Source organism: Pan paniscus, chromosome X, assembly GCF_029289425.2.
Source record: "Pan paniscus chromosome X, NHGRI_mPanPan1-v2.0_pri, whole genome shotgun sequence".
Classification (NCBI taxonomy): Eukaryota; Metazoa; Chordata; class Mammalia; order Primates; family Hominidae; genus Pan; species Pan paniscus.
In genome coordinates this window covers 20,036,376-20,180,554 of record NC_073272.2, presented here as the reverse complement: position 1 = coordinate 20,180,554, position 144,179 = coordinate 20,036,376, and the positions used below count along the sequence as shown (strand labels likewise).

Sequence of the window (144,179 nt, the reverse complement as noted above, 5' to 3'; positions counted from 1 at the left end):
ATGTAACCCATTACTCACTAGAAAATGCCAGGGCAATACAAGGAGGCAGGTTGTGATCTAATAATTATTTCTTTTCTTTTTCTTTCTTTTTTTTTTTTTGAGATGGAGTCTTCCTCTGTTGCCCAGGCTGGAACGATCTCGGCTCACTGCAACCTCCACCTCCCGGGTTCAAGCAATTCTCCTGCCTCAGCTTCCCGGGTAGCTGGGATTACAGGCACACGCCACCACGCCTGGCTAATTTTCATACTTTTAGTAGAGACGGGGTTTCGCCTTGTTGTCCAGGCTGGTCTTGAACTCCTGACCTCAAGTGATCCACCCATCTTGGCCTCCCAAACTGCTGGGATTATAGGCATGAGCCACCGCGATCCGCCCCACCAAAAACTTAAATTTTTTATTGTTAATCAATCTAACAGGTTTGTCCAAAATAATAAGAGCAACAATGTAGTCAATTGTGTGTGCTTACATATATTGCTTATGTATAAGTGAAATGAATGGCAGCAGGGCTATCACGGATGGGAGGACAGGACTAGGATTATTTTGTTACTTTAAGGTACCTGCACTACCTGTAAAGTGGTATAGTGTTAGTTGAAAGTGGACTTGGATTAGTTGTAAATGCATATTGCAAACTCTAGGACAATCACTAAAAAAGTAAAAATAAATATAATTGATATGCTAACAGAGGAGAGAAAATGGAATCATATAAAATGCCCAATTAAAACCACAAAAAGCAGAAAAAGCATGGAAGACAAAAGTAGAAACAGAACAAGGGCAACAAATAGCAGACAGTAACAAATATGGTAGCTATTAATCCAATTAGATAAAGAAAAATCACTTTAGGTTGGGCATGGTGGCTCATGCCTGTAAGCCCAGCACTTTGGGAGGCTGAGGCAGGCAGATCACTTGAGCTCAGGAATTCAAGACCAGCCTGGGCAACATGGCGAAACCCTGTCTCTACAAAAAATAAAAAAAATTAGTTGGGTGTGTTGGTGTGCTCCTGTAGTCCCAGGTACTTGGGAGGCTGAGGAGAGTGGATTGCTTGAGCCCGGGAAGTTGAGGCTGCAGTGAGCTGTGATTGTGCCACTGCAGTCCAGCCTGGGTGACAGAGCAAGACCCTGTCTCAAAAAAAAAAAAAAAAAAAAACCTTGAATATAAATGATCTAAACACATCAAACGAAAGACAGAAATTGTCAAATGGATGATAAAACAAAGGCCAACTATATGTTGTCTACGAGAAATGTACTTTAAATATAAAGACATATATAGATTGAAAGTTAAGGGATAGAGAAAACTATCCAATGCTAACACTCATCAAAAGAAAGCAGGAGTAGCTGTATTAATTTCAGGCAGAGCAGACTTTAGAGCAAGGAAAGTTATCAGGAATAAAGAGGAGCATTATATAATGAAAAAGGAGTCAAAACTATAAGAGGGTATAACAATCTTAATGTGTATATGCCTAACAAAAGAACATCAAAATTACCTTACAACAGACACAAAACTTTTTGTCTCTATAAAAAATTTTTTAAAAAGTAGCTGGGCATGGTGGTGCATGCCTGTGGTCCCAGCTACTCATGAGGCTGAGGTGGGAGGACTGCTTAAGCCCAGGAGGTTAAGGCTGCCGTGAGCCATCGATCATACCAGTGCACTCCAGCCTGGGCAACAGAGCGAAACTCTGCCGCAAAAAAAAACCCAAATAATATTTACATTAGCACCCCCCAAAAAGGAAATACTTAGGTATAAATCTAACCAAATATGTATGACATCTATATGAGGAAAAGTATAAAACTGATGAAAGAAATCAAATAATAACTCAATAAATGAAGAGATATACCATGTGCATGGACAGGAAAACTCAATATTATCAAGATGTCAGTTCTCCCCAATTTGATCTATAGATTCAACACAATCCTAATCAAATTCCCAGTCAGTTATTTTGTGGATATCAGCAAATAGCTTCTAAAGTTTATACGGAGGGGCAAAAGACCCAGAACAGCCACCACAATACTGAAGATCAGTGTTAGAGGATTGACACTACCTGACTTCAAGATCTACTAAAAAGCTACAGTAATCAAGACAGTGTGGTATTCGCATAAGAATAGACAAATAGATCAATGGAATGGAATAGAGAGCTCAGAAATTGACTCACACAAATATAGTCTACTCATTTTTTTTTTTTTTTTTGAGACAGAGTCTCACTCTGTCGCCCAGGATGGAGTGCAGTGGTGTGATCTTGGCTCACTGCAACCTCCACCTCCCACGTTCAAGCAATTCTTGTGTCTCAGCCTCCCGAGTAGCTGGGATTACAAGCACGCACCACCACGCTCAGCTAATTTTTGTATTTTTAGTAGAGACAGGGTTTCCCCATGTTGGCCAGGCTGGTCTTGAACTCCTCGACATCAGGTGATCCGCCCACCTTCACCTCCCAAAGTGCTGGGATTACAGATGGAGCCACCATGCCCGGCCCCCTAGGTTCTGACAAGTAGTCATCTTTACCTAAAACTCAGTTAACATGATTTGTTTTCATACTATTCATTCCTTTTGAAATTTTATTTAAAAAGTTGATATATGATTCACCCCTGTAATCTCACATCTATAATCCCAGCACTTCGGGAGGCTGAGGCAGGTGGATCACCTGAGGTCAGGAGTTTGAGACCAGCCTGGCTAACATGGTGAAACCCCATCTCTACTAAAAATACAAAAATTAGCCTGGCGTGGTGGCAGCCACCTGTAATCCCAGCTACTTGGGAGGCCGAGGCAGGAGAATTGCTTGAACCCGAGAGGCAGAGGTTGCGGTGAGCCGAGATCTCGCCATTGCACTCCAGCCTGGGCAATAGAGTGAGATTCTGTCTCAAAAAAAACAAAACAAAAAAACCACACAAAAACTTACAAAACATAACCTATGTACAAAAATGCATACTAAACATATGTACTTTTTATTTTAAAGGAAGAAACAATCTAATGTAAGTCACCCATGTCAACAAAACAGAATATTACAGAACTCCCCCACATGTAAGTAACCTCCTGGATCATGACTCTTAACCTCCTCCCCAGAGGTAACTCCTAACTCATAATAAATCCAGTTCTTGTTTTTCACATGTGTTTGTTTTTGTTTTACACTGAGGTGTGCATCCTGGATTTGAGTATTGTATGGATGGGATGGAGTCTTACCCTTTGGATTCGTTCTCTCTCTCTCTCCTTTTGCTGAACATTATGATTTTGAGGTATCATCCATGTCTCAATGTATAGTTGTGTATTTTCATTCTATAGAGTATTCATTCTATTGAACGAGTATGCCACAATTTAATTTGCGTTTTACTATAGATGGACTTCGGGTTTTCCATTTGGGGTTATTATAAATTATGCCGTTATGAAGTTTTTTTTGTTTTTTAGAGACAGGGTCTCGTTCTGTTGCCTAGGTGGGAGTGCAGTTGTGCTATCACAGCTCATTGTGGCCTCAACCTCCTGGGTTCAGGTGATCCTCCCTCAGCCTCCTGAGTAGCTCAGACTACAGGTATGTGACACCACACCCAGCTAATTTTTTGTATTTTTAAAATAGAGACAGAGTCTCCCTATGTTGCCCAGGCTGGTCTCGAACTCCTGGACTCAAGCGATCCACCCACCTTGGCCTCCCAAAGTGCTGGGATTACAGGCATGAGCCACTGCACCTGGAAAGATTCTTAAACACTTACCTCGATGTACAATGTGCATACACATGTTTCTCTGGGGCATAGACATAGGGTAGAACTGCCCACAGGCTATGCTGTCTTCAACTTTATTAGATAATGCCAAACTGAGCTCATATCCAGTTACTTAGGTGTGAGACTTCCAGGCAAAAAAGTTGTTTAAATTTTTTTTTTTTTTTTTTTTTTTTTAGGACAGAGTGTTGCTCTGTCACTTAGGCTGGAATGCAGTGGCGCAATCTCAGCTTACTACAACCTCCGCCTCCCAGGTTCAAGCAATTCTCCTGCCTCAGCTTCCCAAGTAGCTGGGACTACAGGTGTATGCCACCACACTCGGCTAATTTTTGTATTTTTTAGCAGAGATGGGGTTTCACTATATGCTGGCCAGGCTGGTCTCGAACTCCTGACCTCAGGTGATTTGCCTGCCTCAGCCTCCCAAAGTGCTGGGATTACAGGCATGAGCCACTGCACCTGGCCTAAAAAGTTGTTTAAAAAAGATAATGCCAAATTGTTTTCCAAAGTAGTTGTACTAATTTACACTCCCACCCGAGGCATATGACAGTTCCTATGCTCCACATTATCAAAACCTGATATTGTCAGTCTTTTCCCTACTTTGTAATACTGGAGCTGCACCTGCGCAACCTACATTTTGTGTTTTGGCAGCCGGCTCCATGTTATACTCTGCCAATAGGGGGCACTGAAGGACTTTTCTGCTTCCTGTTTGCTGCTTTGTTTCTCCTCACTGCTGGGACTGACTTGATGGGCGCAGTGTAGCACTGGCCCCGTGGCATTCCCTGTGCAGGCATCCAGTGAGTTTCCTCCTCACTGTGGTGATGGGTGGTGGCTTCCTGCAGAAGCTGCAAAATTCTTTTCTTTCCTTTTGTTTTTGTTTTGATACAGTCTCTCTCTGTCGCCCAGGCTGGAGTGCAGTGGTTTGATCACGGCTCACTGCAGCCTCGAACTCCTAGACTCAAGTGATCCTCCTGCCTCAACCTCCCAAAGTGCTGGGATTACAGGTGTGAGCCACCACATCCTGCCCAACTTTTTTTTTTTTTTTTTTTTAAGGCAGGGGCTTGCCCAGGCTGGAATGCAGTGGCCGATCATAGCTCACTGCAGCCTTGAACTCCTGGCTCAAGTGATCCTCCTGCCTCAGCCTCCCCAGTAGCTGGGACTGAAGGCATGCACCACCACATCCAGCTAATTTTTAAATTTTTTTGCACGATGAGGGCTTGCTATTTTGCCCGGGCTGGTCTCGAACTCCTGAGTTCAAGCAATCCTCCTGACTTGGCCCCCCAAGGAGCTGGGATTACAGGTGTGAGCCATCACTTCTGGCCTGCTTAACTCTCTAAATACTTTACCTACACCTGTTCCAGCATCTTATAGTCACATCCCAGTATTTAGTGGGGGCAGAATCAGGTAGTTATAAGTGGCTAGCTAGCCAGGAGGAAAGACTTGGTACTGATCCCTTCCTAGCTTGGGACAACTTTCTTTGGGGAGCTGGAGAGATAGTTTGGCTGGACAAATGAGGGGGCTCAGGGTCTAAGAGCAAATTACAGACAGAAATGGGATAGGTAATCCAGGATGAAGTAGCCAGCATGTCAATCAATCACAGTAGTTCTGTCACTGGAGTTGTCCAGGTTCTTGGCGTTTTGAACAAAGAATTGGACAAAACGCACAAACGAAGCAATGAAAGAATGAAGCAACAAAAGGACAGATTTACTGAAACGAAAGTACACTCCAGAATGGCAGCAGGCTCAAGCAAGTGGCTTGAGAGCACTGGTTACAGAATTTTCTGGGGTTTAAATAACCTCTAGAGGTTTCCCATTGGCTACTTGGTTATACCCTATGTAAATGAAGACTTGGCCAACGACTAGTCTGATTGGTCATGGGAGGCGAACAATCAGAGGCTGAAGTGAAGTTACAAAGGCAGTGGCTCACGCCTGTAATTCCAGCACTTTGGGAGGCCGAGGCGGGTGTTCGAGACCAGCCTGGCCAACATGGTGAAACCCCATCTCTACTAAAAATACAAAATTTAGCCAGGCATGGTAACACGCGCTATAGTCCCAACTACCTGGGAGGCTGCGCTGAGGCAAGAGAATTGCATGAACCCAGGAGGTGGAGGTTGCAGTGAACGGAGATCGCACCACTGCACTATAGCCTGGGCGACAGAGTGAGACCCTGTCTCAAAAAAAAAAAAAAAAAAAAAAAAAAAAACTTGGCCTGCAATCAGTCTGATTGGTCGCGGGAGGGGACCAATCAGAGGTGCTTTCCATTTTTCATCTGTGACGCAGTGGTAAGGGAGTAGCTGCTGATCCTTTTGTTACTTGGGTGTGGAGAGGTGGGGTTTTCCTTTTGATTCAGTACTAGGAAGTCAGTGTGAATTGGCCTTGGGTTCCCTGCCTCCAGACCCTATTCTCCTGCCTCATTTCCCCACTGAGAGATGTGATCCCTATACATTTTTATGGGAGGCAGAGGGACCAATGGTCTTTCTTATGTGACTGCTTCCAGCTGACTTGGGGTGTAGTCCCTACCATTGGGGATCACAGAACTCTTGCCGCTCTCTGTCTAGTGGAGACAGGGTGGCTTCTTGATGGCCAACAGTAGTGTCTTCAGCTGGAACTGGCTGGAAACCTTGTTGCATGATCATCTGAAGTTTGATGGTCCCTAGGCAAGAAGAAATGAAATTGGTTAAGAGATTTAACAAACATGGTCCAAAAACCAAGACAAGTATAATCATTAATAATTGGCCAGCCAGCAGAAGGAGCCATGAACCCCTACTTAGCATTTTTGGCCAGGAGCCCCATGACTTGGACAGCTGTTGTCGTACCTTAGAGGCCCAATTGGCTAGTTTTCTGGTGTCATCTCTTATTAATCCTGATTGATTGATATAAAAAAGCATTCTTCTAGGAAAAGACATAAGCCACCTTTTTCAGCAGTTAGGAGATCCAGTCCCCTTCTATTTTGTAAAGCAACTGCTGCTAAGGAGTCTATTTGATTGTGTATCTTCCAAGCTGTCTGAAAGCTTGTCTGAGTCATGGGGCTCCTGGTCAAAAATGCTAAGTTCATGGCTCCTTCCTCTGGCTGGCCAATTATTAATTATTACACTTGTCTTGGTTTTGGTTTTTGGACTTTATTTATTTATTTATTTTGGGACGAAGTCTTGCTCTGTTGCCCAGGCTGGAGTGCCATGGCATGATCTCAGCTCACTGTAACCTCCACCTCCCAGGTTTAAGCAATTCTCCTGTGTCAGCCTCTGGAGTAGCTGGGATTACAGGCACGTGCCATCATGCCTGGCTAATTTTTGTATTTTTAGTGGAAACAGGGTTTCACCATATCGGCCAGTCTTGTCTCAAATTCCTGACCTCAGGTGATCCGCCCACCTCAGCCTCCCAAAGTGTTGGGATTACAGGCATGAGCCACTGTGCCTGGCCTGGACCATCTTTGTTAAATCTCTTAACCGAATTCATTTCCTCTTGCCTAGAGACCATCAAGCTTCAGATGATCCTGCGACAAGGTTTCCAGCCAGTTCCAGGTGAAGACCCTACCACCGGCCATCAAGAAGCCACCCTCCACTAGACAGAGTGGGGCGAGAGTTCTGTGACCCTTGGACAAGCATTGGTGATAGGACAGGGAAGTTGCAAGCCCACCAACTCCCATTCCTACTCCCGCTGTTATTTCTAGGCTTACCAAAAGGGGTAGGAGTTGGATGGCTCGTTTGTGTCTGGCGGTTGCAGTTAAAGGTATAATGAGGGATTGGTTCTTGGGAGCTATATTGATATCGGAGGCTAAATAAACAAGTGTATAGGTTCCAGTCCAATCGGCTGGTAATCATAAGTAAACTAGTCCCACACAAGAAAAAGGCTCCTTGTTTTTCAAGACAAAAATTGTTTGTTTGCTTTTTGAGCTGGAGTTTTTCTCTGTTGCCCAGGCTGGAGTGCAGTGGCGCAATCTCGGCTCACTGCAACCTCCGCCTCCTGGGTTCAAGCGATTCTCCTGCCTCAGCCTCCCAAGTAGTTGGGATTACAGGTGCCTGCCACCATGCCTGGCTAATTTTTTGTATTTTTAGCATAGACGGGGGTTTCTCCATGTTAGTCAGGCTGGTCTCGAACTCCTGACCTCGTGATCTGCCCGCCTCGGCCTCCCAAAGTGGTGGGATTACAGGTGTGAGCCACCGAGCCCGACAAAGTGTTCTTACTACAAAAGCAAAAACAGGGCTGGGTGTGGTGGCTCACGCCTGTAATCCCAACACTTTGGGAGGCCAAGGCAGGTAGATCACCTGAGGTCAGAAGCTCAAGACCAGCCTGACCAACATGGTGAAACCCCGTCTCTACTAAAAATACAAAAATTAGCCGGGCATGGTGGCGGGCGCCTGTAATCCCAGCTACTTGGGAGGCTGAGGCAGGAGAATCTCTTGAACCCGGGAGGCAGAGGTTGCAGTGAGCCGAGATTGCGCCACTGCACTCCAGCCTGGGTGACAGAGCGAGACTCCATCTCAAAAAAAAAAGAAAAAGAAAAAAACAAGGAAACTTTAGCAGGTGTTGGACATGTATATTACCTTGATTGTGGTGATGTTATCAACTAGTGTTTGCATATGTCCAAGCTCATCACATTGTATACATGAAATATGTGCAGTTCTTCTTATGTTGATTATACCTCAATAAAGTTGTTGAGGAGGAGGATGAAAATGAGGAGGACGAAGAAGAAGGTGCCATCTAGTAGCTGCAGTTCCGGGGAAGCTCTCCAGTTCATGCAGGGATCCCAGGTTAAAGAAAAGATAGACTGTGAAAGTTATTAGAACCAAAAATGAGGGACAAAGGCCAAGGTAGAATCCAATGATAAGATCTAGAGCCCCCAGTAGGAGACTGAGATGTTAAGCAAGTTTCCAGAATAGGTAGTTGGGGCAGTGACAAAGTAAGAATTCTGGATGTAAGAATTAAGGTCACATATCAGAATCAAATGATGTGGAAGGGTAGCTGGATGCTTATGTCTGGCCTTCCAGGGGCTGGAGTCTGTTAAATGTCTCTTGCCTTAGGTTAGATCAATCCTGGGATTTGATTCAGTGTTGATTTTATGGGTATGGGCAAAATCTGGCACATTCCTTTCTCCTTGATAATGGTTTCTGCTGTATAAATGTCATCTCCTCCACTGGTCTGCAAGCTCTTGAGGCCAGGGCTTTCTTAGGTTTACCTTCTATTGTAGCTAACTCAGTGCATTGCACAGAGTGAAAGTGGCTGGTATTAAATAAATGTACGTTGAGAGAGGTGAGGAATAGTCCTGGATCTCTGGAGTGAAAAAATAGGGAATGGGGATGTGGTTGTTGGGGATGAAGAGGAAAACTGGCACAGGCAATGATTCAAGATGAGAACCTGGGACTAGGGAAGAGTGAGTGAGATGCCAGGCTGGGGTGGGGTAAGCTGGGTTGAGCCAATGCAAACCTTACTCTGGCAAGGTTGGGAGAGAAAGGGAGTTGTGGGGCATCCCCTGGATAGCTATTCATATGAGGGAGCCTATCTATATGTAGAGGTCATATATACTATATATAGAGAGGTTGGAGAGTGGCTGAAAATAAAAAAACTTACTAAATATGTAAATTGGAGATCATTACATGTGCAACACAGTGATTATTTGCCTTACAGAAGGGTTCATTATAGGGATGCTATTAAAAACAAAAATAGGCTGGGCATGGTAGCTCACACCTGTAATCCCAGCACTTTGGGAGGCCGAGGCTGGTGGATCACCTGAGGTCTGGAGTTCGAGACCAGCCTGGCCAACATGGTAAAACCCCGTCTCTACTAAAAATACAAAAGTTAGCTGGGCGTGGTGGCGTGCGCCTCTAGTCTCAGCTCCTCAGGGGACTGAGGTGAGAGGACCGCTTGAACCCAGGAGGCGGAGGCTGCAGTGAGCTGAGATCACACCACTGCACTCCAGCCTGGGCGACAGAGCGAGACTCTGTCTCAAAAAAAAAAGAAAAAAAATTAAGGGTCCACCAAGACATTTGAAATTTGATTCCTGTTCCCACACCTCCACTAGGCAATACTCTAATGCTGACTGTCTGTGGTGGCTCCGCCTGTGAAGCAGAGATTTCTGCCTGGGCCCCCATGCTATCCATAACATCCCTTCTAATCCAGGTGGAGGTAGCCATGCCCCCACAGCTCTTGCATTCGGTGAGCCTGCAGACTTAACACCATGTAGATGCTGTCAAGGTTTACTGCTTGTGCCCTCTGGAGTGGGGGCCCAAGCCATGCCTTGGGACACTTGGGCCACTTGAGCCACAGCTGGGATGGCCAAGGGATGCTGCAGTGGAATAAGACCCAAGGCAGGCCTGGGCAGTGAGCCTTCAGGGGGTGCCTCAGGCCTGTTCCCTAAAACCATTCTGCCCTCCTAGAGCTCTGGGCCTCTGATGGGAGAGGCAGCCTCAAAGATCTTTGAAACACCTTTGGGGTAATTTTCCTGTTGTTTTGATGAACAGCACTTGGCTTCCTTCTGCCCATACTAGTCTCTTTAGCAAATGGTTGCTTGGCCACACCCTTAGTATTCTCTTGAGAACATGCTTTCTCACTCTTTACGTGGCCAGGCTGTGAATTTTCCAAATCTTTCTATTCTGCTTCCCTTATCATTATAAATTCTGTCTTTAAGTAGCGTGTTTGCTCTCACATCTCACTGTATGCCATTAAAAGTAGCCACACAGCAGCCGGAATGCTTTGCTGCTTAGATATTTCTTCCACTGGATATCCTAGTTTATCATTCTTATGTTCTACAGTCCATAAAGTCCTAGGACGTGGACACAATTCAGCCAAGGCCTTTGCAACTTTATAACAAGGATGGTCTTTACTCTAAGGTAAGTTTCTAACACCTTGTACTCATTTCCATCTGAGACCACATCAAAAAGGCCTTTATTGTACATATTTCTACCAGCATTCTGATCACAATCACTTTTGTAATCTCTAAGAAGGTCCAGACTTTCCCTACAGCTCTTGTAATTTTTTTTTTTTTTTTTTGAGACAGAGTCTCGCTCTGTTGCCTGGGCTGGAGTGCAGTGGTGCGATCTTGGCTCATGCAACCTCGGCCTCCCAGCTTCAAATGATTCTCATGACTCAACCTCCCTAGTAGCTGGGACTACAGGCGTGTGCCACCATGCCCAGCTGTTTTTTTTTTTTTTTTGTATTTTTAGTAGTGAAGGGATTTCGCTGTGTTGGCCAGGCTGGTCTTGAACTCCTGGCCTCAAGTGATTCGCCCACCACAGCCTGCTCTTGTCTTCTTCTGAGCCCTCACCAGAATCACCCTTAATGCTCTATTCACAGTAATAGAGGCTTTTTCTAGCCTGCTCCTCCAAATTCTCCCAGCCTCTACGCAGCACCCAGTTCCAAAGCCGCTTCCACATTTTCAGGTATTTAGTACAGCAGCAACCCACTCCTAGTACCAATTTTCTGTTTTAGTCCATTTTCTGTTGTTATAACAGATACCACAGACTGGATAATTTATAAACAACAGAATGCTATTTGGCTCATGGTACTGGAGTCCAGGAAGTCCAAGAGCACAGTGCTAGCATCTGGCCAGGGTCATCCCATGGCAGAAGGCATCACATGGCAAGGGGGCACATGTGCGAGACAGAGAGAAAAAGGAGGACAAACTACTTGTGATAATGAATCCACTCCCGCAGTAACAGCATTCATCCATTCATGACCTAATCGCCTCTCTCTTTTTTATATTTATTTATTTTATTTTTATTTATTTATTTTTGAGACAGAGTCTCACTCTGTTGCCAGGCTGGAGTGCAGTGGCACGATCTTGGCTCACTGCAACCTTTGCCTCCCGGGTTCAAGCAATTCTCCTGCCTCAGCCTCCCCAGTAGCTGGGATTACAGGCAGCTAATTTTGTGTTTTTAGTAGAGACGGGGTTTCACCATGTTGGCCAGGATGGTCTCAGTCTCTTGATCTCGTGATCTACCAGCCTCAGCCTCCCAAAGTGCTGGGATTATAGGCATGAGCCACTGCACCCGGCATCTCTTTTTTATTGAAACAGGGTCTTACTCTGTCACCCAGGCTACAGTGCAGTGGTACAATCAATCCTAGCTCACCACAGGCTCGAACCGCTGGGCTCAAGCAATCCTCCAACCTCAGCCTCCTGAGTAGCTAGAACCACAGGTCCTAATCACCTTTTAAAGGTCCTACCTTTCAGTACCATTAAAATGGCAATTACTTTTTTTTTTTTTGAGATGGAGTCTCACTCTGTCACCCAGGCTGAAGTGCAGTGGCGCCATCTCAGCTCACTGAAACCTCCTCCTCCCAGGCTCAAGCGATCCTCCCTTCTTAGCCTCCTGAGTAGCTGGGACTACACACCTGCACCACCATGCCTGGCTAATTTTTTTTATTTTTTGTAGAGATGGGATTTTGCCATGTTGGCCAGGCTATTTTCAAACTCCTGGGCTTAAGGGATCTGCCTGCTTCAGCCTCCCAAAATGTTGGGATTATAGGCATGAGCCATTGTGCCTGGCCTAGGTGATTCTTATGATCAAACCAGTCTAGGAAACATTGACTTAGACCAGTGCTTCCCAAACCTTAATATGCATACAAATAGCCTGGGCATTTTGTTAAAATGAAGATTCTAATTCAGTAGGCTTGGTGTGGGGCCTGAGATTCTGCCTTTCTGACAAGCTCCCAGATGACGCTGAAGCTGCTAGTCCACGCTTTGTGTAGCAAGGACTTAGAACAATTCTAACAGAACTTTCTTTGAGATGGAAATGTTCTGCATGGCCCAATATGGCAGCCACTAGCCATGTGTAGTCATATAGCATGTGAAATGAGGCAGATATGACTGATGAGCTACATTTTAAATTGTATTTCGTTTAGATTAAACTTAAATTCAAATTGAAATAGACACATGTGGCTAGTGGCTACCATATGGAAAGCCAGATTCAGAACCTTCTTCAGGATAACTTGCTGAAGAAAGTGCTCCAGAATCATTCCAGGTTAGTAAGTTATGCTGGTTTTTCAAATCATTGATTTAGAAATTAGCATTCTCAGGCCAGGCTCAGTGGTTCACGCCTGTAATCCTAGCATTTTGGGAGGCCAAGGAGAGTGGATCACCTGAGGTCAGGAGTTCGAGACCAGCCTGATCAACATGGTGAAACCCCGTCTCTACTAAAATACAAAAAATTAGCTGGGTGTGGTGGTGGGAGCTTGTAATCTCAGCTACTTGGGGGGCTGAGGCAGGAGAATTGCTTGAACCCAGGAGGCGGAGGTTACAGTGAGCCGAGATCGTGCCATTGCACTCCAGCCTGGGCAACAAGAGTGAAACTCTGTCTCAAAAAAAGAAAAAAAAAAAAAAAGAAAAAGAAACTAGTATTCTCATACAGTAAAGACTGTGGGCGGTGTACTTTATTCCTGGAAGCCTCAATCGAGTCATGTTGTCTGTATAATGTGCTTTCTAGGAAATTTTCTTTATCTCAACTTCTGCTATTTGGTTTCTAAAGTTTGTTTCTCATTTACAAACTTTTCCAAAGTCATCAACATTTAAGAAAGGGAAATAGAGTAACTCATTTATTGAAATCTTTATTATTGAAAAAAATTCACCCTAAAATAATTCTGAATGTCCAATTCAGAAATAGCAAAACATATTTGGGACTGTTGGCAACACTATTTACCAAGGAGTTGAAATACTTAAGGCTGTTCACGCCAGAAAACATTTGCAGTCATTTCCTTAGAGAGACTGCCAGAAAATTGGCCCATCCTGCCCTGCCAAAACATTTTATGAAAATTTGGAGCTTGCCTGTTATTTGTGGAAACTGTGCTAGCAAATGGGTAGACGACAAGGACTTCATTGTTCATGACACCAAACCTTTAATGTCTTATGTCGTGCTTTGGAAGTTTGCAGGCTTAGGCTTGGTATATTTTTCTTTCTCTATCCTAGCCAACACTACATAATAAAAAAGGTTTGAACACTGTGAGTTTACACAAAGCATCCCACAGAGCCACAGATTTCCATCTTCTTTTCTCAGGCACCTGGGTTGACGGTCCCCACCACTGGAGGGGAGAAGGGAAGCCATTGAGAGTACTGTAGTATTCAGGCCTGCTGGGTCCAGGTCTTTAGACCACGTGGTGGACTGACTCCCTCTCTCTAGATGCCTAGAGGCAAGGTTTGGAAAGACAACTTGCTGAAAATGTGTGAAGCAGAGTGTATTGGAAATTTCCAAAACTCAGGAGCTAAACGACTTCTTTAGGAAAAGGAGGAAAATGTCCTCTGAGTGAATTTCGTGTTAGCTTGTCTAATTTCACTGTGCTCTATACTCAAAGTCTGTAGGCTTTTGCATGAAGGACTATTTGTGTTCATTTACATAAACATGTATGAGTCCATTTGCTTAACAAATGAATACCTATTTGTGCCTATGAGAAATGCGAGCAATGCGTTAACTTCATTGATAACTCTGACCATTAAAATTGCTTATTAATTTATCTGGAGATTATGTATGTATCGCAGGACGTGGTGTGTGGTAGGCTTAGTAAATACTTCCTGCCTGAACGTGGAATGAATGTGCGTGATGTTTCATGCAGATGAATTACAATGCTGGATGCTGGCTTTAGCTGGGTGGTCTGAAACAGCTCTGAGAGGGGCTTATGTCTGTGGGCTTTTCCAGTCATTATAGAGTCATGTTGCCCAGGCGGGAGTTCTGGTGCTCTGTTGCCCAGGCTGGAGTTCAATGGCGTGATCAAGGTTCACTGCAACCTCTGCCTCCTGGGTTCAAGAGTTTCTTGTGCCTCAGCCTCCTGAGTAGCTGGGATTACAGGTGCCAGCCACCATGCCCGGCTAATTTTTGTATTTTTAGTAGAGACAAGGTTTCACCATTTTGGCCAGGCTGGTCTTGAACTCCTGACCTCAGGTGATCCACTCTCCTCGGCCTCCCAAAGTGCTGGGATTACAGTCGTGAGCCACCGCACCCTGCCTATCCTGTCATTTCTAAAAAGTAATTTGAGATTTTTAATTTTGACTTTTTTTTTTTGAGACAAGATCTCACTACATTGCCCTGGCTGGTCTTGAATTCCTGGGCTCAAGCAATCCGCCTGCCTTGGCCTCCCAAAGTGCTGGGATTACAGGCATGAGCCACCATACCCGGCACAATTTGAAATATTTTAAAATGGTAAGTCTTTGGTTTTGAGTTTCTCTGATGTGTGTTTGTCACTGAAGTGGTGTTGATTCCATATTTACACCTTTTCAATTACTCACTTAAAAATATGTTTATGCTCCTCTGCCTGCCTCTTTTGAGCATGGTTTTATTTTATTTTGGAGGTTTTCTTACTTTATTTTGCCTAAATCTCTTTATGTAGTGTCAGTCTTAAATGTCACCCTTTGGCAACCGTTGATGAACAGCTTCTCAAACTTTTTTTCTTTTCTTTTTTTTTTTTTTTTTTTGAGAGACGGTCTTGCTCTGTTGTCTAGGCTGTAGTGCAGTGGCACGATCACATCTCATTGCAGCCTCAAACTCCCGGGCTCAAGCAATCCTCCTACCTCAGCCTCCTGAGTAGCTGGGACTACAGGTGCACACCACCAACCCTAGTTAATTTGTTTAGTTTTTGGTAGAGATGGGGTCTCACTATGTTGCCCAGATTGGTCTTGAATTGCTAGCCTCAAGCTATCCTCCTGCCTCGGCCTCCCAAAGTGCTGTGATTATGGGCATGAGCCACTGTGCCTAGCCCTCAAACTTTAACCTGCATCAGAATTCCCCGGGAGATTTGTTAAAACACAGATTGCTGGACCTACCCCCTTGTTTCTGTTCAGTGAGTTTGAGGCAAAGCCCAAGAAATTTGCATTGCTAATAAGTACCCAGGTGAGACAGATGCTGCCGCTCTGGGGACTGCACTTTGAGAACCGCTGACCTGAGGGATCAAGGCATTGAACATCAACAGCTGCTGATGTCATGAAAGGAGAGACGACCAGGTGTTATGTGCCTCCTGATGAAAAAGCACACTACCTACCATCTAGGAAACATTCTTGCCAAAAAAAAAAAAAAGAACTTGAATCTTACCAAACCTCTAAACTACCAATTTGTAGGAAATATAGACAGAGTAACATATGGGGATGCAATTGGCCAAGTCCAGAACCTGAGAAACCAGGATTCTTCAAATAACAAATTACAAAAAAAGAAAGAAAGAGAGAGATGGAGGAGGAACCCATAGATTAAAGGAGATTTCAGGCCGGGTGATGTGGCTCATGCTTGTAATCCCAGCACTCTGGGAGGCCAAGGTGGGTGGATCACTTGAGGACAAGACTTTGAGACCAGCCTGGCGAATATGGTGAAACCCCATATCTACTAAAAATACAAAAGTTAGCCAGGCGTGGTGGTGTGTGCCTGTAGTCCCAGCTACTCAGGAGAGTAGCTTGGCAGGAGAATCGCTTGAACCCGGGAGGCAGAGGTTGAGGTGAGCCGAGATCACGCCACTGCATTCCAGCCTGGGCGACAGAGCGAGACTCTGTCTCAAAAAAAAAAAAAAAAGATTTCAAAGGCCTATCAATCAACTGCAACATATGGACCATATTTTCTTCTAAAGCTGTAAAAAAATGTATATATATATATTTTTAAGACAGAGTCTTGCTCTGTCGCCCAGGTTGGAGTACAGTGGCGCAATCTCGGCTCACTACAACCTCCGCCTCCCAGGTTCAAGGGATTCTCCTGCCTCAGCCTCCCGAGTAGCTGGGACTACAGGCGTGTGCCACTATGCCCGGCTAATTTTTTGTATTTTTAGTAGAGACGGGGTTTTACCATGTTAGCCAGGATGGTCTGAATCTCCTGACCTCGTGATCCGCCTGCCTCTGCCTCCCAAAGTGCTGGGTTTACAGGCGTGAGCCACTGCGCCAGGCAAAAAATGTGTATTTTTATCAGAAAATTGGAAATTTGAATAGTGAGTGGTATCTTATGATATTAAAAAATTATTTAAAATTATTTAGGTGGCATTATGGTTATGTTGTGTGGTACATAGGATAATAGCTCCCCCGAAGATGTCCACATCCTAATCTCTGGAACCTGTAAATATGTGACAGAAGGGACTTTGCAGATGTGTTTATGTTAAGGATCTTCTAGTGGGGAATTATCCTGGATTGTCTGGTTGTGTCCAATGTAATCACAGGATCCTTATGAAGGAAAGAAGAGAGTAGGAGAGTCAAAGTCAGAGAAGGGAATGTGACAATGGAAGAAAAGGTCAGAGAGAGTAAGAAAGAGGGCTTTGGGGCCAGGTGCAGTGGCTCGTGGCTGTAATATTGGTGCTTTGGGAGTCTGAGGCAGGAGGATCGCTTGAAGCCAGAAGGTTAAGACCAGCCTGGGCAACATAGTGAGACTGCATCTCTATTAAAAGTAAAACAAATTAGCTGGGCATGGTGGCATGCTTCTGTAGTCCCAGTGACATGGGAAGTTGAGGCAGGAGGACTTCTGGAGCCCAGGAGTTGGAGGCTGCAGTGAGCCATGATTGCACCACTGCACTAAAGCCTGGGCAACACAGTGAGACCCTGCCTGTAATTTTTTTTTTAAAAAGGAGAGAGCTTTGAAGATGTTAGATTGCTGGCTTTGAAGATGGACAAAGGACCACAAGCCAAAGAATGCAGGTGGAAAGGACAAGTTAGAAGTTGGAAGTTAGAAAGGACAAGGAAGTGGATTCTCCCCTAGAGCCTCCAAAAGGAATGCAACTGGGCTGACCCATTCTGGACTTCTGACCTCCAGAACTTTAAGATAAACTTCGGTTTTTTTTTTTTTTTTTGAGATGGAGTCTCACTCTGTCACCCAGGCTGGTGGCACAATCTCGGCTCACTGCAACCTCTGCCTCCTGTGTTTAAGCAATTCTCCTGTCTCAGCCTCCTGAGTAGCTGGGACTACAGGCACACACCACCACACCTGGCTAAGTTTTGTATTTTTGTACTTTTTTTTTTTGAGATGGAGTCTCACTCTGTCACCCAGGCTGGAGTGCAGTGGCGTGATCTCGGCTCACTGCAACCTCCGCCTCTTGGGTTCAAGCGATTCTCCAGCCTCAGCCTCCCGAGTAGCTGGGATTACAAGCACGTGCCACTAAACCTGGCTAATTTTTGTATTTTTAGTAGAGATGGGGTTTCACCATGTTTGCCAGGCTGGTCTTGAACTCCTGACCTCAGGTGATCTGCCCTCAGGTGATCAGCCTGCCTCGGCCTCCCAAAGTGTTGGGATTACAGGCATGAGCCACTGCGCCTGGCCTGTAATTTTTTTTAGTAGAGACGAGGTTTCACCATGTTGGCCAGGCTGGTCTCAAACTCTTGACCTCAAGCAATCTGCCTGCCTCGGCCTCCCAAAGTGCTGGGATTACAGGAGTGAGCCACAGCGTCCAGCCAACTTCTGTCATTTTAAGCCACTAAGTTTGTGATAGCAGCAATAGAAAGCTAATACAGTTATGCTATAAAAAGGGTCATCAGCCGGGCATAGTGGCTCATTCCTGTAATCCCAGCAATTTGGGAGGCTGAGGCGGGTGGATCATCTGAGGTCAGGAGTTTGAGACCAGCCTGGCCAATATGGCGAAACACTGTCTCTACTAAAAATACAAATAAAAAAAAAATTAGCCGTGCATTGTGGTGGGCACCTGTAATCCCAGCTACTCGGGAGGCTGAGGCAGGAGACGCGCTTGAACCCGGGAGGCAGAGATTGCAGTGAGCCGAGATCGCATCACTGCACCCCAGCCTGGGCAACAAGAGCGAAACTCCGTCTCAAAAAAAAAAAAAAAAGCCATCTTTTAGAGATGCATAATTAAATACTTACAAAATACATGATATGTTGTCTGGAATTTGTTTCAAAATACTATGGCAGTGGGGAGAATAGAGAGAGGTGTGCAGGGGCAGAATTGACCATAATTATTGGGGCTGAGTGATGAGTGCATTCTTTGTGTATTTTAAAAATTGAACACAAATACATACACACGAAAAAGAATAGTTACATCTAAGTGCTATAAACCAAAATACTTCTGAAGACCTAGGTTGGTGAAATCCAAGCTGGTCTCACCTAGGGGTGGTAACACAGCCAAAGTGGGAGTATTATAAGGACTGAAGTGAGAGGGACCATTCTTCAAGTTGGCACTGGAATGGGAGAAGACATAAGGGGCCCAGCCCAGGAAAGACACAGGCTGGAAGGGAAATGAATGATGTGAGGCTCTAGGAAAGTGGAAGAGTTAAATCAGCAAATACATACAAGGAACAGAAAGACAGTGAAATGAACCAGTCAAGGAGAAAAATTGTGCCTTGTTTCATAGAGCCAAATGTTCTACTTGCCCTCTCTTAGGCTCTGGGTCACCTTGGTGTTGAAGAGTAGACAGATGCCCACTTCCATTCACCATTTTGCTTCCTTTTGCCCCCTTTTCCAGTTCTTTTGAACCCATGCTCCCTGAATTATAGCCTTCCCTTTGTCAGATACTGTTGCTTCCTATTTCCATGATTGCCTATTGTATTAGGTCATTCTCACATTGTATACAGAAATACCTGACATTGGACAATTTATAAAGAAAAAAGATTTAATTGGTTCATGGTTCTGCAGGATGTTCAGGAAGCATGGCACTGGCATCGGCTAGGCTTCTGGTGAGGCTTCAGGAAACTTCCAATGACGGTGGAAGGCAAAAGGCGGACTAGCATATCATATGGCAAGAGCAGGAGCAAGAAAGAGAGGGAGGTGCTACACACTTTTAAACAGCCAGATCTCGCGAACTCATTCATCATCGCTAGGACAGCACCAATGGGTTGGTGCTAACATTCATGAGAAATCCACCTCCCACCAGGCCCCATCTCCAACGCTAGGGATTACAGTATAACATGAGATTTAAAGAGGGCAACATCTAAACTATATCACCTATATTCATTTGACTTTATGCCTTTCCAATCAATTTTTCTTGGTTGTTTGCTTTATTTTTTTGCTTGTTTTTGGCAAGACAGAGGCAAACAAACAGAATAAAAATGCCCACATAGGTGGTATACATGGAATGCAAAGGGCCTCTAAATATGTTTTTCTTCCCAACCACCACACTGGTTTACAAATCTGTATTATTTTTATTTTTATTTTTATTTTTTTGAGACGGAGTCTCGCTCTTGTCTCCCAGGCTGGAGTGCAATGGCACGATCTCGGCTCACTGCAATCTCCGCCTCCCAGGTTCAAGCGATTCTCCTGCCTTAGCCTCCCGAGTTGCTGGGATTACAGGCGCCCACCACCAAGCCCACCTAATTTTTATATTTTTAGTAGAGACGGGGTTTCACCATGTTGTCCAGGCTGGTCCCGAACTCCTGACCTCAGTTGTTCCACACGCATCAGCCTCCCAAAGTGCTGGGATTACAGGCGTGAGCCACCGTGCCCGGGTATTTTTAGTTTTTTGAGATGGAGTTTTGCTCTTGTTGCCCAGGCTGGAGTGCAATGGTGCGATCTTGGCTCGCTGCAACCTCTGTGTCCCAGGTTCAAGAGATTCTCCTGCCTCAGCCTCCCGAGTAGCTGGGAATACAGGGGTGTACCGCCATGCCCAATGAATTATTGTATTTTTAGTAGAGACGGGGTTTCTCCATGTTGGCCAGACTGGTCTTGAACACCTGACCTCAGCCTGCCTTGGCCTCCCAAAGTGCTGGGATTACAGGTGTGAGCCACCGCGCCCGGCCTCAAATCTGTATTTAGACCGAGGACTCTAAGGGGAGGAAGGCTCCACAATTTACCTACACAATACCCTGCACAGGTGTAAGGTGAAAACTGCTGTTGGCTGTGAATTAAAGCAAAGCTTTCATTATTAAGATGACTAAGATTTAATATAATTGGAGGCCTTAATGAAAGATAATTCACTGTAAGAAGGAGGAGAAAATAATTGGAAGGCAAATTACAATAGCTTTAACAAAAAAGAAGAGGGGTACAGGGAAGTTGTCTGCAACATTTCCTAAAATGAGGGTGATGCTTTACCAGCAGGGATGAACGTTAAGGACATAATGTTTAGTGAAAGAAGCCAGACTCAACAGAGGACATATTATGCGAGTCTATTGATAAGATATCCAGGAACAGGCAAAACTAATCTATAGTGATAGAAATCAGAATAATGGTTACCTGAGCAGGAGGCATCATGAGAAGATTTTCTGGGGTAGTCGAAATGATTGTTTGTTTATTTATTTGAGACAGGGTCTCGCTCTGTCACCCAGGCTGGAGTGCAGTGGTGTGATCATAGCTCATTGCAGTATTGCACTCTGGGCTCAAGGGATCCTTCCACCTTAGCCTCTCGAGTAGCTTGGGACTACAGGTATGCTAATTTAATTTTTAAATGAGCTGGCCATGGTGGTGCACACCTGTAGTCCCAAGTATAGTGAGAGATATATTGCCCAGGCTGGCCTCGAATTCCTGGCCTCAAGCGATCCTTCTGCCTCAGCTTCCCAAAGTGTTGGAGTACAGGTGTGAAGCACCGTGCCCAGCCAGAAATGTTTATAACTTGGTGTTGGTGACAACAAGTGGCTGTATGCATATGTAAAAAATTAAGCTGTAGATTTATAATTTCTGCACTTTACTATGTGTAGGTTAAACCTCAACTGAAGAGAAAAAAAAAGGATGATACCACACTTGGCCTTGTGGATTGCTAATCCAGCTGGCTCGCTGCCTACTGTGCTGTGCGTCACTCTCCCTGTGACCATGAAACTCAAACTGCCCTGACTGTTCCCAGCCTCCGCCCGCTCCAGCCAGTGGTCCCCTGTCAGTGCTCATCCCATCTCTGGCTGCTCTTGCAGACATCACGTTTCCACTAGGAGAGGTGGGCAGAGCCCTTGGAGTGGTAGCGGCAGCTAGAGGGGTGGTGGGATCTGCAACTGTTTCTACAAGTTTTCTGCTTAATAACCATCAATGGGTCCCCATTCCCCACAGAATGAAGTTCAGACACCTTAGCATAGCACTCCAAGTCCTGTCTAAATTGACCTCTTCTTCTTCTTATGATTATTTTTTGAGGCAGGGTCTTACTTTGTCACCCAGGCTGGAGTGTAGTGGCGCAAACTCAGCTCACTGCAACCTTCGCTTTCCAGGCTCAGGCGATTCTCCCGCCTCAGCCTGCTGCGTAGCTGAAACCACAGGCGTTCACCACACGCCTGGCTAATTTTTTGTATTTTTGGTAGAGACGGGGTTTCACCATATTGCCCAGGCTGGTCTCGAACTTGTGAGCTCAAGCGATTCACTTGCCTCAGCCTCCCAAAGTGCTGGGGTTACAGGCGTGAGCCACCGCGCCTGGCCGCTGCAGTGACTTCTCATTACTTTGTGCACATGCTGTTCTCTATGCACTTCTGTGTCTGTCAAACTGCATTCTTCCCCTCTCAACTCAAATGTCACTTCTTTTACCCTCTTAAAAAATAGGCACATGAGGAACTAACACTTGTGGAGTGTCTGTTATCAACCGGACAGCATTTAGGTGCTTTTCATACCTTATCTTCTTTAACCTTCACTCTAAGACACTTTCTCCAAATCAATTTTATCCACTCGTAGTTCATAGTATTATAGTGCCTTCCATAAAACAGGCTGTGAAATCTTTAAGCGCTATAGACACAGTGCCTCAGGTCTCTACGTTCTCAAACACTTTACAGAAATATTTGAGGCTCCCAGCCCCACAGTTGGTTGGCTTGAAATATGAAAAGAAAACTGTTTCAATAATGGTCCCAGCAGAAACAGAAGATGTAGTCATAAGTGATTTTGAATTTACTGGGTTATTTACAGAGGTGTGGGTAGGTTCCAGGGAACTAGCAAAAGATGCTGAAGGAGCCAGGGACTGGCAGAAGCTGGAAGGTGTACCTGCTTCTCCCCCAACCCCTCACCTTCCTGAAGACGCAGTGAGAACCAAAGTTGTGAAAAGGGGACCCCTGCCAGGAGCTGTCATTGTACTGCCACTGCCACCGTCACTGCCAGGACTGAGGTCCTAGAAGAAAGGGCCATGGGTGAGGGGGAAGGACTCAAATGGAGAATAATCAGAACAAAAGGTGTAAAATAAATTTTTTTTTGTTTGAGACAGGGTCTCACTCTGTCACCCAGGCTGGAATTCAGTGGTGTGATCTTGCTCACTGCAGCCTCGACCTGCCTGGGCTCAAGCCATCCTCCCACCTCAGCCTCCTGAGTAGCTGGGACTACAGGCGTGCACCATCATGCCCAGCTAATTTTTGGATTATGTATGTATGTGTATTTATTGTGTAGAGACGAGGTTTTGCCATATTGCCCAGGCTGGTCTCAAACTGCTGGGCTCAAGTGATCCACTTGCCTTGGTCTCCCAAAGTGCTAGGATTACAGGCATGAAAATCAAAATGATAAATGTTTTAGTGAAATGTCCAAAAGGCCAGTTGTCAGCTGGTCAACTCTAATTCCACTCATCTAGTTATACAAAAAATATAATATAGGTACATCTAAAAAGGTTCGATATGGGGAAGGGTGTGGTAATAGATCCTAGTTCCTCTGAAGATCTTAAAACATACGTCTATCTATCTCTGTCTCTCCTCTTTGGATGGGGTGTAAACTCCTGGAGTATTCAAACTGTCTTATTCATCCTGGTATTCTCACTTCTGGCAGAGTGGCACATAAGCATTCAATACATCACTGAATGAAGGACTGGCTGAATGTAATAATGGTCAAATGTAGTGTAGTGTTCACTGAGGTTATGTTAGTTTTCACAGCATATAAAACACTTGACTTGGCCAAAGTCAGCTTAGGTGTCATGCACTTTGTTGGTAAAAGGCTAATGTAATTTTACTTTTTTAAATGTGGGGATTTGTTAAGCAAAGACCATGTGGTTTTCTGATAGATTTGACTAATATTTTCCCCATCTGTGAAGTAAATGTAGCAGATTTTATTATCCCCATTAAAAAAAATTAAAACAATCTGAGGCATGGAAAGGTTCTAAAGAAATATAGTTAGTTAGTTGAGATAGACTAATGATAGACTTGAGATTCCAGAAGAGAGACAGGGCCGGTCCTCCTTTTGCTAGAATACGATGCCTTCCTGTTAGACTAGCTTCTCTGTCTTCCTATTGCACTTCACTTCTTGATCTTTTTCCAGGGAAGTTACTATTTTGAAGTTAAAAAAAGAGGTTTATTGTAAGCAACCATAACAATACTGAAAACAATTTATATCTTACAGATATGTGCTCTTGGTTTAATGGGGAAAAAAGGGCAAATTGTTAGAAACAGGGATCTGAAGATATTTGTAAAGTCACTATTTTAAACAATCAGTTATTTAATACCCATTCTATGGATTTTTACACTAAGGTGAAAATATGAATAGTGGGTTTACTAGTTACAACTTGGAGCTCCAGTCTCTGCCAGGCTTAGTTAGGCTTCTGTGTTTTAGGGAGAAAGATGCCCATTTAGTAGGAAAACTAGAGGGAGTCTTCACTCATCCTAAAACGTTAACTTTATGTATGCAAATTACATTGTTTCTTTTTTTTTTTTTTTCCGAGACGAAGTTTCGTTCTTGTTGCCCAGGCTGGAGTGCAGTGGCGCGATCGCGGCTCACTGCAGCCTCCACCTCCCGGGTTCAAGCGATTCTCCTGCCTCAGACTCTCAAGTAGCTAGGATTACAGGCGCCCGCCATGCCACCTGGCTAATTTTTGTATTTTTAGTAGAGACTGGGTTTCGCCATGTTGGCCAGGCTGGTCTCAAACTCCTGACCTCAGGTGATCCACCTGCCTCGGCCTCCCAAAGTGGAGGGATTACAGGTGTGAGCCACCGCGCCTGGCCGATATTGTTTCAACATAAGCATGTGTACTGATGAAGATCTAGATTAAACTTGCTTATCTAGGGAAGATTATCTTTTCACTCTCACTAATATTGAACTCTAAAAAAGGTACAAAAGGAAGCAATAAAACACACTTGAAATACAGGAGTATTTTGCCCTGGACTTGGACTGGGTGGGGTGATGTGTTTTTTTGAAGGTTGTTACAGGTTTGGGGCCAAATCAGGAGAACTATAAGAGCAAATTCACAGGAGCAAATCTGAGGCTTGAAAAATAAATCATGAAAACTTGGATTTTACCAGCTTTAGTTCTTATTCTTTCAGTTCACAGTTTCTTTATTTTCATGTTTTCTAGGCAAAGTTAATTGAACATAATAACAGTAGGTATTCATTTATCCATTTATCTATTCACTCATTCAACAAATATTTACCAAATTCCTACTATGGGCAAGAGACTTACATATAATGTAAGAGAAACGGTGATGTTCCAACCTGTGTTAACATTATGAAAAAGCTGTCTCAAATTTATTTTGGCAAAGGTGGAAAAGCAGGGTATAATAAAATAATTATTGAAAAGTTTATATACATAGTGGATAAAAGCACAATTGATGACAAGGGTGGAAGGAATTATTAGAACATATTTGAATATATTAATATATTCAAAAGCTAACTGCCACTTATTTGCTGTGTATTAATTTATTTTCCTCATCTGTAAAATGGGAATGAGAGTATCTACCTCATAGGAAAGTTGTGAAAGAACATTGCAAATATTGGAAATTTATCTCTAAAGAGACTAGCGTGATTCTCAGCACATGCTCAATAAATGGTAGCTATTGTTATTATCGATAACTCAGATTTAATATAACGAAGAGTCACACATCTATAAATCCTTTGGTGAGGATAGTAACTGAGAAGATGTTCTAGGATAGATAATTCAAATTTCATTTTTAGAGTAAGGGCTTCAGTAATTTCATGTTAACAGAAATATGAAAAATAGATTAGGCATCAGTGAGCCAGGCAATTCAGCAATCATAGTAGAATTCCTACAATTTAATAGAATCCATAGACGTAAAAAAGGTATGTGACAAGCCAAAGTAAATCTTTCTTTTTTTTTTTTGAGATGGAGTCCCAAATAAATCTTTCATACATAGAATGTAGAGATGAATTTCAAATATTTCCATTGCATCGGGATTAGAAGGACAGTGGCCACTAATTAAGAATTTATGTCCTCCTCAGCCCTGCTGGTGCCCATAATAAGGTTTGTTTAGATTAAACCTCTGTTTAATTTCTTTCTGTTAAAGATCTCCTTCTGGCTTTTTTTTTTTTTTTTTTTTTTGAGACAGAATTTCGCTCTTGTTGCCCAGGCTGGAGTGCAATGGCGCGATCTCGGCTCACGGCAACCTCTGCTTCCCAGGTTCAAGCGATTCTCCTGCCTCAGCCTCCCGAATAGCTGGGATTACAGGCGCGTGCCACCACGCCCGGCTAATATTTTGTACTTTTAGTAGAGACAGGGTTTCTCCATGTTGGTCAGGCTGGTCTCCAACTCCCGACCTCAGGTGATCCACTCGCCTCGGCCTCCCAAAGTGCTGGGATTACAGGCGTGAGCCACCGCGTCCGGCCTCTTTCTGGCTTTTAAAAACATGTTTGGGCCGGGCGTAGTGGCTCACGCCTGTAATCCCAGCACTTTGGGAGGCAGAGGCGGGTGGATCATGAGGTCGGGAGATCGAGACCATCCTGGCTAACACGATGAAACCCTGTCTCTACTAAAAATACAAAAAATTAGCCGGGCCTAGTGGCACGCGACTGTAGTCCCAGCTACTCAGGAGGCTGAGGCAGGAGAATCGCTTGAACCCGGGAGGCGGAGGTTGCAGTGAGCCGAGATCGTGCCACTGCTCTCCAGCCTGGGCGACAAAACGAGACTCTTGTCTCAAAAAACATGCTTGAACCTTCATCTTAGAACACTCCAACATTTTCTCCTATGTGATATACATTACAGAATTGATAGGACCAAATCTCACTTTAATATTTGCATATCATCAACCTAGTCTTTCTATTTTCGCCTTAAAGTTTACTTGAATTTGGCATTAACATTTAGGTTTTCATTTTTAAAGGATTAAATAATAGATCCATTTGATTCTGTGCCACTTGCCAATGTTTAGATATAATAAACACTTTGACTTTTGCTTAATACTGCAGAAGCTGCAACTGGAAAATTCTATCCTGCGTTGTAGACAATGGATATATTCCACAGGAGTTTTTTGTTCTCAGTTTTAAGCTCTGATTTCCAAATCATGATTTAAAAAGTATATCATGCCCTCTGCACTAAGTTAGGTGATCACAGATGCAAAACCTACATCCAGCTTTGGAAAGAGTTCCAGAGAGAGAAGCCCTACCAATGGTTTGTTTTTGGCTAACATAGCACATTGTATTATTTTTCAAACAAAAGTTTGAATCAGCTTATACCTAACCTGAGAACGAGGGACAGATGTTTTTCTCCGGCGTTCTGTTTGCTGTAATTTGTGCTGAGAGATTCACTGGTCGTTTTAAAGCTATTTTTACGCCCCCTCCTTGGTGCGACCTCCACTTGCGCTATGGGCCTTGCCCGGTGGGAAAGGGAGCGTGCAGAAGGGACCCCAAAACGCACTCTCGGGGATGCTCCTGAGTCAGTAAGCAAGTGATTTCCCCCTGCGGGTTCATCTAGTTCCCGTTAGCTCAACCCCTGGTTTAGAGGAAGAACGAAATCCAGAGAGTGAAGCTGGGAGGGGAATGCGTGGCAAAAACTCATGGAAAAAAAAAAAAAAAGCAGTTTCAAGGACTATGCTGCAACCCGCCAAGCAGTGGCTTTCCTCAAGCTGCTGTAACCAGCTGCTTCTCCCTGCTCCTCGAACTTGCTTGAGTTCCGAGGGAAGCGCCTGCTTTTTGGGTGCGTGGCCAGGGTGGGTGGTGGCCAGGATTCGAAGGCGACAGTGAAGGGGAGCGAGTTCCCGGGATGGAACTTGACGTGGAACCCGGGGTCCCATCGAGGGGCTCCCCACGGCCTCGGGTGCCTGGGCTGCGACTGGTTTTTCATTTGGCGTAGGCGTGGGGGGTAGGAGGCAAAGTGCCAAGGGCTTTCCCGGGCTCACAGTGTCTCATGGTCCGCCACTGCCTGCGGTGGCGCTCGGCTTGACCCCGGCTCGGGCCCCGCACGCGGCGGCGGTCAAAGGGCGTGCTCGCGGCAACCGCAGGGCACGCGGGCCCGCCGCGCGGGGGGCGGGGCGGCAGTGGCGGTTGCGGGGCATGCGCGGCTCCGCGCGCGGCTTCTCAAACATGGCGGCGGCGGTGTGAAGCTTGGTGCCGGCTCGCGCGATCGGTGGGACAGAATTTCGTTGTTTTCACCGACGAGACTGGAGGTACGTGGTGATTCCGGGCCCCGTAAGGAATGGAGAGGCGGAGCTGTCTCCCGGACCCCGACCGTTGTCCGTGGGCGGGCGGGTAGAAGCCATCAGCGCGCGTCCCGTGCGAGGAACGCCCCCTTACGATCCCGCCGATGTCCCATCTCAGCTCGGCCTCGCGCTCGGGTCTCCAGCCCCCGGCGCCCTCCGCGGACGCCCCTCAGCCGCTCTCGCGCTTCCCCTCACGCCGCCCCGGGGCCTCTTCGCCGCCGCGGGGTTTGGGCGCCCGGCCGATAGCTTCCACCCGTCCCCTCGCCTGCAGCGCGGACAGCGCCCTCCGGCGCGTCCTCCCTGCCGTGGGTAGGGCCGGGCCGGGGCCTGGGGGGCATCACGGTGGGCGGCGGGGCGGAGGAGGGAGGTAGACTTTGCCTGGTCTGGGCTGAGATAACTTTTGGAGTTTGGGAGGGAAACGTCGGCCCGGAAGGATGCGCCTGTGGCGGCGTGCGGGCGCAAATCCTGGTGCCAGGTGCGCGCCGCCGGGCTCCTGGCGGGGGCTGGGGGCGCCGGTGGCTCACCCTAGCGGTGCAGCGGGACCGGAGTGCGCGTCCCGTCCGGGGCTGGCGGGGAGGCGAGGGGGGGCTCTAAGCCTCCTGAGGGGCGGAGAGGCGGCCTCGCGGCCTGACCGAAAAAAAGTTGCTGCCGTCACTTAGAAACAGTCTCGAAATGGTTTCTTACCTTTCTCGCTTTTTCCACCTGTATCGTGCTTGCGCCCCATCCAGGTGTGAAGAGCCGGAGGGAGAATGGGTCTAGGCGAATTTGCTCGATTTTGCGCCTCAAGGTTGTACATAGATAGCTTCCTGGGCCGACTTGTAATTCGGCTCCCCCAACCCCCAAATGTTTGGGCAGCACAAGTATTTACTTACAGGCTCCCATTTGAGACTATTTATTTTTTAAAAAGAGGTTGTTAAACATTTGTCAAACATCACAAAGTGTGATTGCAACTTGAAATTTGCTTCTTGTTTGTAAATTAGGAGATTAACGTTTATGACTTACTTTAGGTCTTCTCTGGAAAGTTAATGGATCGATTAGTGGGGGTAAACTGAGGCAGGGAACGTGAATAACTTGCTTATGATCATATGATTTACAAAAGTATTGGAGATGGTTGTTTTTTTTCCCTAAAACAGCTTCAGATGCTGCTACATTTTAATGCCCCCAGAGCTATTCATATTTCTGTTTTGAGGGAAAAGTATTTTAAGATGTACAACATTTATGGAGTACAGCTGCCTATGATGAGCAATTGTTTTATAACAATGGTTCATAAACGCATATTTAATTCTTTTCAATAACAGCGAGGGAAATGTTTTTCAATAATGACGATTTTGCCTTTCTTTTATTTTTCTTAATTACTCATTAAATAAAATATTTCCAATTACGAATGTGCTTTCAGGCTGTTTGTGTGTTTTTTTTTTTTCTATTTAATGGGAGGAATGTGAAAATAAGCTTTTGGAAATGAATCCAGTGGGATTTTTGAGAAAAGATTGAGTTTATGAGTATTCACCTGATGCCTTGTATTTAGCTTTATCTATAACCTTTAAAACAGTTTGATAGAATGTAAAGAAAAAACACCATTTAAACTGGCTTTGAAAGTTTTGAATGAACTTTATATATACATCATGCAGCCATATGAACTTCTTAAGGATGTATACTTGTTTACCCCAGAGAACCTGATTTGCTTTGGAATTGGTAGTTGGAAAAAAGATTACTGTAACTCTACTGCATTATATGTGCGGGTGCTTTAAAGTTGATAGTGTCATAACGTACAAAAATCTTTACAGTCAGTCTAAAAAAGGTGTATCAGTTTTTCTCATGAGGTGGTTGATCAGTCCTTTTGATTTATGATTCCATCAACACATCTTTATTAAGCACCTGTGCTGTCTTTACTATGGAGTTCAGTTTATTCAGAGCCCACTATGTGTGCTAATTTCAGGGTGTTTAAGGCTTTCCACTCATAGTTTATTCCTGAAAATTTCAGGGGGTTATAGCTAAAAAAATCAATACGAATGTAGAACAACTATTCCTTTCATTCAAAGGGCGAACTCGAGAAGTCAGTATTTTTGTCATAATTCTCCAAGCAAAATTCTGAGTGTAACTGCAAACTATTTCCGACTTACGTGATATTAACTTTGTGATTTTTTGGTTAGGATTATATAAAGCTATATATTTTCATGAGATTATTTTCTGGTTCAAATAGATAACATACTGGTTAAGCTTGAGGGGAAAAATGAGTTGCTGGTATAAATGGAAATCAATATGTGCTCTGGAGATTGGGTATTTTTTAATACTAAGCAAGTTCTATTACTAAGTAGTTTAAGCTGTAATTAAGTTTTAACTGGTATTTTAAAGCACTTTGTTTTTTCAAAATATTGCAGAAATCTCTGAGCTCAGAAATAACAAATAAGGGTTATGATCCTCAGCTATAAGCCAGATGTGACTCTTATTTTCTTTTGGGCTTGTTCCTTTTTAGCTGCCTGCCTGTTCCTCCCAGATGCTTCCTATCACCCCTCTTCCTGCCCCTGTTCCCTTTGCTGTTGGTGTCTGTTTCCGCATCAGTGAAATGGTCAGGGTAATCCTTTGCTGCTTCACTGAGAAATAATTAATGATGGTAAAGTGCCTTGAAAAGGCTGAGTAAATACCAAGTCTTTTGAATTAACTTGATGTAGCCACTTGTTCCATTTAAGGAAGAGCCAAATCCCAATTTTAGTTTGAGCTCTTGGGGGTGGGAGAGAAAAGTTTCACTTGACTATTTTACTGCCTTTCTTTTGGGGTTAATAGCAATGACTTTTGTAACTCTAGTAACTGGAACACGGGTGGATACAGCAGTATCCTCTCCTGTTTGCCTTATTAGTCACCTCTAGTCTTTTTTTTTTTTTTTTGCCTGGTTATTCTGTCTGCCGTTTTTCTCCCTCTATTCTCATTCCACTTGTGAATGGAAATCGGAGGTCGTCTCTATTAGCTACCCTCTCGGAGTGGGGAGGGTAGGTCTCACTGTCTCCTCATAGTCATATTCCTGATTTTTAGGATATACAAGAACAAAGTGGGCTCTGCCAGCTATCAGCCTTAGAGCTATGAGCTGTGGTGCAAAGATTAGTCTGGCATTGCCAGAAGGTGTTTTGTAGTTTGCAGTGGGCAAATCAAGCATCCCTAATAATTTTAGAACCATTATTAATGTCTGAGAATTACTACATAATACCTTAGAATTTGAACTGATTGTTGATTCCAGGAACTAAAAACCTGGACATTTTGAAAATGGCAAATGTTGGTGATGTTTTTTTTTTTTTGAGATGGGCTCTCGCTGTGTTGCCCAGGCTGTAGTGCAGTGGTGTGATCTCAGCCCACTGCAGCTTCTGCTTCCTGCGTTCAAGCAATTTTCCCACCTCAGCCTCCTGAGTAGTTAGGATTACAGGGGTGTGCCACCATGCCCAGCTAATTTTTGCATTTTTAGTAGAGACAGGGTTTCACCTAGTTGGCCAGGCTGGTCTCAAAACTCCTGACCTCAGGTGATCCTCCTGCCTTGGCCTCCCAAAGTGCTGGGATTACAGGTGTGAGCCACCACGCCCGGCCGTGTTGGTAATATTGAAGGAAGAATTTATACCCTTCCCTGGCTTTGGGGCTTAATATTCAGGATCTCTTTGTCTTGGGGAAATAGATAAAATAAACCACTGGCGTTTATCTTAGATTAAAATGGCATAATTTATACTATTATATAAATACTGGTATAATTTAGTGGTAAGTACATTTTTTAGACTCTAAGTACCTTAGGCTTTGGTTACCATTTATAAAAAGAGTTTGTGGTAGTTCTTTTTTTGATACGGAGTCTTGCTCTGTTACCCAGGCTGGAGTGCAGGTGCAATCTCGGCTCATTGCAACCTCTGCCTCCTGGCTTCAAGCAATTCTCCTGCCTTAGCCTTCCCAGTTGCTGGGACTACAGGCATGTACCGCCACACCCAGCTAATTTTTTTTTTTTTTTCCCGAGATGGAGTCTCGTTTTGTCACCCAGGCTGGAGTAGAGTGGCACGATCTCAGCTCACTGCAACCTCTGCCTCCCAGGTTCAAGTGATTCTCCTGCCTCAGCCTCCCAAGTAGCTGGGACTACAGGCGTGCGCCACCGAGCCTGGCTAATTTTTGTATTTTTAGTAGAGATGGGGTTTTACCATGTTGGCCAGGCTGGTCTCAAACTCCTGACCTCAGGTAATCCATCCACTTCTGCTGCCTCTCCAAGTGCTGGGATTACAGGCATGAGCCACGGAATCTGGCCTTTGTTTTTTTTTTTTGTTTTTTTTTTTTTGAGAGTCTTGCTCTGTCTGTTGCCCAGGCTGGAGTGCGGTGGTGTGATCTTGGCTCACTACAACCTCTGCCTCCTGGGTTCAAGCAATTCTTGTGCCTCAGCCCCTGAGTAGCTGGGATTACAGGCGTGCATCACCATGCCCACTAATTTTTGTATTTTTCATAATTTTTGTATTTTTAGTAGAGATGGGGTTTCACCATGTTGGCCAGGCTGTTCTCGAATTCCTGGCCTCAAGTGATCCTCCTGCCTTGGCTTCCTAAAGTTCTGGGATTACAGGCGTGAGCCACCTCGCCCTGCCAATGGTGGTTCTTAAAAATAACTTGAAAAAATTTTAGAAACTATCAAGATTTGAAATGTGTATGTGTTCTTTGGTTTTCATGAGAAAGGCAATTTTGTTTATTTTGTCATTATGTTGTCTATTTCTAAGGTTACCTTGGCAACCTTAGAAATAATACTGGGTTTTTTTTGTTTTTTTTTTTGAGACGGAGTCTCGCTCTGTTGCCCAGGCTGTAGTGCAGTGGCACAATCCTGGCTCACTGCAACCCCCGCCTCTGAGGTTCAAGTGATTCTCCTGCCTCAGCCTCCTGAGGAGCTGGGATTACAGGCGTGTGCAACCATGCCCAGCTAATTTTTTAAAAAATAATTTTAGTAGGGACGGGATTTCACCATGTTGTTCAGGCTGGTCTCAAACTTCTGACCTCAAGTGATCCACCTGCCTTGGCCTCCCAAAGTGCTGGGATTACAGGCGTGAGCCACCACGCCCAGCCTGGAGAGGTGTTAACATAAGCAATGGAGATATCTTATTGTGTGAAAAGTGAAATATTTGAGGATCCTGTAGCAGTGAATATGATGGTGCTGTTCATCTTAATATCATGATCATTTGACCTAGACTACATGAATTCCTTATTTGAAGAGTTAAAACCTATAGAATAAGCTGTGAGTAAAGACCTGGGAAACTGAAGATAGCATTTGATTACCTACTACTTGTGACCTGTGTTTATGGCTATGGCTCTGCCTCTTCGTAAGTTTATAGGAGCAAATTGTTGTAAGAGGGGAAAGAGAGTGCCCACTTTTAGTGGTAACGTACTGTTGTAAACTTCAGAAGGGACAGATATATTACAATTCTAGGGCATACCTTGAAGATGCTTTCATTTCTCAGAGAAAAGTTTGTGGGGCTCTCTTTGGTTGTGTTTAGAATACACATTTGATTTTTCGCAACCTCTGTTTCTCATAAAGATTAATTGGTGGCAAATTATAGACAAACAGCTCCATTTGTTTGGTATGTACCTTATAGCCTTGACATAGTTTTTTAAGTGTATTGACAAAGTGCTTGTTTTTTTTGGTTAACATTTGGCCACTTTTCCTACCTTTCATCAGTTTTAGCTGGTTTAAGGTTTGATTATATATTTATTTTTAAATGCTGAATCAAATGTGTTTCTTCTTTTCAGTTCTCTTCCTCTTTGAATACATTTGGAAACATGTGCCCTTTGCTATGAACTGTTGCTTTTTTTTCTTTGGAAATATTTTTTTAAATGTTATTTGGAGTATTTTTCTCTTTAATGTTATTTGAAAAGCAGTATAGTCAGTATTAATTTTTAACTAACTTGATAGAGTTTCGTAAATCTGTTCAAATGAAACACAGCATCTTTGGTCATTAAAAGAATTAATATATAGTAGGCAATAGTAAGTATATTTAGATATTGTTTGGTTTTAGATTACTTTAGAGACTCTGATTTGAGATTTTTTTTGTGTTGAAATTTGAGAAGTTGTAGAAATATTTGAATGGGTAATTTGCTGACACCTGCCTCGTGTTTGAGGTATTTTCAAGGATGTTTAGTTTTCTGGTTTCTTCAGATTGTGGTTTATTGCATGCTTTTCTGCAGTCTGTTGTCTAGTGGGGATTGTTGTTGTCATCATTTCCATTATTTCTTGTAGGGCCGGTGTTAGAAACCATAAATCTAGACTGCAGTGATAATAGGAACAGCCTGTAACCAGATCCAGTTCTTTTGTCAAAAAGTTGCACCATTAGCTGCCTGTAGTATATTGACATGCCCTGCCATTAACTCAAGTCCTTCACAAAAGTCAGTGGGTAGCAGGTCTTTGGGCACTTAGCCTGTAGCTGTGCTTTAAAACCTCAGGAATTTACAACTATAAACTGGGATTTTGGCAACCCTTGACTTATCTTTCATTTATCTGTTTTCTGACATGACATACTTCTTCACTAAATACATAGCTTTCACATAAATCATTTTGAAATTGCAAGTGATTAACTTATAGGTTTTTTTGGGGTAACTTAAATTAGAAATTTTTGAAAATAGTTAAGCCTTCTTAGGTTTGTTTTGACACAGAAAAAGATTAATTACTAATTTGTTGGGGTGGACTCTTTACTAAAGCATAATTTAAAATTGCTCCTTTAGAAACCTTAATTTCCTCAAGAAGGCTTGATTTGATAAATTGTTGCTACCAAAAATGTTCTTTGATTTTTTTTTTACAGATTTCAGAAATATGGAGATGAAAATGTTCTTTTTTTTTTTTTTTTTTTTTTGAGACGGAGTCTTGCTCTGTCACCCAGGCTGGAGTGCAATGGCATGATCTCGGTTCACTGCAGCCTCTGCCTCCCAGGTTCAAGCAATTTTCATGCCTCAGCCACCCGGGTAGGTGAGATTATAGGCGTGTACCACCGCAGACGGGGTTTTGCCATGTTGGCCAGGCTGGTCTCGAACTTCAGACCTCAAGTGATCTGCCCACCTCGTATTCCCAGAGTGCGGGGATTACAGGCATGAGCCCCTGCGCCCGGCCTAAAAATGTTCTTTTTTTTTTTTGAAATGGAATTTTACTCTTGTCACTCAGGCTGGGGTGCAATGGCACAATCTTGGCTCACTGCAACCTCCCCCTCCCAGATTCAAGCGATTCTCCTGCCTCAGCCTGCCAGGTAGCTGGGACTACAGGTGCCCGCCACCACACCCGGCTAATTTTTGTATTTTTGGTAGAGACGGGGTTTTACCATGTTGGCCAGTCTGGTCTCAAACTCTTGACCTCAGGTGATTCACCCGCCTCAGCCTCCCAAAGTGCTGGGATTACAGGCTTGAGCCACCGCACCCGGCTTGTTCTTTCTTAATATTGAATAGTCTTAATTCAGAGATAGAATTTTAGTTTTAAATGTAATTACAGTATTAGAATTTAGTGTTTTTCTGATTACTTTTATAACTATGTCAGAAAATGTGACATTTGATTATTTACTTGAGTGAATTGAATAGATACTTGTGGAATCTTAATGTGATGACTCATGTTCAATTCCACAAAATTATGTATGGTTATACAATGGAATATACACTTTTTCTATCCTGTATTAGGATAATCACTATTACCAGAAACAAAATCTTAGTTGAAAGAGAGAGCTTCTCTTGGTCAAAGAAAAAATACATAAGTACGGTGTATTTTAATTAAATCAGTATTTTTTTTTGCATTTAGGCATAAATGTGAAGTACTTCTTGAAACAAAATAATAAACTATTTACAAGTTAAAAACATAAAGGTGTTATTTTATGCAGTTAACTCAGACCTTCCCCTTCACAATAAAGGACAGCGTTTTTGTTTGTTCAAGTCTAAAAGTAGTGTCTTTATAACAAGATAGATTTTAAAAGGAAAAGAACCCTTTCTACCTGTGCTATTTAATTAATCTCTGGCAAATTGTGTATGTATAATAACTTCCATCACTTATTCCAACATTTTCTTTAAAACACCAGCAAACATATTTGTGAATCTCTCTTATCCTTGAAACTTCTTATACTATTGATAAACTCAAGGGGCTATGATGAAACATTTTTTTCAATAGATTATTTTGTGAATAGGGACTTGGCTTGTTGTTTCTTTTTTTGGTGAATATTGGTTTAAAGCACATGTTTTAGTTATACCTGTTATGTAGTTGGCATTTATAAACTGAATTCTATAATGGTAACTCATACGGAGCCTGACTTTTTGAGACCGTGAACATCCTAGAAAGAGATAAAGTTCAGAGTAAAAAAAAAAAAGGCCAATCAACTTCTGGGAAAGAGAGAGATATTGGAGGTGGGGGATTGTCTCAGATCTCACAGAATTTTCTCCTTGGCCCATTGACTTAGACTCGTGTGTAAATTAAGACAGCTGATTTGATATTGCAGGAAAGAACAGAGAACAACAATGACGGCCAAAAGAAAAATCTCGGCCGAGCGCCGTGGCTTACGTGAGCCTGTAATCCCGGCACTTTGGGAGGCTGAGGCAGGAGGATCATTTGAGCTCAGGAGTTTGAGACCAGTATGGGCAACTTAGTGAGCCATCGTCTCTACTAAAATTAAAAAAAAAAAAAAAATTAGTTGCTGAGCTTGTTGGCACATGCCTATAGTCCCAGCTACTTTGTGTGTGTGTGTGTGTGTGTGTGTGTGTGTCGGGGGTAGGGGGTGTGCGGGGGGTGTGCTGAGGCAGGACAATCACTTAAGCCAGGAGGTCAGGCTGCAGTGAGCCCTGATTATGCCACTGAACTCCAGCCTGGGCAACAGAGTGAGACCCTGTCTCAAAACAAAGAATAAAAGAAAAATTTTATCAAAAAATTGTTTTAGGCCATGTGTGGTGGCTTACACCTCTAATTCCAGCACTTTGAGAGGCTGAGGCAAGAGGATTCATTGAGCCCAGGAGTTTGAGACCAGCCTGGGCAATATGGAAAAACTCTGTCACTACAAAAAATACAAAAATTAGCCAGGTATGGTGGTGTGTGCCTGTAGTCCCAGCTACTAGGGAGGGTTAGGTGGGAGGATCACCTGAGCCCGGGGAGGTTGAGGTTGCAGCGAGCTATGATCACTCCACTGCACTGCAGCCTGGGTGACAGAGAGACCCTGTTTCAAAAAAAAAAAAATTGTTTTTAAAAACCACAGTATTCTGGTTCTATATAGTTTGGATACAAGCAGCCTATAGCACAGCAGAGTTTACTCATTCAGCAAACATTTTGGGGACCCTAGTATGTGATAGACACTGTGCTCGTTATTCTGAAGGATATAAAGAACAACGAGATGTGATACTGCCCCCAGGAGCTTATTGTCTAGCACGGGAGAAGAGGCACTTACAGTTAAACACAACAAAGGCAGTTTTAGCACAATGGTTAAGCATTCACGAACCTAGATTCAAATCTAGCTGGGTGATCTTGGGCAGGTCTTTGAGCCTCAATATCCTTAACTTTCAAATGAACATTAATGGACAGTAATAACAGTATCTACTATGCAAGCTTGTAATAAGCTTTAGATAAGAAAAAATACATATATAAAAGCCTTAGGGTAGGGTACCAGGCATTCATTAATAGCAAGAGCTCAGTAAGTAACAGATCTGAGTAGTAGTATCACCACTGCCAACACCATTATCATTGAATCTCTGGGAACATAACTTTTGTTTTCTCCTGCCCTCATGGATCCGTTTTGTCTAGGGTATCTGGTATATTATAATATCTCCTTGTATTAGTCTGTTTTCACGCTGCCGATAAAGACATACCTGAAACTGGGCAATTTATAAGAAAAAGAGGTTTAATGGACTTACAGTTCTACCTAGCTAGGGAGGCCTCAATCATGGTGAAAGGCATGTCTTACAGGGCAGCAGAGGAGAGAATGAGAGCCAGGTGAAAGGCGTTTCTCTTTATAAAACCATCAGATCTCCTGAGACTTATTCACTACCATGAGAACAGTGTGGGAGAAACCACCCTCATGATTCATTTATCTCCCACCGGTTCCCTCCCACAACATGAGGGAATTATGAGAGCTACAATTGAAGATGAGATTTGGGTAGGGACACCAAACCATATCACTCCTTATTTCTCCCTTTCAAAGCACATACGGTGTATTGGAGCCTTGTCTTTTGGCATTTGACAAACCTCGATTTGAATCATTTTTCTTTCACTACCAGCTTCCTGATCTTGAGGAATCAAAATAACTTGGTAACTGATAAGACAGAAGAGGAGGGGAGTCAAAGATGACTTCTAATTCAGAAAGATTGAGGGTTTGTAATGCTTTTAAAATAAAATGCAGAGGAAGAGGATCTCATTTTGGATGGCAAGAATTTGGTTATTTATGTATTTATTATTTTATTATTTTTTTTTTTAGAGACAGGGTCTCACTATGTTGCCCGGGCTGGTCTTGAACTTCTGGGCTCAAGCGATCCTCCTGCCTTGGCCTCCCAAAGTGCCGGCATTATGGGCATGAGCCACTGCACCTGGTCTTTTAAAAAAATTTTTATTTTTTAAGTTTCCCACGAGTCATAGGGAATGAGAGTTTGGTTTCGTATTTTTATTTTATTTTATTATTTTTTCTTTTCTTTTCTTTTCTTTCTTTCTTTCTTTCTTTCTTTCTTTCTTTCTTTCTTTCTTTCTTTCTTTCTTTCTTTTTTTTTTTTTAATAGAGGCAGGGTTTCACTGTGTTGTTCAGGCTGGTCTCGAACTCCTGAGCTCAAGCAGTCCTCTCGCCTCAGCCTCCCATAGTGCTGGGATTACAGGTGTGATTGTAATCCGGCCCAGGTTTTTTTTTTCCTTTTCTTTTTCTTTTTCTTTTTTTTTTTGAGACAGAGTCTCGCTCTGTCGCCCAGGCTGGACTGCAGTGGCGCAATCTCTGCTCACTGCAACCTCCGCCTCCCGGGTACAAGCAGTTCTCCCTGCCTCAACCTCCTGAGTAGCTGGGATTACAGGCGCCCGCCACCACACCTGGCTAATTTTTGTATTTTTTAGTAGAGACGGGGTTTTGCCATGTTGGCCAGGATGGTCTTGATCTCCTGACCTCGTGATCCACCTGTGTTGGCCTCCCAAAATGCTGGATTACAGGCGTGAACCACTGCACCTGGCCTTATTTTATTGATTCTTATGTTCTCTCAGGTTGAAATTCTACAGTTGTATTCATTTTATAACATCTGACCAATGGCCTAAAGTTGAAACAGGCCTTGGGAAATCTCTCTCTCTCTCTTTTTTTTTCCCTAGTGAAATTGAACTGAACCTGGAACCTGGGATATTTCTTGCTGTCAGATTTGTTCAGTTCCTGTCCTTCTCAAAATGTTTACCCTTACTGAAGATCACTACTCTTCAGGTAGTGATCTTTAGAGACTCAAGGTGTAGCTTACCTTATCTTAGAAACAAAAAATAAAAAAAAAAGGGAGGTGGGGCACACCAAAGAAAAAAAATAAAAAATAAAAAAGAGAAAAGAAAAAGAAAAAAACTCTCCAAACAAAAAACCCCAGAAAGTAAACAAATAATGGAAAGGCCCTATAATCTTAGAATTATAGACCCATTAGTTTGTTAAATAGTACTTTAAAACTGTTTTTCTCAACAGATTGTAGAATTTTCTCCAGAATCAGATAAGAGTAATGGGAGTTTTAGGCTTAATAATTCCACTATTAATCACTGTTTACATTGTTTAATTGTGTTGAGAAAATGGTTTAAAACAAGACTTTTCAAAGCATTTGTTGATCTTTTATCAGCTCTTAATTCTGTAACAAGATACAATCTGCAAAACAAATGGTTGTGTAAAAGATTGCAGATTGTCCATACTTGTTCAGAGCTTCTAGATGCAACTGCTAGATTTAGTATAACTGTAGTCTTTTTTTTTTTTTTTTTGAGATGGAGTCTTGCTCTGTTGCCCAGGCTGGAGTGCAGTGGCATGATCTTGGCTCACTACAACCTCCACCTCCTGGGTTCAAGCAATTCTCCTGCCTCAGCCTCCTGAGTAGCTGAGCTTACAGGCACTCACCACCATGCCTGGCTAAGTTTTGTATTTTTGGTAGAGATGGGGTTTCACCATGTTGGCCAGGCTGGCCTTGAACTCCTGACCTCAGGTGATCTGCCCGCCTTGGTCTCCCAAAGTGCTGGGATTACAGGCGTGAGCCACTGCGCCCGGCCCAACTGTAGTCTTTTGGTAAGTGAAATTTCAATGTCAGACACTATGAAATACTATTAACCTAACCTTTTTTTTTTTTTAAGGGTTACTTAACATTTGAATGTTTTTTCACACAGTGGAATTGCTCCTAATATGCATTAAGTGAAGCAACTTCTACTCTTTATGTTGCCAAAAACAAAAACAAAAGCCTGAAGCTTTTAACTTTTTTTAAAACCAAAAATTTTTCTCCCATGTATCAAGGCAAGTTACTTGAGGGTCTTTTTTGAGCCTTTCTTATAATGCTGAAGCAGGTTCAAAGTATGTTGAAAGCAAAGATAAGCTTTTTTGCAGTTTTCCTTGCAGACTACCACTGTGGAAATGTGTTTCTAAAAGAACTTCAGGCTTCTAATTTTTCCCAGAAAGAGCTGTGCTGTCTGCATCAATTGCCACCATATTTTTCTATTTGAGACACTCTGAGGATTCAACTAAGAATCCGTTGATGCTATCCAGCATTTACCAATAGATTATAGTACTCTTCTCTTCCCTTTACATCTATAATCTCCATCCTTGTGACTGAAAGACAGGTGAGTTACAGTGTAATGCATTTTAAGAGGGACAATAGAACGTTTTATTTTTTCTCAAGTTATAGTCAAAGATAGTTTCTATTAAATTAGTCAATATTCTTTTACATCAGAATCTTCGCAGATTCTTCCTAGTATTCAGTCCTAGGGAAATGTTTGTCTTTTTTTTTTTTTCTGAATTTGTGTGTATATAACCCAAGTGTTTTCCTTTTTGCTTTTATCTACTAGGAAGCCCAGAGGGAATTACTAAATTTTTCCCAACTAACTAGTACATTTTTATTTTATTTTATTTTTTGCCATGAGCTGTGTTTTCATTATTCATGCAAATAATTTTCTATAATATCCCAGGGCAAACCAGAGAATTTGGCAGTCTGATTGGACCCATAGGGACCCTCAGGCTGGTGGTATCAGCACGGAGTGCCCAGGTTCACAGCACGGCTTGTGGCTTGTGTCCATCTTGTGGTGATTCTTCCTCCACATGACTACTGGGGTCTCGAAGATGACAGGGGTAGGGAATCCTCCAGGCTCTTAGGAAATTTCACCCGCTTCTCCTGCTCAATGGCCTCTTTGGTCAGCAGGGTGTTCTCCTGCATCTCTGTTTTCTTCAGCTTGGCCTTATTGAAGCTGGCGATTTCCCCTATGTCTGGTTTGTCTGCCATTTTCTTAAAACAATCCTAGTGGGCAAACCAAGGCTCTTGGCCTGGGGCTGGGGACCAGTGCTCCCTTCCGCATTCCCTGCCAGTGCCTCTCACCATGGCACTCCTGCTGGCAGCCCCAAGGCCTAGGTATTTGCTCTTATTAATTCGAACAAACAAATAAAACTTTACCCTAAGTGTATTTTTATATTGGGACTGCTAATCCTTTTTTAAAAACAAAGTATAAGATACAAAAATTATATAGGAAATGATGAAAAGTTTTGGTGATCAAACATTATCAAAAAGCAGTATTTGATAAATATAGTTATGAACTTAAAAATTATGCTGAGTCTAGTAAATAGATTTTCATCTGCCTTATTGTTTATCACATTTTATTTATTTATTTAATTTTTTTTTTTTTTTTGAGATGGAGTCTTGCTCTGTCACCCAGGCTGGAGTGCAGTGGAATGATCTTGGCTCACTGCAGCCTCTGTCTCCTGGGTTCAAGCAATTCTCCTGCCTCAGCCTCCTGAGTAGCTGGGATTACAGGTGCCTGCCATCACGTCTGGCTAATTTTTGTATTTCTAGTAGAGATGGGGTTTCACCATGTTGGCCAGACTGGTCTTGAACTCCTGACCCCAAGTGATCTGCCCGCCGTGGCCTCCCAAAGTGCTGGGATTACAGGCGTGAGCCACCACATCCGGCCTTGTTTATCACATGTTAGATTGCAAAATAAGCAGTAACTTCTGTCCTGAGTGTCAATCTTAAGAATAGCGGAGATTTTCCTTAAGGAATGAACTTTTTACATTTTATGTATTAATTTTTGAGACAGGGTCTCACTCTGTTGCGCAAGCTGGAGTGCAGTGGTGTGATCTCAGCTTACTGCAACCTCTGCCTCCCAGGCTCAAGCGATCCTCCCAACTTCCTGAGTAGCTGGGAGTGCAGGTGTGTGCCACCATGGCTTGCTAAGTTTTGTATTTTTTTGTAGAGATGGGTTTCACTGTGCTGCCCAGGCTGGTCTGGAACGCCTGAGCTCAAGCAATCCTCCCACCTTGACTCTCAGAGTGCTGGGATTACAGGTGTGAGCCACTGTGTCCAGCCTTTGGTATGAACTGGCATTTATTATTCATTGTACTTTTCATTTTAGCTAAGAAATGTTGGCTTTATGAATTTATTATATAGAGAGAATTTCATTTGAAGATTATCGATATATGGAATTTGGTGGTATATATTTAAAAGTGGTTCAAATATATGTTGTATATGGGTTTACATATATGATTTTTTAAAATTTGAAGGGTGTACACCAGATGGTTAACAACAGGTATTGTTTGGTGGTGGAGTTATAGGTGATTCTTTCCCCCTTCTTTTTGCTTATCTGTGTTCTCATTTATTTATTTTCAGTGATGATGAATGTGTAAAAAGAAAAAGAAAATTCTGGTTTCTAGGAGTCCACAAGGATGTTTTGGCTCATAAAGGGCCAAAAGCCACCTTCTCTTCTTTTTAATTTAATTTTTAGTTTTAGAGCTGGGGTGCCTAGGCTGGAGTGAAGTGGTGGTGTGATCATAACTCACTGCAGCCTTGAACTCATGGGCTCAAGTGATCCTCCCTCCTCAGCCTCCCAGGTAGCTGGGACTATAGGTGTGCTGCACCACGCCCGGCTAATTATTTTATTTTATTTTTCTGTAGTGATGGTGTCTTGCTGTGTTGTCCAGGCTGGTGCCAAATTTCTGGCCTCAAGCGATCCTCCTACTTTGACCTCCTAAAGTGCTGGGATTATGGCATGCACCATGGTGCCCGGCCCAAAAGCTATTTTCAATACTCACCTACCTTAAAGGAAATAATATATTAATGAATAATTACCTAAAAGTCATACAGCATGAGATGATGTCAAGTTTCCTTTGGCTTTAGCTAGAATGTATAACTTTTCCGATAATGTTGATTAGTAGATGACAGCTGCTTTCTTTGATAGTGATATGTCTGGTTGTTATAAATATATACATTTATTTATTTCAGCTTAATATAAGAGTGATTTAATTTAGAGTTCCTGTTTTGTTAAGCAACAACTCTTTGGTCTGTACTTTGGAAGAGTAACCAAGTAATGCTTGGAAATCCAAGTTGGAACATAGTTTCATTTTACAACATGATTAATGTTAAATGTTAATGCTAAAACTCACTAATTTCAGGAAGTTTTCATTAGGACAGATGGGGTGGGATAAGGAACAGTCTTTGAGCTTCTACTTGTTTGAGATACTATGCTGGGTGTTCCTACACTGCCTAATTTTCTTTTCTTTTCTTTTTTTTTTTTTTTTTTAATGAGACAGGGTCACCACACACTGTCACCTGGGCTGGAGTGCAGTGGCACGATCATGACTCACTGCAGCCTCGACTTCCCAGGCTCAGGTGATTCTCCTACCTCAGCCTCCCGAGTAGCTGGGACTACAGGCATGTGCCACCACACCCAGCTAATTTTTGTATTTTTTTGTAGAGACGGGGTTTTGCCATGTTGCCCAGGCTGGTCTCCAACCCCTGGGCTCAAGCAATCCTCCTGCCTTGGCCTTCCCAAGTGCTGGAATTATAGATGTGAGCCACCACACCCAGCCCCTCCTGTCTAACCTAAACTTTTTACACTTTGACCAACTCCCCATTCCTTGCCCCTTCCTCCCCAGCCTCTGGTAATCATCATTCTACTCTGTACTTCTGTGAGTTCAACTATTTTAGATTGCACATGTAAATGAGATCATACAGTTTGTGCTTGGATTGTTTTTTTTTTTCTTTTTTTTTTTTTTGAGACAGAGTCTCCCTTTGTTGCCCAGGCTGGAGTGCACTGGCGCAATCTTGGCTCACTTAAGCCTGTGCCTCCCAGGTTCGAGCAATTCTCCTGCGTCAGCCTCCCGGGTACCTGGGACTACAGGCATGTGCCACCATGCCCGGCTAATTTTTGTATTTTTAGTAGAGATGGGGTTTCACCATGTTGGCCAGGCTGGTCTCGAGTTCCTGGCCTCAAATGATCCTACCGCCTTGGCCTCCCAAAGTGCTGGGATTACAGGCGTGAGCCACCGTGCCTGGCCCTTTCATCTTTTCTAATATATGCATTCAATGTTGTAAATTTCCTTCTAAGTAATGCTTTCATTGCAATGGACAAATTTTGATAAGGTGTATTTTCATTTTCATTTAGTTGAATTAAAAAAAATTATCTTGAGCTTTCTTCTTTGACCCATGCATTATTTCAAAGTGTGTTGATTAATCTCCAAATATTTGGGAGTTTTTCAGCTTTCTGTTATTGATTTCTAGTTTAATTCCATTGTGGTCTAAGAACTGAAACATTGTATGGTTTCTATTCTTTTAAGTGTGTTAAGGTGTGTTTTATGGCCCGGAATATGGTCTATCTCGGTGAATGTTCCATGTGAGCTTGAGAAGAATGTGTATTCTGCTCTTGTTGGATGAAGTAGTCTCTAGATGTCAATTATATCCAACTGATGATGTTGAGTTCAACTATGTCCTCGCCGATTTTCTGCCTGCTAGATCTGTCCATTTCTGATAGAGGGTTGTTGAAGTCTCCTACTATAATAGTGGATTTATCTATTTCTTTTTTAGTTCTATCGGTTTCTGCCTCACATATTTTGATGCTCTCTTGTTAGGCATATACACATAAAGGATTGTCATATCTTTTTTGAGTATTGACCCCTTTATCATTATGTAATGCCCGGCTTTATCCCTGATAACTTTCCTTGCTCTCAAGTCTGCTCTGTCTGAAATTAGTATAGCTATTCCTGCTTTTTTTTGATTAGTATTAGCATGGACTTTCTCCATCCCTTTACCTGTAGTTTATATGTGTCTTTATATTTAAAGTTTTTTTTTTTTTTTTTGTAGCCAACATACAATTGGTTTTTTTTTTTTTTTTTTTTTTGAGACAGAGTCTTGCTCTGTCGCCCAGGCCGGAGTGCAGTGAGTGGCGCGTTCTTGGCTCACTGCAACCTCCACCTCCCATGTTCAAGTGATTCTTCTGTCTCAGCCTCCCAAGTAGCTGTGACTACAGGCGCACATCACCACATCTGGCTAAGTTTTGTATTTTTAGTAGAGCTGGGGTTTCACCATGTTGGCCAGGCTGGTCTCGGACTTCTGACCTCAGGTGATCCACCCGCCTCGGCCTCCCAAAGTGCTGGGATTACAGGCACCCAGCCTAAAGTAATTCTTGATATAGTTGGATTAATAACTACTGTATTTATTACTGTTTTCTGTTTGCCCTTGTTTTTTGTTCTTATTTTTGTTTTCTACATTTTCTGCCCTTTGTGGTTTTAGTTGACCATTTAATATGATTCAGTTTTTTCTCCTTTGTAAGCATATTATTCTTTTTTTTTTCCACTTTTTTTTTAACGGTTGCCCTAAAATTTGCGATATACATTTACAACGAATCTAAGTCTGCTTTTAAGTAACAGGACCATTCTTTTCTTATTTTATTTTATTTATTTATTATTTTTTTTCGAGACGGAGTCTTGCTCTGTCGCCCAGGCTGGAGTGCAGTGGCGTGATCTTGGCTCACTGCAAACTCCGCCTCCCAGGTTCACATCATTCTCCTGCCTCAGCCTCCAGAGTAGCTGGGACTACAGGCGCCCGCCACCATGCCTGGCTGATTTTTTGTATTTTTTAGTAGAGACGGGGTTTCACCGTTTTAGCTAGGATGGTCTTGTACTCCTGACCTCGTGATCCCCCTGCCTCGGCCTCCAAAAGTGCTGGGATTACAGGCATGAGCTACCGTGCCTGGCCATTTTTTTTTTTTTTGAGACCGAGTCTTGCTCTGTCACCAGGCTGGAGTGCAGTGGCATGATCTCCGCTCATTGCAACCTCCGCCTCCCGGGTTCAAGTGCTCCTCCTGCCTCAGCCTCCCAAGTAGCTGGGACTACAGGTGCATGCCACCACGCCCAGCTAATTTTTGTATTTTTAGTAGAGACGGGGTTTCACCATGTTGGCCAGGATGGTCTCGATCTCTTGACCTCATGATCTGCCTCGGCCTCCCAAAGTGCTGGGATTACAGGCATGAGCCACCATGCCCGGCCAACGGGATCATTCTTTTAAAAATACTTTTCTTTTTCCCATTGGATTACCTTGTTCCCTGAGTTGAAAATCAATTGACCACATATTTGTGGGTCTATTTCCGGACTGCCTAGCCTGTTTCCACTGATCTAATTTGTATATCCTATGCCAATGTCACACAGTTTTGAATACCGTTGCTTTATACTATGTCTTGAAATAAGATGATGTAAATTCTCCATCTTTGTTCTTTTTGAAGATTGTTTTAGCTATTCTAATCTTCTCCATTTTCAAAAATATAAATTTTAGAATCAGCATATTTCTCCGAAGACCCTATGAGGATTTTGATGATCAGTTTGTTGGTTCTGCAGATTAATTTGGGGAGAATTGACATCTTAAGAATATTGAGTCTTCCAACTTGTGAATATGGTGATTTATTTAGGTTTTCTTCAAGTATGTATTTTCGATCATCTGTATACGTATTTTCACTCCTTCCAGGATTACAAAAATAACTTATTCAGCCAATGGAAGCAATTGCTACCAGCTGAGTTAAGCATTCAGCTATGGGTTAGATATTTGAGAGAACATGGGAACCTGGTTATATCTTCTGTGTGTGACCCATCCCTCAGTTTATTGGACTGAATTCATTTGTATAGTAATAAGACTATTTATTTATTTATTTTTTTGAGGCAGGGTCTCACTCTGACTCCCAGGGTGGAGTACAGTGGCACAATCACAGCTTACTGCAGCCTGGATTTTCCGGGCTCAGGTGATTTTCCCACCTCAGCCTCCTGAATAGCTGAGACTACAGGCATGTACCACCACACCTGGCTAATTTTTAAATTTTTTGTAGAGATAGAGTTTCACCATGTTGCCCAGGCTGGTCTCGAACCCCTGGGCTCAAGTGATCCACCCACCTCGGCTTCCCAAAGTGCTGGGATTACAGGCATAAGCCACTGTGCCCAGCCTGATAAGACTCATTTTAATGTAATTCACAGGTTTTTGCTCTTTGATGAGAGTCGGTAAGTACCTTCACTTACTACCTGGATTACAGTGCTTTATCATCTGTGTGGATTCAACACCCTGTATATATTTTACTTTCTTGTCTGTTTCTTTAGCCACTGGGCTATAGTCTTTAATTGATCAGTGTCTCTGATGCTGAGTGTCCCAGGCTGATCTTGAACTGCTGGGCTCAAGAAATCCACCCGCCTTGGCCTCCCAAAGTGCTAGGATTACAGGCATGAGCCACTGCACCCAGCCTATGAATGTATTCTTCATAGGTTTACTTTAAGTGCCAGATTACCTTCAGTTATACACATCATCATGTTCTTATTACAGGCACATGGAGTAATGGCGGGATAGATAGCCTTTTGCCATATTAGGTTTATCCATGTACATATTTTTTTATAGCACTTATATTATGTTTTGTTCATATGCTTATTTCTGACTAGACTGGGGTCTTGGAGGCCAAGGACAGCCTGTTATTTATCTTTGCTGCAGAATGTCTGGCATATTGAGGACATGCAGGAAAAGTTTGAATTAATGAATTACAGCTCAAAATACACAAGGCTTCTAACAAATAATTCTTGTTAGACTTGACTCTTGCAGTTCTTACAGGTTTTCCCAACACGGTCATAATTCTTGTACCTCTTGGCAACATGATGTAGCAGAAGTGGGCTTCCTGGAATAGGCCTCAGTTTGAATCCTAACTTTGCTAACCTACCAACTGTTCTTTTTTACTCAATTAATTTTAAAAATTGAGTCAAAATTTGCATACCATAAAACTCACCCTTTTAAGGTATACAATTCAATGATTTTTAGTATTTTCACAACAAGGCGTATAACCATCACCACTATCTAATTCTAGGACACTTTCATTATCCCACAAAGGAAACTTCATACCCATATTCATGCCCCTTAGCAGTCACTCCTCAATTCCTTCTTCCTCCATTCCCAGGCAACTAGGCATATACAAATCTTATCATTTTTGTTTAAGGGAAACAGATTAAATTGATCTGGCCTTATAACTGACTTCTTATCCTTCAGAAATCTAATATGCTAAAAGGAGGCATTAATTGGTTTTTCTCCTTGTAGGAAACAACACCAAATAGGGATACCATGGGACAAACAGTGAATGAAGGTAAGATTTACTTGTTAAAGGCAATAATGTTTTTAGTTACTCATTTGGAATGAATATCTTCTGGTATACTGAACTTTTGAAATAAAGCCTTTAAAAAATAAATTTATAGGAGATGCTAGGTGCTTAGAATTTGAATTTTAGAACTGAATAGCTATTAAAGGTCATTGTCTTTCCTTGCTAGTTATATAAATGAGAAAACTGAAACTTAGAGAGGTTAAGGTCATACAACAGTTTGTGACAAAGCCAAGATTAGAATCCAAAGAGTGATTAAAAAATGTTTCATCCTGTTTTGCTCTATGAGAAGTCTGCTCACTATTCCATGAATATGCCACACTCATTTGCAGTCAGCTTTGTGTTGTATCTTCCTTCCCATAATACATTCTTTACATATTGGCCTTCCTACATCCTGTTTCTCCTTCAAGCGCTGTATCTCTCATGACTTTTCCTGTGGCTGAATGCTGAGTACTAAATGCTGTTCTCTAATTTTAAGTGTATCAGTTTAGTGTAGTCTCTTAACTAGATTCTTAGCTTCTCTAGAAGCTAAGCATGCCTTTACAGTTTTACTTTGTTTTCTTTTAGAAAAATCTTTCTGTAGAACTATTTAGTAAATACAAATTTGTACGTTCTTTGTACAGATTCAAGTTTGGCTTTTTGGTGAGAGAGGAGAGGATAAGATGACTTCATAAGTGGTGTTGTGTATTTCTCACAGGAGACTCCTAATATCTAGTTATCTCTCTCTGTCTTTTTTTAAATTTTTATTTTTATTTTTTTTTGAGACAGGGTTTTGCTCTGTTGTCCAGGCTGGAGGGCAGTGGCACGATCATGGCTTATTGCAATCTCTGCCTCCTGGGCTTAAGTGATCCTCTTGCCTTAGCCTCCTGAGAGGCTGGGGCCACAGACGTGAGCTACCACACCTGGCTAATTTTTTGTATTTTTAGTAGAGACAGGGTTTTGCCATGTTGGCCAGGCTGCTTTCGAACTCCTGACCTCAAGTGATCTTCCTGCCTCGGCCTCTCAAAGTGCTGGGATTACAGGCGTGAACCAACGTGCCTGGCCTTTTTTTAAAAAGTATTTTTTTACAGAGTTGAAATTACTCAGACTAGAGTGCAGTGGCGTAATCATAGCTTACTGTAACCCCAAACTCCTGGGCTCAAGTGATCCTCCTGCCTTGGCCTCCCAAGCAGGTGAGGCTGCAGATGTGTGCCACCACACCTGGCTAATTTTTTAAAAAAATTTTTGTGGAGACTGGGTCTTGCTATGTTGCTCAGGTTGGCCTCAAACTCCTGGCCTCAAGTGATCCTCCCTCCTTGGCCTCCCAAAGTGGTGGGATTACAGGTGTGAGCTGTCACATCCAACCTAGTTATCTCTTTTTGTGATGTGAAAAATCACAAAAAGTCATGGATAGCTATTCCCTGGATCCATTCATTTATTAGTAGTTGTAAAATGAAGGTATTCTATCATTCTTTATTGGCCAAAAAATTTCTATATAGAGAAACTACCTTTCTTCAACCACTCAGTTGAAATCATTTAAACAGAAAGCAGCTCATATATCCCTCTCAAGTGTTCACACATCTTGAAGAGTCACTCAGTCATAACTAGTAAGTAGATCTGTTACGTTGAATGGCATCATTCTTAGATCCTTCTTTAAGAAGTTTGTCACTTGACAATTAGAACATCGGTAAGGGTAAAATAGCAACACAAGTATGTTTAAATCCATGAGTTCATAATGATAATAAAAAGCAAAACAAATAAAACTTACTGGTCATCTGTGGAGAATGCTAGAGATCCAGCTCATCACTTTGAAAACTAGAAATACAGGAAAATAATAAAGTGCTGATTGTGATTTCTCTATGTGATCCGTGCTTTAAGGTAACTGAATGGTTGAAGCATGGAAGCTTCTCTCTATAGAAGTTTTCTGGCTAATAAAGAATGATAGAATTAGAATACCTTCATTTTGCAACCATTAATAAACGAAAGGATCTAGGCAATAGCCATCCACGACTGTTCACATCACGAAAAGAGAGATAACTAGATATTAGGAGCCTCCTGTGAGAAATACACACCACCACCTATGAAGTCATCTTATCCTCTCCTCTCCCACCAAAAAGCCAATCTTAAATCTGACCAAACTCTTCTGGATTGAAATATGAATGCCAATTTAAAGAAAATACAAGAACCAGAGGAACCGAACTCTGTGGGGAGGTAGTCAGCAAAATCCAGACTGGAAAACTTGAAAGGACCAACCAACTGGTATTGTCAGCAAAAAAATTGTAAAGGGGAAGAATAAAAACGAGAAGAAAGGTGGAAGACACCTGTAGATCAAAAGAGATGTAAGAGACATATCAACCATTGCTATGTGTGTGGACTTATTTAGGTTCTGAATCAAGCATACACACTAAAAATAGTTAAGACATTTGGGGAACACTGGTTATTTGATGATTTTAAGGAATTATGGTTAATTTTTTTAGATGTAATGAAAGTATTATGCTTAAGTTTTTAAAAATGAGTCCTTTTAGAGATACATACTATAATACATGTGGATGAAATGATACATCTTAGATTTGGTGAGGTTACCAGGTCCAGTGTTATTTGAGCTCTTTAGCTTAGCACCAAGAAAATCTCTGCCCAGTCCATTGAATTACAGTGTATTGTAGTTTCTCTGTTATGTTTTGAACTCTCAAAAGCATCCGTTTTATTTCTAGGACATGTTAATTTAAACATTGTAAAGATCAGCTCATTTTGATTTATTGATGCACTGATTTTTTTTTTTTTTTTTTTTTTTGAGACGGAGTCTCGCTCTGTCACCCAGGCTGGAGTGCAATGGCACGATCTCGGCTCACTGCAACCTCTGCCTCCCGGGTTCAAGTGATTCTCTTGTCTCAGCTGCCCGAGTAGCTGGGATTACAGGTGCCCGCCACCATGCCTGGCTAATTTTTTCTATTTTTAGGAGAGACAGGGTTTCGCATGTTGGCCTGGCTGGTCTCAAACTCGTGACCTCATGTGATCTGCCTGCCTTGGCCTCCTCAAGTGCTGGAATTATAGGCGTGAGCCATCACGCCTGGCCTGATGCATTGATTTAACAAATGCTTGAGAGTGTTGCGATGCCAGGTCCTGTTTTAGGCGCTTGAGGATACCACAGTGAATGAGATAGACAATAAAATAAATAAATCTCTGCCCTTTTGGAGATTTCATTTGAGTAGAGTGAGACAATAAATGAGCAGATTATAAAATGCATAGTACATTAGAAAATGGTAAGTCCTACATAGAAAATGAAGATATTATAAAACTAAAATTGGCTCTTTAAAGTTTTTTAGTCTATATTTTTCTGAGTGCTCTTTCAAGCTGTTGCTGTGGCCTCCCAGTATTGCTATTTTCTTTTTTATTAGATTCCATGGATGTCAAGAAGGAGAATCAAGAGAAAACTCCTCAGTCAAGTACGTCTTCTGTACAAAGGGGTAGGTTTTAAAGTAATTTAATACAGCATAGTTTTCTTCCTCACTAGTGTTAAAATTAACTTTAAGTGCAAATTTTCTTATTGTTTTGATTTCTTATTGTACAGTCTGTATACTGTAAACTTCTGTAAATACAAAATGTAATAAGAAAGGTCAAAAATTGTATTTTATTTTGAAAATTTTACTTTGGTTTTACTTAGAGATAAGTTGACACGGATTAAGTAAAAGGGTAACTTTGTATATTTCAGTGCAAATTTTCCTAAATTATAGGTATCTAGTTATTAATTGCCATGTGTTACCAATTTAAAATAATTTGGTTATTAGCAAAAACCCTTCTAACGTTACAGTCAATGTGAAAGCTTTTTTTTCATGGTCAGAAGACAGTTCAGTGGTTAAGAGCTTATAGGCATTGTGGTGAGTCCGACAGACGTGTTCTGGAATTCTGTCCTCACTCCTTACTGGCCATGGTGACCTTGGGCACATTACTCAACAGCTCTTAGACTTTTTTTCTTCTTCTTTCTTTGAGACAGAGTCTCGCTGTGTCACCCAGGCTGGAGTGCAGTGGTGTGATCTTGGCTCACTGCAACCTCCACCTTCCGGGTTCAAGCGATTTTTGTGCCTCAGCCTCCCGAGTAGCTGGGACTACAGGCATGCACCACCACGCCTGGCTAGTTTTTGTATTTTTAGTAGACATGGGGTTTCACTGTGCTGGCTAGGCTGGTCTCAAACCTCTGACCTCAGGTGATCCACTTGCCTCAACCTCCCAAAATGCTGGGATTACAGGCGTGAGCCACCGTGCCCGGCTCTTTTTTCTTCTTTATAACACAGGGATAATGATAGTACTTATCTCATGGCACTACTGGAAATAAATAGAGGAAATGAATTTAAAGCACCAAATATAATGCCTAGGCATATAGTAAGTGTTCAGTAAATGTTAACTTTATTAATTCATGTTCCTTATTATGAACAGTACATGTATAATATTGCATCAGAGACACTCAGGAGATGTAATAGAATCTGATGCATTGGCTTGCTCTTAAATGAGAAAATAAGTCATATGTACACAAAAGGCATTAAAAAATAACGTAGCAAACTATTGTTTTACCAGACATTTCCAGAGATTTCTTGCCCCTTGTGTTTCTGTTGTATCTGCCCTGCCAGCCCCAGTGCAGAGCAGTTCACCCTATGACTTTCTGTTCCTACTTGAAGATTGCCTATAGAGGTAATCCCCACGGAATTGTTGTTCTCTCACTGTAGCTGGGCCCTCAGTGCTCCCTTAACTTTCTTTCCCATGGCCTTATTTGTTCTTCAACTCTTCCCTGGGACCCCCAAATCCTCTGAGGAAATGGAGGCCATTGAATTAGACTGTTCTTTATCCCTACAAACTCCTCTCCATCTGTTTTTAAAAATATAACAGCTTTACTGAGTTATAATTCAAATATCATATAATTCACCTATTTAGAGTGCACAATTCAATGGTTTTCAGTATGTTCACAGAGTTGTGCAACCACCACCACAGTCAATTTTAGAACATTTTTATCCCCCTAAAAAGAAATCCTGTACCCATTAACAGTACTCCCCATTTCTCCCTAGTGCCTCCTGTCTCCCCCAGCTCTAGGCAAACACAGGTCTACTTTCTGCCTCTATAGATTTTCCCATTCTAGACATTTAATTAAAAAAATAGATTACTTAAGTTGATAGCCATCTGCAGATACTTCTCAGGCCTGGGCCCTAACATCCTATTTTAGAAATCAGTGAGTGACTACCAGAAGGTAAGCTCCAAGAGAGCCAGGGTTTTAATCTGTTTTATTAACTGATGCATCTGCGGTACCTAGGACAGTGCCTGGCACATGCTGATGACCTGCTATGGGAATCCAGTTACGAACAATATAGACATGATTCCTGCCCTCTTTTATTGACTGACTGATTGAGACAAGGTTTTACTCTGTCATGCAGGCCAGAGTGCAGTGGCATGATCATGGCTCATTGCAGCTTTGACCTTCTGGTCTCAAGTGATCCTCTCACTTCAGCCTCCCGAGTATGTGGGACCACAGGCGTGCACTACCATGCCTGGCAATTTTTAACAATTTTTTGTAGAGACGGGGTCTCCCTGTGTTTCCCAGGCTGGTATTGAACTCCTGGGCTCAAGCGATCTGCCCGCCTCAGCCTCCCAAAGTGCTGGTATTACAGGTGTGAGCCACTGCACCCAGCCTCTTACCCTCTTTGAGCTTAGTGGGCAAGATAGAAATTAACAGATGCCTAATTGTAGTTGTGATAAATGCTGTGAATTAGTGGATGCTGATCATTCAGCTGAGAAACTTCTATCTCTAGGTATTTTGCCCATCTTCACATAGCAAGGGATCCCAAGGATAGCACTGGTGGAAGACATGATTCTGATTTACTCTAGAGAAGACCAGGGGAGCTCATATGGGTTATATTCAGTACAAAAAGATGTTGGAGCTAATGTGTAGACTAGAATAGAGTACAAGTAAAACAAGAAGAGACCATGGGCACATGTGAATACCAATCAGATCACAAGGAGATATATATATAAAATCATATCAGTTCCCAGGCCTCTCTTCTGAGATAGAATACTGCCCCCATCCCCAGTCTGTCAATGAAGACATGATGCAGAGGCAGACTGGGACCTCAGGCTTAACTAAGACTTTCTGACTATTTTGGCTTCTGGTTGGGAATTCCAATGGTGGTATTGACGTAGATGTGTCAAGTCTAAATTAGTAAAGCCTGGAGCTTTGTGTATTTCCCCTATGTTATGAACACGTGGGCAGCCAAGATGAACAGTTTTATCAAGATGATTAAGAATTTTGCCTTATGGAAAAAGGGGAAAAGAAAACAAACAAAAACCAACGAACGAACCTGAGGCTCCAAATGGCAAATGCTGCATATGGTCATTAACGAGTAATTTGATAGAAAATTATATTGTAGAGCACTAGTATAAAGGATTTGCTAGCTCAGATTGTAGCCCATTCAGACACAAATGGTAATAGAATATTTTAAAAATTTGTGTTATGGAGATGAATTAAGTATTTTCTAATATTACTGAAAAATTTTACAAATGTCATTGGTTTATGGAAGAGTGTTAGTTCTTTGGGTATTCATTTCCTGCTTGTTATTTCTGACTTACACTATTTTCCTCCAGGGTGTCAACTTCTTAATGACATCCATCCATCCCAACTAAATGTTTTGTTTTGTTCTTTTTTTTGTTGTTGTTGTTGAGACGGAGTCTCCCTCTGGTTGCCCAGGCTGGAGTGCAGTGGCGCGATCTTGGCTCACTGCAACCTTCGCCTCCACCTTCCGGGTTCAAGCGATTCTCCTGCCTCAGCCTCCCAAGTAGCTGGGAGGCACCCGCCACGATGCCCAGCAATTTTTTTTTTTTTTAGTAGAAACGGGGTTTCGCCATGTTGGCCAGGCTGGTCTGGAACTCCTGACCTCAGGTGATCTGCCCACCTCGGCCTCCCAAGTGCTGGGATTACAGGAGTGAGCCACTGCGCCTCGCCCGTTTTGTTCTTTTTTAATGCTCTCCAAGATCATATGGTAGTAGAGCTTCACTTAGAATCTGTAGTGCTAGGGGGCAATCACTGAAACATCTGGTCTGTTTAGTTTTGAAGCCGTGGATTTCGGTTTTCACTTTTGACAAAGCTATTCTGTATTAATAAATTTCAGCACAACTATGACTTCTAGTTTTATAACGTGCCATTTATTGAGTGACTTACATATATGCTACTTTATTTAGCTCTCAACATATCTAGTACCATGTACATTACTTTTCCCGTTTTATAAATGAAGGAACTGAGGCTAAGAAAGTGAATGACTTGCTCAGGGTCACATAGCTAGTAAGAGGTAGAGCCATACTGGAAGTAGGCAGATCTGACTCTAAAGCCCACATTCTTTTTTTTTGAGATGGAGTCTTGTTCTGTTGCCCAGGCTGGAGTGCAGTGGTGCGATCTCGGCTCACTGCAACCTCCACCTCCCGAATTCAAGCAATTCTCCTGCCTCAGCCTCCCAAGTAGTTGGGAATTACAGGTGCCCACCACCACATCTGGCTAATTTTTGTGTTTTTAGTAGAGATGGTGTTTCACCATGTTGGCCAGGTTGGTCTTGAACTCCTGACCTCAGGTGATCTGTTCACCTCAGCCTCCCAAAGTGCTGGGATTACAGAGCCACCGCACCTGGCCCTAAAGCCCACATTCTTAACACTCTCTCTGATGCATGATTTTCAATGCTGGTAGTGCTTGCTTCACATCATCTGGAAGTGGAATCAAACCCAGTATTTTCTTTTAGATGAAACAGTCTCTTAGATCTATTAACCAAAAGCAAGGTGCAAAATGTTACATGTGACATGCTTAATACCACATATAATATGTATACATACATATAGAAATGCATACACATATATGTAATGGTGGTACACTGGAGCTGGCTCACACTGGCTTGGGAGAGCCAATTGTGTACATCTTTTCCCAATTTCATGGTTGGTGGTTTTACCTTGGCACCTTACAGTCAACCATGGTGGTCATATTTACATCACGGAAATCTGCAAACGCTGTCAGTCAGGTTTTTTGTTGTATTTTCCAGAAAGCTGGTTGTTAAACATTATCAGCACTCTGTAGGTTTTTTTGTTTTTTGTTTTTTGCAAGGGGGGAGTCATCTAAGTATAATATCTTTTGAAGGAAATGTAAGAAGCTGGTAAACGTAGATTTTTCCAGGAAAGAGAACTGTCAAACCCAATATTTTTATAGTGAGGAAATTTAGCAAGAGTATAGAAAAGCCTCATGAATGATGAGAATTAAACATCATGTGAATTACTAGTTTGTTCACTACTACTGTCAAGTCTTTTTCTCAGTGTCTTGACAGTCTGGCTGGCACAGTGAAATGATACGTTCAAGCCAGGCAATGTGCTCTGCTTTCTGATCTTCTCTTCTAACATTATAATATGTCATGAAAACTAAGTGAGGAAGGACAGCAAGAGTCTGTAGAAAATGTAGGTCATTAAAATAATCCATATTAGTGACTGTACTGATGACTGGTTTATTGCTTTGTTCTGCCACCATCTTCTTGACACTCTGAATGGAGATCTAATAGTCCATTGAGAAACTACTCTGGTTACCACATTTTTTTCTTTCCATAAAGCATTGCAAGGGTAAAATTCTGTTTGACTGCACACTAAACCTTTAGCTCCCCATGAATAACAAAGAAGTGCCTTCACATTAATGGAATAAAGTGGTGAAAACATATTTATTGAATAAATTTATATTAGAGACAGATGGGTAGACTTTGCTATTACTCTAAAACAATTTCTTTAGTTATTTCTAACGTCCACATTTTTAGAATCACTGTGCTGTAGTCCACATTACAATGAGAGTATCTAGGTTATAATTTATATCTGAGCCATTATTATCAGGATATCGTCTTATTTTTTATTTTTATGCTGGTCATGAAATGTAGATCAGGATGTTTGAATCTACTCTTTTGGAAGTTTTTTTTTTTTTTTCTTTTAAGAGGCATGGAACTAAAACCCATTTTAATCCTGAAAGTTGTATATACTAAAAGTTACATTGTATATGCTTTAAGAAACTATTTTGCACATGTGTTTTTTCCAGATGATTTCCACTGGGAGGAGTATTTGAAAGAGACTGGGTCTATAAGTGCTCCTTCAGAGTGCTTCCGTCAGGTATGCCAAGATTCTGTAGCTGTTAGTTAATGTAAACTATTAACTTGTTGGAGGACGTCTGTGTGATTGTTAGATTCTGGTAGTGTGAGGAGATAGTGGGATTGTGGTAGTGCCTCTTAAGAGCCAGATGGTCTCTTTGCATTCATTAAGAACTTACTCTATGTCAGGTATAATAAGCTTTATGATTGCCCATCTGGCAGGAAAGGCAGACATATAAATAAATAATTATGAGAAGTGTGATAACTCCATACTGGAAGGGCTCACAGGAGCGATGCTATTTGAGATGGTTGGAATGGGAGGAAGGATAGTCCAGGCAGAGAGAACATCCAAAGCCAAGGCGCATGGGCATGAAAGAATCTGAGTATTAAGGGATGGCTTGGGGTGGCTGGAGCACAAAGTGGATAGAGGCGATAATGTGGAAATGAGGTTAAAGGTGTGGGGGCATTTAAACTGTGCTGAGGAGTTGGACTTCATTATAGGCAGTGGTGAGCTGCTGGTTGGCTAATTTCAAGGGGAATGGTCTAAATCAGATTCTTACTTTAGAAAGCCACTCGGTATATTTTAGAGGCTGTATTTGGGTTGCCTGGAAGTGGGCAGATGAGTGAGAACAGCAGCGGGTAGTGTTTTTATGCTGCATGTCAAGCCAAGGAGAGAATTTTGAAGATCTTTTCCGTGACTCTTACAGCTCTGACCTCACTCATCATCCGCTGTGACTGTTATTTAAAATGTTCCTCAGGTATTCTGGTGACATAGCTGTCCATGTGTCTTCTCTTATAGTTGATGCATTTTAACCAAATTTTATTTATATATATAGTCTCAGATTCCACCTGTGAATGATTTCAAAGTTGGTATGAAATTGGAAGCCCGTGACCCTCGCAATGCCACTTCAGTATCTATTGCTACGGTTATTGGAATTACTGGGGCCAGGTTACGGTTACGACTGGATGGTAGTGACAACAGAAATGATTTTTGGAGGCTTGTCGATTCCCCAGACATACAACCTGTTGGGACATGTGAAAAGGAAGGAGACTTACTTCAACCTCCACTAGGTAAGAAGAAAGTTTTAAAAATAGCGTATTCTTTCTAATGTGATATTCAATAGAAATGGCTTTAAGTGGCCTTTTAAAATTTATTTTCTTGGGCATTCTTGCAAATAGATGGTCAGGTGGTTGCTGTGGAGAATGTATGATGAGAGAGGAAATCAGCACCATCTGTTGTGGAGTGTTGCTTAAGTACATATCTGGCATATGTGTGTGGAAGTTTTCCCCACTCCAGGGCAAGACTCATGCTAGGTCTTCAAACTTGAAATGTCAAAACCAGCTCTACTAGATTACATATGCAGATTCAGAACTCCTTCTGGGGAAGAACTTTGTAGCGTTTGATACAAGGCACATGCTCTCTCAATATTGTCCACTGAGCCATTCAGCAATTTTGGTATGGGGATAAGCCTAGGGGAAGGGTATGATTCCACATTCAGGTTCCAGTTTCAAACTCAAGAATTTCATTTCACCTACAGTGGGAAGAAATCAGAGTGAGAGGGACAGGAATTAGTACCTTTAGGTCTTTGAAAAGGAGAAAATGGAGTTTTTAGCAAAGATTTTAAGGTACAAAATATGTACTTTAATTTTGGCCACATTTTTGAAAGGTAAAAAGGGTGTAACTAATTTGGGGCAACATTTTTCTTTTTAAAATGTAAGCATACCATGATACTCTGTAGGAAAGAAATGATTTAGTTTATTTAGTTGCTGTTCTATACTTTGAGTGAATGGTGGGCATTTACTTTTATTTGGTTCTTTACAGTGCTGAAAATGAAAATTCCTTGTTGCAAAGCACAATAAAAGAATGGATTTTTTTGTTTTCCTATTAGTGAAAAATTCCTTGAGAACCACAAATTTAAGATATTAACAATAGCCACTCTTTAGTAATATCTCTTTATGCTGTCCTTGTTCTATTTGTTTGTTATAACTAATTTGGTTTAAAAAATATTTTTTTTTGAGATGGTTTTCACTCTTGTTGCCCAGGCTGGAGTGCAGTGGTGTGATCTCGGCTCACTGCAACCTCCGCCTCCTGGTTTCAAGCGATTCTCCTGCCTCAGCCTCCCGAGCAGTTGGGATTACAGGTGCCCGCCACCACGCCTGGCTAATTTTTGTATTTTTAGTAGAGACGGGGTCTCACCATGTTGGCCAGGCTGGTCTCAAACTCCTGACCTCAGGTGATCTTCCCACCTCGGCCTCCCAAAGTGCTGGGATTACAGGCGTGAGCCACTGTGCCCGGCTAAAATATTTTAAAAAACTAGTTGGAGATATGTTATTCCAAGAAGATGGTTTGGGGCATGTTTGTTTTTTGCCTTTTGCCTTCTTTCACTCACGTCTTTTGTCGTTTATTTGTTGTTTATAATATTTCTCAAATCACACAGAATTCTGTGTGAAAGATAAGTGCAATCCTGGGCTTAGTGCTTCCCTATTTGGATTTTATTTCTCTTGTTGCAATATGGTATGTTTTTGCAGTTTGTTTAAAGGAGATGCTGCTGTTGTAATTGTCAGCATTTCAAATACATAACTAGATTTATGGTCATTCTTTTTAATAAAATTCTTAGACTTTGTTTTATTTAAAAATATGAAATGTATAGAAATATGTGCTGATTAGTATCTGTTTTGGCAGTATATTTAAAAATGCACAATTGGTGCCAGTTTGCTTTTTAGGTACTTTTGAATAGTTTAACTTCCATTTTAATACAACTTATTTAGTTTTCCTTTTAAAAAGATTTATTTGTTTAAACTTTAAAGGTTATTATTAAAAGATTTTATAAAGTTTTAACACACAAACTGAAAGGTGTACAGGTCATAAGTATATAGCTTATAAATGAACACATCTGTAAAGCCATCATCCAAATCAGAAAATAGAACATTATCAGCCCCCCAGAAGACCTGCTCCTGCTGATAACCAGTCATAATCTCTCCTTTCCTAAAGGTACTACCATCTATACTTCCTAACCTTATAGATTAGTTTTATCTCTTTTTAAAGTTTTTATATGTACCTTAACCCAATTTTGGTCTTTTAATCTATGTTTGACTTTAAGCAATTACAGAATTAAGTAAAATGTTACATTCAGGAAAATCTGGGCACATGATGGAATAGGATAATATGGGAGTTGAGAGAAAGGCTTAAGGACCGGAGAATGATTCTTATGCAATACTCTCCACAGAATGGAGAATAATAATGTTGATTTATTATAAGGGAGTATGTAACAAATCACCCCCCACCCCTGTTTTTTTTTTTTTTTTTCTTCCAACAATTGTGTCTCTGGTCAGATTAAGGGGATTTTGGTACAGGATTATTAGAGGATGACTTTCCATCTTACCTTTTTTGTATGTTTTGTTTTATTGATGGAAAATAGGACAAAACCTGCACCCATTGCCAATGATTCATGTGCCTCCCTGTCTTAATGTACGCATGCATCAGGGGCGCATACCAAGTTCTTTCTCATTCTGGCATTGAGGCAAGCAGGTGTTGCATGAAACAGATTGCCCCCAGAAAGCAGTAAAACTAGCAGACCCCTGCTCCCTGCTGCATATGCCAGATGCTGTGAAGCCATTAGTTGGTGAGATCTCTAGAAAAGACACCTGTTGAGTCTATTTTGGTAGCATCTGATACAAATTCTAAAAGAAGATCATTTTTAGTATGTATTAAGATTGCTAAAGTGAGAGCTGTCTTTTTTCTAACACATTTTATGGAGAATTTCAAACATACAGAAAAGGTGAAAAAATTTTACAGTGAGTACCCCCATGTCCAGTTTCTAGTTTCTACCATTATCATTTTATTATATTTACTTTATCACATATCTGTCTATCTATCTGCCCTTCTATTTATTCAATCAATCCTTCTTATTTTTTAGTACATTTCAGAGTGAGTTGTTGGTATCAGTGCACGTCCCCTAAATATTTTAGCATATATATCATTAACAAGTCAATATCTATAGCTTTTTTTCTTTTGAGGTAAAATTGCATGCAATGAAATGTACTGTTGTGTGTGTATATGTGCTGAGTTTGACAGAAAACTGTCTTTCTGAAGTGAAAGAAGCCTGGGGCCCTGAGGAAAAGGGGGCTAGAAGTCTTTTACAGCCTTTGCCCTTGCTTGTGTGATTGTTGGTGGTGGAATGGAAGCTCTCCTAGGCTCCAGCTTAGATCACCCCTTGTATTATATACATGTTTGTTGGTGAATTCTAGCTAGTGACTTCTCTTAAAAGGAGAGTTTCTATCCCCACTGTAGCATTGTTGCCAGACAGTACAGTGGGGACACTAGCAATGAGAGGAGGGTACATCTGCTCCTCTTGCCCATCTTCAAAGTTCTTAGATAAGAAAGTCATTCTCTCGAGAAGAATGGTGAATGAAACCTATTTTTTATACCAACTTGTTAATAGTATCACAAGGAGGCTTTTTCATGATACCTAATTTATTTTATAAAACAGGGTACCAGATGAATACATCCTCCTGGCCGATGTTCCTCTTAAAGACACTAAATGGATCTGAAATGGCATCTGCCACATTATTTAAGAAGGTAAGAAAGATGTTATAAAAAGCTGCCATGTTTTTATTGTTTTAGTGGGAATGCTTAAATGCTTAATCTTCTGTGACATGGAAAAGCAAACATACTTTTAAAATTACTGGATTGGCAAGTGTATTAGTTTGCTAGGGTTGCCATAACAAAGTACCACAGACTGGGTGGCTTAAACAACAGAAATTTATTTTCTCAGTTCTGTAGGCTGTAAGTCCAAGATCAAAGTGCCCTCAGATATGTGCAATGCTCCACCATTAGCATATAGACATGTTTGTATCTCCACACCTTCACTAACATTGAATATTATTCATCTTTTAAAATGTTGGGAATCTTTTTTGTGGGGGAGTGGTGAAGATGAGGATGGTATCCCATTGGTTTCTGGTGAGATCTCTCTTCTTGGCTTCCAGATGGTTGCTTTCTTGCTGTGTCTTCACATGGCCTTTTCTCTATCCATGCACATCCCTAGTGTGTCTTCCTCTTCTTATAGGGACACCAGTCCTATTGGATTAGAGGCCGACCCTTATGACCTCACTTAACCTTTATTACTTCCTTAAAGGCCCTATTTCCAAATACATATATGTTGGGGGTTGGTGCTTCAGCATATGAATTTTGAGATGATACAATTAAATTCGTAACAATAGCTTAAATAATAGAAATATATTTTCTCACAGTTGTGGAGGCTAGAAGTCTGAGATCAAGGTGTCAGCAGGTTTTTTTTTTTTTTTTTTTTTTGAGACAGAGTCTCACCTGTCACCCAGGCTGGAGTACAGTGGCACGATCTTGGCTCACTGCAACCTCTGCCTCCCAGGTTCAAGCAATTCTGCCTTAGCCTCCCAAGTAGCTGGGACTACAGGTGTGCACCATCATGCCCAGATACTTTTTTTGTATTTTTAGTGAGGTGGGGTTTCACCATATTGGCCAGGCTGGTCTTGAACTCCTTTTTCTTTTTTTTTGAGACTGAGTTTTGCTCTGTCACCCAGGCTGGAGCGCAGTGGTGTGATCTCGGCTTCCCGGGTTAAAGCAATTCTCATGCCTCAGCCTCCTGAGTAGCTGGGATTACAGGCGCGTGCCACTACACCAGGCTAATTTTTGTGTTTTTAGTAGAGACGGGGTCTCGCCATGTTGTCCTGGCTGGTCTTGAACTCCTGGGCTCAGGTAATCTGCCAGCCTCGGCCTCCCAGAGTGCTGGGATTGCAGGCATGAACCACTGCCCCTGGCCAGGTTTGGTTTCTTTTGAGGCCTCTCCTTGGCTTATAGATGGCTGCCTTTTCCCTGTGTTTTCATGTGGTCTGTTTATTTGTGTCCAATTTGTTCCTCTTATAAGGATGTCAGTCATATTGGATTAGGGCCTACCCTAATAATCTTATTTTAACTTAATTACCTCTTTGAAGACCCTGTGTCCAAATACCATCACATTCTGAGGTACTGGGGGTTAGTGCTTCAACATACGAATTTTGGGGGTGACACAATTCAGCCCAGAACAGCAAGTCATAAAAAAGTCTCAATTACAATAACCCACTGGTCCAATTTCATTAGCAGCCTCTTTCTTGACTGTAGATATAAAAAGAGTGCTCTACTGGAAGCAAATATTCATTGCTATTTTTTATTTGCATTCAGAAGTGAAGCTTCCCCTCCTTTACTGTGTTAGTCCCTTTGATATTGGAGAAAAAGATGATGGCCCAAAAAAATCACTCGAAAGTTAGTTGGAGAGATTTGGTTTCAGAAGTAATGTTAAAAGCAGTCATCAGAATTTGTTATGAGGAAATACTTGGTATATAAAAAAAGAGGAAAAATTTCCAAAGTAGTTTATGTTCTTGAGAAAATGTTGAAGAGTATGTTAAGAAACAATAAAAGCCACGTTTTAGTTAAATTATGAGTCAGAATATTTCTTTCTCACCTTTTCTCCTGATTGTTTTTCAATCACTTAACTTTTATTACAACTATACTTGGAATGGTAAGAATTGATTGTTGTTTTAAAAAGCTTTTGAAGAAGATTGAAGGCATAAGGATGTGAAACATCAATTACTATGCCTCCATTGCAAAGAAAAATTCTGTGGGTACGCCTCTGAGTAAGATGAATGCAGAAAGTGGACTTGCCCTACCTGCAAGGGACACAGGCAGCACAGGCCCTTTGGCCAGTGGTAAGCCATGTGTTAGAATAGCCAATTAAAAAATATTTAGCAGAAGTCTTTATTTATTGAACACCTATTAGCTTGGGCTGTGGCTTTAGAAAAGCCATTGGATCTGTTTTACTAGTCAGATTGCTTAATCAGCATGCCACACTTGTCATACACATTATGTTTTCAATTTTTTTAATTATAAAAGTAATTCATGTGGTGGGGGGCAGGGGATGGGAATCAAGCTATACTCTTAGCTAGAGTGAAAAATGCATCTCCCTTTGTCCCAACCATTCCTTCGTTCCTCTCTTCCCTCCAAATTGAAGTTTTATTTGTTCTCCCAGACCTTTTTCTTTACATTTACAAACAAATATGGGCTTTTATTTTCTTAAACATCAGTTGGATTATATTGTACATATTATTCTGTGGTTTACTTTTTCTCCTAACAGTTTTGGAAATCGTTCTATTTCATTTCATATATATTTTAACTTGTATTGTACTCTTGTGTAGTATGGATCATCAGAATTCATTTAACCCTAGAATTGACTTAACTGTAAGGATGGATGATTGGGTCATCTCCACATTCTTGTTTAGATCAGCTCTATAGTGAGCATTCTTTTAAAGAGCTTTGTGTATAAACGTGAACGGTTGCATTCTTGGAACTAGAATTGCTTGTTCAAAGGGATGTATGTTTTGGCTGGGCATGGTGGCTCACACTTTGGGAGGCCAAGGCAGGAGGATCATTTGAGCCCAGGAGTTAAAAACCAGCCTGGGCAACACAGGGAGACCCTGCCTGAAAAAAAATTTTTTAAATTATAAAGAAAAAACAAAGGGGTGTATGTTTTAAATGTTGATATATACTGTGAAATTGCATCCCCAAAGGGTATTCTAAGGCAGCAGTCCCCAACCTTTTTGTCACCAGGGGTCAGTTTCGTGGAAGACAGTTTTCCCATGGATGGAGGGGTGGGTGGTTTTGGGATGATTCAAACACATTGCGTTTATCATTAGATTCTCCTAAGGAGTGCGCAATGTAGATTCCTCGCATGTGCAGTTCACAATAGGGTTTGCACTCGTATGAGAATCTAATGCCTCTCTTGATAGGAGACAGAGCTGAGGTGGTAATGCGAGTGATGGGGAGCAGCTGTAAATACAGATGGAGATTTGCTTGCTTGCCTGCTGCTCACCTCCTGCTGTGCCACCCAGTTCCTAACAGGCCACAGGCCAGTACCAGTCTGGGGGGGTGGGGACCCCTGTTCTAAGCTATGCTCCACCATTAGCCCTTAAACATGTTTGTATCTCCACACCTTCACTAACATTGAATATTATCCATTTTAAATTTTCATGACTCTTTTTTTTGGAGGGAGTGGTGAAGATGAGGATGGTATCCCATTGTTTTAATTTGCATTGCACTGATTACTAGTGAAATTGTGCTTTTAAGATTTGTTTAATGGCCTTTTGTTTTTCTGTGAATTGTCTGATTATAGCCTTTGCCTATTTTTCTGTTTTGTTTTTGAGACAGAGTCTCACTCTGTCTCCCAGGCTGCAGTGCATTGGCGTGACCTCAGCTCACTGCAACCTCCGCCTCCCGGGTTCAACTGATTCCTGTGCCTCAGCCTCCCGAGTAGCTGGGATTACAGGCATGTGCCACCACACCCGGTTAATGTTTGTGTTTTTAGTAGAGACAGGGTTTCACCATGTTGGCCAGGCTGGTCTCGAATTCCTGACCTCAGGTAATCTGCCTGCCTTGGCCTCCCAAAGTGCTGGGATTACAGGCGTGAATCACTGTGCTTGGCCCTTTAACTGTTTTTCTATTGAATTTCTTTTCTTCTTAGAATCATCATCTTAAATCCTCACTTTTCCTTGATTTTGGCCTCTGGAGGTCCACTCACTTAGGTTCCTAATTATTTATTTGTCCTGTTTCTTTCTAACCTTACCACCACTGCTCCTTGGGCAGACTGTCAACCTAAAATAACAGCAGAGAAATAGGCTCTCCAAAAAAAAAAAAAAAATAGTCTATTTGGGAACGAATGACAAGGGATTACAATGCAGGATGTTTGTGCTGTGATGGATCATTGGCATATCTGGTGAAGGTAAGGCAAAGGGAAGCTTTTAAAGGCAAAACAAGGAAGGTTACATAAGTTGTTTTGAAACACTTATCCTTGGCCACAAGGATCAATAACAAGAGTGGTATCTGGGGTTGAACGGTTACTGGATAGATGTCCTTGCAGGAGTATTCTTTGTGTAAGGTTGTGGTTTTCAGAGAGTCCTTGTAATAGTTTTTATCATAGGCGTGTGTACATGAGAGCCCCTCCTCTATGGTCGATTTTGTTAGGGTTTGGCATAAGTGACTCCATTTTGATTCTGACAACTTTTATAAGGCTCTCCTCTTGCCTGAACTGTTATGCTAGCCTTTTAACTGCCTCTAATCTTCACCCTTTCACACAGCCGCTAGAAATGTGTATCTTATACAAAAACCTTACCATGTTATTCCCCTGTTTAAAACTCTTTTGAAATTCCTGGTTATACTCAGGAAGAAGTATAAGTTTTTCAGTATGGCCTGTTAGGTCCTGTGTGATCAGGTTTAGGGATGCCACTCCCTGCTTTGGATGTTATGTTCTTAAATTGCTTGTGAAAGCTTGTAGATACCTGTTTATTTTTAGAGCTCTGTTTTGACTCATGTTGGTTTTTCCTGGTTAGCTCCTACTTTTTAAAGATTCAAGTCAGATGTTAAATCCTCCAAGATAATATCCCTAATTCCCCTTCTCCATTCTTCTACTTTTTTTTTTTTTTTGGTGAGACAGAGTCTCCCTCTATTGCCTAGGCTGGAGTGCAGTGGTACAATTTCACTTCACTGCCGCCTGCAACCTCTGCCCCCTGGGCTTAAGTGATTCTCCTGCCTCAGCCTCCCAAGTAGCTGGGACTACAGGCACCTGCCACCACGCCCGGCTAATTTTTTTTGTAGTTTTAGTAGAGACGGGGTTTCGCCATGTTGGCCAGGCTGGTCTCGAACCCCCGACCTCAAATGATCCACCCACCTTGGCCTCCCAAAGTGCTGGGATTACAGGTGTGAGCCACTGTGTCCGGCCCATTCCTATACTTCTATAGCATTGTATATATCCCAATCTTTGTATGTGTTAGATTATATTATTATTTTTACTGTCTCTCTTCCTGGACTGTGAGTTCCTTTTGAGCAGTTAGCATGTTTTTGTATTGTCAGTGCCTATATTAGTTTCTGGACACATACTTGTTTGTTAAAAGAATGAAGAAAGGATAAAAGAATACAGGAAGATAAATATTTATGGAAGGAACAGATGGGCTTAGTTTTGAACGTGTTGAGGTGTCTCTGGGAAATTTGAGTAGCGATGACTATCAGGCTGTTGAAAGTAAATGGTTTAGAACTTAGGAACAAAGTTTGGCTTGGGCACATGGATTTGGAAATTTTTAGCAGAAATAGTAGTGATAGAAGCTTTGAGCTTAAATGAGCTAGTCCAGAGAATATATAGAAGGAAGAGAGAGGAGTGTCAAGGTGAGAGCCTTGAGAAATACCTACCTACCTTATAGGGTGGGTAAAGGGGTAGGAGCAGCTCTAGAAATGGAGGAGGAAAACTAGAATAAGCCAGTGTCATTGAATCCAGTGGGGCAGAGTTGCAAGGATTAGGGAGTGGTTAACAGTCTCAAGTACAGCTCAGAATTACACAGTGCCTGGCCCATATCATGTACTTAAGGAAGGTCATTTATGAGGAAAGCTGATTTTTGACTATTTGGTAGATAGAAAATCATCAGTTACATTAGCAAGAGCTAAAGTCCAGGTGAAAAGTGTCCTCAGCTAAATTTATAATTTTGGGCAGACTATATGGAGATCATTCCTGATGGCTTCAATTTACTATTTCTATAAATAGACCTCAATGATGGGAGGATCACTTGAGTCTGGGAGGTTGAGGCTGCCATGAGCCATGATCTCGCTACTGCATGCTAACCTTTTAGCCTAGGTGACAGAGTGAGACCCTGATTTAAAACAAAACAAAACAACAACAACAACAAAACAAAACCTCAAATTCCTATTTCTGCAAAGTAGGAAACTGGCAAAGGCTGGAAGAAAATTCATACATACTGGTTGGGGATAAAGTCAGTTAACAAAATAACAAACATATAGTGAGGCTACATCATTTATCTCAAGGAGAATGGTTAAGGTTTGGAACAGCTGCCATACGGGATGGGAGAGGGAATGGTCTAGGGACACATGACAGTATTTTGGAGGGCTTAGCTAAGGATGAAGGGTAAAAATGTGTGTCACTACATGTAATAAGCATGTGGGAGGGACTTTGCTGCAGCAGTGCTCAGCAGCTGTATTAGTCTGTTTTCATGCTGCTGATAAAGACATGCCTAAGACTGGGGAGAAAAAAGTTTAATTGGACTTACAGTTCCACATGGTTGGGGAGGCCTCAGGATCATGGTGGGACGCGAAAGGCACTTCTTACATGGTGGCAGCAAGAGAAAATGAGGAAGACGCAAAAGTGGAAACCCCTGATAAACTCATCAGATCTTGTGAGACGTATTCACTACCACGAGAATAGCATGGGAAAGACCGGCTTCCATGATTCAATTACCTCCCCCGGGTCCCTCCCACAACAAGTGGGAATTCTGGGAGATACAATTCAAGTTGAGATTTGGTTGGGGACACAGCCAAACCATAGCAGCAGCTAAGTATAAATAGGTGAAGTGGATGGTGATATTGAACTAAGGTTTGGAATAACAGGGCAAAGACAAGGGAATAAGTTGGTTTTGGATGCTGAGAAGAGAGTAGTGAAATGATGCTTTGTAACCTAGATATGAGTGCTGCTTCACATCCTACAATGCACAGAATACACATACACACACACACGCACACACACACACACACACACACACACGCACACCCATTCTGGCTCCAAACGTCAGTAGTGCCAAGGCTGAGAAACCCTAACCTGTATTAATCCCCTGGTGAGCTCATCTAATTATCTGGCTTTAAATACAGTTTATATGCAAATGATTTTCAAATTTGTATTTCTACCCCAGACCTCTTACTCCCAACTCAGATTTGTATATCCAGCTACCTACTCTACATCTCCACTTGGATGTCTGATGGACATCTCAAACAGTTCCACCTGTTAACCTCCCTATCTCAGGGAGGGGAAACTGTCTTTCTAGTTGCTCAGGCCTCAAACCTTGGTAATTGTTTCTTTCACACCCTACATCTGGTCCATAAGGAAATCCTATTGACTGTACCTTCAAAATACAGTCAGCTTTCCATATCCTCGGGTTCTGCATCTATGGGTTCAACCAACTGCAGATTGAAAATATTAAAAAAAAAAAAACCCAAAATACAGTAAAAAATAGTACAAGTGAAAAAAAATATAGTATAACAGCTATTTACATACCATTTATATTCTATTAGGTATCATAAGTAATCTAGAGATTACTTAAATTACTTATAATCTAGAGATTATTTAAAATATATGGGGGGATGTATATAGGCTATATGCAAATACTGTGCCATTTTATATCAGGGACTTGAGTGTCCTTGGATTTTGGTATCTTCAGTGGATCCTGGAACCAGTCCTCTGTGGATTCTGAGGGACAAATGTATATCCAAAATCCAACCACTTCTTGCCGTCTCCATTGTTATCACTCTGGTACAAGCTGTCTTTTTCAATCTCAGTTGGATTACTGCAGTAGCTTCTCACTGGTCTCTCTGCATTTATAACTTTACAGGCTATCATCAGCACAGCAACCAGAGTATTCCTTTTAAAATGTAAATCACAGCCGGGCATGGTGCCTCACGCCTGTAATCCCAGCACATTGGGAGGCTGAGATGGGTGGATCACTTGAGGTCAGGAGTTCAAGACCAGCCTGGCCAACAGGGTGAAACCCTGTCTCTACTACAAATTGAAAAATTAGCTGGGCATTGTGGTTGCACACCTGTAATCCCAGCTACTCGGGTGGCTGAAACAGGAGAATTGCTTGAACCTGGGAAGCAGGGATTGCAGTGAGCTGAGATTGCAACACTACACTCCAGTCTGGGCAACAAGAGTGAGACTCCGTCTCAAAAACAAAAACAAAACAAACAAAAAACCCACATAAGTCAAATTATATCACTCCTCTGTTCAAACTCTTCCAGGGGCTTCCTGTTTTACTCAGAGTAAAAGCCAGAATCCTTACAGTGATCTATAAAACTATATATGATATGACCCTTCATTATCTGTCTGACCTCATTTCCTACTGCTCTCCTACTTACATTTTACCCACACTCAACTTCCTTGGTGTTCTTTGAACATTTCAGACACAGCTCCTGCTTTAGGGCCTTGGTTCTGTCCATTTCCCTCCTTCACATTTCTGCTCACATGTCACCTTCTATATGAGACTTGTTTTAATTTCTCTATTTAAAGTTGTACAACCCCTCCTACATTTCTCTCTGGATTTTTCCTATTGTGCTGTTCTCTCTCTCTCTCTCTCTGCATAGCATTTATCATTTCTAATGTATGTGTTTTACTTTTTAAATTATGTTTATTGTCTCTCCTCACTAGCATGTAAGTGCTGTGAGGGAGGGATTTTGTCTTTTTTGCTTGTTAATATATCCCAAGAACCTTCAGTAGTGTCTGGAATATAGTAGATACTAAGTAAATATTTGTAAATGAATAAATGAAGGTTAAAGGACTAAAATTATTGGTGAGGTCAAATAAGTAGTTGATTAAAAATAAGGAGATAGAAGTTCATGTATTAGTTTGTGGTCAGAGGCAGGTACTGGGAATATAGCAGTAAACAAAGCATAAAATATGCTCTTATGGAGCTTACTTTCTACTTGGGGAAATGTTTAATAGATATGCTAAATAAAGAAAGTGTATCTTATGTTTTATACTCTCACATGTTTAGAAGAGAGGTCGACATTTTAGACAGGTTGGCCAGGAGGGTCTGAGAAGGTACCTTTTGAGTAAAGATCTGAAGGAAGGAAGACAGTGAACCATGAGGCTACAAGAGTAGGATTATTCCCCAGGCAGAGGAGTAATGCAGAGAATGCTGAGACTGGTTTCGGATTTTGTGGGACATGGGAAGAAATAGCCTTTAAGGGGAACCATATTGTAGGTAATCAAGAAGGGAGGTTAAAAGCTGGATGTGGTGGCACGTTCCTGTAGTCCCAGCTACTTGGAAGGCTGAGGCAGGAGGACTGCTTGAGCCCAGGAGATTTGAGTCCAGCCTGGGCAACATAGTGAGGAGACCCTGTCTTTTATAAAAGTAAAAGTAAAAGTAAAATAAAATAAAATAAAATAGAAATGAAAAAAAATAAATAAAATAAATAAAATAAATATAAAGGCTGGGCGCAGTGGCTCACACCTGTAATCCCAGCACTTTGGGAGGCCGAGGTGGGTGGATCACCTGAGGTCAGGAGTTCGAGACCGGCCTGGCCAACATGGCAAAACCCTATCTCTACTAAAAATACAAAAATTAGCCACGTGTGGTGGCACGCGCCTGTAATCCCAGCTACTCGGGAGGCTGAGGCAGGAGAATTGCTTGAACCCAGGAGGTGGAGGTTGCAGTGAGCCGAGGTCGTGCCACTGCACTCCAGCCTGGGCAACAGAGAGAGACCGTCTCAAAAAAAAAAAAAAAAAAAAAAAAAGGGAGGTGGTTAAAAGAGCATTCTTTGCTAGCCATCTTCTAGAATAGAACCATTTTTGTCTCACCGTAAAAGAGAATTCCTTGTTTATTTTAGCTATTGCTTTTGCAAATTATATTTTTGTGTTCAGGAAGTTATTAAAGAACCGATGATGATGACAAACCAAATTCTTTAAAAGCATTTCACTTAACATAATGACCTCCAGTTCCATCCATGTTGCTGCATTGACAGGATTTCATTTTTATAGTTAAATAATATTCCACTGTGTATATATATCACATTTTCTTTATTCACCTGTTGATGGACACTTGATTTTTTTTGTTTTCTCTCCAACTTTTATTTTAGGTACATGGAGTACGTGTGCAGGTTTGTAATATGGATAGATTATGTGCTGGGGGGCTTTGGGGCACAGATTATTTTATCACCCAGGTAATAAGCATAGTACCCGATAGGTAGTTTTTTGATCCTCACCCTCCTCCTACCTTCCACCCTCAACTCAAGTAGGCCCTGGTGTTTGTTGTTCACCTCTTTGTGTCCATGTGTACTCACTGTTTAGCTCCCACTTGTAAGTGAGAACATGCAGCATTTGGTTTATCTGTTCCTTTAGGGTAATGGCCTCCAGCTCTCCATCTGTGTTACAGAGGACATGATCTCGTCCTTTTTTATGGCTGCATAGTATTCCATGGTATATATGTACCAAATTTTCTTTATGCAGCCCACCATTGATGGACATCAAGGTTGATTCCATATCTTTGCCATTATAAATAGTGCTGCAATGAACATACGCGAACATGTGTCTATGGTAGAACAATTCATTTTCCTTTGGGTATATACCCAGTAATGGGATTGCTGGGTCGAATGGTAATTCTGTTATAAGTTCTTTGAGAAATCTCCAAACTGCCTTCCTCAGTGGCTGAACTAATTTACATTCCAACCAGTAGTGTATAAGTATTTTCTTTTTTCTGCAACCTCACCAGGATCTGCTGTTTTTTGACTTTTTAATAATGGCCATTCTGACTGGTGTGAGATGGTATCTCATTGTGGGTTCTTTTTTTTTTTTTTTTTTTTTTTTGAGACAGAGTCTCATTCTGTCTCCAAGGCTGAAGTGCAGTGGCCCAATCTCGGCTCACTGCATCCTCTGTCTCCCGGGTTCAAGAGATTCTCATGCCTCAGCCTCTCAAGTAGCTGGGACTAGCCACCATGCCTGGCAATTTTTTTGTATTATTCGTAGAGACAGGGTTTCGCCATGTTGACCAGGCTGGTCTTGAACTCCTGACCTCAGGTTATCCACCCACCTCAGCCTCCCAAAGTGCTGGGATTACAGGCATGAGCCACTGCACTCATTGTGGTTTTGATTTGCATTTCTCTAATGATTAGTGATACTGAGCATTTTTTTCATATGCTTGTTAGCCACTTGTATGTCTTCTTTTGAGAAGTATCTGTTCATGGATGGACACTTTTGATTCCATATCTGGCTATTGTGAATAGTGTTGCAGTAAACATGGGAGTGCAGATATCTCTTCAATATACTGATTTCCTTTCTTTTGGTTATGTACCCCCAGAAGTGGGATTGCTGGGTCATTTGGTAGTTTTATTTTTTTCTCTATGCTTTCTCACCAACATTTGTTATTTTTTTGGTCTTTTTGATAATAGTCATTCTAACCGGGGTGAGATGGCATCTCATTGTGGTTTTGATTTGCATCTCTTGGCCGTTTCTGTGTCTTCTTTTGAGAAATGTCTATTCAGGTCTTTTGCCCATTTTAAAATCAGGTTATTTGTTTTTTGCTATTGAGTTGTTTGAGTTCCCTATATATTCTAGTTATTAATCCCTTGTGATGGATAGTTTGCCAGTATTTTCTTTCTCCCTTTCTGTAGGTTGTCCTTCCCTCCCTCCCTCCCTCCCTGTCCTTTCCTCCCTCCCTCCCTGTCCTTCCCTCCCTTCCTTCCTCCCTCCCTTCCTCCCTTCCTTCCTTCCTGTTTTTTTTTTTTTTTTTTTTTTTTTTTTTTTTTGAGATAGCATCTCACTCCGTTGCCCAGGCTGGAGTGCAGTGGCACCATCTTGGCTCATTCCAACCTCCACCTCCCAGGCTCAAGCAGATCCTCCTGCCTCAGCCTCCTGAGTAGCTGGGACTACAGGCATGCACCACCACACCCAGCTAATTTTTTTTTTTTTCTTTTGAGACGAGTCTTGATCTGTCACCCAGGCTGGAGTGCAATGGCACGATCTTGGCTCACCGCAACCTCCGCCTCCTGGATTCAAGCGATTCTCCTGCCTCAGCCTACTGAGTAGCTGGGATTACAGGCATGCGCCACCACACCTGGCTAATTTTTGTATTTTTAGTAGAGACGGGGTTCCACCATGTTGGTTAGGCTGGTCTCAACCTCCTGACCTCATGATCCACCCACCTCAGCCTCCCAAAGTTCTGGGATTACAGGTGTGAGCCAATTTTTATCCTTTTTTAGAGATAGGGTTTTGCTAAGTTGCCCAGGTGGTCTCTAACTCCTGGGCTCAAATGATCTGCCCACCTCGGCATTCCAAAGTGCTGGGATTACAGGCATGAGCCACCATGCCCGGCCTAGGTTATATATTTGAATCTTAAAATTAGTTCTATTGCATTGCTTATTCCAGTTTTTTAATTGTTTTGTTGCAGAAAATATACATTGCCATTTGAACTTAGTTTGCTTTGCTACAGAAAGTCTCAGTCTGTTATAAGACAGTGTAAGGTCCTGGGATCCTTATGTGTGCCTTGAATGTTTTCTGCATTCTTTGAGCATCTAGCACAAACTTGTCAACTGCCGTGTTTATTCTTTGTTAAATGCAGCTTACCTCCCCACTATTTTCTTCTCATACATAGTAACAGGCAGTTAACCTTTAGCCCTTTCATGTAACACTGCTTCTTACTTACCAGCTATTTATCAAATACTTTGATCTTTAATCATCTACCTTTTGACTTGCCAGCTTTCAGGGTGGGTTTTTTTTTTTTTTCTGAGGCAGAGTCTCACTCTGTTGCCCAGGCTGGAGTGCAGTGGCAAGAACACGGCTCGCCGCGGCCTGGATGACTTCCGGGGCTCAAATGATTCTCCTGCCCCAGCCCACTAAGTAGCTGGGACTACAGGTGTGCTGCCACCATGCCCAGCTAATTTTTGTATTTTTTGTAGAGACGAGGTTTCGTCTTGTTGCCCAGGCTGTTGTCAAACTCCTGAGCTCAAGCAATCCACCTGCCTTGGCCTCCCAAAGTGCTGAATTAGGGATTACAGGTTTGAGCCCAGGGTGGTTTTTAAGAATCAAATTAAGATATGTAATTCAGCCTGGCATGGTAGCTCACACCTGTAATCCCAGCAGTTTGAGAGGCTGAGGTGGGAGGATTACTTTAGGCCAGGAGTTCGAGACCAGCCCAGCCAACATAGCGAGGCCTCATCTCTATAAAAATAAAAATTAAAAAAAGAATATGTAATTAAAAGGACTTTGGAAGCTAATAATTAAGGAGCTTCCAGATTGTAAGGGTGTAAAGAGTAACAATAGAAAAATACAGGGTGATGAGATGGGTTTTAAGGGGGGCATTTGAAAAAGAAACCAACCTACCAGATATATTTTTTAAATTGATGAGAGAATTAGTTGAGAGCTTATTTACTGTTTTTGGGTGATTCCTTGGTTCTCTCATTTAAAAAATTGCTTGCTTTTGGTTATTGTGCTGGAAATAATAATATGAATAGCTGTTTTTAATAATCTCTTAGTCTCATAGAGGAATGAACACATTTCTATAGTGATACTACAATTGAAGATGAGAGTGGCTCAGTTGGAACTGGGCCTAGGAGTGGGCAGGGGTTGGTCAGGGAAGCATTCAAGGAAGCTAGGAGAACTGGGCTTTAAACTGGGTGAATTGGAGTTGTCCAGGCAGATGCTGGGGTAGGGTGCTCCAAGGAGGTGACTCCGAGACAGACTGCCTAGGTTTAAAATCCAGCTCTGATTGGGAGGTTGTGGTTTTTAATTGAATTATGGGTAAGTGAAAGGGATGAATCTAGGGTATTGGTTCTCAACCTCAAGTGCACCTTAGAATTTCCCTGATAATTAAAATATTGCTGCTTCCCAGGACCCACCGTAGATCAATTATTAGCTCTGGTGGTGTGGTCACAGGTGATTTTAATGTTCATTAGGGCAGAAAATCACCAGTCCAGGACTACTTTTTTAAAAATTCTTTTCTCTTTTAATTTGAACAAGTGTCAGTAGAATAGGATTACTATTTCCAGTCTTTTGGCTTAGGTGACTGGGTTGCTGTGATGGTGCCATTTAGTAGGATGAAAAGCAGATTGAAAGAAAAGATGTTGCTTTTAACATAACACTTGGGCTTTTTAGCAATCCTGTTAACATTTACGTGCTTTAACCTTTTTGTGACTAATACTTTTACAATGTTGATTTCTGGATTGGGTATTATAAATGACCCCATACTATATGACTTTCATGTTCTTGTGTCTGTATGTTATATTTAAAGTTTCTTTTTTTTTTTAATTTTAAGTTATTCATTTTCTTTAGAATTCTTATACTTTGAGTTTCTTTTAGGATATTATCTGATGTTGTTTCTTTTCTTTGGACTTACCACTTTTTGACACACCAATTTACATATTTGTTAGGTTTGTTGACTGCCTGTTGTAAAATTTCTTGTTGATTGCTTTTCCCTGTCCGCAACCACTACTATCACCAGCATTAGAATGTAAGCTCCACCAGAGCAGGGATGTTTGATATATTTGTTCATCAATGAATCTTAAATTCCTGGTACATAGTAGATAATACATATTTCTTGAATGAATGAACCCAGCTGGTTTTGTTTCTTTCCAGGTTCTTGACTCTGCTCCAGAGAAAATATGAGATGTTGGAGAGCAGAGTTTCAGATCTGTGAGAACTGTTGTCTTCCTGTATTAATTGATAATTAAACATGGAGCTTAATTTTTGGTTGCTAAGGGTTGTGAGAGAATACGCAACTTTTCACTTCGAGCACATGAGTCTTAATACATCTTAACAATGAAATCTTTTTTTTTTTAATGTTTTGATAGGAACCACCAAAGCCCCCACTAAATAATTTTAAAGTGGGGATGAAACTGGAAGCTATTGACAAAAAGAACCCGTATCTCATCTGTCCTGCGACCATTGGAGATGTTAAAGGGGATGAAGTTCATATCACATTTGATGGCTGGAGTGGAGCTTTTGATTACTGGTGCAAGTATGATTCTCGAGATATTTTCCCAGTTGGGTGGTGTCGCCTGACAGGAGATGTATTACAACCCCCAGGAACTAGTGGTAAGATAATAATTAACTACTTTTTCTTTTACTTTATTGAAGTTAGATGTAACTGTCATTGGTGGCATTGTGATTAGCGTTGGTGGTACCAGGTGGTACATGCCCCAGCTGGTGGCAGACAGAACAAAGCGCTGTCCAGGCTAGAGAACTGGAGGTAAAGGAAAGCTATGATTAGAATTCTTGAGGTCACTGTAGCATCATAGTCTGAGTTCCAGTCCACACTGGAGATTATGGACAAAGCTAAAAGTCATATTTGGACCATTGAGGTCTTGTTGCTATAAGCAAGGGGGGTGGTATGCACTCAGCTCCTTTTATAGTTGATATTCAATTAAAAATTATACATGGTATTCCATTGTTCATATCTCAAAGATATTTTTTAAAAGGCTGGGCTTAACAACTGTTATAAACATGTCTTACATGATTTTCGTCCTGTTTTTAAGTTAAATTGACACTTTGATAGACTTAAGTTAAATCTACAGTGAAAATTTTTGACTCTGTGGAAGCCATCATAAATTAGTATGTTATTTTAGTCATGGTAATGTTTATTAGTTGTAACGGTGTTTCCGAAGCTGAGTACTATGATCTTCTAGATATTTTCTTTCAGAGAAAAGCTGTCAACATGTTGATGTTCCTTGGTGACTCTTTCAAGGGCTTAGATATGCCTAACCTGGTCTTCTATGATGGAGTAACTGCTGAGGCTTAAGTGGGGTCTAAGCATAGAACCCAATCATTGGCCTAAGTTAATATAAACTTAGTGGGATTCAATTAGCCGGGCGTGGTGGCATGTGCCTGTAATCCTAGCTACTCAGGAGGCTGAGGCAGGAGAATAGCTTGAACCTAGAGGGTGGAGGTTGCAGTGAGCTGAGATCGCGCCACTGCACTCCAGCCTGGGCAACGAGAACGAAACTCCGTCTCAAAAAAATAAATAAATGAAAAATCAACTTAGTGGGATTGAATATAAACATACTTAAAAAACTAACGCTACTAAGTATATTTATTTTTATGAGAAAAAAAGATAGATGTAGAAAATAAGTACACAAAGTGTGCAGAGGAGTATAATGTCTAGGTAAGAGCTTATAGCCATATTATTCTTGCAATGGCTGTTAGAATCATCTGTAATTCGGGACTTTAACACATTCCATTATACTACAGTACTATATACCACAGTGTCCTTTTTATTAGGTACATCTTTAACCAGTTTCCTGCTTCCATAAGTCTAGGAAGTAGATATTAATGGTTGATTTTGTAAAATTTAGTATGATACAGATCTGTGTGTATATGATATTAAGATAAATAAAACATAGTCTCTACCCTCAAGAAGTTTACCTTCTAATGGAAGAGGGATGCATGGAGGCATAGATTTGTAAAAAGAAGATATAGTATTAGCAATGCAAAAATAGAGATGTATGCTAGATGTGGAGGTGGCCCAAAGTCTTCCAGTCTTGGCTGGAGGGAAAGGTGGTTGCATAAAGGAAAGCATCACAAAAGGTGCATGATGTGAGTATTAGATGAGAAGCAGGAGTTTGCCAGGCAGAATGGAGATAAAAGTAGGATGGATACATAACAAAAGTGCAGAATTCCAGTTTATCCTAAAAACTGACGAGTTCACTTTGGAACACAGTGGGTTTGGAACGTGTGGCTGAGAATGCTGTTATCCTCCAGTATTTCTTCTCTCTTTTTTTCTTAGTATTACAATTGGCTGCCTAACATACAGACTCCTAGCAGTATGGTATGGCCACGAGACTAAGTCCTGGTTGATGGAATAAAAGTACACATAGTGTGTACTTTCTCCAGAAAGTATATTATAGAGAGATGAGCATGTCCTTTCCTTTTCCTTCTTTCTGCTTTTATCCTGCTGTTACGAATGTGGTTTTGACTGGAGCTCCATCTTGGAGCATGAGATGGGGACCATATGCTAGGCACCGTGGAGTGGGTGGAAAGCAGCCAGGAGCCAGAGTCCCTGAGAACTTGGTGGAGCAGAGCTTTCATACTAGCCCATATTATCTGTTTTCAGACAATTGTGAGAAATAAACTTCTATGTTATATAAGTCACTGTTCTTTTAGGTTTTTCTATTACTGCTAGCTGAACTCAATCCTAACTGATTCAGGGTAACTTTGGGACATCCAGGTGCACATGTTCATTGGATAGCTGCACATGCAGATCTGGAGCCTAAAAAAGATAGGTCTTGTTGACAAAGCAGGTTTGAGAGTCATCATGTTCCCTCAGATAAATATTCTTTGTGCCAGGTGGGATTATAGGTGCTTGGGATGGGAGGGTGAGCAGTTTACTTATTTTGTTGATAGCAGCAAGTGGTGGAAGTTTTGAGTGTGTTTTAATTGTGTGTGTATAACAAGTAGAGGTAGAAAAGGACCAGGACAGAACCTTGTGGGTCAACATTTAAAGCAGTAATTATCACTCTTGAATTGCCTGGGGGAGCTTGTTAAAAGGCAGTGCTCGGGAACTCACATCCAGGGGTTTGAATCCGTGGGTTCGAAGTGGGGCTCAGTTGTTTCCAGTGCACATGGTTTGAAGCCTGAACTTTGAGAAGCACAAAAATAAGGAATAGGTAGTAGAAGTCAATCTAGGACACTGGAAAAAAGTATACATAAATGTAGGAGATCACTAGGTTGGCTTCCATGGCAACAGGAGAGAAAAGATTTTAAGGAGAAAGTACTCAACATTATCAAAGGCAGTGTAAAAGTCAAGCAAGAGGAGAACTCGTTAGCGGTCTTAGTAAAACTGTGGTTACTCGGCTTCTTTAAAAAGCTAGATTTAGAGAGTCAAGGAGTAAATAGGAAATGTACAGTGTTAAAAAGAAAAAAAAAAGAAAAAGAAAAAGTGGTTTCCCAATACTTTGTGAGATCTGCCTCCTCTGTCTTTACCCCAGTTGACATTCACTTTGAGTGAACTTTAGAAATCTTACCTCACTTTATGTCCCTTTACCCTCTATTATATATAATTGTCTTCAATATTGAGAACCACATTAGTGTTATAATTTTTGCTTCTACCATCAAACATAACTTAGAAAACTCAAGAGAAGGAAAGTCTGTTGTATTTATTTACATTTTTACCCTTTAAATTGTTCTTAATTCCTGATTTTCAAGATTTCCTTATTTTATCATTTTCTTCCTGTTTAGAGAACTTCTTTTAACCATTCTTTTAGGGTTGGGTGGCAACAAATTCTCTGTTTTTTGGAGACAGGGTTTCGCCGTGACACCCAGGCTGGAGTGCAGTGGTGCAATCATGGCTCACTGCAGCTTCAACTCTCCAGGTGCAAACAATTGATCCTCTTGCCTCAGCCTCCCCAGTAGCTGGGACTACAGGCACGTGTTACCATCCCAGGCTAATTTTTTAAATTTTTGGTAGAGACGGGGTCTCACTGTGTTGTCCGGGCTGGTCTTGAACTATTGGACTCAAGTGATTCTCCCTCTTCAGCCTCTCAAAGTGTTGGGATTATAGGCATGAGCCACCACACCTAGCCCTCCTCTTCATTCTTGAAGGATAGTTGCTGGACATGGAATTCTAGGTTGATAATTCCTTTCATTTTTTTCTTTTTTGATTTTTTTTTTTCCTGAGACGGAGTCTCGCTCTGTCACCCAGCCTGGAGAGCAGTGGTGTGATCTTGGCTCAGTGCAACCTCTGCCTCCTGGGTTCAAGTCATTCTCCTGCCTCAGCCTCCTGAGTAGCTAGGACTACAGGTGCCCACCATCACGCTCAGTTAATTTTTGTAATTTTAGTAAAGACGGGGTTTCACCATATTGGTCAGGCTGGTCTCGAACTCCTGACCTTAGGTGAACCACCTGCCTCGGCCTCCCAAAGTGCTAGGATTACAGGTGTGAGCCACCTTGCCTGGCCAATAATTCTTTTCTTTTCACACTTGAAAAGTATTCTGCAACTTCCATCTGGCTTCTATGGTTTCTGATGAGAAATTTACTGTTATTCAGATTATTTTTCCCTTACAGACTTCATATAATTATGGATTTGTTTTTTCTTGTATTTCTTTCAGTGTTTGCTTTCTGCTTTATCTATTTTGTGGTTGTGTTATCAAGTGTGTACCAATTTTGAATTATTATAACTTCCTGGTGAACTGAACCTTCCACGGTAACCTGATTTATTTATGGTTTTTCTCCTTTTGCTGGGGAAACCAACCTAATGATTTTTTTTTTCTTTTTTTTTTTTTTGAAACAGAGTCTTGCTCCATTGCCCAGGCTGGAGTGCAGTGGTGTGAACTTGGATCACTACAACCTCTGTCTCCTGGGTTCAATTGATTTTCCTGCCTCAGCCTTCTGAGTAGCTGGGATTATAGGCGCCTGCCACAACACCCGGCTAATTTTTGTATTTTTATTAGAGACAGGGTTTCGCCATGTTGGCCAGGCTGGTCTTGAACTCCTGACCTCAGGTGATCCACCTGCCTTGGCCTCCCAAAGTGCTGGGATTACAGGTGTGAGCTACCATGCCTGGCCGATCTCCTTTTTTTTTTTTTTTTTAACCTTAACGTCTACTTTATCTGATGACCAGATTTTGTGTGGATGATGTTTTTGTTATCTTTTTCTGACTAAGGCTCAAACTTTTTTTTTTTTGAGACAGGGTCTCACTTTGTCACCCAGGCTGGAGTGCAGTGGTGTGATCTCGGCTCAGTAAAGCCTTGACTTCCTGGGCTCAAGTGATCCTCCTGTCTCAGCTCCCCAAGTAGCTGGGACTACAGGTGCGCACCACCACACCTGGCTAATTTTTGTATTTTTAGTAGAGACCGGGTTTCACCATGTTACCCAGGCTGGTCTCGACCTCCTAGACTCAAGCGATCTGCCTGCCTCGGTCTCCCAAAGTGCTGGGATTACAAGCGTGAGCCACCACGCCTGGCCAAGAAGTTGCCATACTGTTTTTCATAATGGCTATACTAATTTACATTCCCACCAACAGTGTATAAGAGTTCCCTTTTCTGGCCAGGCATAGTGGCTTACCCTATAATCTCTACACTTTGGGAGGCCGAGGTGGGAGGATTGCTTGAAGCCAGGAGTTTGAGACCAGCCTGGGCAACACAGTGAGACTCTGTCTCTACAAAAAAATAAAAAGGTAAAATGGGCATGGTGATATGTGCCTATAGTTCTAGCTGCTGGGGAGGCTGAGGTGGAAGGATTGCTTGAGCCCTGGGGGCTAAGAGATCCCAGTGAGCTATATTCATGTCACTGCACTACAGCCTGGGCAACAGAGCGAGACCTTGTCTCTATTTAAAAAAAAAAAAAAAAAAGAGTTCCCTTTGCTCTGCATCCTAGCCAGCATCTTTTTTTTTTTTTTGTCTTTTTAATAGTAGCCATTCTAACTGGAGTAAGATGATAACTCATTGTGGTTTTGATTTCCATTTCTCTGATTAGTGATGTTGAGCATTTTTTCATATACTTGTTGGCCATTTGTATGTATTGTTTTGAGAAGTGTCTATTCAGATCCTTTGTCCACTTTTTTTTTTTTTGAGACAGAGTCTCACTCAGTTGCCCAGGCTGGAGTGCAGTGGCGCGATCTCAGCTCACTGCAACCTCTGCCTCCCAGGTTCAAGCAATTCTCCTGCCTCAGCCTCTCGAGTAGTTGGTACTACAGGCGTGTGCCACTATGCCTGGCTAATTTTTTTTATTTTTATTTTTAGTAGAGATGGGGTTTCACCGTATTAGCCAGTATGGTCTCGATCTCCTGACCTCGTGATCCGCCCACCTTGGCCTCCCAAAGTGCTGGGAATACAGGCGTGAGCCACCTTGCCCAGCCCCTTTGTCCACTTTTTAATTAAGGGATTATTAGTTTTTTCTTGCTGTTGAGTTCCTTGTATATTCTGGTTATTAGTCCCTTGTGGGATAAATAGTTTACAAATATTTTCTCCTATTCAAGGGTTGTCTCCACTCTGTTGATTGTTTCCTTTGCAGTGCATAAGCTTTTTAGTTTTAAGTAGTCCCACTTGTCTGTTTTTGTTTTTGTGGCCTGTGCTTTTGAGGTCTTAGCCATAAAATCTTTGCTTAGACCAATGTGCTGAACTGTTTCTCCTACGTTTCCTTCTAGTAGTTTTATAGTTTTATAGTTTCGGGCCTTATGTTTAAGTCTTTAATGCATTTTGAGTTGTTTTTTGTATATGGTGAGAGAGAGGGGTCTAGGGGTCTAGTTTCTTTTTTTTTTTCTTTTTTGTGAGACACAGTCTCACTCTGTCACCTAGGCTGGAGTGCAGTGCAATCTTGGTGCACTGCAACCTCTGCCTCCTGGGTTCAAGCAGTTCTTCTACCTCAGCCTCCCGAGCAGCTGGGTTACCCATCAGTTAGAGACGGGGTTTCCCCATGTTGGCCAGTCTGGTCTCGAACTCCTGACCTCAGGTGATCTGCCTGCCTTGGCCTCCCAAAGTGCTGGGGTTACAGGCATGAGCCACCACGCCTGGCCTAGTTTCATTCTTTTACATGTGGATATCCAGTTTTCCTAGCACTGTTTATTGAAAACGGTGTCCGTGTCCCAATGTACGTTCTTGGCGCCTTTGTCAAAAATCAGTTAGCTGTAAATAGATGGGCTTATTTCTGGGTTTTCTGTTTTATAGGTCAATGTATTTGTTTTTATATTAATACCATGCTGTTTTGGTTACTATAGCCTTGCAATGTATTTTGAAGTCAGGTGGTGTGATACTGCTCTCTCTTTTTTGCTCAGGATTACTTTGGCTATATGGGCTCTTTTTGGTTTCATACAAAATTTAGGATTGTTTTTTCTATTTCTGTGAAGAGTGACATTGGTATTTTGATAAAGATTGCATTGAATCTGTAGCTTGTTTTGGGTAGTGTGTTCATTTTAACAATATTAATTCTTCTGATCCATAAGCATGGGATGTCTTTCCATTTGTTCATGTCCTCATTAGTTTTTTTCATCAGCGTTTTGTAGTTTTTCTTGTAGAGATCTTTCACCTCCTTGGTAAAATTTCTTCCTAAGTGTTTTCTTTCTTCTTCTTCTCTCTTTTTTTTGAGACTGGTTCTTGCTCTGTCACCCAGGGTGGAGTGCAGTGGCATGATCACGGCTCAATGCAGCTTCCACCTCCTGGGCTCAAGCAATCCTCCCACCTCAGCCTTCTGAGTAGCTGGGACTACAGGCATGTGTCACCATGCCCAGCTAATTAAAAAAATGTTTTTTGTTTTGTTTTGTTTTTTGTGTTTTTTTTTTTTTGTAGAGACAGGGTCTCACTGTGTTGCCCAGGTTCCTGGACTCAAGTGATCCTCCTGCCTCAGCCTCCCAAAGTGTTGGGATTACAGGTGTGAGCCACCACACCCAGTGTTTTATTTCTTATGTGGTTATTATAAGTGGAATTTTCTTAATTTCTTTTTCAGCTATTTCATTATTGGTGTATAGAAACACTACTGATTTTTGTGTGTTGATTTTGTATCTTGCAACTGTACTGAATTTGTTTATTAGATCTAATAATTTTTTGGTGGAGTCCTTAGGTTTTTCTAAATACAAGATCATGTCACCTGCAAAGAGGGACAATTTAATGGTTAGAAAGTCGTGTGAGGAAGTAACCACTTGAGCCAAAGCCAGCCCACGAGGCACAATTTGCCTTCCTTTTTTCCATTTAGATTCATTTTATTTCTCTTGCCTAATTGCTCTGGCTAGGACTTCCAATACTATGTTGAATAGGAGTGCTGAAAGTGGGCATTCTTGACTTGTTGCAGTTCTTAGAGGAAAGGCTTTCAGCTTTTATTCAGAATGATGTTAGCTGTGGTTTTGTCATATGTAGCCTTTATTATGTTGAGTAGTGTTCCTTCTGTGCCTAGTTTGTTGAGAGTTTTTAGTCATGAAGGACGTTAGATTTTATCAAATGCTTTTTCTGCATCTGTTGAGATGTATGGTTTTTGTCCTTCATACTGTTGATATGATGTATCACATTTATTTGTGTATGTTGAACTTATCGTTGCATCCTTGGGACAAATCCTACTTGATCTTGGTGTATTATGTTTGGATTCAGTTTACTAGTGTTTTGTTGAGGATTTTTGCATCTATGTTCGTAGGGAAATTGACCTGTAGTTTTCTTTTTTTTCCCTTGCGTCCTTGTCTGGTTTTGGTATTAGGGTAATGCTGGCCTTGTAGAATGAGTTAAGGAGAATTCTCACCTCTTCAATTTTTTGAAATAGTTTGAGGAGAATTGGTGTTAGTTCTTCTTTATAAGTTTGGTAGAATTTAGCAGTGAAGCCATCTGATCCCAACATCCCAAAGATGTTGGGAGACTTTTTATTACTGATTCAGTCTCATTGCTTGTCAATTGGTCTGTCAAGGTTTTCTATTTCTTCCTTATTCAGTCTTGATAGGTTCTATGTGTCCAGAAATTTATGCATTTCCTCTAGGGCTTCCAATTTGTTAGTGTATAGTTGTTCATAATAGTCTCTGATGATCTTTTGTATTTCTGTAGTTTTTGTTGTGATGTCTCTTTTCGTTTGGGTAGTTTTCAGCTATTTTGCTAAATAGGTTTCTCTGCCTTTGGCCTTCTTTTCATCTTTTGAAACATCCAAAATTTGTGTATTTGTTTGCTTTATGGTGTCTCATATGTCATGTAGGCTTTCTTTATTCTTTTTTTTTGTCTGATGGGGGCTATTTCAAAGGACCTATCTTCCAGTTCTGAGCTTCTTTCTTCTGCTTGCTCTAATCTATTTTGAAGCTCTCAAAGGAATTTTTTATTTAATGCATTGAATTCTTCATTTCTAGGGTTTCTCTTTGGTTCTTTTTTATGCTATCTATTTCTCTGGTGAATTTCTCATTCACAACCTGAATTGTTTTTCTCCTTTCTTTGTATTATTTATCTGTGTTTTCTTGTATCTCACCGAGCTTCTTTAATATCATTATTTTGAATTCTTTTTCAACTATTTCTTTTTCATTGGAATCTGTTGCTGGAAAATTATCGTGTTCCTTTGGAGGTGTCACATTTCCTTCTTTTTTCATATTTCTTGGGTCTTTACATTGATGTCTGCACATCTAGCATAATAGTTGCCGCTTCTAATTTTTTGGACTGGCTTTTATAGGGGAAATCTTTTTTTTGAAGATGTATTTATGTGTTGGTTGGATAGGATACTTTAGCTTTGATTCTGAGTGCATGAAGTAGTGAAGTTTCTCTATGAGTTATTTGGCTGTAAACAGTGTCATTAGTGTTTGTAATTTCCTCAATGGCTTAGGCTGCAGTTGTTGTTTGAGGCTGTGGTGAGGTTTTGCTGTGGATGAGGACGCCAGGTGGGCCAGTCCTCAGGCCCCAGCGATGGCAGTAGAGGGCCGAGCGTGCCTGTTCTTGGGCCCCTGGTCAGTGTATATGGACACCGGTGTCATCTGGTCCAAACTGGCTGAATTTGGGCTTGCAGGTGGCTTGATAGGATATCAGCAGTGGCAGTGGTGGGCTGGGTGGGCGGGTAGGTCCTTGGTTCTCTGGGTGGTGTGTGTGGTGTAGGTGATGGCGCTAATGGTGATAGGACGACTTTTGGGCCCCAAAGCAGCATGTGTTCGTGTTAACAGTGCCTGCAACAGGCTGGGTGGGCCAGTCCTCAGGCCCCCAACGGGTATGTGCCAGTAGGTGCTGGCTGAGATGACAGCGGCAGGCTGGCTGGGCCCATCTTCAGGCCTCCAGGAGGAGTGCATAGCAGTGATGGTCAGGGCGGGGCAGTCTCCAAGCTCCCGGGAGGTATACTTGGGCAATGAGAGAGCAGTGCCAGCTAGCCATGCCTGTCCTCAGGTCCCTGGTGGTGTATTTGGGCACTGGCTGTGGTGGGCAGGGTGGGGCAATACCCTGGACCCCTGGTGCAGTGCTTGGGTGGCAGCAGCAGTGGTGAGCAGGCAGAGCAAGTGTGTATGCAAGTGTGCCTCCGTACTGCTGCTTGGGAGAGCTGTAGCCACAGACAGGCAGTTCTCAGGCCCTGGTGGGGGCATGTGCTTTAGCCCCTGGTGGTGGCGGCTGTGGTAGCAGCAGGGAAAACCAGTGTGCAAGTACACAGAGGTGGCCTTGCTTCTGGGGGTGGGGGGTAATTGCTAGTGGTGCACACTTAGGCCCCCAGTGGCAGCTGCTGTGGGCAGTGTTAGAGTCTGTTCTCAGAGTCTGTGTGAAGGAGCCCTGCTACTGTGGAGGGATTAAGGTTGCTGTCAGTAGTAGTCCTCCCAGGTAGGTGGTTCTTAGACTCTATGGAGCATGTGCTTTGGCTCCCTTTGTCCTGGATCGGGGTGGGCAGCCTCTCCAATGTGCTGCACCATTTGTTCCCCAGGGTGCAGGACACTGTGTATGGTAGAGTGCTGGGGATCTTGCCACTTCGCTGGGTCTAACGGTTGTTGTGCCACTGCAGCCCTCTGGGTGGATGTTGGGAGATGTTGGTGGGGCTCTAGGGATGTGGAGATGTAGGGGTTGTTGGGCTTCAGGGCAGGATGCAGTGTGGTGGGGGCTGAAGTCTCAGAATGGCGCTGTGCTACAGTTGCTTAGGACTTGGGACGTGGGCTCACTTTCTAGAGCAATGATGTTGCATGATCTCTAGGCAGGTCCTTAAGCTGTTCTCAGGGCCTGTGATGGGTTTTTCTGTGGCTAGGGCTGGCGGAGTCCGTGGTGGGAATATTGACCACTGTGGATCTCTCACTTACCCTTTCCCCTCACTGAAGAGCCTCTTTGGGCTCTCAGCCAGTCTTGGCCAAACTGGCTGTCTTGCGTCGCTCTCTTTTCATGCCTCGGGTGTTTCCTCTTACTTCTTCTTAGATTCCAGTGTTCCTTCTTAGATGCTCAGTTTGAAGATTATATACTTAATATTCTGGTTCTTCTTTGTGGAGGAGAGGAATATTGGAAGCCTCCAGTCAGCCATCTTGAAGTGATTTACCTATTGTATCTTTAAAAAATCTCATGGACTATTACTATTATTACTTACATAGTCAATGTTTGTTGAGATTTACCCACATATTTAGCATGTTCTTTGCTTTTTATTCTTGACATCTCAGACCTTTCATCTGGGATTACTTTTCTTCTTTCTGAGGTAGATCCTTCAGAATTTCCTTTACTGAAGGTCTGCTAGTGGCATTCTGTCTTGGTTTATGTTCATTTGAATATGTCATTATTTCAGCTTTGTCCTCGAAAGACACTTTCTGTGATGGTAAAATACCAGGTTGACAGCCATTCTCTTTCAGTACAATGAAGACATTCTTTTGACTTTTGGTTTCCATTATTGCTGTTGAGAATACAGCTGTCAGCATTTCTCCTCTGACTGTAATCTGTCATTTTAAAATCTAGCTACTTTAATCTTTTCATGTCATCTTTGGTGTTTTACAGTGTCACCATGGTAGTTCTGTTTGTAGGTTTTGTTGAATCTTGATGTCTTGGCAAAACCACACATATACAAATACACTGTTTACTTTCATTGTGAGAAAATAAGGATTTCAGGTGGCACAAGTAATTCAAGGTTATAAAGCAGTTTTCTTGATAGCCTTTTGAATATTGAGTACAAATAGTCCAAACCATGTTAAAGTAGAATTTGGAAGCAGTTAAGAGTAGAAACAAATGTATGCCCACCGCTGCCACAATCTGTTTTATAAATATTCCCAGAAGTCCCCAGAAGAACTTTGGGATTCTGGGGAAAGTATGGTTAAAAACTTGTAGTTGGCGTTCACCCAAAGATAATGCATGTGTGATTCGTTTTGCTTTTTTTCAGGCATCGCTTATTAATTATGGATAGGTTAATAGTGGTTAGTACCGTACTTAGACAAAGTGAAATACTCTTTTTGAGTAGAGAAAACATTTAGGCAATACACCATTTATTTAGATGTCAGCTATAAAATAAAAGTACAGTTTTTTAGATATAATTTGTATATTCTTGAAAGCAAAATATTTTTCTAATTATTTTTCATTCTAATTTTTAACATAACAATTTTCTTCTAATAGAAAAAAATGCTCAAAGCAAAATATTGGGAAAAGCTTTTGGATACAACTATCGCAAGCAGTGTGGTATTTGGCTTCATACTACTTTTCTTTTCTCTTACACATATAACTTTAGAAAACACATACATGGTCAAATCAGTGGAGAAATGTTGAAATAAGTTATGGTATAGTTGTTCTTTAGAATAATTATAGAATAATTTAGAATGAGAGTGTTTCTACTTATACTAAGAAGGAAAGCTCTCTAATATATATTAAGTGGAAAAAGTAAGTCCCCTCAAATATATACAGTGTAATACTGTTATGTCAAAACAAAATAAATATGTATTTCTATATGTACCTTTAGAAATATGTGTGTAAATATGTAAAAAAAATCTGGAAGGCTATATATCAGATCTGTAATACTGATTATTTCTGCGAAGGATGTTGAATGGTAAGGGAAGTGGTAATGGGGACTTTTGCTTTTATCTGTGGCTTTTTTTTAAAAAAAACAAGAATATATTTGTATATAGGATTTGTGCTTTAAAGTAAATAAAATGACAATTTTCATTTGAAAAGGGGTTATTGTGTATATTCTGCTTTCTTGCCTATTTTTTTCATAATCTGTTGTGACTGTATTCCCATGTAAAATATCTCTATAAATTGAAATGTATGTCTGCACTGCATTCCATTGTATGGCTGTTCCATAATTTACTTAACCCAATCTCTATTTTGTTAAGCATTTAGAATATTTCCAGATTTGTTATTAAACTAGATGATATGATGAATACTTTTATGTATATGTCTTTGTATACCTCTCTGTTTCCATAGATAACTTTGCTAGGTTAAGGGGTATGTTTTTAAGGCTGACAAGTGGTCTTTCAGAAAGGTATACCCATTTCCGCCAACCTCAGAAGTAGGTGAAAGTGTTTTTTTCCTACTCTGGCCAACCTTGGGAATTATTTTTCTTGTTATTTTTTGCTAATTAAAAAAAACAATTGGTTTCCAAAATTTCATTTCTTAGATTACTAGTGAGATTGAATCTTTTTCTTTCCATGTTTTTTGGTCATTAATATTCCTTTATAGTTTGCCTGCTAATCACCTTTTCCCATTTTTCTCTTAGCATGTTTTTTCTTATTGATTTGAGTGCTTCATTTATTGCACATATCAACCCTGTGTCATAAAAGTAAAAACTTTTTTCCAGTAGTTTGCTTTTTAATGTTAAAGTTTTTTTAACTGAGAGAAATATTATTTATTGACTTGAATATTAAATACTTTAAATGTCTTAGAGTTAAATAATTTCAAAAGGCACACATAATATTAAATTAATTGAATTCCATAAATTAAAAAAATCTATTTTTGTTTATTTTGAATGTTTCTATTCTTTTTTTTTTAAACACATCATTCAAATGACAATACTTTGAATATTTCTTAAAAACACTGGAAGTGTTTGCTCTCAACCTTTATATAACAGCTTTTCCAAAATATTTTAAGGTCGTAGCACTTAAAACTTTATAATTAATAACTAAAGAAATACAGTTGCCTAGTTTCTTAAAAAATGTAACGAGGCATCTATGAATGCTCCTTGATAGGACTTTACATTAAATAAATGTTTATTTAAGTTTTACTGGTTTCCTTTTCAAGGATAGTAATAAAGTTTAATTTACTTTAAAACTTTTTCTAACAATTTTTAAAAACTGTGTAAATACTTCTGTGATCAGAAACAGCAAAAATTTGCATTAGGCTTATTAATGGTAGAAAAAAATCACTGAGAAACTTACTTGGATAGAAAATTCAGCAAGCTGTGTGGCTTTTTCCCCCTTGTTTATTTAAGTTTTCTTTTCTTAGCTCTTGTTATGACCCTACAATCTTTCAAAGCCCTTAGCTTCTGGTTGGTGCTGTCACAGCTCATCAGATTTACTCACGAGACCCGTACAGAGTGTCTGGTGAAAAAGAGGAAAGGAACATATGTGCTGCTGTGTCCTTGGCAACTTGCAGAAGGCTGAATCACGCAAATGAAAACGAGGCCCATTGTAGATTTTCTTCTTGCAAACTTATTTGATCTTGCCGTTTTCTGTTTTCAACGTGCTCCCCCCTCTTCTGTATCTTATATTTTAGTTCTCTCTAAAAAATAATAGAAATTTAGGAATGCCCTGTAAGCTACCGTTTTTTCCCTCATATTGCCATTCCCATGTCTCCAGTGCATATATACTTATAGGAGTATATGGCCAGTCATTTCATTAAAGTCCAAATATTTAATACATGAAAGAGCAAGACAGGATAATCCAGCAACTTAGAATCAGAACTAGGACTACCTTGTTTTGAAGGCTATGTGAAAAATTTTTTTAAAATCTCTTATTTTTCTTGTCTTTTTTGGGGAAGGTTTGTAAACCCATTACTATTTTGTCTCTATAATTTTATTTATTAACATAATAAATAAATACAAATTATTAGTCTTTGGAGAAATTAGTCTTTTGAAAAACTAAGAAGTAAAAGATTCTTTTAAAAGTTTGCCCCCAGTATTAATTGCTTTCATTATTATGGGATGTTCAAAGTTTTTAACTTTAGCTTCAGATTTATGTATCATTGATTGTAACTTAATGACCTACACTGGTCTGAAGTGTCATCTTGTAGCCTAATTCTTTAAGCAATTGTGACCTTACAGACTAGGAAGGAGGGCAAGCAGCAAACTTCCAGATGCCGAGTATAAGGTTGCAGGATCCCAAGGGTATAGAGGAATTCTTCTGGTCCAAAGGGAACCGTGGAGGAGGGGAAAACCTAGAATCAGGAAGGTGTAGCAAAGCATTCCTGTCCTGTGGCATCGTAGGCTTCCAGTGACCATCTTAACTCTTTTTGATAAAACCTTCCCGTTTATTGGGGCTTCTGTCCCCCTACATCTCACAGATACAGCTTAATTTAGAATTGGAACTCAGTGGTAACATGGCATTTCCTTCACAACTTACTTAAATAGACCTTAAAGGTAATTAATTATTTTGGGCAGTGTTAGCTGCTTCTTTGAATGCTGGTTTATTTTATGGGCAAGTATGTGTGTGGTTTAGTTTTTTCTTAATTAAAACTTTAAGGGAGTGGGTTTTAAAAATCTAAACGTTTGATGTTTTAAAAAAATGTAACTGGTCACTTTATGTAGTAGTTTTTTTTTTCTATTTTGAGAAACTCTAATGTTTTCCTTCTTAACTGTTTCAAAGTTTGTCTTTTGGGAATTTTTTTGTTCAGCAAACAAGAAATAGGTCTACTTTCCACACTCCCATCCCATTCTCATTTTTAAGAAAACAAAACTAGAAATTGTGGCTGCTTTTTGCTCTTTGTTCAGGTATGTGCAGAGAGGAGTATGTGGTATCTGTAACTTGTGCTTCATCTCTCTAAATTTTAAAATTAAGATTTTATAGCTTTTAATGCATGTATTCACCAACTTTCTCCCTGTTTTTGTAGGACTGTGTATGTTCAGTTAAAGCCACATAAAGCAGCACTTTTTATTTTTCTGTATAACAGTAGGTCAAAAGTGGCAGAGGTGCATATAACTAAGGTTGTAAAAAGTTCGAGGTGTGTTAGTCCCACTAGAAGGCTTCTGAATAAACACTTGAGTATTTACGTAGATTTTTGCCCTTAATGTAGTTTATAATAAAATATGGACTAATATACTGAGTATATTCAGTACTCTTGTTTGGTATAAATGAAATGGTTAGAAATGCTGTCAACCTAAATGACTGACTCAAAAGCTATGAAATTTAATACAGCTGATATTTTCTTTTTCATATGAACAGCTTGGAACAAATGTTTTGCTTGTGCAAATGAGATGGCTATTATGATGCAAAGAAGCATCTTGGAAAAAAAATTTCCTTTTTCTGTTTTAAGTATTCCAGCTAAATACTGCAACAATTGCAAGCAGAGTCTGGAGATTTTTCTTTCTTGCTTCTGTTGTATGATATATTTTAGCAAGTTCTCTTGAGACTATTAAAATGTCTTGGTTTTTAGGACATGTGATCAGGTGGGGATAACTTTGTCTATAGATGCAGTGGGTTAGCAGTTAGATTTTGCATGTCTTCTCATTTCTTTCTAGTTTCTCTGACCCCGGGTAACCTTTGGAAGGACCTTTGGTTCTTCTGAAGGCAGGAGTGAAGGAGGTTTGAGCAGGTGACTGATGATCACTGTCTCTACAGTCCACAGACAATATACGAATTACTTTAGCAGTCCCCTTAGTCCCTTCCTCCCACTCCTCCCCCCTTAAACCAACAAATGCAAATAGCTTCATCCCCATTTGCTAGAAATTCAGGCTTGCTCAGGCAACATGGGCTTTGTTGACTTGCTTTCTCCAGAAAGGCAATTTTATTCCTGGTAAGGAGCAAGGCTATCCTATCATTTGGAACCTAAATCACCTTAACAGTAAAAACAGCAACAACTTGTTTCTCTGGAATATTGATAAAGGTACGAATTACTGCAAAAGTTTTTTTATATTGTAATTGAAGTGTGGTTAAAGAAATTCATTGTCTGCTTTGTTAGCTTTTGTATACTAAATATCTCGGTAATTTTGGTTATCTCAAAGATGTCCTCTGTTTTGTTCTAAATATTACTTATTGAAATTGTTGGCACTATTATTTGAATAGTAACTTCTAAAAATTGTTTTATGGTACAGGGAAAAGTAAGCCTTTGGTTATTTCTACCATAAAAATGTTTTTTTTTCTTTTTAAAAAGAATAATCCTATTGTAAGTCAAGTTTGATCATTTAAATCACCAGTTTGTAATGACACTGTTGTCATTTTTTAAAAAATAGTTTTTAGGGATGTGACAGTAAATGCTTTTTTACTGGTATTACCTGAGATTTATTAAAAGTTTTTTTATGATACAAAAATGTGAATAACATTTTACTAATTAAATATATTAATACATCTGATGTGTGTTTTTGGAAATTGTAGCAGAGACAGCTAAGATTTTTTTTTTAACAGTAGCATAATGGAAGTTACTCTGTAGAAATAATTTAGGAGGAAACAAGATACTAAGGTTTAAAAATTGAGTGGCTTTTAAAAGCTCATGTTGCTAGATGAATTATGAATTGACCTAAAACAACTGAAGTTGCTTCTTTTTGTGTGAACTTTCTTCTGAAAATATTAAAAGCTATGGAGATTATCATATTTTTAATAATGTCATTTTGACCAAAATCTTGGTTCTTTTGAAGTAAGCACATATGAGTAGCAATTGTGAAATAAAATAGTCTTCATAAGAAGCATCCCCCATGAGGCTGAAGGGGGGAGTAGTTTACAAATAGTGTCAGTGGTTGATTGGCAAGTAGAAAACAAACATGTTTTAAAAACAAGATTCTTAGAGCCTTTCTAAATTCTAATTGTGATTTCTAGCTTGTTCTTGCATTTTTATGATTTTCTTTCTAGGCTGAATACTTATGGGGATATAATTATATAACAGGGTAGGGAAACGATGTAAATTTTACTAAATTAGATTTTCTTATTTTAATTTAGCATATATGCCAACTTAAAATGGCATTGTCACTTAGGTATGGCGGTAGAGAACAACTTTAGCTGGTCTTTTGTTTCTTAAACAAAATACAGGTTAGAGAACTATCCTTTAATGTCTCATTGGGTTTGGGAAATTTTTCCCAGTAACATTGCAAGATTCCAGTAACCTTAAGATAGAATATTCTATGCAGATTAAGGTATAATGTTTTATAAGATATATGAAGTGTTTCTTCTTCCTTCTTTAATCTGTTTATCTTAGGTCCCCAAGCCCTGTTTTGAAGTGGGGGAGGAGGGAGTGAATCAAAACTATAGATCCTTTCAATATATTTGGTTTTGGTTTAGTTACCCAGACCTAATTTTTAAAAGCTGCTGGAAAAGACGTAACAGCGCTTCCTAATGAGAAGTTCTGTCAGACCCCCAAAGCAATCTAATTTAAATGAAATCTTTACTTTTCTGAGTGAGTGATTTCTTTCTTTTTGTGTCGGAATTGCTTTTTATTATATGTGTTAAACATGTAATTTTTAATACTGTAAAACTGATATCTTTGGTGTTGAGAGGGAAACCTACATGGACCATCAAGGAGACTCAGGAAGGATGGTGAAGGAGCTAAGGCAGCAGATTCTGGGCTTGTTTTAGCTCTTGAACTCTGGCCATGTCATCCATCTCTGCTTGATAGATGAAGAGAACCCTCTGATTCAAATAGGGAAATTGGTGCAAGGTCCAACACGGGTTAAAATATGAAAAGGCAGGTACAATTTTTATAAAAACTGGAACAGCTACCACTGAAAATTAAAGACTGTGTTTTCCTTTGTAACTTCATCCCTTTTCCTTGTGGTGATCAGTTGCAAAACAAATCTTTGAAAATGAAGGGAGGGGAACAAAAGGGCCTTTTGTGCTCGTTTTGGGTACAGTAGGAAAGTGGGAGAAAGAATGAAAAAGTAGTATCTCAGAGAAGTTTTTAAGTGATGATACAAGGAAGAGTGCTAACCTGTGGGAGGCAAGGTTGAGGTGTGGGAGGGATGTCTGACTAGAACAGAGGATGCCCTGTTACTATGCATGGAGGTAGACACTGTGTGTTTCTGACGGTCAGCTACTTGGGCAACAGAAATGCTTTTACCATTATGTTCTGCTGAGTCAGTTTCTTTGAATGATTACTGCCTGTAGTACTGAGGTGATCTATTCTTTAATTCTGAAATTGCTGGAGACTGAGTTGCAGATTATTGTGTTTTATTTGTGAGGATTCTAAAGGTCACTGCTGGTATGCAGTGAGCCTGCGTGGGTATTTCTAATGTTATTTTTAATAGGTTCACATATACTAGTCTAAAAATTTTATAGCTGTTTATCTAAATAGAATATTATAATGCTAATGTTAAATCATCATTTTCTTTAGAGACATCTATGTATTTAGAATGGCTGGTTCTATTGTTACTCAAAGAAGTGGCTAAGTTGTTTGTTTTTTGGGGGACATTTTGTATTTTTAATGACAAAATTGGTAAGTATTATAGAACATTTAGAAAATAAGTGATAAGAGGAAAATCTGAAAACTACATGTATTCTTGCCATCTGTAGATTATCACTGCTAATGTTTTTGTATATAAGGATTAGAATATTTTAATTAAAAATCAAATTTTAATTGCCAGTAGTCATTGAGACCAATTGAGGGCATCTTTTAAAAAGCATATGTTGTATTCTATTCTATGTACACAGAATTGTATTAATTTCATCTCATCTAATTAGGTATTCTTATTCTGTTATTCTGGTAGCTAACAGACTTAAAATGTGGTCCGATTGTAAATATATGAATTAGAGAAATTCCACAGGAAAATTTAAATTGTCAAGAAAGACTATCAGAAGGTACTCCACCAATATTTGGTGCAATAGTTTTTCTTAAAGGTATATTTAGTCAAGAGAATTGAAAAAACTCAATTGCTTTGAGGAAAAAACAAAAAACTAAAGCACCTAAACATGGACTTATTATTTTTAGATTTCAGCTTTTATTTTAGATACAGAGGGTACATGTACAGGATTGTTACATGGGTATATTGCATCCAGTTAGTGAGCATAGTACCCAATAATTAGTTTTTCAACCTCTCCTCCTCCTCACCCCCCCGTAGTCTGCAATATCTATTGTTCACATGTTTATGTCCATGTGTGCTCAGTGTTTAGCTCTCACGTATAAGTGAGGACATGCAGTATTTGATTTTCTGGTCTTGTGTTTATTTGCTTAGGATTATGGCCTCCAGCTCCATCTATGTTGCTGCAAAGGATATGATTCCATTCTTTTTTATGGCTATCTAGTATTCCATGGTGTATATGTACCACATTTTCTTTGTCTAGTCTACTATTGATGGCCACCTAAATTGATTCCACGTCTTTGCTATTGTGTATAGTGCAGCAATGAACATATGAGTGCATGTGTCTTTTTGGTATAATAATCTGTTTTCCTTTGGGTATATACTCAGTAATGGGATTGCTGGGCCGAATGGTAGTTCTGAGTTCTTTGAGGAATCTCCAAACTATTTTCCACAATGGCTGAACTAATTTATGTCCCCACCAACAATGTATAAGTGTCCCCTTTTCTCTACAGCCTTGCCAACATCTGTTTTGTTTTTTTTTTTTTTGAGGCGGAGTTGCGCTCTTGTTGCCCAGGCTGGAGTGCAATGGCACGATCTTGGCCCACTGCAACCTCCACCTCCCAGGTTCAAGCGATTCTCCTGCCTCAGCCTCCCGAGTAGCTGGGATTACAGGCATGTGCCACTGTGCCTGCTAATTTTGTATTTTTAGTACGAGACGGGGTTTTTCCATGTTGGTCAGGCTGGTCTTGAACTCCTGACCTCAGGTGATCCACCCGCCTCAGCCTCCCAAAATGCTGGGATTATAGGCGTGAGCCACCACACCCGGCCACGTCTGTTGTTTTTTGACTTTTTAAATAATAGCCATTCTGACTGGTGTGAGATGGTATGTCATTGTGGTTTTGATTTGCATTTCTCTGATAATTAGTGATGATGAGCATTTTTTCATGTTTGTTGGCCATATGTATGTCTTTTGAGAAGTGTCTGTTCATGTTCTGTGTCCATTTTTAAATGGGGTTATTTATTTTTTGCTTGTTGATTTAAGTTTCTTATAGATTCTGGATATTAGACTTTTGTTGGATGTGTATTTTGTGAATATTTTCTCCCATTCTGTAGGTTGTCTGTTTATTCTGCTGATGGTTTCTTTGGCTGCGCAGAAGCTCCTTTGTTTAATTAGCTCCCACTTGTCAATTTCGTTGCACTGGCTCTTGAGGACTTAGCTAAAAATTCTTTGCTAAGGCCAATGTTGAGAGGGTATTTGCTGGGTTTTCTTCTAGGATTTTTATAGTTTGAGGTCTTACATTTGAATCTTTAATCCATCTTGAGTTAATTTTTGTATATGGTGAAAGGTAAGGGTTTAGTTCCATTCTTCTGCATATGGCTAGCCACTTATCGCAGCACCATTTATTGAATTAGGGAGTCCTTTCTCCATTGTTTGTTTTTGTTGGTCTTGCACAAGATCAGATGGTTGTAGGTATATGGCTTTATTTCTGGGTTTTCTGTTCTGTTCCATTGGTCTGTCTGTTTTTGTACCAGTACCATGCTTATAGTATAGTTTAAAGTTGGGTAGTGTGATACCTCTGGCTTTGTTCTTTTTTGTGTAGGATTGCTTTGGTTATTTGGGCTCTCCTTTGGTTCGGTATGAATTTTAGAATAGTTTTTTTCTAATTTTGTGAAGAATGACACTAATAGTTTGTTAGCAATAGTGTTGAATCTGTAAATTGCCTTACACAGTATGGCTGTTTTAATGATATTGAGTCTTCCAATCCATGAGTATGGGATATTTTTCCATCTATTTGTGTGATCTCTAATTTCTTTCTGCAGTGTTTATAGTTCTCCTTGTAGAAATCTTTCACCTTCTTGGTTACCTCTATCTAGATATTTCATTTTCTTTGTGGTTGTTGTAAATGGGATTGTGTTCTTGATTTGACTCTAAGCCTGGATATTATTGGTATGTAGAAATGTTACTCATTTTTCCGCATGGATTTTTATATCCTGAAACCTTGCTAAAATAATGTATCAGTTCTACTAGCCTTTTGGCAGAGTCTTCAGGGTTTCCTAGGTATAGAACATATCATCACTGAAGAGAGATAGTTTGACTTCTTCTTTTCCTGTTTGGATGCTTTTTATTTCTGACTGTTCTGGCTAGAACTTCCAGTACTATGTTGAATAGAAGTGGTGAGAGTGGGCGTCCTTGACTTGTTCCAGTTCTCAAGGGGAATGGTTCCAGCTTTTGCCCATTTAGTATGATGTTGGCTGTGGGTTTGTCATAGATGGCTCTTATTATTTTGAGGTATGTTTGTTTGATGCCCAGTCTATTGAGGGTTTTTATTATGAAGAGATGTTGGGTTTTATCGAAAGCTTTTTCTGCACCTATTGAGATGATTGTGTGGTTTTGCTTTTAATTCTGTTTATGTGTTGAATCACATTTATTGATTTGTGTGTGTCGAACCAACCTTGCATCCCAGGAATAAAGCCTGCTTGATCGTGGTGAATTAACTTTTTGATGTGCTGCTGGATTCAGTTTGCTAGTATTTTGTTGAGGATATTTGCCTCTGTATTCATCAGGGATAGTGGCCTGAAGTTTTTTTTTCTTTGTCATGTCTCTGCCAGATTTTGGTATTAGGCTAATGATGCTAGCTTCATAGAATGAGTTCAGGAGGAGTCCTTCCCCTTCAGGTTTTTGGAATAGTTTCAGTAGGATTGGTACCAGCTCTTCTTTGTATGTCTGATGGAATTCGGCTGTGAATTCATTTGTTCTGGGGCTTCTTTTGGTTGGCAGGTTTTTTATTACTGATTCAATTTCAGAGCATGATATTGGTCTAGTCAGGGTTTCAATCTCTTTCTTATTCAATCTTGGGAGATTGTTTGTTTCCAGGAATTTATCTATTTCCTCTAGATTTTCTAATTTGTGTGTGTAGAGTTCTGTTGGTTTTGTTTGTTTGTTTGAGATAGGGTCTCACTTTGTCACCCAGGCTGGAGTGCAATGGCGTGATCTTGGCTTACTGCCACCTCAACTTCGTGGGCTCAAGTGATCCTCTCGCCTCAGCCCCACAAGTAGCTGGAATTACAGGTGTGTGCTACTATGCTTGGCTAATTTTTGTATTGTTAATAGAGACGGGGTTTTACTATGTTGCCCAGGCTGGTCTCGAACTCCTGGATTCAAGCAATCTACTCACCTCGGCCTCCCAAAGTGCTGGGATTACAAGTGTGAGCCACCGCGCCCGGCCTTGCATAGAGTTGTCCATAGTATTCTCTGAGGATCTTTTATATTTCTGTGGGATCAATTGTAATGTCATCTTTATCATTTCTGATTGTACTTATTTCTATTTTCTCTTTTTTTTTCTTTGTTAACCTAGCTAGTGGTCTATCAATCATGTTTATTTTTGCAAAGAACAAACTCTTGGTTTCCTTGATCTTTTGTTGGATTTTTGCGTCTCAGTTTTGTTTTTGTTTTTGTTTTTTTTGAGACGGAGTTTCACTCTTGTTGCCCAGGCTGGAGTGCAGTGGCGCGATCTTGGCTCACTGCAACCTCTGCCTCCTGGGTTCAAGTGATTCCCTTGCCTCAGCCTCCCAAGGAGCTGGGATTACAGGTGCACGCCACCACGCCCAGCTAATTTTGTATTTGTAGTAGAGATGGGGTTTCTCCATGTTGATCAGGCTGGTCTCGAACTCCTGACCTCAGGTGATCCACCCACCTTGGCCTCCCAAAGTGCTGGGATTACAGGCGTGAGCCACAGCGCCCAGCCTATGTCTCACTTTTATTAAATTTGCCTTTAATTTTAGTTATTTCTTTTTTCTGCTAGCTTTGGGGGTTGGTTTTTTTTTTTCTTTCTAGTTCCTTTAGGTGCAAAGTTGGATTTTTTTTTTTTTTTTTTTTTTTGAGACAGAGTCTCACTCTATCCCCTAGGCTGGAATGCAGTGGTGCGATCTCAGCTCACTGCAGCCTCCGCCTCCCAGGTTCAAGTGATTCTTATGCCTCAGCCTCCCGAGTAGCTGGGATTACAGGCGCCTGCCAGCACGCCCGGCTAATTTTTGTATTTCTAGTAGAGATGGGGTTTTGCCATGTTGGCCAGGCTGGTCTCGACCTCCTGACCTCAGGCAATCCACCTGCCTTGGCCTCGCAAAGTGCTGGGACTACAGGCCGGAGTCACTGTGCTTGGCCCAAAGTTAGATTTTTAATTTGAGATCTTTGTAACTTGTTGATGAAGGCATTTAGGACTATAAACTTTCCTTTTAACACTGTTTTAGCAGCATCCCAGAGATTTCGGTAAGTTGTTTCCTTATTTTTATTAATTTCAAAGAATGTTTTGATTTCAGCCTTAATTTTGGTGTTCACCCAGGAGTTATTCAGGAGCAAGTTGTTTAATTTCCATGTATTTATGTAGTTTTGAGAGATCTTGGTAGTGATTTCTATTTTTATTGCACTGTGGCCCAAGAGTGTGCTTGGTATGATTTCAGTTTTTTTTAGTTTTATTGAGACTTGCTTTATGACTGAGCGTGTGGTCGATTTTAGAATATGTTCTGTGTGCAGATGAGAAGGATATATATTCTGTGGTTGTTGGGTGGAGTATTCTGTAGATGTCTATTAGGTCCAGTTGGTCAAGTGTTGAGTTTAAGTCTAGAATTTCTTTATTAGTTTTCTGCTTCAATGATCTAACACTATCAGTGAGGTGTTGAAGTCTCTCAGTATTGTGTGGTTGTCTGAGTCTTTTCTTAGGCCAGGAAGAACTTGTTTTATGAATCTGGGTGCTCCAGTGTTGGGTGCATATATATTTAGCATAGTTAAGACTTCTTGTTGGATCGTACCCTTTATCATTATATAATTACCTTCATTATCTTATTTTTTATTGGTTTAAAGTCTGTTTTATCTGATATAAGAATAGCGACTCCTGTTCTTTTTTGTTTTCTGTTTGTGTGATAGATCTCCATTCTTTTACTTTGAGCCTATGAGTGTTGTTACATGTAAGATGGGTGTCTTGAGGACAACAGATGGTTAGGTCTTGTCTTTGTATTCAGCTTGCCATTCTGTGTCTTTTAAGTGGAGTGTTTAGCCCATTTACATTCAAGGTTAGTACTGATATGTATGATTTTGATCCTGTCATTGTGTTGTTAGCTGGTTGTTATGTAGACTTAATTGCATACTTGCTTTATAGTGCCTGTGGGCTATGTGCTTAAATGGGTTTTCGTGGTAGCAGGTGTCATTCTTTCAATTTCATGTTTCACACTCCCTTAAGGATCTCTTGTAAGGCTGGTCTAGTTGAAATGCATTCTCTCAGCATTTGCTTGTCTGAGAAGGATTTTATTTCTCCCTCGTGTATGAAGCTTCATTTGGTGGCATATGAGATTCTTGGTTGGAATTTCTTTTCTTTAAGGACACTGAAAATAGGCCCCAATATCTTCTGGCTTGTAAGGTTTCTGCTGAGGGTCTACTGATAGTCTGATGGGATTCCCTCTGTACATGACTTGACCCTTATTTCTGGCTGCCTGTAAAATTTTTTCTTTTGCATTGACCTTGGTGAATCTCATAACTATGTGCTTTGGGGATGGTTGTCTTGACCGTCTAGCTGGTGTTCTCTGTATTTCTTCTGTTTGCATGTCAACCTCTTTAGTGAGATTAGGGAAAATTTCATGGACTGTATCGTCAAATATATTTTCCAAGTTGCTTATTCTCTGTCCTCTCTCAGAAATGCTAGTGAGTCATAGATTTGGTCTCTTTGCATAATCCCATATTTCTCAGAGGTTTTGTTCGTTTTTAAAAATCATTTTTTCTTTCTTTTTGCCTGACTGAGTTGATTCAAAGAAGTAGTCTTCGAGCTCTGAGATTCTTTCCTCAGCTTGGTCTCTTCTACTTGTTAATACTTTTGATTGTATTATGAAATTCTTGTAGTGAGTTTTTCAGTTCTAGAAGTTCAGTTTGGTTCTTTCTTAAAATGGCTATTTTGTCTTTCACCTCTCACATTGTTTTACTGGATTTTTTGGATTGGATTTCAGCTTTCTCTTGAATCTTAATGAGCCTCCTTGCACATCCGGATTCTGAATTCTGTGTCTGTCATTTCAGACTGATTAAGAACCATTGCTGGGGAGCTAGTAGACTCCTTTGGAGGTAAAGAGGACACTCTGGCTTTTTGAATTGCCAAAGTTCTTGTGCTGATTCTTTCTCATCTAGGAGGGTTGGTGTTCCTTTAACTGTGGTGTAAGTTGAGTATAGTCCATTGGCTTCATTTCTGGATGCTTTCAGGGGGCCAGTGCCCTGTGCAGGATCTTTATGTGTAGGTGAATTCTTACATTTGATTTATAGGTGTATTTATTAGCCCAATAATTTTTCGTTTTGTAGTTTGTGCTGTGATCCAGTAGATGGCACTTGACAGTAATAGCTGTAGGTAGTTAGGTTAGTACCCATCCACGCTTTTGTACTTCCTCGTGTCCACAGGCGTGCTCTATAGTGGGGTACAGAGGAAGAGAAGTGGTCCCCTCCTAGGTCTGCTCCTGGGCCTTGGGGGAGCCCCCTCTGATGACTGTTGTGCTTGTGATTCTTTTGTTAGGTTTTCCAGGTTGTGGTGTCCTGTCGGGGTTGCAGTGGAGAAATACACCACACCCCTTCTGGACCAGCCCTCTGAGGGAGGCACACCCTGCTCCCGCCCTGGCTCAGGAACCTACATGTCTTGCCCCTCTCAGGGCTCTGAGGGTGGGTACCCCTCCTCTCCTCGAGTGGCAGCCACAGATCTCAGCTGTATACTCCCTAGTTGCAGGCTGCAGCCGTGGAGGAACTGGAACTTTCCGTGGCTCCTGGTCAGGTTCCAACTGTGCTGGGGGATCTGATGTGCTTCTTGGTTGCTAGGAAAGTAATCAGTTGCAGCAAGGCACTCAGGCTGGGCTGCAGGGGCTGTGCCGTGCACCTGCTGCTGCACAGTAGCTAGGCATTGGGCCTGGGAGGGGCTGGTGGGCAGGAGGGCTTGCAGAGCAGGCATGCTCCAGTCCCATGGGGAAGCTGGCCCAGCTCTCTCCTGGCTCAGAGATCAGCTGGGTGTCTGTGGCTGCTGTCTGCCAGAGCTGCCCAGCACATAAAACCTCCTGGGCTCTGCACCATCCAAAGGCCTGTCTCTGCCTCCTTCCCGGGTAGATCCCCCTGCCAACTCACATGTCCATGGGGGATGCAGGGTCCTCTGTAGCTAAAGTCACAGAGGTCCGTGGCCAGAGTGAGTTGTCCTTCAGTTCTTTTACTCACCCCTTTCCCAGGAGCTGTTCAGGGCTGGGAGCTAGCCTTGCATTCGGGTACCCTGTGCAGGGTTCCCAGCTTCCTCCCTCTTCAGCCTTTGCTTCAGTGGTGCCTATCCATTCACTCTTGGTGTTTTCTCCCCAAAGATCTGCCCAAATTATGGTGCTTTAGTTGATAATTTGGTGTCTCTCTTTTATTATTTATTTAATTTCGAAATAGGGTCTCACTCTGTTGCCCAGGCTGGAGTGCAGTGGCATGATCTCAGCTCACTGCAGTCTCTGCCTTCCAGGCTCAAGTGATCCTCTCACCTCAGCCTCCTAAGTAGCTGGGACTACTGGCGTGTGCCACCACATCTGGCTAATTTTTGTAGAGATGGGGTTTTACCATGTTGCCCAGGCTGATGTCAAACTCCCGAGCTCAAGTGATCCTCCCGCCTCGGCTTCCCAAAGTGCTGGGATTACAGGTGTGAGCTACCACACCCAGCTAATTTGGCCTCTCTTGGTGGGAACGGCACTTCCTGCTGTGTCTAGTTGGCCATCTTCTCCCCTATTACACTGGATTATTAAGGAAGGGCATGTCGATATTTGTTTTCTGTACTACTTTGTTCTTTTTTTTTGTGGTTTATGTAAGCTCCCTCAAATTTGAACGTGAAAAACATATTTAACCAAAATATTTAATTCTGTTTTATGTTTAAGTTTATAGAAGAAAATATTTTGATTAAAAGATCTCTTTTCATTTTCCTCCTCATTAATTAAAAATAGTACCCAGTTTAAACAAAGAGCATAAGCTTTTGGGTAAGACAGTTCTGAATTTGAATCCTAGTTCTACCACTTCTAGACTAATGTGTGATACTGGGTTGGGTGGTTACTTATCTTGCTGAGCCTCTGTTTATTCATATTTAAAATAGAGATAACACTTGCTTCACAAAATTGTAAAGACAAATTTTAATACTATATGCAGAGTCTCTGGCACATTTGAGGTTTGCAAATTTCCTTCCTGGACCTGGCATGGTGGCTCATGCCTATAATCCCAGCACTTTGGGAGGCCGAGGTGGGTGGATTGCTTGAGGCCAGGAGGTTGAGACCAGCCTGGGCAACATGGTGAAACTCTGTCTCTTCAAAAAATAAAAAAGTTAGCTGGGTGTGGTGATGCATGCCTGTAGTCCCAGCTACTTGAGAGGCTGAAGTGGGAGGATCTCTTGAGCCTGGGAAGTCGAGGCTGCAGTGAGCCGTGATCACACCACTGCACTCCAGCCTGGGTGACAGAGTGAGAACCTTGTCTCAAACAAAAACAGAAACAAATTTTCTTCCTTGTTTATATTTATCCCAAGGTTGGTTTTTTTTGTTTGTTTTTGTTTGTTTTTGTTTTTAGATGTGGTGAAATTCACATAACATAAAATTAGCCATTTTAAAATGAACAATTCAAGAGCATTTAGTACATTCACTATGTTGTGCAACCATCACCTCCATTTTATTCTGAAACATTTTTATCACCTTAAAAGAAAACCCTGTGCCCATTAAACAGTTGCTCCCCATTTCTTTCTCCCCCTTGCCCTTGTTAATCACCAATCTATATTCTGTCTCTATGGATTTACCTATTCTAGATATTAATAGTTTGTGTAAATGGAATCATACAAGGTGTGACCTTTTGTGTCTTTCACTTAGCATAATGCCTTCAAGGTTTATACATGTTGTAGCATATTTCAGTACTTCATTCCTTTTTATGACTGAATACTATTCCTTTGTATGGATATGTCACAATTTGCTTATCCATTTCTCCGATGATGGACATTTAGGCTCTTTCCACCTTTTGGCTACCGTGAATAGTGCTGCTGTGAACATGGGTGTGTATGTATGTATGTCAATGTATGTATACGTATGTATGTATGTCAATACATACATACACACCCATGTTCATAGCAGCACTACTACCATATGAGCTACCAATTCCACTCATATATATATGAGTACGTCTTTTCAGTTCTTTGGGATCTGTACCTAGGAGTGGAATTGGTAGCTCATATGGTAATTTAATTTTTTTGAAGAACTGCCAAACTGTTTTTTTTTTTTTTTTTCTTCTTGAGACTGAGTTTTGCTCTGTCACCCAGGCTGGAGTGCAGTCGTGCAATCTTGGCTCACTGCAACCTCCGCTTCCTGGGTTCAAGCAATTGTCGTGCCTCATGCTCCCGAGTAGCAGGACTACAGGTGTGCACCACCACACCTGGCGGATTTTTGTGTTTTTAGTAGACATGGGGTTCCTGTTGGCCAGGCTGATCTCGAACTCCTGACCTCAGCTGATCTGCCTGCCTTGGCCTCCCAGAGTGCTGGGATTACAGGCGTGAGCCACCGCTCCCGGCTGCTAAACTGTTTTTCACAGCAGCTGCACCACTTTACATTCTCACTAGCAGTGTACAAGGGTCCTGATTTCTCCACATCCTTGCCAACGGTTGTTATTTGTCATCTTTTTTATTATAGCCATCCTAGTGAGTCTGAAGTGGTACCTAAATTTGCAGTTCTTCCTTCTGTTTTGAATATATTCTAAAAATTAAGTTGGTCGATGAGTATTTGAAGCTTACTTTTGCCAAGAAAATGGTAAAATGTTACGATCAAGCTATAGTAGTCAATTTAATGCGTAAACACCCTGAATTGTTTCTATGAGAATATAAGATCAGAGACAAAACTTGAATTTTAAACAGTCATTAACATTAACAATCAGCAAACATTTATTGGATGCACATTATATGGTAGGCCCTAGACCAGATATTTGAGATATAACAGTGGAACTTAACATAGTTCCTTCTCCTAAGGGAACTCACAGTGTGGTGGGACAGATAGATATATGTAAATAAAGATAAGATGTTATAAGGTCTATGCCAATAGAGATAAATACATACAGTATGTGTGCTGTGTGAGCATCATGGTCCTATGTTTGCCTGGGTAACTTATTGCTAGAATTTTACAGAGCTGGTAGTTGAGCAGAATTTCAAAGAATGTGTAATAGTTTAGCCATTGACAACAAGGAAGGGAAGACCTTTCCTGAAAGGAGGATCGGTCTCTGTGAAGGCAGAAAGAGTGAGAATGGAAGCCTGAGCAGATGTTGACAAAAAGTCAAATTCTGTAAAATGTTTGAAGAGGTTTATTCTGAGCCAAATATGAGTGACCCTGGCATGTGACACAGCCCCCAGGAGATCCTGAGAACATGTGCCCAAGGTGGTCAGGGTGCAGCTTGGTTTTATACATTTTAGGGAGACATGAGACTGCAATCAAATACATTTAAGAAAATACATTGGTTTGGTCCAGAAAGGTGGGACAGCTCGAAGGTGGGGGGACTTCCAGGTCATAGAGTTAAAATTTTTCGAATTGGCAATTGGTTGAAAGAGTTATCAATAGGAAGAAATGTCTGGGTTGTGATATGAGGTTGTAGAGACCAAGTTTTATCATGTAGATGAAACCTGCAGGTAGGCTTCAGAGAGAATAGATCATAAATGTTTCTTATCAGACTAAAGGTCTGTGTTGATATTAATGCTGGAGAGGTATAACGAGGCATATCCGACCCCTGTTTCTCATCAGACCTGAACCAGTCTTTCAGGTTAAATTTTAAAGTGCCCTATCCTAGGGGGAAGTCCATTCCGATGGTTGGGAGTGGGGCTTAGAATTTTATTTTTTGGTTTACACAGATGATTATGGCAGAATCTATAATGACAGCTGGGAAAAAAGATGGGGCTATGAAGATACACAGAGGGCAGATAGTAGAGGGCCTTAGACAGCAGACCAGGGAATTAAGATTTTAGTATGTAGATAATGTGGCATCACTGAAGAGTTTCAAGTGGAAAAGTGACATAAATTTGTATTTTCTAAAGATCATGCTTATGGGCTAGAGTATGGATCAGAAAGGGCAGCCTGGAATGGCAATTAAGAGGCTAATGTAGCTTATGTGAGAGGTTATTGAAGCAGGATATTTCCCTGACCCCTTCATGGGTGGGAACTGGAGTGCACTAGCTGACTGCTTTGGTGCCGGCAGGGGCAAACTCCACTCACTTGGACCTGCTACATTCCACCCCTTGTGGGAAGAGGAACACACAGGTGGGCAGGTGCAGGAGCTGGGACGAGCGCTTTTGGGCGCTGGAAGGAGTGAACTCCATGGGGGCCCCATGGCAGCATCTAGGAGGGTACCTGTGACCCCTGAAGCCCCAGAGGGAGTGTTAACAGTCAGTGCTCTTTTAGCTCTGCCGTCAACAGATGGCTTAAGTGTTAACAGCTCAGTGGAGGGTCAGTGTGACAGCCTTTTGCACTCACACTTGTGGCACCTGAGTTCTTGTCTGGCATCCAGGAGGAATGAGGTTGCATGAGTGAATTTGAAGTATAGTAAATGTGGGGGATTTTATTGCTGATGGAGGTGGCTCTCAGTGGGATGGGGAATTGAAAAGGGGATGGAGTGGGAAGGCAATCCTCCCCTGAAGCTACACTGGCAAGCTGTCCCTCTGAAGTGAAGCCGCTTCTCTGTGATGTCCAACCATAGTCTCTGAGGTCCAGCTACTTCTCCTCACTCTGCCAGCTGAGACTGGGGTTTTTATGGGCACAGGATGGGGGGTAAGGGGGGCCATGGGTGGTTTTGGAAAAGGCAACATTTGAGCAGTAAAACAGAGATGTAAGTTCTCACTTTGGGCCATGGTATCAAGCTTTTTGGCTTGAGGGTAAGGCCCTTGCTGGGAACCCACCCTCCCAGAATTTCTCTGCCTCCTGTTTCTATCATTATGAGGTCCTGAATCAAGTCATTGACAGGCATGAAGAACACATCTGGGAAATACTTGGGAGGTAGGCTTGGCTAGACATTTGGAGGGAGGAAGCATACAAGGATGACTTCAAGATTTCTGACTTCAGATAGGTAATGTCGTTCATCAAGATAGAGAATTTAGGATAAACAAAATGAATTCTACTTTTGGAAATGTTGAATTTGGGATGCTTATGTAGATATCTAGTTGGCTATTGAAAACATCTCTGGAACTTGCAAGAGGCCTGTGCTAGAGAGAGGGAGAGAGAGTATGCAGGCATGTGCACAAGTATGCGTGCACTTGAGCAGGCAAGAGAACGTGAGAGTGAATGATTTGGTAATCATTACTATAGGCAGTAGCTGAAATAATGGGACTGAACTAGAGCACTCAAAACTGAGGTGGGGATGGGGGAGAAGGCAGTCAATCATGAGGAATACTACTGGAAAAGTGACGGAAGTAGGAGGGAACTCAGGAAAGAGTTGCTATGTGAGACTTAAAGAATTTTGAAAAGAAGGCAGAGTGTCTAGTGCTAAAAATCAAGTAAGATCAGGAAGAGGCATCCATTGTCAATGGCTGTTAGGAAGTTGTTGGTGATATTAACACACAAAGGTTCCCTAAAAGGTGGTATCTGTGGAAATGTTGTTATAGCAGGTTAAAAATGAGAAAATTGTACTAATAGTGAACATGGACTAGTCTTTAAAGAAGCTTAGTCTTAAAAGGAAGTAGAGAAGGTATTAGCTAGGGAGAGTGTAGGTAAGTAGGATTTCCTTCTTTGGAGGAAACTTTTTTCCTTCCATTTGTCAGGCAGTGGCGGCAAGCCTTCCCCAGTCTCTAATCCATTGATAGAAGAGGGCAAGGAACACCTTTAGGGCCTGGGAAAGGAGGGTAGGAATAGAGACAGGGATGGTGATGTGAGTGTTGCTGCTGTTGATTAAATGTGCCACGTGCAAAATTTAAATAATCTGCCCCAAATCTCATAGGAGGTATTGTGTGGCGAAGCTAGATTTGAACCTAATTAGTATGGAACCAGTGTTCTACAACAGATAGTGAGAAGCAGGGAAAGGAATAGCTGTAAAGAGCAATTGGTAACAGAGCCCCATGTCCATGTGATCTCTACCCCACCTCTTCTGAGAAAATTCTTAGTGTTCAGCTGGCTTCTGACTTCCAGATGCCTGTTGTGATAAGTACCAGGAACATGCTTCCTTGTTTTCCTTTCCACTGGTATCTACACCTTGTGGTTTCCTTCTAGAGTTTTCCTCAGCCTTTGAGGTGTTCTTAAAGGGTATTTTGTTGTTGCTGAAAATAAGGAAATAAACATACATTTAAAGGACTTCTATGCTTATGGAGAGGTAAAGTCACTCTTATCTGACAATAACAGTCCTTGAGTATTCAAAAGGTATTTTCAGAGGAAGAGCAGACTTGGTTGTTACGAATGTTTAATTCCCAAAGCAAGGTTGACCTCTGGGATGGGACGAGTGGCTCTTCTGATACAGGTAGGGGGAAGGGAGAGAAGAAATAGAGCAGTATCTGTAGACACCAGTCAAGGAAGCCAGTGTTATGGTATGGGATGGCAGCAGGAGCAAATGAAGGAAGCTCACGGGATTTATACCTGACCTACCTCCCCTTTGCTCTTATTGCTATCCATGATTGATTAGTTTGTGGCAATCTGGGTTCTGTGGGACAGGGAGCAAAGTTCCAAGCAGAGGCATTGGGCAGCACAGCTGAGTGTATATGAACTCTAGGCTTCCTTTAAGTGAAAAGGTGAAAGTTGTTGACTGAATAAGGAAAGACAAAAATCATATGCTTAGGTTGCCAAGGTCTACAGTAAGAACAAAACTTTTATCTATGAAATTGCAAAGAAGGGAAAAAAAATTCGTACATAGTATATATGGAGTCTGATACTATCGGCAGTTTCAGGCATCCACTGGGCAGGGGGGTGGGGGAACATCTCAGAATGTATCCCCCAGAATATATGGATAACGGGGGGATACTCTGCTTGTTAATATTTTTCCCTATAAACATGCTTTCACATCTGATTTTTTTTTTTCTAAACAAGAGTCCCTGTCAGAGAGCACCTGTTGACTATTGACTATATAGTGAAACAGCACATAGGAGTTCACAAGGTTGTCCACTGGGTCATTAAAAAAAAAAAAACACACACATGCATCTTGACTTGGGAGTGAATTTGATGATGGCCTTTTTGTTGTTGTTGTTGTTACAGGACAGAAAGCAGAGTGGCATATTGGAAAAGGCATGAGCTTAGGAGGCAAACTCTCTTAACCACATGGGTGCTCTTGGCTCAGTTACCTAACCTCACAGAGCCTATGTTTCCTCATGTGTAAAGTGAGGAAACAATATCTACCTCATAGGATGTTTGGGAGGATTTCATGCAATAATGGATATTGAAGTGCCTAGCATGTAATGGGTAGCCAGTAAATATTGGCACCTATCTCCTTTCTTTCTCTAGTTTCCCTCATTCCAGGCTTCCAGACCCCCTGTTGGCTTTACTCCTTGCCTTCTAGATTGTTTCCCAAGATTTGTTAATTTCTTTTTCATTTCCACAATTCAATAATTATCATTTCTTGGATGTTTTTCTTACCTGGACATTTTCTGTTCTGTCTGAAGATAAGCTGAAGAACCAGGTAAATTTTGTGTTGGTTGTTTACATAAAAGTTTTATTAAAGATGAGTAGCATATCCTTCTTTATATTTCATATAACTTGTTCAAAGAGATTTTTATTCATTTTGTGACCACTATGAACACACAAAGTTTGTGTGTTCATATACATATGAACATATAAAGTTTTATATATAGTTTTAACCTTATTTAAACAAATCCATTTCCTATTTCAAGTAGTTTAATACTGAATAGAGTTTCAGCATGGCGTGTGTGTGTGTATATATGTATGTATATCTATATGTATGTTATATGATTGCTCCTGGGAGTTTAATTTTGATGTGTAATATATTGAATGGTTACTCTTTCCTTTTTAGTTGAATCGGCTTAAAAAGTATTTTATTCTAGGTGCTGGGGATATGGCAATAAATAAAATCGAGTCCTTAGGAGGCTGAGGTGGGAAGATTACTTGAGCCTAGGAGTTCAAGGCTTCAGTGAGCTATGATCACATCACTTCACTCCTGCATGTCGGCACTGGACGACAGAGTGAAACCTTGTCTCAAACAAAAAACGAAAAACCCCAAAAAAACTGAGTCCTTGACTTTGAAAAGCCTGCTTTCTAAAGTGAAATTTTGTTCATATGTAAACATTTTTGGCCGGGCGCGGTTGCTTATGCCTGTAATTCCAGCACTTTGGGAGGCCAGGTGGGCGGATTGCCTGAGGTCAGGAGTTTGAGACCAGCCTGACTAACGTGGTGAAACCCAGTCGCTACTAAAAATACAAAAATTATCCGGGCGTGGTGGCACGCGCCTGTAGTCCTAGCTACTTGGGAGGCTAAAGCAGGAGAATTGCTTGAACCAGGGAGGTGGAGGTTGCAGTGAGCCGAGATCATGCCACTGCACTCCAGCCTGGGTGACACAGTAAGACTCTGTCTCAAAAAAAAAAAAAAAAAAAAAATTTATAGTACTTTTTTTTTTAACTTTGCTCATACATACATATATGCCATACATCAAAAAATTTTTATTATAATATAGAACAAATATATATACTTTAGGGGACTATTTGAAACTATAGCTTCAGTTTTCAAATGCCAAAATAGTTAGATCAAATATTGATTTCATTATAGTTGCCATGTTCTGTAAAGTTACTATTTGCTACAATTTAACTGCTTATTTTATGTAGAATATACTAGTTTTGGGGGTATAACATTGACTTGCAGGCTGAAAATATTTTTCATTCGTTCATTCAGTATTTTTTGAGGACCTCCTATATTCCTAGGTTCTGTCTTAAACCAACCTGGCACAGGAATTTGAACCCAGATCTGGAGCTCAATTATTTCTCTTCTTCATTCTATATATTTAGAGTTGGGGACTAGAACTGTAGAGATCAGTAGATTGGTCAAGAGAATGAACATTTTATTTGGGTTTAGTAATTGTGTTAGTCTGTTTTCATACTGCTATAAGGAACTGCCCCAAACTGGATAATTTATAAAGGAGGTTTAATTGACTCACAGTTCAGCATGGCTGGAGAGGCCTCAGGAAACTTACATTCATGGTGGAAGGCAAAGAGGAAGCAAGGCACCTTCTTCACAAAGCAGCAGGAAAGAGAGGTTCCGAGCGAAGTGGGAAGAGCCCCTTATAAAACCATCAGATCTCGTGAGAACTCTCTTACTATCACGAGAACAGCATGGGGGAAACCGCCTCCATGATTCAATTTCCTCCACCTGGTCTCTCCCTTGACATGTGGGGATTATGGGAATTACAATTCAAGATGAGATTTGGGTGGGGACACAAAGCCTAACCATCTAATGACCTTGGAAAATAATTTCTTTAAAATATGTTTGGGGGAAGAAAAGTTTATTTACAGGGGCTAAGGAAATGGAATAATAAGGAAATTGAAATGTCAAGTATAGGTAATTCTTCTTGATGTTTTATTCATAGTAGTGAGTGGAAAGAGGGAATTCACTCAAGGGCTTGAAAGTGTATCAGAAATAGGGAGGTAACTTCAAAATAAGGGATAAGTGAAAGTAGTAAGAGACAGCAAGGAGTTGGGGATTGAGTGATCAAATATTGAGGAGAGAAGAGATAATTGAAACCAAAATGTCCCATAGGAACCAAAGAAAGGTGTTGTTAAGGCATAAATAAAAGAAGATTGGACTTCGAAAACTAGAGAGAAAACTTTTCTTTTTTTTTTATTATTATACTTTAAGTTTTAGGGTACACGTGCACATTGTGCAGGTTAGTTACATATGTATACATGTGCCATGCTGGTGCGCTGCACCCACTAACTCGTCATCTAGCATTAGGTATATCTCCCAATGCTATCCCTCCTCCCTCCCCCCACCGAGAAAACTTTTCATTTGATGTAAGAGAAAAAGATGAAAATGATTGAAAAGGTATTTTAAGATGGAGAAATGGGATTTTTTTTTTTTTTGAGATGGAGTTTCACTCTTGTTGTCCAGGCTGGAGTGCAATGGTGCATTCTCGGCTCATTGCAACGTCTGCCTCCCGGGTTCAAGTGATTCTCCTGCCTCAGCCTCCCAAGTAGCTGGGATTACAGGCATGCGCCACCATGCCTGGCTAATTTTGTCTATTTAGTAGAAATGGGGTTTCACCATGTTGGTCAAACTGGTCTGGAACTCCTGACCTCAGGTGATCCACCTGCCTCAGCCTCACAAAGTGCTGGGATTACATGTGTGAGCCACTGCGCCCAGCCAGAGAAATGGGATTTTTAAGTTTACCCCCAAAGGATAGCCTTTAATCTTCTCATAAAGTAGAAGATTGGGTCATTCCCTGAATGGAAGAGAGAAAGGGAGATGGAAACTTAAATAGGGAAAAGCCTTCTACCATGGAAACATACTTGGAAATCAGTGAGTTGCAGCAGTGACTCCTCAGTTGAGGTTAGCATGGATTTTATAGACAACAGTAGCATCTTAATGTTCTAAAGCAAGAGTTGGCAAACAATAGCCTGAGGGCCACATCCAGCTCATGTAGCTTATAAGCTAAGAATTTTTTTAATATTCTTAATTGGTTGTAGAAAAATAAGCAAACAAAGAAACAAAAAAGGGCCGGGCGCAGTGGCTCACACCTGTAATCCCAGCACTCTGGGAGGCTGAGGCAGGTGGATCACGAGGTCAGGAGATTGAGACCATCCTGGCTAACGTGGTGAAACCCCGTCTCTACCACAAAATACAAAAAATTAGCTGGGCGTAGTTGGGCGTAGTGGCGGGCGCCTGTAGTCCCAGCTACTCGGGAGGCTGAGGCAGGAGAATGGCATGAACCCGGGAGGCGGAGCTTGCAGTGAGCTGAGATCGCGCCACTGCACTCCAGCCTGGGTGACAGAGCAAGACTCCGTCTCAAAAAAAAAAAAAAAAAAAAAAAAACCCAAACAAAAAAGAATGTACGACAGAGACCTTATGTGGCCTTCAAAGCATGAGATATTTAGTTTCTGGCCCTTCCTGGAAAAAGATAGCTAACCCTTGTTCTATAGCTCAGGACCAGAGAAAGCAGATGATAGTGTGACTCAGAGATGGGGACTGACATTCTGGACATGATCAAAGATCAAAGGGTGATAAAAGAAGGTATACTAGTTAGGGGTTTTTGGTGGAGGTGGACAGTTGGGTGCAGGTTGAGTAGAGAGTAAAGCAAAGCCAGAAGAAAGCTAATGGATTGCATGAAAATGGAATATGGGCTTGTGGATAGATGTCATAATGAGAATGTAAAGCCTGATCAGTTGGTTTGAAGCAAAGATAACAGGTAAGGAAGTTGGAATTGGAGAAAGGGGACATGGTTGGTTATCTTGGAGATAAAAGAGTTTCAGAAATTGCCAACTACAGCCATTTTAGGAAATAGCTGAACTCTCCAGTGATAAGGTCAGGATGATGAAGCATCCAAGAGTACGATGGTCAGATTCCTTAAGATGAAGACAGGAAGACTATGTATGCAGAAATAATGTGTGTTAGGTTACTGGACTTTTTCAAAAAAGTGGAAGTGAGCCTGGAGTATGAAGTAGATGATGGCAATGAGGTAAAAAGAGGCTGGTGTAAGTAGGTAAACTACTTGTAAATGAGGGGGAAAGTGATGTTGGCAGTGAAGTGGTCCTCTCTTTGCCCTGGCAGCTCAGGATAGGCTGTTCCTTCCTTTTGGTTTGGTAAGTGGTAGAAGGTAGATAAAAAGGCTGTAGGAAAGATGTGGTATTATCTATTGCGGGTCAGATTTACATGTACATAGTCTTTGAGTGTGGGAGGAACAAAGCAGCAGATTGGTTTGGAGTTGTAAAATGAAGCCCTCAAAATAACAGTAGTTGATTTTTGCATAGATGTATAAATGTTTCACTTACATAGTTCTTCCTGTAAAGAATTTTTTTAAGCATTCGTGCTTTTTACTATGTAAAATTCATTTATTTGTAATAATGAAATTATCAAGGAATTAATACTAAACATATCTCTTTTTACTTAAATGTGAACATGGACAAAAGTAACCTGGCAGGTAACCTTTATTTGAATATTGAAACTGTATTGGGCTACAAGGAAACTAGTAGCTACAAATCACTTGGGCCTGATAGTGGTCTTTCCATGACAACATTAATGTAAAGTCTCTATTTTAGTATATGAAACTTTATTAGTAGACATACATATAGGGACATAATGTATATTAACCTTAAATATATAATTTTTATTTGCCAATTATACCTCATTAAATCTGAAAAAAGTCAAGAGCAAGGGAGCCCCTGCCCTCTGAAACATGAAGCAGGAGCCCTAGGCAATTGCTTTGCTATGTTTTTCTATGTTGATGTGAGAGATGATTCCTGTATATGACATAATTGGATAGTGTATTCTGAAGGAAAGACTCCTTTTTGTGCTTCCCATAAAAATATGGGAAGTTCCTAATAGGTAAGTTGCTAGGAATTTTTACCATGCTAAGTTGAAGTTACTAATTCCTCTAATAAAAACCTCTTTATTTTTTCTGGAGAATTAAACTATTTTCTAATAATATGAAATCTTAGGATACCTAAAACTTCATTTCAGATGGTACTTTTAGTTTTAAGTGGTTTTCAGTGAATAACCTTTGGAAATGGTTTTAAAGGTCAAGTAAAACTTATTTTGAGTCATGAGGAGACAATGCCTTAATTGTGTCATTTACTTTAATATTTTTTGTATTTTTTTCCTCAGTTCCTATTGTAAAGAATATAGCAAAAACAGAGTCTTCTCCTTCCGAAGCAAGCCAGCATTCAATGCAGTCTCCACAGAAAACTACTCTAATATTACCAACACAGCAGGTCAGGAGATCAAGTCGAATTAAACCACCTGGACCTACTGCAGTCCCCAAAAGGAGCAGTTCTGTTAAAAATATCACACCAAGGAAAAAAGGTCCAAACTCAGGAAAAAAGGTTAGTTGTATGTCCTCCTAATTTGTATTATAGGTTTTTATAGTGCCTTATTATTTATAACATACAATTTAGGAATTTACTAAGAGTATGATGAGGGTCTTTAGAAATGTACTAAGAGTATGTAGGCTTTTGAAAGCCTCACATAACTATCGATAGATTGTTATTTCTTTGCTTGGGCAAACTTAAAACTTTTTATAGTGTTCTACTTCTTCAAAACCACAATGAAAGTACTATTAATACATGGGTGTATTTATGTTCAGTCTAGTTAATTTGAAACTCAGTATACTTTAAAAATCAATGTGAAGTGAATCTTACTGTGCATATGTTATACCTCAATAAACTGGGGCAGGGAGAGAAGAATCAATCTGATGAATTCAATAATGCTGGAGTCAACTCTAAAACTTAGAAATAATAGAAAAAGCAACAACCTGAAGACACTGAAGAGTGAATGGAAGCAGACAGATTCTGGTGGCAGGGGAAGTACTCACTGGGAGAAAGGGTGTTATACAAAGTGAGTTTCCATTGTTGTGGTTTTAAGCCTTAGGTCAAGTACACTTTGTGTAGCATGTGAAACAACAGGAGTATTAGTAGAAAAACAACAATTTATCTGGCCTAGGGAAACCAGAAAATAGAAAAGCCAGGAAAACTGTGGCTGTTAAAGGGAATGGAGGGATTTTGGAAGGGAAAGGACCAGAGAGGTTATCTGCAAATTCTGTCTACCAACGTCTCTGACAGACCCCTGATTTGAGCATGTTTGTCTAATACACACAGGCCAGTGTAGCTAAAGCAAAAGATCTGAACTGAGGCTGGATGAAATTAGGCCCAAGATCAGAATTTAAAGTTCAAGTCCAGCCAAGGTAATTACTACTAGCTAAACAAAAGAAATAACAATTATCAGAGAAATATAGAATTTAGAATCTGCACAAATTAATATTTGTAACATCTGGAATGTAATTCACAATTACCCAAATACATAGTAAAATGAATAATATTTTCAAGAAAAAAGAAAATCAACTGAGACAGACCCAAGTATAACCCAGATATTAGAACTAGCAAACAAAAATTTTAAAGTGGCTATTCAACTGGGCTTCGATAACATTACACAGACACACAGACACACACACACACACACAATCGTACTGATTAAAAAGACCATGTTAGTGGAGAAACAAAGGATGAAAAGGAGCCAAATTGAAACTCAAGAACTGAAAAATACAATATCTGAAGTAAAAGATTCACTGGACAAAATTAACCAGAATTGACTGGAGATGACAGAAGAAAGAGTAAATGAACTGGAAGATAGAAGAATAGAAATTATCCAGTGTGAAAAACTCAGACTAAGATTGAGAAAGAAAACGAACCCAGAGACCTTTTAGATAATATCAAAGGTCCAATACAATGTAATTGGAGTCCCAAAAGGAAAAGAAAGAGAAACTGGAGCAGAAAAAATATTTGAAGAAATAAAGTCTCAAAATTTTCCAAATGTCACGAAAGAAATGCATAGACACAAAATACTCAGCCAAGAGCAAACAGAATAAGCACAAAGACATCTATCTAAGCTGAGGCATATTAGAGTCAAACTGTTGAAAACCAGAGACAGAGCAAATCTTAAAGATAACAATGTAAGAATGAAAAAGTACATGCAGAGAAACAAAAATTTGGTTAACAGCTGACATTTCTCATCAAAAGCCATGGAGGCCAGAAGAGAGTAGAACAACATCTTTAAAGGGCTGAAAGGAAAAAAAAAAAAAAACTATCAACCTGAAATTCTGTATCTATCAAAAATACTCTTCTAGAATGAAGGTGAACTTAGAATATATATAATTTTTGTTTGTCAATTATACCTTAATAAAGTAGAAAAGATTCCTTAGTAGAATTCAATAGTTTTCTTCATATAATTTATACTCTCGTTTATTCTTATTTATTTCTGCATATTTTATGATTCTTGTTGCTATTGTGAAGGAAATCTTTTCCTTATTACTCTTTTCTATGAAACAAAAGATATAAATATTTCTTAAAAAGAATAAAGGTGAGGACATTTTCATTTTCAGATAAAAGCATACTAAGATAAATCATTGTCGAACCAGCACTGCAGGAAATGCTTAAAGGAAAATGAGACCAGATGGAAACCTGGTTTCTCAAAGAGAAAGGAATTGTTTTGAAGATGGTAAATCTTTGGGTAAATGCAAATGACTTACAATAACATGACTATTTATAACTAATTACAATACAGTGTTGCAGAGTTTATATTTAACAGACATGAAACAATTGTAGTATAAAGGCCTGACGTGGGGGATATGGATCCTATATCATTGCAAGATTTCACCATTTTATGTGAAGTGGTACAATATTAACTTTATGTGGCTTGTAGAAAGTTAAGGATGTACATTCTAATCCCCAGGGCATATTGTAAAAAAAAAAAAAATGCAAAGAATTATAGCTAAAAAGCCAATAGAAAATTAAAATGTAATTCTAAGGAATATTTGAATATTCAAATATATTCATTATAAAATATTCTAAGGAATATAAACTATTAACAAAAGGAAAGGAGGGGCTGGGTACAGTGGCTCATGCCTGTAATCCCAGCACTTTGGGAGGCCAAGGCAGAAAGATCACTTGAACCCAGGAGTTTGAGACCAGCCTGGGCAACATGGCAAAACCCCATCTCTACACAAAATACACAAATTAGCTGGGTGCAGTGGCACATGCATGTAGTCCCAGCTACATGGGAAGCTGAAGCAGCAGCAGAATTGCTTGAGCCTAGGAGGTGGAGGTTGCAGTGAGCTGAGATGGTGCCTTTGCACTCCAGCTTGGGTGACAGGAGTGAAACCTTGTCTCAAAGGGGGAAAAAAAAAGGAAAGGAAAAGGAGGAACAGAACCAAACACAGAGGAGACAAATCAAAAACAGGCAATGAAATAGTAGACCCAGCCAGGCGTGGTGGCTCACGCCTGTAATCCCAGCACTTTGGGAGGCTGAGGCTGGTGAATCACCTGAGGTCAGGAGTTTAAGACCAGCCTGGCCAACATGGCGAAACCCCATTTCTACTGAAAATACAAAAATTAGTCAGGCATGCTCACAGGTGCCTGTAATCCCAGCTATGCTCACAGGTGCCTGTAATCCCAGCTACTCAGGAAGCTGAGGCACGAGAATCGCTTGAACCCAGGAGGTGGAGGTTGCAGTGAGCTGAGATTTCGCCACTGCACTCTAGCCTGGGCAACAGAGTGAGACTCCATCTCAAAAAAAAAAAAAAAAAAAAAGGTAGACTCAGATCCAAACATACTGGTAATTGCATGAAAAGTTAGTGGATTATCCTTTCTAGTTAAAAAGACAGAGATTATCAACATGGATTTTTTTTTAAAGACCCAAATATATCCTGTCTACAAGAGATGCACTCTAAATATAAAGACATAGAATCTTTTCAGATCTCTTGCGGCTGACTGAATTAAATGCCAGCAGTATTATCTTACACATTCCTGAGTTCAGCCATCCAATATCAGTATCTATAACATTTCCATTTTGTTTCAACTTATGTTTGCTGTATGGAAAAAAAATAACATTGTGATTTTAAAATATATTGATACTGTTATTTTTCTTTAAAAACACTCAAAATTTACAAAATAAAAATCAAAAGTCAAAGCTAAATATTTCAAAAATATAGTCATGAACATTGAAAAAAATCAAGCAGATTGTTGTAATATAAATGGTAGCAGATGAAATTTTTTAAATGAAAAATAAAAGTAAGAAAAGTTAATAGTGAAATTTAAAGTGAAATAATATTTTAAATGCATTAAAAAATTAACATGTGTGTATATTTTCCAGCTTCTGAAATGTCTTTGTGATTAGTTGGTATAATGGTGAAAATGTAAGATAACACCAAATAGTTTCCTTTGACTCCTTTAGTTTCCAGTTCCAAGCTAATTTGATAATTTTGGAGAGCTCTCTTTGAAAACATTGTTTATTTGATGATGGGGATGGAGAAGGGGCAGGTACTTTAATCTTTTAAAAATTATTTTAAAAGTTTTTTACTTTTTATTATGAATACATAATACTTGTATGTATTTATGGGGTCTATGTCATATTTGGATACAAGTTGTCATTTTCTTCCTCCCCTTAAGGGAGGAGTGCAGGAGCACATTTTCTTAATGAATGTACCTTTATTCAATTTGCAGTGTTAATGCAAACATACTATCTTGGTATGTCTCAAGACAAAGGATTCAGATTTCAGATTTTTAAAATAGTGAAAGAATGACATGGTCAACCCAGTAATTATAATTCAGTACTGAAAAATAACATGATTGTGTCCAGGCAGTGGCGCATGCCTGTAATCCCAGCACTTTGGGAGGCGGAGGTAGGAGGATCCCTTGAGCCCAGGAGCTCAAATCCAGCCAGGGCAACATAGCAAGACAAAAAAAAAAAAAAATCACATTTTTTGTTTCTTTAACATTGATAAAGAACACTGTATCAATGTTAAATAAACAAAAAATGTGGTTTACTAGATTACTGTCAACCCAAACGACAGCCATTAATTTAAGCAAATAAATTTCAGCAACATCGAATGTTCTATTTTTTACTCCTTTGTTCCTGCCTTTTAAATGCCCTCTGTTATTACCTTTTCTATGCACAGGAGTCCCTTCTCTTATATTGGAGAGTCATGTTTGAAGGTAGCTCCTGGAAGACCCCAAGAGTTGATGTAAAATAAACAAAATGCTAGTGAAGTTTAACAATGCTCAGGAAACATTGGTTCTTATAGGCAGTAGGCATAATTTTGTATAGACTTTAGCAAGCCATCTGTTGTGATTTTGTCAGAATTATTGTATGTAATATGGAGAAATGTGGGTTAGACACAGCGAAGACTAACTAGATGAGCAACTTCTTTCTGAAAATAAACTCTGTCCTCTGCCTTGCTGAGATTTTTTTTCTATGGAGGTATTGCTCTGGGTTAGAGATTTACAGACTTTTCTTTAGCAATGTGAAAAAACTTGTCTTACAGGGAACCTCAAAAAATAAAGTACGTTTTATGGAATAAACTAATTTGGCTAAGGTGTGATTAGTTGGAGCAGGGGTAGGACAGGGAATCCCAGCCATTTGGTCTCTTTCTCCCCTACCTGGACAGTTTGTGGTCCTCTGAGAAGCTCAGTTTGGAAAGTTCTGCAGTTCATGACACACACGGGAGTTTCCAACCTGAGGACTTCTGATAACTAATAATTTTATAAACCAATGATATTTATAATTTCTGACTTTCTTATCTAAGAATATATTAATGAGTATTGTATACTTGTGTTTTTTTTCCCTTTGTTTTTAACAGGAAAAACCTTTGCCCGTGATATGTTCTACATCTGCAGCTTCTCTAAAATCGCTGACCAGAGACCGTGGCATGTTATATAAAGATGTCGCTTCTGGGCCATGTAAAATAGTGATGTCTACAGGTAAATTCATATTTTAAAAATAGTATAGAATTACTAATCTTTTATCCTGTATTATTTTCAGTGTCTTCGAAGTCCTGGAAATAAAATAATAGGGGAAAAAGATGGTAATATTAAACATTTATCTTTGCATTTTTCATATTAAAGTATTTTGAAATTCTGATTGTTCCATTTTACATTAAGGAAAAAGTCTTTAAATACATGAGTCACTTGAAAATTCAGATACTCTTAAAGTATTTTATCCATTTAAGTAAGATTTATGCAATTTACATTGTCAAATCTATTCTTGTTTTCCCTTTATCTCATTTCAAAATTTGTCTTTTTGTATGGTATGTATTTTCAAAGCTGCCTCAAACCTTTTCTTAATGCCTTTTAAAAATTATCTCCCTTACACTCTCCTATTCCCTGGACTTTTTTTTCCTTTTAATTTTTCTTTCCTGACTAAAAGTAAATTTAGTTTTTTAAAAATAGAAGTCACTTTAAAAATGATTGTTGTAACATATCTCATTTTTTTCAGTTTATTATTTCTGATTTTTAATTAGCAGGAAAGACTAGCTAAATGGATATAACACAAAGGAGATAAAACATTGAAATCCTTGTTTAGCTTCACTTGTGTTCAGTAGAATTTGTCCATGTCATCAGCACCGTGGGTTGAATTTTTAATAGCTATTTCATTTCTGAAGGATAACAGTCCTTCCTCTGGCTGTTGCCACAAAGTTGAATTGTATATTTCAACAGAGCAAAACTGAGATTGATCAGTTTTCTTATACTAAATATAGACTATGTGTGTGTGAAAGTTTTGCAATATTAATTAATGGATTAAAAATAACATGCTTATTAGGGGGACAATTTATTTTATTTTTGGTAGTGATGTGCCCTCATGTTTTGTTTCTTTGTTGTTTTTTTTTTTTTTGAGACAGTCTCACTTCATCACCCAGGCTGGAGTGCAGTGGCGTGATCTTGGCTAAATGCAACCTCTGCCTCCCGGGTTCAAGTGATTCTTCTGCCTCGCCTCCCAAGTATCTGGGACTACAGGCATGTGCCACCACAACCAGATAATTTTTGTATTTTTAGTAGAGATGGGGTTTCACTATGTTGGCCAGGCTGGTCTCAAACTCTTGACCTGAGTTGATCCGCCCACCTTGGCCTCCCAAAGTGCTGGGATTACAGGCGTGACCAACTGCGCCCAGCTTCCCTCATGTTTTTATAGTGTATATTGATTTGCATTTGTTGATTCTCAGTAAAGAAAATTATTGGAAGTTGGCATTTATGTGATTATAGATGAATTGCTTCTATATCATATGCTTTTATTATACTAAGGAAAGAGTTTATTTTAAAATTTTCTTCCATGAATCTTGGTATATATAGAAGGAACATTTTTATTTTCTTAAAATTAATAAAATATTAATATATATCAATATAACTTGTTATATATATCTTAAATTGTTTGGTTACTTTAGAAAATATAATTGAGGTGCAGTATTGGTGATTTAAAATAAATTCAGTCCAAAAAAGAGCATAGCAAGATGACCCGTTTTGAAAGGAAATTCTTGTACTGTGTATACAATTAAAAGATGAAAATATTCATCTGTCTTTGTGCCATTTTATATAATGTGGGAATGTATGAAGAATTGTTTTTGTGATGTTCCTAAAATGTCTGTAGGTTTTATATCATCAGTTTGGACAAGATTCTAAAAAATTGAATAAACATTTTGATTGTTTATTTGTGGGTTCAGTGTCTTTGCATGAATGTAAAAATATATTTACCTACATATTTTTAGGTAGCAGAAATGATCATTGATATTAACTATATTTAGGTTTTCTGTGAGTGAAGTGGATAGTGGGATATAGTAATTGATTATGTAGTGTTTTCACAAAATTTCTTTTAATCAGTCTCATTGTTATGTATGCATACGCATTTTTTCTCAAGTCTGTGTCTATGTAAACAAACATGGAAACTTTGGCCCTCATCTGGATCCCAAGAGAATCCAGCAGCTGCCTGACCACTTCGGCCCGGGCCCGGTGAATGTGGTGCTTCGCCGGATTGTGCAGGCCTGTGTGGATTGTGCCCTTGAAACTAAAACTGTTTTTGGATACCTGAAGCCAGATAATCGTGGAGGAGAAGTGATAACTGGTATACTTATCTAATGCATTGTCTAATTCAGTCCCTTCCCCCTTCCCTTCCCCCTTCCCTTCCCCCTTCCCTTCCCCCTTCCCTTCCCCCTTCCCTTCCCCCTTCCCTTCCCCCTTCCCTTCCCCCTTCCCTTCCCCCTTCCCTTCCCCCTTCCCTTCCCCCTTCCCTTCCCTCTTCCCTTCCCCCTTCCCTTCCCCCTTCCCTTCCCTCTTCCCTTCCCCCTTCCCTTCCCCCTTCCCCTCCCCTTCCCCCTCCCCCCCTTCTTCTTTCTTCCTTCTTCTTTTTAGAACAGGGTCTCACTCTGTCACCCAGGCTGGAGTGCAATGGTGTGATCTTGGCTCACTGCAGCCTCCACCTCCCAGGTTCAAGCGATTCTCCCACCTTAGCCTCCTGAGTAGCTGGGATTATAGGCATGCGCCATCATGCCTGGCTAACTTTTGTATTTTTAGTAGAGACAGGGTTTTGCCATGTTGCCCAGGCTAGTCGTGAACTCCTGGCCTCATGTGATCTGCCCACCTTGGCCTCGCAGAATGCTGGGATTACAGGTGTGAGCCACCGCACCTAGCCTGTAATATTTATTATATTAGTATAATAGAACATTTATAGGAGTTATATGTTTATAGACTTTAAGCCCTGGTTTGAAAAGTTTACTTTTAAAATGGACAAATGATGTCAGAATAATGTAAATTGGGACAAAAGTCAGATTCTTCGTTTTACATGCTGTGTTAAGCTCACTATAGGCAGAGTACCTTGGCTGATAATATATTTTATCTATTAGAAGCTCTAAATAACTATGTGACTCAAGAAGTCACTAAGCAATAAGATAGTGTTGGTGGCTATGATCAGACACCACAACATTCATACCCATGGAATATTTGGAATAGAAGGAAGTGTTACATAGATCAGTGAGTTTCTGTTGTTGTTGTTGACTTAAGAGTATTTTCAAATGAGGATGTTTTTACCAATACAGGCTATTGTGTTTGAGAGGAGCTTTTATAATATAAGATTATTCCTTTATGAATTACAAAGAACACAAATTAGACTTATAATACCTTTCCTAAGGTGATAGTTTTTTTTTTAAATTAGTGTTGTATTTCTCATCTCTCTGAGGTTACTGACATCCTTTTTTTTCCCCCCAATAGCCTCCTTTGATGGGGAAACTCATTCCATCCAGCTCCCTCCAGTGAACAGTGCATCATTTGCTCTTCGCTTTCTTGAGAACTTCTGCCACAGTCTGCAGTGTGATAACCTTTTGAGTAGCCAGCCTTTTAGTTCTTCCAGGGGTCATACTCACAGCTCTGCAGAGCATGATAAAAATCAGTCAGGTGAGAGAAAATGTAAACTCTTACACTTCTGTTTAACTTGAGAATCTTGTGTAATTGTTTTTCTTTGTGTTCTCCTCAAAGTAAACATTTTAGCCACAGTGAACTAATTAGAAATGTATAACATATAGTTGTTTTTGTTCATTCAAAATAGGAAAGTAATTTCTTGTATTCATAATGAACTTCAGAATCAAAGCCCATGGCTTACTTATGTTTGGCTTCATTTTGACTACCTCACAGAGTTAAACATTCTCTATTAGACTGAAGTATGGCTTTAAAGTTACTGACTTTTATAATCCTCAGAAGTTAGCAAAGCGTGTTGAGCCTATTGGCTATAAAGATAATTTTGTTGTCATTGAGGTTTGACAAATGATGATACGGTTTTGTTGTTGTTTTTGGAGACAGAGTCTCACTCTGTCACCCCAGGCTGAAGTGTAGTGGCACAATCTCGGCTCACTGCAACCTCCGCCTCCCAGATTCAAGCGATCTTCCTGTCTCAGCCTCCCGAGTAGCTGGGATTACAGGCGCCCACCACCATGCCCAGCTAATTTTTGTATTTTTAGTAGAGACAGGGTTTTGCCATGTTGGCCAGGGTGGTCTTGAACTCCTGACCTTAAGTGATCCTCCCGCCTTGGCCTCCCAAAGTGCTGGGATTTACAGGTGTGAGCCTGCACACCCAGCCTGTGATATGCTTGAATTTGACATTTGAACCATGGTTGCTTCTCTTCCATAAGAACCCCAAACCGATGCCTGAATAAGAGGGTAGGTGTAAGATAGCCCTGTAGAACCAAAAGTGGGTTTCTTGCTTCTGATCCCTAAAGCAAGAAAGCTCTTTCAGCTTTTATGCAAGTGCTGTTTGTTTTTTGGGAGTGGTTTGTCTCTTTTTCATGTGACTCATGAAAGCTAACTATGTTCTATTGATCATGGCAGGATTGTATGTGGGTCTTTTAAGAGTAGCTGAAGTTCTCAGGTGTTATTGCCGCATGGTTTTCTGGCCAGCTGCTGCTGATTCTGGAAATACCGAGTACCATCACATACTATCTTTTTAAGTCCAGGGATTCTAATTCACGTGCCACTCAAGTGTGAAGCGTGGGTACCACGTCTCTAGCTACTACTTTTTTTTCTGGTCCTCCTGGTTACCCTCACCCTTCTTCATAAAGCTTGTCTCCTCTACTTCAGTGACATCTCTCATATCCATCCCCTTTTTTGCATTTCCTTGTTACTACCCTGCTTCAGACTGTACTAACCCCTTCTCTGGTTTAGTAAAGCAGGCTTCTAACTGGAGTCCTCTTTCCAGTTTCTCCCCTCTGGTGTAGCTGTCCAGTGAGTCCCTTTGAAATAAAGGTATGATACTGTGACATGCTTGCAAAAAGTATACATGGAGAAGCAGTGGCATGGAGAGCACAGGTGTTGGAGTTTGTCAGACCTGGGTTCCAATCCTGGCCTTGTAATCTCTGCTGAAAGAGTATAAAGTCTGACCGGCCTACATTTTAATTCAGTTCCTGCTGTTAACTAGCTATGTGCCCATAGACAAAGTACTGAGCCTCTCTAGTTCTCAGTTTCCTTGTCTGCAAAGTGGATACCTCTTTAGTTGTGAAATTGAAAGAAAGTATATGTAAATTCTTAGCCTGCATTATGCCTGGCATGAAGTACGAGCAATAAAAGGTAGCTGTCAGAACTAGGGGGAAGAGGAAGAGTGAGGTTTCATGTTTTCATGTGATATTATCCTTTTTTTTCCCTTCTTCAGGAGAGGTAGGAGGTCATCCAAAATGGTAGGAAATTTGGAAGATGGCTAGGAAGGGAAGGGCGACCTGTGTGGGAAGAGGGGTGTCTGTGTATTGATAGGTTTTCTGTTTCTAAGAGTAATTTGGGGAAAAATACGAGTTGGAGATGTTGAGAGTACAATTTCCTGATTTCTTTTTTTTTGGAGACAGAGTCTTAGTCTGTCACCCAGGTTGGAGTGTAGTGACACCATCTCGGCTCGCTGCAACCTCCGCCTCCTGGGTTCAAGTGATTCTCTTGTCTCAGCCTCCCGAATAGCTGGGATTGCAGGTATCTGCCACCACGCCTGGCTAATTTTTGTATTTTTAGTAGAGGTGGAGTTTCACCTTGTTGACCAGGCTGGTCTCAAACTCCTGGCCTCAAGTGATCCTTCCACCTTGGCCTCCCAAAGTGCTGGGATTACAGGCCTGAGCCACCATGCCAGGCCCAATTTCCTGATTTCTTACACAAAGCATTAAGAATGCCAGTAATTTACAAAGCCTCATTCTTTGAAAGATTTTAAAGAAAATGTAATTCTTCTTTAAATTGAACACAGAATGTTTGAATTTTCAGATTAATCAAATAATCAGAATAGGTAACTATTTGAAAAAATACACTGAATAATCCACATATTTTACATTATTTTAGGGGTTATTAATTTTCTGTCACAGAAAGCTTAATTTAGCCATTTGAAAATGGCTTTGAGTTGGAACTCTTATGTTTTTCTTAAGTCAGCTTGTAGTTAAAGAAGTTGCATATAAATGTTATGAGGTTATTACTAAGATTTCACGTCTAGTATCCCATTTCTCTTACATTTTTTAAAATAAGTGACTCAAAAATAGTTTAAGATAGAGTGCTCTTCTTAGGAGACTTTGATTCTGACAAATCTAGTGTTTGCATATTTTAGCAGTAATTTTAAAGACATTTTACTGAAGTATAGTATACATAGAGAAAATTATACATGGAATGTAGCTTGATTAATTTTCTTGCCTGTATAATCAGTCCCTGGTTGGAAAAGTAGCTATTACTAGTACCCTAGAAGCACTGCTAATGTGTCAAACCCCCTTTCATCCACTACTACCCCTCACTTCGCACAAGGATACCTACTGTCCTGACTTCTAGTACCATATATTACTTTTGCCTATTTTTGAACTTTATAGAAATGGAATTATACAGCATTTACTCTTGTGCCTAGCTTTTTTGGCCTATCATTATGTTTGTAAGTTTCATCTGTATTGTTGCATATAGTTAGATCATTCATTCTCATTGCTGTATAATATTCTGTTGTATAAATATGCTACCATGGTATGTATCCATTTGAGTGCTTTCTGTTTTGTGCCCTTATAGTGTTATATTTTGTACTCTTATAAATAGTGTTACCATGAACATTCTATACACGTCTTTCTGTTCCTGTATCTATCTTGGAGGGAATTGCTAGGTCACAGGAAATGCATAAATTAAGCTTTAGTAGATACTGCCAAACAGTTTTTCAAAGTGGTTGCCTCAGTTTACTTTCCTATCAGCTCTCTGCTTTTTTAAATAGATTATAATTCTCAGGTGAAATTTTTTATTCTTTGATCTTTTCTGTCCATTTTTCCTGTTTTCTTGAACATATTCATCAAAATTGCGTTATAGTCTTTGTCTACTGACACCAGTAGTTTTTCTCTCAATAGTTGGTTATATGGTCTTACTTCTTTGGATGTTTACCACTATTTTTTTGTATATGGGACATTGTATATAAAAGATCTGCAGAAGCTCCAGATTTCTACCTTAAAAAGTTTCCTCTTTTTTAAGCAGAAAGAAGGAGGGCTCATTCCATTCAGTGATTGAGCTGGGTTGGGACTGAATAGCAGTTTTAGTAAGACTCAGTCTATCTCCTGATTCCTCGCTATTCTTCAGGTGTTACTTTCCCAGGATTTTGATTGAGAACCTGGGAATTCCCTAGCTCCTTAGCCTTGAAAGACTGGGGAATTGTACTTCCCTTCTTCAGGGGTTTGCTGCTCAGCTCTTTAGCCTTCTTCCTCATGTATTATCACAACTTTGCACCTGTGTTTAGGTGGCTTGTGTGTTTGCCACAAACACACAATAAAATAAAGACCCCCTGGTGGGTCTTTATTTCTTAAGCATCATGAGACTGTGAGAGATTTCAGCGTGCCTTTTAAGAGTTTTCAGCCTAACTCCCCAGCTTCCTGTATAGCTCCAGAACTTGGCAAATATCCCATGGGGGAAAACCAGCTATGAGTTTGAGTTTCTGATTTGTCACTCCAGCTGTGTGAAGCTGCCAAATCTTTTTTGATTTATTTTTGCCTAGGTATGGCCCTCTGTCTGTGTCAAGTTCTATTTTCACTGTAGTGCGAAGAATCAGCAGATTCCTACAGGGAAAAAATACGACGAAATCTTCAGTTTAGACTAGAATGGTTCTTCCCTTCTGGAATTTGATTTTATTAGTTCCTATGACTGCTATACTTTGAGGATGCTTTTCTTATAGTAACTTTATTGAGATATAATTCACATACCATAATTTCACCCTTTTAGAAGTATACAATTCAGTATTTTTTAAGTGTATTCACAGAGTTGTGCAGTCATCACCACTATCTTCATCACCCCCAATAGAAATCCCATACCTATTAACTATCATCCCTCAATGTCTTTTCCCCCTCACCACTGGATACCATTTATTGACTTTCTGTCTTTATAGATTTTCCTATTCTAGACATTTCATATTAATAGAATCATATAATATGCAACCTTTGTGTGTGGCTTCTTTCACTTAGCATAATGTGTTTTGTTGTTTGTTTTGTTTTTTTGAGACGGAGTCTCGCTCTGTTGCCTAGGCTGGAGTGCAGTGGTGTGATCTTGGCTCGCCACAACCTCTGCCTCCTGGGTTCAAGCTATTCTCCTGCCTCAGCCTCCTGAGTAGCTGGGACTACAGGTGCACACCACCATACGCAGCTAATTTTTGTATTTTTAGTAGAGACGTGGTTTCACTATGTCACCCAGGCTGGTCTCGAATTCCTGACCTCAAGTGATCTGCCCATCTTGGCCTCCCAAAATGCTGGGATTACAGGTGTGAGCCACTGTGCCCACCCTATGTTTTCAAGGTTCACCCATGTGGTAGCATGTATCAGTGCTTCATTCCTTTTTATGGCTGAATAATATTCTATTGTATGGCTATATTATGTTTATCAATTTATCAATTGATGTACTTCTGGATTGTTTCCACTTTTTGGCTATTAGGAATGCTGCTGCAATGAACATTTGTATATAAATTTTTGTGTGGATACGTGTTCTCTCAGGTACAAACCTAGGAGTGGAATTGTTGGGTCATATGGTTAACTGTTTAACTTGATGAGGACCTGACAGACTTTTCCAAAGAGGTTATACCATTTTACATTTTCATCAGCAGTGAATGAAGGTTTCAATTTTTCCTTTTAAACACTTGTTATTGTCCATCTTTTTCATTATACCCATTCTAGCAGGTGCGAAATGGTATCTCATTATGGTGTGATTTGCATTTTTCCAGTAGTTGATGATGAGCATCTTTTCTTGTGCTTTTTGGCCATTTGTATATCTTCAGAGAAATGTCTGTTCGAATCCTTTGTCCATTTTTAATTGGTTTCATTGTCTTTTTATTGTTGAGTCATAAGAGTTCTTTGTATATTCTGGATACAAGTCCTATATGAGGTATATGCTTTGCATGTATTTTATCCCATTCTTTGGGGTTGTCTTTTCACTTCCTACTTTTTTTTTTTTTTTTTTTTTGCGATGGAATCTTGCTCTGTTACCCAGGCTGGAGTGCAGTGGTGTGATTTTGGCTCACTGCAACCTCTGCCACCAGTTTCAAGCAATCCTCCCACCTCAGCCTCCAGAGTGCCAGGACTACAGGTGTGTGCCCCCACACTTGGCTAATTTTTGTATTTTTAGTAGAGATGAGGTGGCATGGTTTGGCTGTGTCCCCACCCAAATCTCATCTTGAATTATAGTTCCCATAATCCCCACAGGTCATGGGAGGGACCCAGTAGGAGGTAATTGAATCATGGGGGCAGTTACCCTCATGCTGTTCTTGTGATAGTGAGTGAGTTCTCATGAGATCTGATGGTTTTATAAGGGGCTTTCCCCCCTTTGCTCTGCACTTCCGCCTGCTGCCATGTAAGACGTGCCTTTGCTCCTCCTTTGCCTTCTGCCATGATTGTGAGTCCTCCCCAGCCATGTGGAACTGTGAGTCTATTAAGCCTCTTTTTCTTTATAAATTACCCAGTCTCCAGTATGTCTTTATTAGCAGTCTGAGAATGGACTAATACACCAGCCTTTTTTTTAGTTCTTTAGACATGATTTTCATTTTTTAGGTCCTTGAAAATATTTATAATAGTTGATTTAAAGTATTTGTCTAGGTCGGGTACAGTGGCTCACACCTGTAATCCCAGCACTTTGGGAGGCCGAGGTGGGTGGATCACAAGGTCAGGAGATCGAGACCATCCTGGCTAACACAGTGAAACCCCGTCTCTACTAAAAATACAAAAAAAAATTGCCAGGTGTGGTGGCGGGTGCCTGTAGTCCCAGCTACTCGGGAGGCTGAGGCAGGAGAATGGCATGAACCCAGGAGGCAGAGCTTGCAGTGAGCCGAGATTGCGCCACTGCACTCCAGCCTGGGTGACAGAGCGAGCCTCCATCTCAAAAAAAAGAAAAAAAAAAATTAGCCAGGCGTGGTGGCATGTGCCTATAATCCCAGCTACTTGGGAGGCTGAGGCACAAGAATCATTTGAACCTGGGAGGCAGAGGTTGCAGTGAGCTGAGATCATGGCATTGCACTCCAGCATGGGCAACAGAGTGAGACTGTGTCCCAAAATAAAGTATTTGTCTAGTAAGTCCAGTGTCTGGGCTTCCTTAGGGACAGTTTCTGTTTACTGATGTTTTTTTCCTTTGTATGGACCATACTGTTTCTTTGCATGTCTCATTTTTTTTTTGTTGAAAACTGGACATTTAAAAATCATATAATGGCAACTCTGGAAATCAGATTCCCTTCTCCCTAGGGTTTGTTGTTGTTGCTGGTGCTGTTTAGTGACTTTTCCTCGACTAATTCTGTAAAGTCTGTGTTTCTTTGTTAAGAGTGGCCACTGAAGTCTGCTTGGTTAGCTTAATGTGGTTAGCTAATGATTGGGTAGATATTTCCTTAAATGCCTGGAACCAGTGTATCTCCCAGCCTTGGCCAAGGGATTTTCTGTGTGTGTTGGGACATAACTTCAGTGCTCCAAGAGGCAGCTTGTAAGTCAACCTTGTGCAGAGCCTCAAGGTCAGCCAGAGATGAAAGATTAGGGTGTTCTCGTGTCTTTCCTGGACATGCATGTATACATCTGTGCATATGCATGTGAACCGTCTAGATTCCCAGGAATATGTTTGTGTTTTTCAAAGTCTCCTAGGGGACATCTTATACCCAGTTTTTCCTTTTAAGCTTTTTGGCCAGCCTGTTGTTAGCCCTGACTGGTAATATTGTCTCAGGCAGCTGCAAAGTTAAACAGTTGCCACCATTTTCCCCCGTCAGATGCCCTGGAGATGGGGTTGTTCACACAGAACAAGCTCTAATTTAGGTCAAAAAAAGACAAACCCTGAAAAGGAGCTTTTCAGTGAGCTTCGAGACTGGTCTAATAGTGATAGTTCTCTGGGCATGGGGCTTTTGGAGAGCTCCAAACCCATTGTGCCCCCTCCAGCGATTATTGCATGGCTGTTTTTCACACCTGCTGTAGTTGTGAAGTGTTGGTTTTCAAGGCTACTGTGAAAATGGGGTGAGGGGCATTATATTAGGGCAAGTTAAAATGCCACAGAATTTGCTGTTTTTTTCTGAGATCCATCCATTTTTCTTAAACACTTTGGATTGTTGCAAGTCTTTAATTTCCAGAGTTTTGAAAAAGATAGTTTTTATAGTTTTTGCCAGTGTTTTCATTGTTTTTATGAAGGAGTAGATTTTTGGAGATCTTTAATCAGTCATCCTGGAAGTGCTTCTCTGATGATTTAAAAAATACTTTGTAAATTACCTGGCTTTTCCTAGTTATCTCTGTAGGAACACTTTCCTCCCTTAGCTTACTACAATACGCAGAAGCAGAAGTCGAGTCAATTTTATATTTGTTTCAGCCCCAGATAGTAGACCATACCCAGCTTGATAAACTTTTCATAAAGCATGAGTACATTACAAATAAATGATGAAGACTTTTTCTAATCTTGCCGAGATTCTGAGGTAAATAAACATTTATAGAAAACTATATTTTAGAAGTCGAATATTCCATATTATTAAATGGTTATGAAAAGCCAATTATTTCTTTCCTTAGAATTTAATGTCTTAATTGTAGAAATATGAGATATGTTTTGCCTGTTGGTTTTACAGTCCATTATTAAAAATGAAACTAAAGTGGTAAGAGCTCTACTGGACTCATTGGGATTCACTGAGTAACTAGATTGAGCTAAAGGTTGCTCATCATAAGATTTTGAGAAGCATGCCTGGCCCTCAGCCGAAATTTTGAACCAGATGAAGTTTGACTTTGATACTCATTGCAATCTTTCTTCTCCTTTGAGGTCTACTATCAGACTTTTTAGATTTCTCTTATACCTTATTTGTCCTTTTAGTTGGAGGTTAAATCAGGATATTTGTTGATACTTAGGGTATAACTGATAATTAAAGCTGTCTTTACTTTCAGGATCATGCTTTACAGAGTGGTCCTTTAGGTAGAAGTGCATTTGGTTGAATGATAAGTAAGCAGTAGACTTGTTTTAAGGGTAGCTCTAGGCCAGGATTGTTACTTAACAAAATGGATGTTCATTATATTATATCATTTAATTTCTCTGAAGTTTTAACTCCTCTGGCTCATGGGAACAATTTTCTCAGGCCATTTTAGACACATTTTAATGGGTTGCCTCACTGTCTTGTGAGATATTTAGAGAGATCTGATAACCTCAGAATAAAGAAGCCTAGATATGCTCCTTCTGGAAATGCTTTTAACTCTTGAATATTATTTCAGTGAAAATATAAAATAGGATGAAATAGACACATGTTATTCATGAACATCAAATAATTGAGAAGTTCTCAATGAAGGTATTGTAGGCAAATGATGTAGAAACAGAAGTGTTTCATGCTGATGATATGAAAATGCTTGAGTATATTAGTTCGTTATAACAGACAACTGTTTTTTCTTTGAAAACAGCAAAAGAAGATGTAACAGAAAGGCAAAGCACCAAACGATCTCCTCAGCAAACTGTACCATATGTTGTTCCTCTCTCTCCTAAGCTCCCCAAAACAAAGGATTATGCGTCTGAAGGTAAATAGCATTTACACCTCCCAGGACTGGGAAGAAATGTTTCTCTGCTACCACTTGTGTATACTCTTGGGGTGGTAGTATTGGAGGTAGGGAGGTAAATTTGCCCAAATAAGTTTGGCAGTTAGGCTACTACTTGGACAGCTTTGTTGAACCCTTCATTCCCTTCAGAAGTGGACGGCTGTCATTTCTCCATAGATTAAAAAAAAATTGTAATAACCTTTTTCCTTCACTTTTGTATTGCTAAAAACTGGCAGAAAGAAGAATAGAAAAACCTACTGCCTTTCTCCAGAGAATGTAACTGCCCAAGTAGTAAACAAATGTTAGAAACCAACTGTATGATCATATTATAACAAATAGTAATGAAGAACTGCATTTCTAAAAACAAATGCTTCAGTGAGGTGTTTATAGCCTTGGTGGCAAGACTGGCAAATGATAGTAAGTTACTATGAAAAATATAGGTGATATGGAATCACTTTGGACTGTAGGACAATGTCCATTAATATAAATGCCAAGGAAGGCCAAGTCGGGTGGATCATCTGAGGTCAGGAGTTCGAGACCAGCCTGGCCAACATGATGAAACCCTGTCTCTACTAAAAAAAACCCAAAAGATTAGCCAGGCGTGGTGGCAGGCGCCTGTACTCCCAGCTACTCGGGAGGCTGAGGTAGGAGAATTGCTTGAACCCAGGAGGCGGAGGTTGCAGTGAACCAAGATTGCACCACTGCACCCCAGCCTGGGCAACAAGAGCAAAACTTTGTCTCAATCAATCAGTGTATGCATCCATACCAAGGAGGGGATAGCCATGAACTTTGTGTTAGAGCATTGTGGTTCAGTATAGCACAAGTTAAGTGAACTATTGCTAGGGATGAGATTTTTAACCTTTTAGTAGTATTTGAATTGTAAGTCTATTGAAGATAGCCTCCTTTGTCTTTTTCCCTGTAGGAGAACCATTGTTTGCTGGGGGAAGTGCCATTCCCAAAGAGGAGAATCTTTCAGAAGATTCTAAGAGCTCATCACTAAATTCAGGAAATTATTTGAATCCTGCCTGTAGAAATCCTATGTATATTCATACTTCAGTCTCCCAGGATTTTTCTCGAAGTGTGCCAGGCACCACAAGTTCACCACTAGTTGGGGACATATCCCCCAAGAGCAGTCCCCATGAAGTTAAATTCCAAATGCAGAGGAAAAGTGAAGGTATGTTCAAAAATAGTGACTCTCAATGTGTTTGTCTTTTGCCTTGAGATTTTCACACCTAACAGCATCCCCTGAGAGTATCACATTGGAGAAAGTGCTAAAATTTGGGAGGCTGAGTCCTCTCTTTCACATCACTGTCAGGTCAGACCATTATGGATCCTCCAATCCTCTTGACAGCACAGAACTGTCTCTAGGGATCTGGATCACCAACCATGTGTCTGATAGAGACTTCTCAGATTAGTAGTGCTTGAACAGTTGTAATTTATCATTTCCTTGGGTACCGTCTGGACTCACAAACCTCTCATGACTCTGAGGCCTGGAAAGACAGTCCCTCTCCTTTCTGTTGTACACTTTTCTTCGTCTCTCTTGAGACATTCCTGGCCTCAGCCTGTGTTGACTCCTGGATTCGGGCTGGCATCTTGTTACCACAGCCACACCATTTCCTCACTCTCCACATCCTTCCTCAGACCCACCAGGAAGTCATGACATGTATAAGTAGGGCAATATCCTGTTGCCATTTAGAAAGAGCCAGAACAGGCCAGGCGCGGGGTGGCTCACACCTGTAATCCTAGCACTTTGGGAGGCCGAGGCAGGCAGATCACCCGAAGTCGGGAGTTTGAGACCAGCCTGACCAACATGGAGAAACCCTGTCTCTACTAAAAATACAAAATTAGCTGAGCATGGTGATGCATGCCTGTAATCCCAGCTACTTGGGAGCCCGAGGCAGGAGAATCACTTGAACCCGGGAGGCAGAGGTTGCAGTGAGCCGAGATCGCGCCATTGCATTCCAGCCTAGGCAACAGGAGTGAAACTCCATCTCAAAAAGAAAGAAGAAAGAAAGAAAGGAGCCAAAACAGCCTTCCATGTGCAAAGAGGGCTAATACCCTGTACCTTTGAAGGATTAAGGGTACAGGAGAGTGAGGGTGGGAATAAGTGTTTTGTCCTTTTTCTCCAGGTAGGCATGCAGGCGAGGTTGAGGAGTGAAGGAAGTGGGAACCCTTGCCTTTGATCATGGGTGTTATCTATGGGCAACCACACTGTGCACACACCATGACACATTTAATGTTGTCAGCCCCATCCCCTCTGGAGATTGTCTCTGCCTTTAGAGTGACATAGCTTGCAGAGTCTAACAATAGATGCTTACTCCATAATGGCTAGTATACCTTGCATTTTAAAGTATTTTCACAAAGTATGACCTTTTGGCGATAGGCTTTCTCAGTATAAGGTTACTTCTAATGGTGAATATCTCACTTTGAAATGTATGTCAAACACTAAGGTAGCCAGTATTGGGGCATCAGACGGCTAGCTTCTGGTCTTCTTAGCAATGTAGAGACTAATAGTAATAACATTGCTTTCTAGTAATTTACTTACTGGTAATAGAAATAATCATCTTCATCACTATCTGATGTATGCCAGGGATATAATATTTCATATGGCCTCCTACATTATATTGTTACAACAATTCCTTGAAATGTAGGTGCTGGTAAGCATTTTCAGGTAAGAAATTTGAAGTCATTTGGCTAAGGTTCCTCAGCTAGAAAGTGGCTGGGCCAGTCCTTGAGCTCAAACACTCTGACTCCAGGGTTGTACTCTTAACTTCTGTACTGCTTGCACCTCCCAAGAATAGATACGCATTTCCATTAGAAACTGTCTAGAGGTGTCATTACTATTATTTTTAAGGCATTTGAACTGTTACCTAGAGCTAATTCCACTCCTGACAGCCAGTGATGCTCACACAATTTCCTGTCCTGCCTTGTCCCATTATTTGAATGAAAAATATTGCTGATCTTTATTATAGGAAAGAAATCCAATGATGTCGGGGGGGGGGGATCAGATCACTTTCATACTTTCATTATATTTATTCTAGAAATATTTATTGACATGCCAGTGTATATAAGACAGAGCCGTTCAGGAGAAAAGCATGACTGGACTTTGATTATTTTTCACATGATTAGTTTGTTTCATGTAATTATTTGAATAACAATAATGTAATGCTTGCAAACTTCTCTGATTGTTTTGAAGATGTAGGCCCAATTAAATTATATTTTCATAATAGACTAAAAATAGAAAATCTTATGGTTTTATTTTTAGTATAAAATTTTATACCCCAAATCATATCTTTTTACATATAGTTTATTTGCAGTAAACTGTAAAACTAGTTACATGTTATTCAAAACATAAATGTACCAGATTATGATGACAGAAACCAGAAATTCCACAAAAATGTACATTAAATTAGAGATATGATTAGCTTTGCCAATGATTTTTTTCATGTTATGTTGTGTCTTTGTTAAGTTAAAGGAGATGGTGTTTCTGTCTAAATTGTCAGAATGCTAACTTAGGCACAGCATGGTCTACACCATCATCATTTTTACTTGGGTTGATACAGCCTAGCAGAATTTCTCTGTAGATATGACCAACATTTTTTTCTCTGAGTGGAGGGGAGAATATATTTTGGTATAGAGTTTTTATTTCACATCATCATTGTGATGTTGGAAAGAAATAAAATTCAGAGCTACACACAAAAAATTAACCACTATAAGTTCTTTTATTTTCTGTTTTTCTTTATCCTTCCCCTAGGTAAATATACTTAAAATGCTTCTAAAATGGCCATAGTCCAGAGGATAGGAAAGAAAGGGTACTCCTTTGGCTAATTCACACACAAAAAAACATCAAATTTGTGTTGACAGTCCTTGGTTAGCAAAACAAGTCTTCCTAGCTAAGTACAAAATTCACTTCAGTTATCCACACTAACTTTAGGGAGTTAAGGGCTCTGGTTGAGTAAATGAATACTTGTCAGGACATAGATTTTATCACAACTTAGTAAAGAGCACAGCTAAGACCATTTGAGGTATGAGCACTTAAATTGTTTCATGTCTCAGTTATGTATTTTAATGTATAAACCTCCAACCAAAATATCTATTACTATGCAATTAAACATGATAAAGGAGTTAAATTAAATGTTAAAGTTATTTCTGACCTAGCTTAGCAGAAAATAATCTTGTCTTCTTCAAAATTCAGATAAGCATTTAAGCCATGAGAGACAGGAATCTAAAGAGTAAAGTGATGCTAAAAATATTCTTATTGGATACATCAGAGAGATTTGGTAAAAGGACTAATTTGTTTATCAAAAATAATGGGATTATTGAAATTCTTTGATTAAAGTGAACGCATTTAAGCAATTAGAAAACTAAATTTAGCCGGGTATGGTGGCTCATGCCTGTAATTCCAGCACTTTGGGGGCCTGAGGTGGGCAGATTGCTTGAGTCCAGGAGTTTGAGACCAGCCTGGGCAACATGGATAAATCCTGTCTCTACAAAAAATATAAAGATTAGCTGCAAGTGGTGGCATGTGTCAGTAGTCCCAGCTACTTGGGAGGCAAGGTGGGAGGATCACTTGAGCCCGGGAGATCAACGCTGCAGTGAGCCATGATTGTGCCACTGCACTCCAGCCTGGGTAACAGAGCGAGACCCTGTCTCAAAAAAACCAAAACAACAACAACAACAACAAAACAAAACAAAAACTAACTGTAAATTTGGGGAATTTCCATCGGATTTAGCTAGTAAAATATACCTAGTCTAGACAGAGAGAGAGAGATTGAAATTCCTTGAAAGACTTAAAGTAAGAGAGAAGTCATAGGTTAGATTAGATTAACCTAATTTTACCCGAGTAACAGATCTTTTGCTGTATTTGTCTGTGGCCAAAGAGGCTTGGATTGCTTAGTCTGTTTTGTGATCTTTGAAGCTTTAAGGTAACGTCTGAACCTGCTTTTGTTGTTTGGGGGAGGTCAGATGGGATGCTCTTATGTAGCCATCCTCACATCATTTTTGTATAAGCTTTCACAGTTGGAGTCTTGAGACCTTATTGGGGAACTTAACAAAAGGTTCCAGGAATGAGACCATTATTCCCTACCTAACATCTCTTCTTTCAGGATAATGATCAGGTCGAGTATGATTTGTCTTTTTTCCCCCCCATTGAAGCTCCAAGTTATATAGCTGTACCTGATCCCAGTGTCCTGAAACAAGGCTTCTCTAAGGACCCTTCAACCTGGTCTGTGGATGAAGTGATACAGTTTATGAAACATACAGATCCTCAGATATCAGGCCCCCTCGCCGACCTCTTCAGGCAACATGTAATGTATCTTTTGACCCGGTTTTCCTGCCGTAATGCCTTTGAATGACCTCTGTGCAGGCCCTTCATTTGGATGCTGTGTGGATGGTGGGGGAACCCTATCAACTGATTTTTCCATATGTCAGAGAGGTTATTTTTCCCAAGATTAGTTCCTTAAATGGTAGATTAATGGTCTGTTCTTTAAGTGAGTATCCAGGTGCCTAAAATACAAACTGCTGCAACTTCTCAAGATACGATGATTCAGCATTGCAACTCTCAGGTGTACCTTCCCTTTGTGATGACAGATACAAGGATCCTCCCCGACCTGCTCCCAGCTCAGTGCCAGAACCATGAGTAGGAGGGGTTGACCACAAGCTATTACAGGGTGGCCTTCCTCCAGTGAATCCAGCAACTTTATAAGATTAAGTACATCCTTTTAAACAGGAACTCACAAATACCAAATAATATGCTTCCGTGACATAAATTGATTAAGGTAATAAAGAATTTTAGGAGGATGCCTTGTGACTATTAAGTAATATTTTCAGTGTTTTCTAACAAATCAAATGAGTGATCTATTATCTGAGGTACCCTTTTCACTATCGCAAGAAAATCAGTAGTTTTAGCATCTAACCAGCTTCAGACAACTAACTGATTAGCCTTCAACATAATGACAACACTGTATAGCACATTTACAGTTTGCATTGATATTGACATATTCCTGGCCCTTCTCAGAAAGTTATTGATCATCTGAAATTCATTTCTACCATTCATAATTTTTGATCTTTTGTCATAGATATATTTAGTATTTTATTTAACACACAGTATTTAAAGTCAGATTGTTTGATACTTGGGACATTTTTTGAAGATACAAGATTAAATTTTCTTAAAGTTTGAACTAAATTCATAAACTATCAAATGATGCTTCACTGTATAAATTATATTTGTAATAGTTTTCAGGAAATAAAGCATATTCAGAGAATATATATCCGGAGTATACAGCTGCTGTATTTTATATGTTCTTATGTATAAATAATTTGATATGAAAGCATTATTAATGATTATGATTTCCTTCTCTCTGTAGGAAATTGATGGGAAGGCTCTGTTCCTACTCAAGAGTGATGTGATGATGAAGTATATGGGGCTGAAGCTGGGGCCAGCATTAAAGCTGTGTTACTACATTGAAAAGCTTAAAGAAGGAAAATACAATTAAAAAAAATGTGTAAGTTTAGATTGGACATAATTCTCAGGTGTACTGTTAACATTTTAATTTAAAAGTATTTCTCTTAGCAGTTTTTGTTTTGTAGACAGTTCCCATAAAAATATTTTATCAGAATTGCAGAACTGTAGTAACAGTTCAGTCAACTTTGTTTTTTTCCTGGAGTCACCAACCAGCTTCGGGAGGCACAGCCGCCACTCCCCCAGTCTACTTCTTTAAAAAGCATTTAACAGGTTAGTATTGGCATATTCAAATTGGCAGTTCTTTATGTCTTTTTAAATTTTCATTGTACAGTTTACAAATATACTTAATGTAGTTAACAGAGAAAAACCTTTGATTTTGGTTAACCTTTATATCTAGAACCAAAACAGCTAAATCCCAAAGGGGAAAATATCAGGGATTGACAACTTCTATAATTAAATCCATGAGAATTTTTCCTCACCAGAGAATTTAAAGGTGCACCTGTAGATATCATCTTTTCTCAGATATTTTGTGTGATACTCTGTGGTGTTCTGTTCATGTTCTATCAGTATATCTAGAAAGGGAATAGCCATATAAATTATTTTCCTTTTATTATTTCTCTGTATGTTGTATTTGATCATATTTAAAGGAAAAAAGCAAGCTTATAAGCTTTCCTGAAGTGTTCTTACCAGTTTTTGATAAATTTTTTAAATTATAGGATAGAATTGTCATTTTATGCAGGAGATATTTATACTACGAGGGTTGTTTGGATGGAGTCAGATTAAATTTTTTCAGTGAAATTCCTATTATTTTAAAACTTTCCATATTTTCACTACGCTTGGACATTTAACTAGGCATTCTTTTCTTACATCTCTATATGAAGATACCTGTGTCCAAAATTTTTGAAGATATATATTGTATGTGTTTATTCCTCATATGGTACTTTACCATATTTATATATTGTTTTATACCTGTAGGTTTACACACAAGTAAATCTTTTTTTTCTTGAATTTAATCTGGCACTTTACACTGCCACAGAGGTAACGATGAACTATGTATATAGTTAGATGTTTTGATTTCGTAAAAAATATATGTCCATCGTTTGCTATCACCAGTACCTCTCAGCTTACTCTTCAGGGGATATGAAACAATCTGTAGATTGGTTTCCATACAGGGAAGTTCTCTGTCCTATGCAATGTTTCTAATTAATTTGCTTAGTTCTGAGCCATTTATTCTGCTACACTTTGAAAGATATATTAGTTCTGACTTATTGTTTGGGGCTTTATTTTATTTTTATTTTTTTGAGATGGAGTTTCACTCTTGTTGCCCAGGCTGGAGTGCAATAGCTCGATCTCGGCTCACTGCAACCTCGCCTCCCTGGTTCAAGCAATTCTCCTGCCTCAGCGATTACAGGCATGCACCACCACGCCCAGCTAATTTTGTAGAGATGGGGTTTCTCCATGTTGGTCAGGCTGGTCTCAAACTCCTGACCTCAGGTGATCCGCCCACCTCGGCCTTGCAAAATGCTGGGATTACAGGCATGAGCCACCATGCCCAGCCATGTTTGGGGCTTTATTTTATAAGTTAGAACTTTGAAGAGGAAATGGTGCTATATGTTTATTGTTATTACTTTGTGTAACTTTGATGTAATGTTTATAAGCTATGAGAATCAGTTATAAAAGTATTAGCCATTTGTTGTAAATGCCAATAAAATATTCACCAGGGGCAAGAATGTACATTTTCTTTTTAGAAAACCAAATGTACTTTAGACATGAATGCAACTATTTAAAGAATAGCTTCATTTATGTTATTCCTTACATGTCATAAGATTCTTACTTAAACTTGGTCTTCTTTCAAGTTGTTTGTATGAAGATGCTGTACCCACTTGAACAGTCCTCAGGTGTTTACATAAATACTATGTTTTACAGTTTTCATATTTTAAAATATTAATAAAGTTAAATCACAATAGTTCATTGAAAGCCTCCGATGTGATTTCATTTATCATCACTGTATTACATTAATGTGTGTATTTGTTGTAATGTGTGAACTGAAACAGAGCCACTCTAGTAAGCTTGTGGCTTTCCATGTCCAAATACTTGAGTTTTAAAACCTGCCCAGATTCTACTGCTAAACAGATGCCTAAGAGCCAAGGGCTGATTTCTTACAGGGGTCTTCAATGAGACCCCAGGGGGGCTGTAAGAAGTTCAGCCGATGAGCTGTATCTGTACTCAGAGCCTTTGTTATTTATGATATCATCAGTGATGCGAGAGTGCTAGAAAATGCCCGTGCCCCGAGATACCTCATCCCATCTGAGCCTGTACGCCTGGCTGGCAACTCCGGCTGCTCTTTTACCACTGGGGGCCAGAGGCCGTCTCCTGGATGCACCTGCTCTTGGCCCTCTGCCTTCAGATGGCCCAGTTGCCCCGGCGGGATGCCCTTGGAGGACTGGGGCTACAGTTGCATAGCCTCACTTATCCAACCCCTACCCCCACCCCAGGAGTTGCGGCTCCAGCCGAGGAACCCAGAAACCCTCACTACTCTTGCTCCCCAGCAGCATGTCCTGTGATTCACTGGAGACAATGGGGCTCTGATCGAGGCTCCAGGGGTGATGCTCAGCGGCTGGAATGGGGGTGTCGATTTGAGTGATCTGAGACTTGAGTGATTCGGGGCCCCCTTTTTTCTCCTATCTGGCTTGTAGACTTTTAGTCTATAGACTATCATGCCATATTACCCTTCCTGTGAATTTTCCAGACTTGAAATGATCTTCCTCTAGCTTTGCCTCTCATTCCATTCTTTGATGCTTTGTAGCCTGCAGAATTCTGCACCCTGAGCTCTAAGACCTTCCAGGCACACCTAGCATTTGCTTTGGTCTTTCGTCTGTGTGATTTCTTATTGTTGAAATGTCTTACAGTACATGTTCTAGAGTGGGATTTCCTGAACTTTTAAACCAAGGCCTCCCTCTGTAGGCATAGAAACACCATGCCCTTCTGTAATATTCAAAAGTAAAAAGTAAATACTGTGAGTAGTGGCAGTGTAATTGGGAGGAAAAGCACTGCTTTTTCAAGCTGCAGAAGGGATTGTCCTCACAGTTGGCTGAGTACATGAAGTAGGTTAAAATTTCTGGGGCTATAGCTGGATGCTGGGGCTTGCTCACAAAGTCTCCTGAGGCTGATCCAGGCAATGTGGGAGAGCTTTAGGTTTGAGAGGATGTGCAAGCGAGA

At 40.6% G+C, this 144,179-nt stretch overlaps 1 protein-coding gene across 4 annotated transcripts; it reads left to right on the top strand.

Moving 5' to 3' along the window:
* The first annotated feature begins 27,629 nt into the window (after positions 1 to 27,629).
* SCML2 (Scm polycomb group protein like 2) lies at positions 27,630 to 142,931 on the top strand. Of its 4 annotated transcripts, XM_034949795.2 has the most exons (15): positions 27,630 to 27,772; positions 48,311 to 48,356; positions 51,743 to 51,811; positions 57,430 to 57,500; positions 58,315 to 58,549; positions 61,969 to 62,057; positions 76,872 to 77,115; positions 116,317 to 116,534; positions 121,841 to 121,961; positions 123,889 to 124,092; positions 125,235 to 125,417; positions 134,366 to 134,479; positions 135,420 to 135,671; positions 139,652 to 139,803; positions 140,863 to 142,931. In XM_034949795.2, the coding sequence occupies exons 2-15, from the start codon at positions 48,335 to 48,337 to the stop codon at positions 140,989 to 140,991; spliced, it is 2,103 nt and encodes a 700-aa protein (XP_034805686.1). In that variant the 5' UTR covers positions 27,630 to 27,772; positions 48,311 to 48,334; the 3' UTR covers positions 140,992 to 142,931. The 4 variants fall into 4 exon arrangements, with proteins under 4 accessions (XP_034805686.1, XP_034805690.1, XP_034805685.1 ...); XM_034949799.2 differs by lacking the exon at positions 139,652 to 139,803 and having other exon boundaries at positions 27,652 to 27,772; XM_034949794.3 differs by lacking the exons at positions 27,630 to 27,772; positions 48,311 to 48,356; positions 51,743 to 51,811 and having other exon boundaries at positions 54,817 to 57,500.
* The last annotated feature ends 1,248 nt before the right edge of the window (positions 142,932 to 144,179 follow it).

Excerpts from the sequence above, each read along its gene's own strand:
- SCML2 (XM_034949794.3), top strand. The coding sequence starts at position 57,255 with ATGCTGGTCATGAAATGTAGATCAGGATGTTTGAATCTACTCTTTTGG. Across the intron at positions 124,093-125,234 it reads TGGAGGAGAAGTGATAACTG|CCTCCTTTGATGGGGAAACT; the intron begins GTATACTTATCT and ends TCCCCCCAATAG. Across the intron at positions 134,480-135,419 it reads AAAGGATTATGCGTCTGAAG|GAGAACCATTGTTTGCTGGG; the intron begins GTAAATAGCATT and ends TTTTCCCTGTAG.